The sequence below is a fragment of the Labeo rohita genome, chromosome 12 (assembly GCF_022985175.1).
Source record: "Labeo rohita strain BAU-BD-2019 chromosome 12, IGBB_LRoh.1.0, whole genome shotgun sequence".
Taxonomy (NCBI): Eukaryota; Metazoa; Chordata; class Actinopteri; order Cypriniformes; family Cyprinidae; genus Labeo; species Labeo rohita.
The window spans coordinates 3,320,993-3,465,171 of NC_066880.1; the positions used below are offsets into that span (position 1 = coordinate 3,320,993).

Genomic DNA, 144,179 nt, shown 5'->3' on the forward strand with positions numbered 1-144,179 from the left:
TGAACAAGACAAAATTTAGGATGGGACTTGATTTTGTCCAGTTGATTGGATGGTTGTGGTTTGCTATTAGTCGATTTTGTGTGAGTAACAGGTTGTCCTTCCCTCAGGCCAGTAAACACGTCATCAGATCAAAGATGAGATGTCTCTGCAAAGAGGGAGAGGAATTTAAAAAACGGTGTGGATGGATAAATTATTTATAATAAATACTGCAATATTCTATTTAAAAAAAAAAAATTATGCTCTTTTTTTCTTTAATAGGCATTACAACAACAACAACTGCAACAATAGCAATAACATCAAATTTACTATTTACAACCTACTATTGAGGTGGGATATGGGTAAGGTTACAGACAGGTTTGGTGGTCTGGTTAGGCTTAGGTTAGGTTTAAGGCTGAATAAAGTAAGGTCAACAGTGTAATTATAGATGTAATTTAATTAATTACAGCTTTAATTACATGCAGGTATTTTTAAAATTATAAATACAATGTAAAACATGCATGTACACAACAAGTGCAAGAATAAATGATTAAATTAAACTGTATTAAATAGTAGTTAAAGACACTTTATATAAAGTGAACCCCATATTTGTTTCATAAGCCACTGCTGCTCTTTTTTCTTGCATTATAAAATACATGCGCCTCAGAGCGGTGTTTGCGAACGCAATAGTGTGAGAAGTAATTATATCCAAGTATAATGAGAAGGTATAGTACTTATAAGAAGTAATGGTAACACTTTACAATACAGGTGCACAAGTATGCATTAATTCATGCTTAACTAATGCAGAGATAATCATGAGTTAACATATAACTCATGAAGAACTAAACCATTTATTAATAATTACTTCATCAGCAACAAATGAACATTCTGTATGATTCATAGATGAAGTAATCAATAAACTGTTATTAGTTAAATGTGTCATAATATATTAATTACCTAATAACTTATTTTATTAACTAATAGTGTAAATTTATGTGTTAATTACCACAATGGGTTGAAACCACGCATTTCATCTTCCAGTTGTCTGCTTTAATTAATTATTAGCTAATGATTAACAAAGATATCATTATGTTATGACTTTACTTGTTGAGGCACAGAACTATTAACTAATATTAAAATAATATGTCATTGTGGTTATGGATTTATAATTAGTTAGTCATGTGCCTCAACAAGTAAAGTCATAACATAATGATATCTTTGCAAATCATTAGGTAATGATTAATTAAAGCAGACAACTGGAAGTTGAAATGCATGGATCCAACTCGTTGAGGGACATGACTAATTTACTAATTCTATAGCAATAACCACAATGACATATTACTTAACAGTTAGTTAATAGTTCTGTGCCTCAACAAGTAAAGTCACAACATAATGATACATCTGCAAATCATTAGCTAAAGAGTATTTAAAGCAAACGACTGGAAGTTGAAGTACATAGCTTTGACCACTGTGGTAATTAACATATGAATTTACATCATTAGTTAATAAAATAAGTTATTAGGTAATTAATACATTATGACACATTTAACTAATAACAATTTATTGATTACTTAATCTATGAATAGAATGTTCATTAGTTGCTGATGTAGTAATCATTAATAAATGTTTTAGTTCTTCATGAATTATACAGTGGGTACGGAAAGTATTCAGACCCCCTTAAATTTTTCACTCTTTGTTATATTGCAGCCATTTGCTAAAATCATTTAAGTTCATTTTTTTCCTCATTAATGTACACACAGCACCCCATATTGACAGAAAAACACAGAATTGTTGACATTTTTGCAGATTTATTAAAAAAGAAAAACTGAAATATCACATGGTCCTAAGTATTCAGACCCTTTGCTCAGTATTTAGTAGAAGCACCCTTTTGATCTAATACAGCCATGAGTCTTTTTGGGAAAGATGCAACAAGTTTTTCACACCTGGATTTGGGGATCCTCTGCCATTCCTCCTTGCAGATCCTCTCCAGTTCTGTCAGGTTGGATGGTAAACGTTGGTGGACAGCCATTTTTAGGTCTCTCCAGAGATGCTTTATTGGGTTTAAGTCAGGGCTCTGGCTGGGCCATTCAAGAACAGTCACGGAGTTGTTGTGAAGCCACTCCTTCGTTATTTTAGCTGTGTGCTTAGGGTCATTGTCTTGTTGGAAGGTAAACCTTCGGCCCAGTCTGAGGTCCTGAGCACTCTGGAGAAGGTTTTCGTCCAGGATATCCCTGTACTTGGCCGCATTCATCTTTCCCTCGATTGCAACCGGTCGTCCTGTCCCTGCAGCTGAAAAACACCCCCACAGCATGATGCTGCCACCACCATGCTTCACTGTTGGGACTGTATTGGACAGGTGATGAGCAGTGCCTGGTTTTCTCCACACATACCGCTTAGAATTAAGGCCAAAAAGTTCTATCTTGGTCTCATCAGACCAGAGAATCTTATTTCTCACCATCTTGGAGTCCTTCAGGTGTTTTTTTAGCAAACTCCATGCGGGCTTTCATGTGTCTTGCACTGAGGAGAGGCTTCCGTCGGGCCACTCTGCCATAAAGCCCCGACTGGTGGAGGGCTGCAGTGATGGTTGACGTTCTACAACTTTCTCCCATCTCCCGACTGCATCTCTGGAGCTCAGCCACAGTGATCTTTGGGTTCTTCTTTACCTCTCTCACCAAGGCTCTTCTCCCCGATAGCTCAGTTTGGCCGGACGGCCAGCTCTAGGAAGGGTTCTGGTCGTCCCAAACGTCTTCCATTTAAGGATTATGGAGGCCACTGTGCTCTTAGGAACCTTAAGTGCAGCAGATTTTTTTTTGCAACCTTGGCCAGATCTGTGCCTTGCCACAATTCTGTCTCTGAGCTCTTCAGGCAGTTCCTTTGACCTCATGATTCTCATTTGCTCTGACATGCACTGTGAGCTGTAAGGTCTTATATAGACAGGTGTGTGGCTTTCCTAATCAAGTCCAATCAGTATAATCAAACACAGCTGGACTCAAATGAAGGTGTAGAACCATCTCAAGGATGATCAGAAGAAATGGACAGCACCTGAGTTAAATATATGAGTGTCACAGCAAAGGGTCTGAATACTTAGGACCATGTGATATTTCAGTTTTTCTTTTTTAATAAATCTGCAAAAATGTCAACAATTCTGTGTTTTTCTGTCAATATGGGGTGCTGTGTGTACATTAATGAGGAAAAATGATTTTAGCAAATGGCTGCAATATAACAAAGAGTGAAAAATTTAAGGGGGTCTGAATACTTTCCGTACCCACTGTACATTAACTCATGATTATCTGTGCATTAATTAAGTGCATTAATTAATGTGCACACGTATTGTAAAGTTTTACCGAAGTAATTGTATCCACTGATCGCAGCCACTGTAGTCAATGCTTGTGTTTATACCAACCGCGCCGCGGCACACTTCAGAAGTGTCTCTCCACACTGCTTTGCTAAGGATACACGTCTACGTCTCCTTCGATTAAAAATAATGGCTAGTGCGGTGGCTCCGATATCCACTTTATTTATTAAAATTTAATATGTCTGGCTTCTGGTCTCATCAACATCCAGCTATTTTTAGCCATACAAAACAGCTCGTTTTACTGCTTGGTATTGCAAATAGGTATGATTTACCATATTATTTCAATGTATTATCATAATTATGAACACACTAGTTTGTAGTACAAACAGTTTTACTGTTTACTGCACTTTGTTATTTTTCTCGTACTTTCCCTATAGTGGCTAATAAACCAGCAGTTTCGTCATAGGCTTACTTCCTTTGAAGAATAAGGTGGATACATAAACCTACCAACATTGGTTGTCATGACTCATTGCGGGAGCTAAAAATTACGTTTTACTCGCATAACTTTGGTTAATGGGCAAGCCGTCATTTCCCGATAGTTTTTTTTTTTACATTTATAAAATATCGCAAAAGTTTTGCACTAATCAGTAATGGAAATGCATATAGTATCAACATGCAATATTGTCGATGAAAAAGCATGATGTTTCCAAGTAATTTCTTTATTTATTTTTTTCAAAAAATTATGTTTAGGAATGTTCAGAACGTCTATCCAAACATACCGCTTGCTTTCTGCCATTTTTCTGTGATCCATCTTGTGTTTTTTTGTGCAAGGGATAAATCAAGGGATTTATTCAGTAAATATGTTTCTATGCACATCTTTTTTTTATTGGATTAAAAAAAAAGTATATGCCTGAGTGCATATGTTTTGCGTGTGTGTGTACATTTTTAGAATTTTGCGCATCTTTTGTGCATCTTGGCTTTTCTATCCAGCATTTTTTATTTGATTTGCATAAAAATAGATGGAAACATAGGGAGGTTTTCAGTGCAAAATTTGGCTGGATGGGATAAAAAAACACTCAAACGATATGATATCATCAGCACAAGATGACAGCAGCCATTTCTGGGAGATTTTGGCTTTATTTTTTGTACAGTTTAAGCAACTGGAGACACGTTGTCCATCTTTTTGTACAATCTATGGCAAAAATATTATTTTCATCAGTTCTGCTCACTTTAAATCAGACACAGAGATAAATTATAGCAGTAAGATTACATTTATTTGATATTCAAATGAATTACTGTGAGAGGAAGGGTTTGTGAGAGGAAAAAAAAGCTTTTTTTTAAAAAAAAAAAAAAAAACCTCTGCTCCTTTTTACATTTTATTTTCTATGTTTTTACAGACCCTTGCAATACCTACCGTGTGTTGGATGATCCTTGGAGATCCCCAGACAATCGATATCCCTCCCAATATGTGTGTGACACATCTAAAAGCTGGGTCGGCTGGTATCGTCTCTTCGTTAATGGTCAGAGCGCTCAGATGTCAGACACATGTGTTCCTTCGTATAGCTGTGGCACTTATGTCCCGCTGTGGCTGAATGGAGCACATCCAACAGTTCAGGATGGAGTAGTGACCCGAGATGTCTGTGGTAGCTGGAACAATTACTGCTGCTTTCTCCAAATCAGTCCCATTAAAGTCAAAGCCTGTCCAGGAGGTTATTATGTCTATGAGATTGGGAAGCTATATACGTATTGTATGGCATATTGTGCAAGTAAGTATATATATATATACATATATATATATATCAATTACTTTATTAAAGTAATGTCACTAATTACATTTACATATTTTTTGATTACTTTTCTAAATTACAGTTTTCAACTGTTAATCATTTTCAATTTCATGTAAACCAGACAGGGTTAACCTTACAATAGGATTTAACATGGATTACTGTCACTTTCGAAATCCTTCATCACTTGAATTAAAGTCTGTAAAGTCAGTTCTAAGAATTGTTTCCAAACACTTTGTAAATGTCAGAAATGCATTGCTGAAACACGCTACAAAGACTGAACTATGTAGTACTTAATTGTGAAGTTAGACCGTTAAACAGTTTTTCACCATTTTCATGTTCAGGATTTTTTTGGGCAGGGTTAAAATCATGACTCGATGACGAAACGAAGACGCTGAGCACGGCCCCCTCCCCTGACGGTGTATTTCCACTACAGCATAGCGAGCAGGGCGAAGCAAGCCTTTTTCATTCATTCCAATGGAGGTTGAGCGTAAACGCTCACGGGGTGCATTATGGGATTGAAAGTGGTGCGGAGAAAGCGATGGAGCACTCACTGCCCATTGAAAACAAATCAAAAAAGCAGTGCCGTTGTAGCGTTGCCGGCGGCACTGAGCGTGGTTTTGCCGCTGTAGTGGAAATATGCCGTTACGTAGGTATTATGGGATTGAAAGCGGCGCGGAGAAAGCGTTGAGAGCGGCTGACAGCATCAAAAAGGTTGGGCCTTCCTCAGCTTTATGCAAATCTCAAGCGCAAACGCCGGGCGTCAAGCAATCGCTGTGAAAAGTAGACGACGTATGCTTCAGAGTGTTTGCGGAACTGGTGGATTACTACGAAGAAATCACATATCATTAAAAAAAGTCATGCAAAAGTAAATGCACTTTGCATGCTTTCATTATATGCTAGTGTTTAGTTTGCAAACCACCGTTAAAATAAGAAGATAAAATGCAAACAGGGTGTAAACAGAGGTGTGCTCTGCCCTAAATGTCCCAAATGGGCAGTGAGTGCTCCATCGCTTTCTCCGCGCCGCTTTCAATCCCATAATGCACCCCGTGAGCGTTTACGCTCAACTTCCATAGGAATGAATGGAAAACGCTCACGCCGCACTGCTCGCTACGCTGTAGTGGAAACACACGGTAACACCGTATTTCCACTAATGCGTCAAAACCACACTCACGGCAACGCTACAACGCCACTGCTTTGGGGCCTGTGAAATGTATGGTAAAAAGCCGCTCTCAATGCTTTCTCTGTGCCGCTTTCAATCCCATAATGCACTGCGCAAGTGTTTCAACTCAGCTTCCATAGGAATGAATGGAAAACGCTCCGCTCCGCTCCACTCGCTGTAGTGGAAATACGGTGTAACGGTGCTTTTCCACTACACCGTAGTGAGCAGAGTGAAGCCAGCGTTTTCCATTCATTCCTATGGAAGTTGAGCGTAAACGCTCTTGAAGTGCATTATGGGATTGAAAGTGGCACGGAGAAAGCTTTGAGAGGAGCTTTTTACCAGAAATTTCACACGCCCCAAATCAGTGACGTTGTAGCATTGCCAGCGGCACTCAGAGTGGTTTTGACGCTGTAGTGGAAAAGCACCGTAACACAATATGTAAGAGGTGTGCTCGACTTAAAGCAGCACTGACTGCATAGACCGATCTATGTGTGTCAAAGTACAGTGAGAGCTATTAGAGAACAGACGGCTTCTTATGCTTTTGAATCGCTCTTGTGGTACTTTTTGATCACACACAGATCGTTCTGCGCAGCGCTGCTTTGGGTCAAACACACCTAATAACTAGAGCGCATTAGCACCAGTGGTTCACTGCTCAAACGCGAGTTACTGTCATTAATGTTAGGTAACGTAGCCTATGCTTTAGTCACGTAAGTGCATATTACCTGGTTGCGATGATTTACAAAACAACTCAGTCTCCATATATTTAAATTAAGCTGCTAAAAGGAGCATGTTTCCATTACCCTTCAAACTGTGCAAACTGAAATTGCAAAGTGAAAATACGCTCAATGGAAACATGTCAGTTTTCACAAAAACTCTCATATTTCGCAAAAAAAAGTTTCTTTCAGGCAAGTCAAAATGTGGGTTTTTTTTACGCATTTACAGCTTACTTGGTGTACATAAAAGTCACATTATTATTCTTTAATGTACTATAACCTCCAAGAAACACTGTACATGGCTGCTCTAAAGTATAAGAGGCTTTTCTTGCCATTAATGCTTAAATAACCCCTTAATTACACTGCTCACGTCTGCAGAGCATTACGGCTGCAACACAGCCACCAGAGCTGATGGTAGCCACTGTAGTTAATGCTTGTGTTTATACCAATCGCACCGCGGCACACTTCGGAAGCATCTCTCCACACTGCTTTGCTAAGGATACACGTCTACGTCTCCTTCAATTAAAAATAATGGCTAGTGCGGTGGCTGCAATATCCACCTTATTTATTAAAATTTAATATGTCTGGCCTCTGGTCTCATCCACATCCAGCTATTTTTAGCTGTACAAAATAGCTAGTTTTTCTGCTTGATATTGCAAATTGGTGTGACTTGCTATATTATTTCAGTGTATTATCTTAATTATGAACACACTGGTTTGTAGTGCAAGCAGTTTTCCTGTTTACTGCACGTTGTTATTCTTCTCGTAATTTCCCTATATTGGCTAATAAACTGGAAATTTCCTCATAGGTTTACTTCCACGTTGAAGAACAAGGTGAATACTTAAACCTACCAACATTAGTCATCATGACTTATCGCGAGAGGAAAAATGTAAGTTTTAGTTGCATAACATCGGTTAATGGAAATGCTGTCATTTCCCGATAGTTTTTTATCGACATTTATAAAATATTGCAACGTTTTGCGCAAATCAGTAATGGAAACGCACTTAGTGTCAACATGCAATATTGTCGATGAAAAAGGTGAAAAAAGAAATAAAAAAGAAAAAGAAATTGTTTATTTAAAACATATAATTCAACAAATGCAAATTAGTCCTTTATGTGTTAGTGTGGCTTTTAGTTTGTGTCTGTCAGCTCTGAGCTCATCTATATGCTACTTAAATGAAAATAATTAAAAAAAAATACATACATAAATACAATAAAAACTTTTAGCAGAAACACATTAAAAGTGTAGGCCATAGTCAATTTCCAAGAAAAAGGTCAAGACTATAATCATGTTTTTTAGAATGACAGTAGCACCTAATTATAATTGAATCCACTGCATAAACAACAAAGCCATTGACAGGTCATTTTGAATTAATGGTGCATTCATGTCAGAAACATCATAAGCATGGAGCAGTCAAAGGATGCAAAGCACCATCGGTCAGTTTGGTTATATTTACCAAGGGTGCCAATATTAGTGAAGAGTGCTGTATTTTTGTTTAATATGTTTATTACCTGGTTAAAGACACTGTTACCTAGTGCACATTTTTTTACAGCAACAACAACAACAACAACAACCCCTGCAACAACAAGAACATCTGCACCAACAACACTGGCAGGTAATTATGGACCTTGGAATTAGGATTAGATCTGTGGTGTGGATTGAACAAACCCAAGAACCTCTGCAACGTTTTTATGTATCATAGAAATGTTTTATAATTTAATTTAATGCCCGTTTTACAATACGTAATATTAGTCTCAGGTGTCCCTAGAATGTGTCTGTGAAGTTTAAGCTCAAAATACCCCACAGATAATTTATTAGGCTATACCTTGCTGAAAATTACTGTAATTAACAGAAGCAAAAACATGCTGTTTTTGTGCACTTGTCTTTAAACACAAAGATTGTGCTGCTCTTTGCCCCCTTTCCTGAAGAGGGCTGTACTAATGTCTGTCACAGTCAGGCTCCCATGACAATGCAGTTCATCATTAGAGTTTATTTGCACACATTTTAAAGCCATATTAGTTTAACTTCTAATATAGAGTTTTCTGAGCGCACACATCCAAAGCTGGCTGTCAGACAGCGTGTCGCTTGGGTACTAAACTAAGTTCTCTTTCACGTCAAATACATACAAGTTTACATTATATTTCACTAATTTTAGACCAAATTGTTTACATTTTGTTCCTTGTTTCGAACTTAATTTTGTTAAAAAAAAAAATTTAAATAGTTGAGCCAAGAGACCTTTTTTTTTTTTTTTTTTTTTTTTTTTTTTTTTTTTGGTAAAGCAGTTTATTTTAGATCCAAAGTGATCATTCTCGAGGATGCACCACATCCTGAAATTTATGTACATATTTAAGTTGGACCCATTACTGTGCTTGCTTTGAACACACCGTAAGTAAAATCTGACTCAACCCAACCTATTAGTGGATATATCAGCGAAAGACCCTGAGCGTTGTTATTATACTATCATATATTTTACTGTCATATCCATGTGTCCGCCGTCAGAGGGGATCATCATTATTCATTGTGAAATGTAAACACCAGAAAAGAGAAATGTAAACAAATGTTGTTGTTGTTGTTCATTTTCTTTGCAGCACCAGAAGTATTTTACCCATTTGGCTCAGCAGCAGGAGACACAATAAATCCTGCTGTTGGTAATGGAAGCTCATCTGTAATTCAGCTGTTGAATCCATTTCTGTTCTTTGGTCGCACATACCAGCAGATTTATGTAAGAATTTGACTCCATCTTGATTCTGAGTCTAAATGTGAAAGGTGGATGCTTTATAAATTCATCTGTGATCAGTGATTTTGACAATATTTCTAATGTTGCAGGTCAATAATAATGGACACCTCACGTTTAACCAGCCTTCATCAGCATATACTCCCTACTCATTTCCCGCAAATAGAAGCCAAGATATAATTGCTGGTCTCTGGACAAACCTTGACAACAGTGTGAAAGGTGTTGTTTCATATCATCAGTACACCAGTGGAAATGTTCTCACAAATGCCACTCACCATATAAACACACATTTCCCAAATCTGACCTTCACCGGGTCTACATGGGTCTTTGTTGTGACGTGGAATAAAGTCGCTTACTTCAATTTAACCAGCACAGTAAGTTTGATATTCTTCTGAACTACAACTGTTTCTACTGTATTCATGATTCAATTCAATTTCACAATACTTTATTGCCATGAACTTATTTATACGCAAAGAAAGTGACACAGGAAAAAACTGTAAATAAAAATAACTATGTGGTCAGTCAGGTATGATCACAATATTCAATAATGTAAAAAGTAAATTTATAAAATACATGAACAATGAACACAAAGTTTATATTGATTATCTTTTTCCAATCTTTCAGGAAGCATTGTTTCAAGTGGTTTTAATTTCAGGCAGTAATTATTCATTTATTCTGATGAATTATGGTGACATTGCTGTAACTGGACATCCAGTGGAGGTAAAAGAAACTTGTTTCCTGTATTGTGAACAAAATGTTACTATTCACTACTGCATAAAAGTATGTATGTACTCTATAAATACTATTTATATGAATAATGTTTTCATGCATTTTCAGGCTGGTTATGACACAATAAACTCCACACACTACTTTGTGATTCCTGGATCAAACAATGGGAGCTTCATCTCAAACCTCAGGAACTCCAGTAATGTCAATGTTCCCGGTCGATGGGCCTTCAGGGTGGACAGTGGACCAAGAAACAGCATATTGAAAAGTAAAAGTCTTATCTATAGATAATGTTTTGATAAATTTCATATGTGTTTGTATGATCAGTGTCAACAAATACAAATGAGGATTTTAGGTGTATGTGTGTGTTTTTTTTCTTTAGACAATGTCGTTGGAATTCAAGTGAGACTTTCCTCATTTTCAAACCTAACACAGAGTGGAAACATTGAAATTGTTTTACAGAAAGTATGTCACGCTTTTTATAATATACAGGTACTTATAGAAAATACAGTGCTAATAACTGAGTCAAGGAAAGTTTGATTTGTTTGTCCATGTGTGTTTCAGATAAAACAGGAGTTGGTCAAGTACGGTCTGCCAAACAGCATTGAGCTGAAGTTAAGAAAACTACAAAAGATAAAGCCATAATTTAATTAAAAGCAAAACCAGTTTGTTTAGCCTCTGATGCAAATATTCCTGATGATGAATGATGTAAAAGCTTCAGTTATTAATTAAGGTTGTTTCTTTTAAAGGATTACAAAGGACACAAACCGGCATAAAAGTATCATAGAAGAGGTCTGTTTAAAAAAAACTGACCCTCTTTTTTTCTTTGCTCATCAATGATCTTGAGTATATCAGATGTCAGCTGCAGAAATTTAAACTAATCTTAAGTGAAAGAAACTGTTTGCCTCGTTCACCTTTATTTGGACCATAACTTATAAGGATACAAACACTTGACTAGTAACCTGCTTTTTTCTGTCTGTAAAATCACTGAAGCATATGGGCATCAAAATTTGTGGCTTAATAAAATAATATTGTTTAACTAAGTCAGGTTGCCTTTATTTCTATAGCACATTAAACAGAATATAGCAGAACAAATGTTGGAAAATTGTGCTGTTTATCAGCTCTAACAAGACAATGGTGTCATAAATCAGCACAGTTCATTTGAGTGTTGATTTAGTTTAACTGTAAAGTTAATCAATTATGAAACAAATTCAGCTATAAGCAGTTCTGCAGAAGGCAGCAATGTGGTTATTCATCTCAAATCAGTTTAATATTGTAAAATTAGTCAATTATCCAACAGATTCAGCTATAAAGCAGCTTTACACAATGACAACAGTGTTATTATTCAGCTCAGTTCAGTTCAAGTTTGTTTCTCATCCAACATGTCAGTGTCAGTACCGTCAAAAGTAATGCACAATGAATATCAAGTGTCTTTTAAAGCCCTAGGCAATGGTGTCAAAGAACACAAACTCTACCAGGTGACAAAAATGCAGAAAAATACTTGAAACCAGACTCAATCGTGGGACCAGTCCATAGAGTGAGTTTACAGCACACAAATTTAAAGTATTTACTGACTTTTTAAACTATTTTTAAACTATAAGGCAAAACACGATCAGTCTTTCAGTCACACCTTCCAGGTTTTAGTTATTAATTGGAGCAGTGCAAACAGTAACAGGAACTTGTGCATTAAATCCATGTGCATTAAATATAATTGAACTAATATTTGTAGTGTTAATAAATAAGTGAGATTCTTTCAGAGCTCACTTGAGAAATGTACAAATATTCAGATTTTTCCTAGTGGATTTTATTCCAGACCTTTTGAAGTAAATTCAAATTTTGGCAGTCGTTGTGTCTGTGTTTGCTCATGTCTGTGCTCTTTCTCAACTCTTTAGTGCTGAGTGATGTGTATAAATCTTCTGGGGAAGTGTCTACAATTACTTCATGGATCCTCATTCTTTGCACGTTTGGTGGTTTAATTTACTCTTTTCTTGTAGCTACCTCGTTTTGATTTCCATTCAGTAACTTAAGCTAAAATGTTATTCTAACAACTATTTTTCTCTGCTCATCTCTCTGCTCATAAGCAATACAGACTGTTTTGGCCAGAAAAGAGTTGAGAGGATTGTGACGTCTTGAATTATTGTTGATTTACCGACTACAGTACATACAATATTGTCAAAGCAAAAATGACTACAGAAAAAGTCACAGAGAAAGTGAATGATAATAGCAGTATGCTACATTTAAGACATTATATTAAATTAAAATTTTGTATTTTGTTTTACTATTCATTTCAAACAAATATAATAAAATAGTTTGTTATACTGAAAATAGACAAACATAAATAACATGTACACATTTCTGTCTTTTCCTCACATACAACACTTAGTGACTTTAGATGAATTAAAATATAGCGCACAGGATGTACGGATCATTTTCATGATACTTGATGGTGCTTTTACATTTTGGTAAGGCAATTTAAAAATTCATTTTATGTACCACAGAATAAAAAAGCCACACATAGAAATACAAACACACACATTTCCCAAGTTAGCATGTTATTACCATGTTTTTACTACATGTGCCCCTTTCTAATTAATTACAATATGAGAAATGTCAAAACAGTGTGATGAATGACATTTATTTTATCAATATTCATGAGAAATTAATTGCATATGTCATTATATTATTTTAATTGAACTCTTTTAAACGTATAACTCATGTCTGCTTAAAAACAAACATAAAACTGACAGCATATTTCCTCATAAATGCAGGTCTGACACATTTAAAACCAATGAAACTTCCTGCTAAACCACAGCAGGTGCAACAGCAGCTTAGAAGAAGCTGTCTGAGGTAAGCAGGACTGAGATTTATTCTGTGGAATGAGCTGAATAAAAACAATGGCTATATATTATTAATTGAAATTGACATTGGTGTGACTGCATTTATGACAATGAATGATGCTTTAATGCTCTCTGATTACAGAAGAAGGACTTCTAACCTACATTCAGTTTTTTCCTGAATCATAATGAGACTGTCTCTGCTTTCACAACATCTGTTGGTGTTCATATCAGTTCTGTTACTCAGTAAGGCTCTGTTCCTATATGATGTTTTAATGTGTTTGTTTTCTAAATTGTTTTTGTGTTTTGAATTTAATCATCTCTTTTCACGGCAGAAACAACAACTGCATTAACAACACCTGCAACAACACTAGCAGGTAATTATGGCAGGACCTTTGAGTTAGAACCCGATCTGTGGTGTGAATTGAACAAATCCTAGAAAAATCTCTGCCACATTTTTTATGCATCATAGAAATGTTTTAGAATTTAATGTCAGCATGAAATGTCAGAAGTTTGAATAGTCTTTTTCTCCTTATTGTGGTTGCCCCAGCCTCATGACAGTGAACAAGTCATCAGGGAAGAGAAGAGATGTTGCTGCAAGAGGGAGATATTTTAATAAAAAATTATGAGGGCACATAATAAATAAATAAATAAATAGTGTGCATGGATAAAACGTTCCATAAAATAGAAACAAGAATCTTCAATTTTCATTTCTTTACAAAACTGACTTTTATGCTCGTTTGTTCTTTAATAGGCATTACAACAACTCCAACAACAACAAAGTCATTGACAGGTAATTACAGACCTTTAACGAATGGTATACATTCATTTGTTAAGTACAATGTATCTTTTGTGTTCAGGTTGCATTGCAAAACACATTTGCTATTATTGGTGGGATATGGTCTGGTTAGGTTTAAGGATGACTTAAGGGATAAGGTAAGGTCAACAGTGTAATTATCAATTTAATTAAATCAATTATTTATAGCTATAATTACATATAAGTATTTTTTCAAATGTAAATTCAATGTAAAACATGCATGTGCACAATAAGTGCATTGGAATAAATGACTAATTTAAATGTTAAATAGTAGTTAAAGACACTAGTTAATGTAAAGTGAACTCTATATTTTTATTAAAATCGTGTAAGGCTCATGAGCATGGATTATCCCATTTACCATGGTAATATTGCCAGCACTGACAAATTAAAGCTGTTATGTATCCATCCAAACTTGCAAATTTACCTTGTGTTCTGAATTTGAATATTGCTATTACTTTGATTTGATTGTAAGTAGTTCTTATCATGCTGATGTATTTTCAAGTTTGTTAGATATTTGCTGCTGTAAAAATGGGATGTGGCGCAAGGCTGACAGCTGCGTTTGCATTTGAGTCTGTGACAGTTTGGCAAAAATTTTGGCTTTATATTTTTTTAAAGTGAAAGGAAGTGGAGACATTTTTATTTATTTATTGTTATAATCTGAGGTAAAGACTTCAATTAATTTTCTCAGCTTGTCAAATCTAGCATTCTGCCCACTTGAAATAAAATAAGGGTTTATATTTATTAAATTTATTTTTCTAATTGAGTTTTTATTTTCACAGACCCCTGCTACAAATACACTGTACTGGATGATCCTCAGAGATCCAGAGACAATCGATATTCCACCCAATCAATCTGTGACTTTAATGTCAACTGGGTTGGCTGGTGTCGTCTCTTCATTTATGGTCAGAATGCTCAGATGCCAGACACATGTGCTCCTTGGTATAGCTGTGGAACTCATAGCGCACTGTGGTTGAACGAAGCACATCCAACAGTTCAGGATGGAGTGGTGACCCGTAGTGTCTGCGGTAGCTTGTCGAATAACTGCTGCTATTTCCAGTCCAATGCCATTAAAGTCAAAGCCTGTCCAGGAGGATATTATGTCTATGAGTTTGTGAAACCAATTGGCTGCAATTTTGCATACTGTGCAGGTACATATATGTAACATATATTTTCCATTCACCCATGTACAGCATGTTTTTGACAAACTGTGGAGGAAAATATGTTAACATCCCTTTTGTACATATGTAGGCCTAATTGATTTTTTATATGTGTTTAATTTAAATGTTTAATAATAACATTTATGATTTTATTATTATTATTATTATTATTTTTTTTACAGAAATAAGGAACATTAACAATCTTACCGTCAATCCAGAGTCAACCTTGGCAGGTAAAATAGTCTGCTATGCCCTCTACTGACTGCTGCAGTTATGACGGATTGAATCATGTCATGAAAATCTATCATTTAGTAGTAATGTGTTTGTGTCTGAGTGTAACAGCTGTACAACAGTTTTTGAAATGTGCAACTGCAAAAGCAACCCGTTCCTGTGCAGACTTTATGTTCAACTACACATAAAATATATTTTCATGTTAGATTAGATAAACTTTATTAATCCTCAAGGGGTTAATAATTTGATGCCCGCGCCCCAACACACCACAGCAAAGAAGATAGTACTCTCAACAACAGCGTGATCGAATATCTGATATATTTTATTTTACTGTATAAACACCATTTAAACACATGCATTAATCCATTAAATTATATATGCTATATATCACCTGTATTACTTTAACAATAGATTTATATATTTTTAAATACATTTATTTAATAGATTTATTTATTTATTTTCATACAACTTTTTCAGAAGCTAATAATAAAAGTTGTTGGGAATAATGTAAAAAAATTTCTTTGCTTCCATTTGTGCACAGCATGATTCACAGGCCAAATATATTTAATAGATTGTACAGTAATGTTACTTTTGTTAATGAAAACAATGACGAAAAAAGTTTGCCGATTAACTTTTTAAAATGACAAGATGACATCGACATCATAAAACACATTATGTCAACATACCTTAGCTATTGTTGACGAAAAAAAAAAACAGAAAACGAACATCTGAAGAACCTTTGTGTTTCACAAAAGGTTCTTTGTAGCGAAAGAAGATTCTTCAGATTATAAAAAGGTAAGAAAGAGATGGTTCTTTAGAGAACCTTTGACTGAATGGTTCTTTATGGAACCAAAAATGGTTCTTCTGTGGCATCGCTGTGAAGAACCTTTTAAAGCACCTTTATTGTTAAGAGTTTGTTTTTAAGCCAGTGATTTGATACATTTCATATAAGCCCATGTAATGTGTTTGTATGTTAGTTTATTTAAAACATGTAATTCAACTAATGCAAATGAGTGGGCCTATTTTATGTGTGATTGTGTGTGGCTTTTAGTTCATGTTGATTAGCTCTGAGCACATCTATATGCTAGAAAAACTTTTAGCAGATACACATTAAAATTTTAGTTGCTTCCAAGAAAAAGTATCAAATATATAGTCATGTGCTCTTTAGAATGACAATATATGTGCACCAAGAGTGCCAATATATATAGTGAACGATGCTGTATTTTTGTTTAATGCTTTGCATAGGCGACCTGGTTAAAGACACTGTCACCTGGTGCACTTTGTTTGAACTACATTCAAACATGAGCTTCATAAATAAGTGTGAAATGTAAACACCAGTAAACAGAATTGTAAACAAAAAAGTTTTTTCTTCATTCTCTTGGCAGCACCGGAAATATTCTACCCATTCAGCAGGAGCCTGCAGGAGACACAAACAACACTGCTGTTGATGATGGAAGCTCCTCTGTCATTCAGCTGTTGAGTCCATTTCTGTTCTTTGGTCGCACATACCGGCAGATTTATGTAAGAATTTGATTCCATCTTTATTCTAGGTCTGCATGTGAATGCTTTATAAACTCATCTGTGATCAGTGACAGTATTTTTCATGTTTCAGGTGAATAATAATGGACACCTCACATTCAACCAGCCTTCAGCAGCATATACTCCCCACTCATTTCCCGCTAACAGAAGCCAAGATATAATTGCAGGTCTCTGGACTGACCTTGACAACCGTGTGAGAGGTGTTGTTTCATATAATCAGTACACCAGTGGAAATGTTCTCACACGCGCCACTTGAGATATAAACACATATTTTCCAAATCTGAACTTCAATGCTTCTTGGGTTTTTGTTGCAACGTGGAATAAAGTCGCTTACTTCAGCGTAACAAACACAGTAAGTTTGATATTCTTCTGAAATGTGAAGAATATTCTGAAATGCGTTTTCACATTATCCACATTTCAGTTTCAAAATACTTTAACGCATTAGACCACAAAGACAGTGACAGAGAAAATAATAAATTAAAACAGTAAAAATAAGGTTTGTCAGTCACTAATGCTCATACAAAATAATATTCAGTCATACAAAAATTTTATTTTATAATAAAAAAAGAAGAAGAAGAGTGATCGCTAAGTTTTAAGTGATTATATATATATATATATATATATATATATATTCATTTTTTGCAGGAAACATCGTTTCAAGTGGTTTTAATTTCGGGCAGTATCTATTCATTTATTCTGATGAATTATGGGGACATTGCTGTAACTGGACATCCAGTGCAGGTAAAACAAATTAGTTTTCTGTATCAAGAACAAAATTTTACTATTCACTACTGTACAAAAGTATATGTACTCTTTAAATACAGTTTATATCAATAATGTTTTTACACACTTTCAGGCTGGTTATGACACAATAAACTCCACACACTACTTTGTGATTCCTGGATCAAACAGCGGCAGCTCCATCTCAAACCTCAGGAACACCAGTAATGTTGATTCCAGGACGATGGGCCTTTATGGTGGAAGGTGAACCAGGAAGCAGCATCTTGAAAAGTAAAAGTCTTATCTTTAGATAATGTTTTGATAAATTGTGTGTTTGTGTGATCAGTGTCAACAAATACAAATAAGTATTTTAGTTGTTTCTGTGTGTTTTTCCTTTAGACAATGCCATTGGAATTCAAGTGAGACTTTCCTCATTTTCAGACCTAACACAGAGCAGAAATATGGAAATGGTTTTACTGAAAGTACGTCATGCTTACTATGAATATTTATACAAAATACAGTGCTAATAATTGAGTTAGATATGTCCATGTGTGTTTCAGATGAAACAGGAGCTGGTCAAGTACGGTCTGCCAAACAGCATCGAGCTGAAGTTAAGAAAACTGCTGAAGATAAAGCCGTAATTACAATCTCCTTCAGGAAACGAAGTAAAACCAGTTTGTGTAGCATCTGTCAACAAGTATCTCTGATGACTAATAATGTAAAAGCTTCAGTTGGTTTCATTTAAAGGATTATAAAGAACACAAACCCACATAAAAGTATCTCATGTATGCATCACATGTCAGGTGCAGAAATTTAAACTAACCACAACTATAATGAAAGCAAAACTGTTCATCTCATTTACCTTCCTTAGATCCATAATTTATAAGGATACAAATACTTAAGTACTTTGTATAATTATACTTTGAATGCAACGTAAGTCGCTTTGAATAAAAGTGTCTCCCGAATGCATCAGTGTTATTTTCCATCTCAGTGCTTGATTCTTCCTGCTTCTTTCTGTCTGTATAGCATGTTTAATATGGGCATTTTAACAGCTTCATAGTAATAAACAGGAAAGCAGCTCAATTTGTTTTAGTGTTGATTTTGTTCAATAACTAAAATTGAAGGTCATCAGTTATGAAGCATGTTGAGCTGACTCATTCTGTTTTTCATTCTGATTAAGCTTAAAATGTTCTATTATTATATAGAACAGACCAGAGAAAAGAGTCAAGGAGATTGTGGCGTCTTGTGGAAAGTACTAATAAGTATGTTTGTTTTACAGTACATTATTTAGTACACATGTGACATTGTAAAATGTCACAGAGAATATATGCGTGAGATTAAATATTTTTGGAATCATCATCACAATCTTTTAAAAGCAAATGATAATAGCAATATACTCACATTTTATTTAATTACATCTTGTATTTTGATATTAATATTCAATTTAAAAATACATAATTATTAGATTATAATTTATATATTTAAATCAAAACAGATTTAAATAGCTTATTATACTGAAAATAAACATATACAATGTGTACATATTCAACAAATAATTCAATGTGTGTATACTGTATATATTGTTTCAACTTTAGACAATATTCATTAGACTTGCATCATTTTCAGACTGTGGAAACTTACATTTCTGTCTTTTTATCAATATTCATGAGAAATTAATTGAACATATCATATGAAATTTAAAAGTGTATTAACTATTAACTTTACTGAAGTTGTGACCATTTACAAACAGATGTGCAATTTACATCACATTCTTCTTCATTCCAGGAAAAGTTTACTCATAAACCCAAGTCACGGACACATTTAAAACCAACGAAACTTCCTGCTAAACCACATTCGGTACAAGAGCAGCTTAGAAGAAACTGTCTGAGGTAAGCGATTATATAGTTATATATAAAAGCAGTCTGCAGTGTCACATTATTCTTCAGAAAAATTATTCTGATATGCAGGTTTGTTGCTCAATAATATTTTATTATCACTGATAACAAGTTATGCTGATTCCTGTTTTTGTAAAAACTGTAATACTTTTTCCACAATCCTTTCTGAATAGAACGTAATTTATTCTAAACAGAAATCCTTTGTAACGTTATGTAGGCTGTGTATTAACTGTCACTTTTGATTATTTTAATGTGTCCTTGTTGAATAAAAATCCAAAAAGAAAAAAAAAAAAAAAAACGAACTGTTTTTCAGTGTCTGTGAATGACTCTGTTCAGATCTGACTGAATTATCTTATTTGTTGTAAGGGTTTTTATTAAGACAGACTGTAGAGTGACACTGTTGTAACTGCGTTTTTAATAATCAATGATGCTCTAATGCTTATTACAGAAGAAGGACTCCTAATCTAAATTCTGTCTTTTCCTGAATCATCATGAGACTTTCTCTGGTTTCACAACACCTGCTGGTGTTCATATCAGTCCTGTCCCTCAGTAAGGTTTTGTTCCTGTCTGATTTTCAATGTTAATGTGTTTGTAAAAATAAAAATAAAAAAAACTCAGAATTGTCTTTTTCTCACTTTAATAGTCTCTTTTTATCCTTAACAGCCAGTACGCAAACAACAACTGTATTTCCAGTAGTAACAGCTGCAACAACACCTTCAACAACAACACCTGCTTCAACAACATCTGAAACAACGACACCCGCTTCAACAACATCTGCAGCAACACCAATTCCATTAGCAACACCTGCTGCAACAACAACAACACCTGCGACATCATCTGCAGCAACAACTGCTACAACAACATCTGCAACAACAACTGCTACAACAACATCTGCAACAACACCAATTCCATTAACATCTGCAACAACAACACCTGCGACAACATCATCTGCAACAACAACAACTGCTACAACAACATCTGCAACAACACCAATTCCATTAACCAATTCCAACAATTCCACAACTGCAACAACAACACCTGCGACAACATCATCTGCACCAACAACAACTGCTACAACAACATCTGCAGCAACACCAATTCCATTAGCAACACCTGCTGCAACAACAACACCTGCGACATCATCTGCAGCAACAACAACTGCTACAACAACATCTGCAACAACACCAATTCCATTAACCAATTCCACCAATTCCACAACTGCAACAACACCTGCAACAACATCATCTGCAAATACAACAACAACTGCAACATTTGCACCAGTAACATTTCCAGTAACAACATCTGCATCAACAACACTGGCAGGTAATTATGGACCTTTGAATCAGAATCAGATCTTTGGTGTGAGCTGAAAAAACCCCAAAAAGAACCTTTGCAATATTTTATGTATCCTAGAAATGGTCAATAATTTAACGTTGGCATGCAACAGACGTTGAGAGTATTTTCTTCCTAATTGTGACATACATCTGAGTGAAAAAAATGTAGGGCAAGACTTGATTTTGTCAATCAGGAATTAACTGGATGGTTGTGATTTGCTATTGGTCGATTTGAGTGACAGGTTGTCCTGCCCTCGTGCCAGTAAACACATCATCAGAACAGAGAAGGAATGTCGCTGCAAAGAGGGCGAGGAATTAAGAGTAATGTGTGTGTGTGTGTGTGTGTGTGTGTGTGTGTGCGCACAGATGAACAATTTATTATAAATAATTCAATATTCCATTAAAGCAGTAGCCCACTTCCAGAACAAAAATTTACAGATAATGTACTCACCCCCTTGCCATCCAAGATGTTCATGTCTTTCTTTCTTCAGTCATAAAGAAATTATGTTTTTTGAGGAAAACATTTCAGCATTTTTCTCCATATAATGGACTGATATGGTGCCCCGATTTTGAACTCCCAAAATATAGTTTAAATGCAGCTTCAAACGATCCCAAATGTCGTTGTAAACGACCCCAGCTGAGGAAGAAGGGTCTTATCTAGTGAAACGATCGGTTATTTACATAAAAATAATACAATTTAAATACTTTTTTAATCTCAAACGCTAGTCTTGCTTTGCTGTCCCTGAACTCTGTGTATTCTGGCTTAAGACAATTAGGGTATTTTTTTTCGGTTATGTCTGTTAAGGTAAACAGCTGGGAAGGAAATCGCATGTTTATATTAGATTTGTGCAGCAGCAGCATAATATACAGTAAATAAATGAATAAATCCACTGCTCTATTGTTTTCTCTGAGGCTGGGACTCTAAATAGTGTTCCGTGCTTGTCAGCCAATCTCAACAGGCTGAGCCATCCGGCTAATCAGAGCACAGTAGGCTCTTGGAAAGGAGGGTTTTAGAGAAATTTGATGCTTAGTTGAATGCTGTATAGTGTTTATTATGAGAAAACTAAAGTTTTTTAAACTTAGATGATGAAGGCATCCAAAACAAAAAATGTTCAAGAAACAGTAGGGAACGTTGTTATTACCATGATGCAATTTGTTAGTAGGGTTGTTGGGTACTCAACTGGTTTATCTTCTAAATGAAAAGATGTTTTACAGTTTGCTGTGTATCCACAAGTGTATAATATGAGTAGTGATTTCTATTATTAAAGGTTGTAATTGATTTTTTTCCACAGCCCTGCCCTATGACCCCTGCTATAACTACACTGTGCTGGATGATTTACGGAGAGCCACCAGCAATCAATTACAATCATCATATTATGCTCAATATACCTTTAAATTATTGTGTGACACTGATGTCAACTGGGTTGGCTGGTATCGTCTCTTCATTCGGGGCCAGAGCGTTCAGATGCCAGACACATGTGTTGATCAGCTAAGCTGTGGCACTCACGCCCCACTGTGGCTGAACGGAGCACACCCAACAGTTGAGGATGGAGTGGTGACTCGAGATGTCTGTGGTCACTGGTTGAATAACTGCTGCCATTTCCGATCAAATCCCATTAATGTAAAAGCCTGTCCAGGAGGTTATTATGTCTATGAGTTTGTAAGGGCAGTTAACTGCTATTTGGCATACTGTGCAGGTAAGCATATTTAACATTTGTGTAAAGTATTGCATCTATGAGTTTGTTAAACCATCTGTATTGTGGAGGTAAATACATTTAACGTGCCTTTTGTACATTTTTTAATATTTAATTTTTTTTCAGATGTTAGGAACATTACCATCAATAATCATACTGCCACTCCAGAGTCAACCTTGGCAGGTAAATTTAGTCTGCTATACCTTCTAAAATCTGTGTCATTTAGTAGGAGTGTGTTTGTTTCTTGTGTCTTGTGTTTGTGACTTTACTTATATATGTCTTGTGTAATTCGTTAAGAACAAAATGATGTGACAATGTTCAATGTTAAAATCATCAACCCGCTGAGGGCCCATCTCCCAGTAAACAAAAAATATTTTTTGTTTATTGTTTTGGCAGCACCAGCAATATTCTACCCATTCGGTTCAGCAGCAGGAGACACAAACAACACTGCTGTTGAAGATGGAAGCTCCCCTGTTATTCAGCTGTTGAGTCCATTTCTGTTCTTTGGTCGCACATACCAGCAGATTTATGTAAGAAATTGATCCCATCTTGATTCTGAGTCTAAATGCGAGTGGTGGATGCTTTATAAACTCATCTGTGATCAGTGATTTTGATAATATTTCTCATGTTGCAGGTGAATACTAATGGATACCTCACATTCAACCAGCCTTCAAATGAATATGTTCCCTACTCATTTCCCACTCAAGGAAGCCAAGATATAATTGCAGGTCTCTGGACTGACCTTGACAACCGTCAAAGAGGTGTTGTTTCATATCATCAGTACACCAGTGGAAATGTTCTCACACGCGCCACTCGGGATATAAACACACATTTCCCAAATCTGAACTTCACTGCTTCATGGGTGTTTGTTGCAACATGGAATAAAGTCGCTTACTACGCTTTGACCAACACGGTAAGTTTGATATTCTTCTAACAAATGCCTTTAAACAAGACACTTAAGACATAATGTTTTTTACACCACAACAATAAAGACCTTAAATTAATTACAGTGTACAACAATCGTTATGGCAACAAACTAATAAGATGAAACAGTTCCGTCTAAATGAAAATAGAAAGAGTGCGGCAATATAATATGAGAGATCAACCTCAAATACCCGGATTATTAGTGTGTTATTCAGCGCTGCTAATGATGATCGTTGTTATCAGAGAACAACACACCTCAGAATGTCACAACTGACCAATCAGAATCAAGTATTCCAGCCATTTAATAATGCTTATAAACAGTGAACGCTAAGTTAATATAGTTATTATCTTTTTTCAATCTTTTCAGGAAACATCGTTTCAAGTGGTTTTAATTTCTGGCCATAATTTTTCATTTATTCTGATGAATTATGGTGACATTGCTGCAACTGGACATCCAGTGCAGGTAAAAGAAACTTGTTTTCTGTATTGAGAATAAAAGTATATGTACTCATACTGTTTATATGAAAAATGGTTTGCATATTTTCAGGCTGGTTATGACACCGCAAACTCAGTGGACTACTTTGTGATCAATGGATCAATTAACGGCAGCTCCATCTCAAACCTCAGGAACTCCAGTAATGTCAATGTTCCCGGTCGATGGGCCTTCAGGGTGGACGGTGGATCAGGGTCAAACAAAGGTGACCTTACAACTAACACATTACTATCAGTTTGTTTATCATAATAATATATGTTATACCCAGAAAATATTATTTTACAAACCAATGTTATGACATCCCAACACAGCAACAAAAAAAAAAACAACAACACTCGTATACAACAGGTACACATTCAACAAATATCTCATCATTCTGTGTGTATGTGTGTTTCCCTTTAGAGAACATTGCTGGACTTCAAGTGAAACTTTCCTCATTTTCTGACCTAACAGATACTGGAAAAGTTCAGGTCGTTTTACAGCAAGTAAGACATAAACATGACTATTTAAACAAAATGCAGTGCTAATAGACAATATGGGGAAAGTCTGATCTGTTTGTCCACTTTTTTTTTTTTTTTTTCAGATAAAACAGGAACTGGGCAAATACGGCCTTCCAAACGGTGTTGAGCTGAATATAAGAAAAGTGCAAAAGATATAGCCGTAATATCAGTCCTGTTCACTTTTAGTGCCTAGATCATGTGTAAACTCCAGTTTTACATTAAGGTGGTTTTATTTAAAGACAAAAACAGTTTTATAAAAGAGATACATGCAATTGTTTTCCTATACTGATTTTTTTTTACTATTTTATTTTATTTTATTTTTTGACATTTTAATGTATCTAGTTTTAGTGAGAATAATGATTTAAATAATAATAATAATAATAATAGAAAATAATCTATTTTCTGGGCTGGCATGATTATTTCAGATTAAAAGGCAAAAAAAAAAAAAAAAAACGTAAAAAGTGTAAACAAATGTTTCTATGTAAATGGTACTTTTAAGTACTTGGTGTTGTTTGATAAACACAAAGAGTGCAAAAATATGAATGGCTTTTTGAAAGCATGTAAATACTGTTTGAATTCTTTACTTTTCCATGACAACTAGGTGACAAGCTATTCTGCAGTTTTGACTCATTGTAATTGAAATTAAGATAACTACAATGTGATTATGACTAGTTATGTTGGATATGTGTAATGTATATTATGACTTTTCAAAATATGTATTGAAGATATGTTATTTGACTAGTCATTTTTTTCCGCTGGAAAATATATTCTGATATCTACAAATGAGTTTTGTCTAGTAGAAATATTAAAAATAGAAAGAAAAAAAAATTGTAGAAATCAGTTTACAGTCAGTGAGTTTTGGATATTGTGCACTCAATTGGATATACAACTGCAGTGTGAGCAGAAAAAAAATCATTTATGTACATACGTCAGTTCAGTGCTGATTAAGACACACACACATACACACACATTTGTAAAAAGTATCAAATCAGTGATTAGAATAGATAAGGCTCTTGCTTAAGGCCCCAAAATGGTCAGAATTCAACATCTAATAATGCTTTGAGTGGTAGAAGTCTCTTTTTTATAACTTTATATATATATATATAAATGTAAATATAATAATTTTAAAGACAAAAAAAACCTGCATGACAGGTTGCCACTTTAGCACAATAGATAATGTAGATAAGAGATAAATTTTTTGTCCTCATTTCCTCATTTGCTCAACAACCTATTGTCACACAGAAGAACATGGCTTGGCCAATGTGTTGAAAGCAAAAAAACAAAAACAAAAAAAAAACAGTGCACAGGTGGTATACCTCATTTCACGATACTTTTATTGTGCTTTTGCATTCTTTTTAAAATGATTCACATGGAATAATTAAAGTTGTAAAGGTTGAATTTACCTTTAAATTCTTCATGCAGCAATGGGTGGCAGCAGAGTGAAATGTGGAATTCTTTTGGGTTTTTTGTCATGTCACTTACAATTGTTGCCTGTTTATAGTATTTGTGCATGCATATTCATGAAAAAATTCAGTCTTAAAAGTGTGTGTGGTGTATGGGAAAGAGGCTAAATTTGCTTTTAGTTCTTTTAAAGTATTTTAAGACAAATATAACTCATAGATATACAAGCAGTTAAATACAAACATAAACAAAACAAACCCTCAGTGGAAAAACTTGTTGTAAACTGAGCCAAGACACATTACTGCTAACACTGATATCACAATGCATTATCCTGCTTGCTTCCTTCTGCTTGTGAAATCAGCTGAAACATTTAAGCATGTGGATGCAAAGCGGAAAAATAAATTTATAGCATCTGTAAGTAAATTTTGACACAATGTAATACAAAAGTAAAATGAAAGAAGCTGTTCCCACATATACTGATTTCTGTAACCATTTGTTGCAGTGCTGGTTACCTTTCAAAAAACATTTGTAGTTAGGCAAAATGCAACCAGGCATTCAATCATTCACTCACCTGATCATTATTTGACTCTTGACATGCAAACCTAAACACAGATAACATATTTTTATTCATTCCAGGAGGTTTCATAAACGCAGATCTGGGACACATTTAAAACCAATTAAACTTCCTGGTGAACCTCATTCGGTACAAGAGCGGCTTAGAAGAAGCTGTCTGAGGTAAACAAAATCTTTACTTTAATGTTAAGCTCCATCATAAACTATATTCTCAAATTAGACAATTTATCCTTACTTGTGTAATGGATTGAAATTAGACATAATGGCTATATTCTGTTATTTAATGAAGGTTTTAAGTTGAGATGAAACAATCTAATAAAGCAGTTTATTGTGTGTGTGTGTGTGTGTGTGTGTGTGTACTTGTTTGTACTTGAAAAAATGATTAAAAATAGTAAATGATGTTTATCTGAAAGTGTAACTATGCAAACATGTTTATTGTGAGGGCTACGTTTAGGGTTAGGGTTGGGTGAGAGGATAGACAATATTGTTTTGTCAGTATAAAAACTATAGAAGTCTATGGAAAGTCCCCACAATTCACAAAAACAAACGTGTGTGTGTGTGTGTGTGTGTGTGTGTGTGTGTGTTTTATTGATTTTATAAAACCGGAATATGATAAGACATCAACATTCAATAAATATTTACATTTACCATTTACAATATTTAGAATGAAACAATTACGCTGCCAATCATATAGCTGTAATTTTAAATAACTATGTTCTATTTGAATATATTCAAATAGTTGTAATTTAGTCCTGTGATTTTAAAGCTGAATTTTCAGCATCATTACTCCAGGCTTCAGTGTCACATGATTCTTTATTCTAATATGCTGTTATTATTTTTTATTTATTTATTTATTTTTTTTAAAGCAGGATACAGTTTTTCCCAGGATTCCTCAAAAGAACTGTATTTATTTGAAATAGAAACATTGTGTAACATTATAAAAATCTTTACTATCACTTTTGATCAGTTTATATTCTTGCTCAATACAATTTGTAATTTATTTTTAAAAAAAATTATTCACCAATAAAATTGGCAAAACATGCAGTTTTATCAAACTATAATGCTTTATTACTTAATGCTAAATAATGATCTCTCATTACAGAAGAAGGACTCTTACATTCTGGTTTTGTCTCTGACTTCATTATCATGAGACTGTCTCTGGTTTCACAACATCTGCTGGTGTTCATATCAGTCCTGTCACTCAGTAAGGCTTTGTTCCTGTTTGATTTTTATCAGTTTGATTTTCCTGTGTTAATGTGTTTGTATAAATACACACATTTCTGAATGTAATCATCTCTCTTTCTCTTTAACAGCGAGGGCACAAACAACAACTGAACAAACAACAATTCCATTAATAACACCTGCAACAACAACATCTGCACCTGCAACATCTCCAACAACAACAACAACATCTGCACCAACAACAGCACATGCACTGACAACAACACCTGCAACAACAAGAACATCTGGACCAACAACAGCATCAGCAACAACAACATCTGCACCGACGACAACACCTACAACGACACTGGCAGGTAATTATGGATCTTTGAATTATAATCAGATCTGTGGTTTGAACTGAACAAACCCAAGAATAACCTCTGACACATTTTATGTATCATAAAAATGTTTTGTAATTTACAGTTTTTCTGAAATGCTAAAACACATTTTTTGAAACCATCACTCATTTTCTCAAAACCCTCTCTAAAACACAAATTCAAATGTTCAAACTAAATTCACTGTGGTGCAGTTGTGCGTAACTTTTACTTTCTTGTGTTTATGGTTTTGCAAGTTCATCACAGAGCAAATTGTGTCTTAGTGAGAATGTGTTTAGAGTTTTGCAAAAAAGAGTGCATGAGATCTGCAAACAGTGTCTAAACTGCCTAAACTTGTTTAAAGGGGTCATCGGATGCTAAGTTCACTTTTTCATGTTGTTTGAACATTAATGTGTGTTGGCAGTGTATGTACAAATCTACCCTATAATGATAAAAATCCATGCAGCAGTTTTTAATTAATTTGTAAAAATAATATTCCCTTTTTCAATTCGAGCAGAGCTCATTTGCATTTAAAGGAACAACCCCTTAGAATGAGATGATTTTTGCTGAGCTCATTTTGACAAGGGAAAAGGGGTGTTGTTTTACAAAACCATTGAGAATTTTTAATCAAAGTATATTAGAGACTTTTCATTAAGACCCTAAAGAATCATATCAACTTGTGGAAGATGGGCATCCGATGACCCCTTTAAAGGGGTCATCGGATGCTAATGAAGGATTACAAATTTAAGAAACTGTTTAAAATATGCTGATCCTATGTTCTGACATAGCATCACGTGAAAACCTAAGGTGCAGTACATTGTATTTAGCATTTAAGGTAAATATGATGACATCAGACAAATGATTCTCTTAAGCAAAGTTTGTAGCAAGCGGTTCCTGCCAGTTCCTGTTCTCTTTTTGTAAGTCAAATGAGCCAGATTACTCAGATGTTCACCTTTTGTTTGTAATGGCTCTTGGTACCTCTGCCCAGTCTTTGAGTAGTTATGATGATTGGGTTAGGACTGGTGTAAATGGTGCAGGCTGCTATACCTAAATACTTCATTTGCATGCTTTGTTTGGGGTTGTCACCCAGGTGCTTTGTCTCCAGATCTAAGCACTGCCCCCTAAATGTATATAAACTACAATGTATCACTGCCGTAGAAAAGACTTTTTGATGACTGCAGTGCCAAGCAGCGAGTATCTGAATAAAGAGAAACTTCTGCTTCAAGATATCCAAAAACGTCTCCTGGTCTCTAAGAAAAAAATTCACAACACTAACTTCACTTTTTCATGTTGTTTGAACATTAATGTGTGTTGGCAGTGTATGTACAAATCTACCCTATAATGATAAAAATCCATGCAGTGGTTTTTAATTAATCTGTAAAAATAATATCCCCTTTTACAAAAAATCGAGCCGTTCTCAGATGCCTGTCGGTGTGGCGTCACACCCACAGAGGCCGCTCCCACGATAGTTGATTGACATGAACTCTTACCTCAGACCAGCTGTTACAGTCCAGTAACTTTCCTTGTTTTGATGCCGGAGCAGGGATGTAAGGTAGATAAGAATATCTCCGATTGAGCGATTGAGGTGTTGTGTTGCTGGATGTAATAATGAACATAGTGGTCGTCATTTACTCCCGACATCTGAGCCGCTGAAGATGCAGTAGATTACATTTGTTTGTGAATGGAATGCACCTCCCGATCTACATATATCCGTCTATGTTCGCGTGAATCATTCATGATCCAGCTTCACTTACAGCAGAAGTGTGTATAAGTATATTTTTATGAATCTTTGCGATCACCTTTCCTTATAACGTGGTAGTTAGAAAGTTTAGCGGCTAAACGTACTAAATGCGGCTAAAGTAAACAAGCTCACTCCATAGAGAGAACAGAGGGGCGGGGCGAGCAGAGCTCATTTGCATTTAATAGAAACAACCCCTTAGAATGAGATGATTTTTGCAGAGATGATTTTGGCAAGGTAAAAAGGGTGTTGTTTTATAAAACCATTGAGAATTTTTAATCAAAGTATATTAGAGACTTTTCATTAAGACCCTAAAGAATCACATCTTGTGGAAAATGTGCATCCGATGACCCCTTTAAGGTTTTGTTGAAAGAGTGATTTATTTGACAAATTGGTTTAGGCTATTGAGAATTTGGTTTAGAGAATGGGGTTCAGTGTTTTAGCAAATGTGAAAAACTGTAATGTCAAAACGAAAGAGACATTGCAATAGTATCTCTTCCCCTTTGTGACATATATCTGAATGAAAATTTAGCACGGGACTTAATTTTGTCCAATTGATTGGGTGGTTGTGGTTTGCTATTGGTCGATTTCGTGTGAGTGACAAATTGTCTTGCCCTTGCACCAGTAAACACACTCAGACTTGTAAAAACCACTCACACCTTCATCAGACTTGATGTTGGACAATGCCAGTAAGGTACTTTTCTGACATTGTATGTCAAGGCCAGCTCTGGTGTTTATTTTTGAAAGCACTATGTTCTCATAGATTGGGTTCCCATAGAAGGTTCTAGCGTTCAGGTGATTGAGTTTCTAGTTTGATGACTACAAAAGGTTTTTTTTTAAATGGCATCACTCTCAAAGAAGTTATGTAGGTGGTGTTTGATCATTTTTGGAGACTCTCTAAAATGCTGTATTGCAATAGTCAATGTCTAATAAGAATTAAAGAAAATAAAGTGAATTTGGATATTTAAATTGATTTAATTTATATATTTTGCCCCACTTCATATGTGTCTTTAACTACTTATGTCAAAAATTGTTATTTACAGTGTATTTATTGTATTCATGTTATATTGCAAACCACATTTGCTGCTGTTGAGGTGGAAAATGGGTAAGGTCAACAGTGTAATTATAGATGTAATTAAAGGAAGTATTTAAAATATAAATACAATATAAAACATGTATGTACACAATAAGTTAATTGGAATAAATTATTAATTTAAATCTTATATAAAGACATTTAATATAAAGTGAACCCCATATTTTTATTAAAATCTTGTACAGCACATAAACAAAGATTATTTCAATGGTAAAAATTATTATCGGTGGTAAAAATTAAAATTAGTTTTATCAGCTCATTAAATCTAGCATTTTGCCCACTTACAGTTAGACACAGAGACAAAGTAAGTTCAGGTAAGATTACGTTTGTTTAATATTTGAAGAAAGTTTGATACCAAGAAAGAGTAAGAGATTCTGGAAGATGTATTTATTTTATAATTTTAACTCCACCCCTAGGTGGATCTCATGTCACAAGTGTATGATATGAATAGTAATTTCAATTATTTACTATTCTATTTGATTTTTCACAGATCCCTGCTACAAATATACTGTGCTGGATGATCCTCGGAGATCCATAGACTATCGATATCCCAACCAATTAATGTGTGACACTGATGTCACCTGGGTCGGCTGGTACCGTCTTTTCATTCAGGGCCAGAGCGCTCAGATGCCAGACACATGTGTTGATTCAAATAGTTGTGGCACTCATGCCCCCCTGTGGCTTAACGGAGCACATCCAAAAGTTAAGGATGATGTGGTCACTCGAAATGTCTGCGGTCACTGGTTGAATAACTGCTGCCATTTCCAGTCCAGTCCCATTAAAGTGAAAGCCTGCCCAGGAGGTTATTATGTCTATGAGTTTGTAAAGCCATTTTACTGCTATTTGGCATACTGTGCAGGTAAGCTTATTTAGCATTCACCCATGTATGTGTTTGTGTAATATGTTACATCTATGAGTTTGTCACCTGTAACAACAAATAATAAATTATATTATACACCGTAAACTTATATAAATAATATAACAATTAATTTATTCATAAAATAGCTTTATTATTTTCAGAATCGATACATAAAAGTTGTGGGGTAATGTTGAAAACAAGTTTCAGAAACTTATGGTGCAGAGCCATAAATATTTTATGGATTGTACAGTAATGTTAATTTTGTTAATTTCAAAAAATGATTGCCCATGAACTTTTTTAAATTAATGAGACAAGACGACATTCACATCATGAGAGACAGTGTTTTTATGAACTGTACAGTTGCTATTGTTGAAGAAAAAAAAAGGTGAGACTAAAATGTAGTATAAATAAATAAATAAATATAAACTTTGCCGAAAACTCTCTATATAGATGACAAAGGTTTTGTTTTTAAGCCAGTGTTTTCGTGTAAGCCCGTGTAATGTGTTTGCATTTTTTAGTTTATTTAAAACATGTAATTCAACAAATGCAAGTTAGTATTTTATGTGTATGATTGTGTGTGGTTTTTAGTTTTTGTCACTGGAAGATAAGCTTTACATCCATGTGTCCACCACCAGAGGTCATTATCATCGTCCTGCTACTAATTAGATTCATTGATTCATTCCTTCAACAAAAGCAACATGAAGGAGTGTGAAATGTAAACACCAGTATACAGAAATGTAACCATTTTTGTTTGTTTGTTTGTTGTTTATTGTCTTGGCAGCACCAGCAATATTCTACCCATTCGTCTCAGCAGGAGACACAAACAACACTGCTGCTGATGATGGAAGCTCCTCACTTATTCAGCTGTCCAGTCCTTTTCTGTTCTTTGGTCGCACATACCAGCAGATTTATGTATGAATTTGACTCCATCTTGATTCTGAGTCTAAATGCGAGTGGTTGATGCTTTATAAACTGTGAAATAAGTGAAACTTGTGGATGTGATTTTGACAGTATTTTTCATGTTTCAGGTGAATAATAATGGATACCTTACATTCAATCAGGCTTCAACAGCATATACCCCCTACTCATTTCCCGCTAAAAGAAGCCAAGATATAATTGCTGGTCTCTGGACAAACCTTGACAACCGTGTGAAAGGTGTTGTTTCATATAATCAGTACACCAGTGGAAATGTTCTCACACGCGCCACTCAGCATATAAACACACATTACCCAAATCTAAACTTCAACGCTTCTTGGGTCTTTGTTGCAACATGGAATAAAGTCGCTTACTTCAGTTTAACCAGTACAGTAAGTTTGATATTCTTCTGAAATATTACTGATTTTACCTAATCCAACACTTTAAAATTGTTTATTAAACACATTAGACCACAAAGACAGCAAGGTCACACAATAAGTAAGGGATAATTTACATCCAGCTGGCTGGTGATCAGGATAATCTTGCATCATCCTGAAAGGGTTTATTCTGCAGTAACTGGGGGTGTACAGTATCCCACTTATTACATTAATAATTAGGCACAAAATATTTATTTGAGTTTAAATGAAAATAGTTTAAACCCACAGATTCTGCAAAAAACAGTTCTTACCAAACATCTTTGAGTCTAGACTATTAAGTCATAGTACAGTCGTATCACTAATTACACCACTTTGCACCACATTAATAAAGATGAGGACAAGAAAGTTTATTATCTTAAATCCAATACAGTGTACAAAACAATCATTCTGGCAACAGGACGAGCAATTAAACAATATTACAGACCATATTACTAATATTATATTAATATTACTGACCAATCTGAATCAAGTATTCAAAACCGTGAATGCTACATTTAAAGCTTTTTTCTTTTTAATCCTTTCAGGAAACATCGTTTCAAGTGGTTTTAATTTCAGGCAGTAACTATTCATTTATTCTTATGAATTTTGGTGACATTGCTGTAACTGGACATCCAGTGGAGGTAAACCAAACTTGTTTTCTGTATTGTGAACTAAATGTTACTATCCACTACTGAATAAAAGTATATGTTCTGTATACTATAATGTTTTTACATACTTTCAGGCTGGTTATGACACAATAAACTCCATGGACTACTTTGTGATTCCTGGATCAATCAATGGGAGCTCCATCTCAAACCTCAGGAACACCAGTAATGTCAATGTTCCCGGTCGATGGGCCTTCAGGGTGGACGGTGGATCAAAGTCAAACAAAGGCAACCTTACAACTCATATGTTACTATCAGTTTGTTCATCATCATAACATGTGTTACACCCAGAAAATATTATTTTACAAACCGATGTTATGACACATCCCAACAGTCAAACTTAATTTCACTAACATATAACCTCTTACATTTGCCTGTACTAGAAACCAGCACTCACGCAGAACATGTACACAGTCAACAAATATCTCATCATTCTGTGTGTATGTGTATTTCCCTTTAGAGAACATTGTTGGACTTCAAGTGAAATTTTCCTCATTTTCTGACCTAACAGATACTAGAAACATTCAGGTCGTTTTACAGCAAGTAAGACACAGACACGACCATTTATATAAAATGCAGTGCTAATAAACAGCATGAGGATAGTTTGATCTGTTTGTCCATCTTTTTTTTTTCTTTTAGATAAAACAGGAGCTGGTCAAGTACGGTCTACCAAACAGTATCGAGCTGACGTTAAGAAAAGTGCAAAAGATAAAGCCGTAATATCAGTTTCCTTTAGGAAAAGTTCATTAACTTTTTCCACATAAACAAATTCTTCAAGTTTTTCACATTTTACAATAGCTTCCATACAAGGTTTCTTTGCATGCTTATGAGATTTCTACAGCCATGTGACCATGAACAACATTTGTGAATGAATTAATCAATCAGTTAATGAATTAATGAAACAGTTTGTCTAATTACACTTCATTAGAACCATAATTTATAAGGATACAAATACTTGATTGACTCTTGCTGTGCGTGAATGGTCTCAATGATGAGAACAAGGGTTGCAAAACAAATGTAAAATCCAGATGTGACCCTGGACCACAAAACCAGTCTTAAGTCACTGGGGTATATTTGTAGCAATAGCCAAAAATACATTGTATAGGTCAAAATTATTGATTTTTCTTTTAAGGCAAAAAAATCATTAGGAAATTATGTAAAGATCATGTTCCATGAAGATATTTTGTAAAATTCATACTGTAAATATATGAAAACTTAATTTTTGATTAGTAATATACATTGTTAAGAACTTTATTTGGACAAATTTAAAGGCAATTTTCTCAATATTTTGATTTTTTTCAGTTCCCAGATAATGTGTGAACTTAAACCAGCAAAAGACCAGCTTAAACCAGCATCAAAACATACTTACCAGCATATGCTGGTTTTTTCACCAGTGGGGTACGGTTGAAACACAGTGTATCAACTGTACCAGGATTGGTGCCCTATTGTGTCACATGCTGTTTATTTGTACAGTGTTATAATAATATAGTTAAAAGTCACATTTACACACATGCTACGCAAATGATGTTAAAAACTGATATTTGTGATATTTTGACTGTCTATTATTAATGGACTTATTATCTAACATGAATGATAAAAGGATAACATTTTAAGAAATATACAAGGTGGTATAGTGGGTAAAGTTGATACACTCTTTTCAGGTCGCTGTGTAACTACAGTTCAATCATAGAAAAAAAAATGCATATTCAGAGGCTGTGTGTGTTTGTTTACTTGATGGGGACCAACAAGTATAGTAATACCAGTAAAAAAAAAAAGGTCTCCATGTGGAAACAAGCTTATAATTCATACATAATGATTAAAAATGTAAAAATGCAAAAGTTTTGAGTGATGCATAGGTTTACGGTTATAGAATATACAGGTATGTATATTGTTATTTTTACTGTTATGTTTACATTTGTACTGTTTGCCATATCTTTTCTAGTGTTAAGTACTTGTTCCTATTTTGTTTAACTAAAATTGAATTAAATAAAGCAAATTGAATTTAAAAAAATGCACAACTGTCATTTTGTAATTTATTACATTTGCAATAAATGGTTAGCCAGCTTTAGAGCATTAAGAATGGGTGTTTCAACTGTACACCATATGGGTACAGTTGAGACAAAAATGCACCTTATGTTTATGAGCTAATTGTGGAAAATATAAACTACGTATGGCTATTATCAATGTATGATATTTTAGTACATAAGCTAACATAACATAACACTTTTTATTTAAACCAAAAATTATATTTTGGTCTCATCCATTCACAAAACATTTCTCCAGTAGCCTAGAGAACTAGGCTAGTCCACATGATCTTCAAAACTGCAGATAGGCAGCAGTGTTTTTTGGAGAATTGTGGCTTTCTCCTTGCAACTCTGCCATGCACACCATGGTTGTTCATTGTTCTCCTGATGATGGACTCATGAGCTTCAACATTAACCAATGTGAGAAAGGCCTTTAGTTGCTTAAAAGTTATCCTGGGGTTCTTTGCAACCTCAGAAACTATTTTACATCTTTCTTTGGAGTGATCTTTGTTGGTCGACCACTTCTGGGGAGGGTAACTGTGGTCTAGAATTTCCTCTATTTGTACACAATCTGTCTGACTGTAGATTTATGAAGTCCAAACTCTTTAGAGATTGCTTTTGTAACCTTTTCCAGCCTGATGAGCAACAACACCTCTTTTTCTGAGGTCCTCAGAGATCTTATTTGTTTATGGCATGATTCACTTTCACAAACATGATCAGACTTTAATAGATCCCTGTTCTTTAAATAAAACAGGGCATAATCTCTAATTTCACTTTCAAATTAACTGCTAATCCTAGAAATTCACATACTTTTGCAACTCACAAATATTTAACGCTGGATAATTTTTCATAATAAATGACAAAACTTGCGTGAAAATCTGATTAACTTTTTGGTTCAATTTATGCAGAAATATAGAAAATTCTAAAGGGTTCACCATCTTTCATCAGCACAGGATATGTGAGATGAAATATTAATCATCAGCCCCATTTTATGCAACTTAAAAAAAAATATTAATAAGAATACTGTAACGAAGCGGAGATGAGACGAGGATCTATGTGCAAGAGTTTATTGTACATCCAAGAAAACCACAAATTATCCAGAACGGGGAACCCTTAGAATCCAGGCAAGAACAGGGAGCAACCATCACAGACATTAAACAACTGACCAAATACAGGGGAAAGACAAGGACTATTTATACACAGGGTGAGGTAATGATCTAATTGGTAACCGGGGTAACTGATGAGGGAGTGGGTGTGGTTCAATGAAGATCCATGGCAACAAACAAGGGAACAGAGGTACAGGGAAGCAGGGAACAATAAGACACAAAAACTACAAAATAAAAGTCCTTAAACACGAATACAGAAGACAAAGACCAGGCACATGACATAACCCCCCCTCAAAAGAGTGGCTTCCAGACGCTCCAAACAGAAATACCAGTCCAGGAAGGGGGAGGAGCTCAGGCAGAACTGGGGAAGGGATGGAGGGCCAGGTCCATGTAAGGGGAGATAAACAAGGGACTGAAGCAGAGCAAGAGGCCAGGGTGGAGTCGGCCAGATGGGAGGAGCTGAGGACCACCAGATCATGAGAGAAGACCTCCACGGCGGAGCAGGCGGTACCCAGCAGGGCGGAGCAGGAGGCTCAGGAGCCCTCCAGGGCGGAGCCGGAGGCAGAGCAGGTGGCACTAGAGCCCTCCAGGGTGGAGCCGGAGGCAGAGCAGGCGGCGCTAGAGCCCTCCAGGGCGGAGCCGGAGGCAGAACAGGTGGCACTAGAGCCCTCCAGGGCGGAGCCGGAGGCAGAACAGACGGCGCTACAGCCCTCCAGGTCGGAGCCGGAGGCAGAGCCAGCGACACTAGAGCCCCCAAGGGCAGAGCCGGAGGCACAACAGCCCTCCCAGGCGGAACAGGAGGCGGAGCAGGAGGCGGAGCAGGAGGCGGAGCAGGAGCCCTGCGGGGGCGGAACAGGAATCTGCATCACGCTCTGGGACCTGGGGAGAGCAGGGACAGAGGAGGCAGACAGAATAGAGGGAGAAGGCGCAGCAGCCCTCCAGGGCGGAACAGGAGGCGGAGCAACCCTCCGGGCGGAACAGGAGGCGGAGCAGCCCTCCGGGCGGAACAGGAGGCGGAGCAGCCCTCCGGGCGGAACAGGAGGCGGAGCAGCCCTCCGGGGCGGAACAGGAGGCGGAGCAGCCCTCCGGGCGGAACAGGAGGCGGGAGGCTGGGGCGGAACAGGAGGCTGCGTCATCGACTGGGACCTGGGGAGAACAGTGACAGAGGATGTAGACAGGGAAAAGGGAGAAGCAGAGAGTTTGGTGGTTAACGCCCCCTCCGTAAGAGGTTCTACGGCTGGCGCCGACACCTCTGGAGGCATTGGCGCAGCTTCTCCGACGGGGAAGGCCTCTGGAGCAGACTTGAGACCAGACGGGGCCTCTGGGGCAGACTTGAGACCAGACGAGAGCTCTGGTGCAGGCTTGTGATCAGACGAGAGCTCAGAGGCTGACCTGTGAACAGGCGTGACCTCAGGAGCACAGTGTGTAGCCCACACACACCACATGGCCACTGCCATTAAGGGAAGAGCAGCAGCGATAACGTCACTTGGCTTGTGAAGATCTGCTGTAACGTGGCTTGACTCGGGAACAACATGGCTTGACTCGGGAACAACATGGCTTGACTCGGGAACAACATGGCTTGACTCGGGAACAACATTGACTTGGCTTGACTCGTGGGGAACAGCTGCTGTAGCTTGACTCGGCCCTGTAGCTTGACTTGAATCAGGGGTAGCTGCCGCAACAAGAGGGAGCGCCATCTTAGCTGTCCGTACAGCCATTAGGGGTGAGTCCAACACGTGGGTCATCATGTGGCGTGACTTGGAGACAGCGACCATCTTGTGGACTGGCTTTGGCGTGGCGGCCATCTTTGCGACAGGCTCTGGCGTGGCGGCCATCTTTGCGACAGGCTCTGGCGTGGCGGCCATCTTTGCGACAGGCTCTGGCGTGGCGGCCATCTTTGCGACAGGCTCTGGCGTGGCGGCCATCTTTGCGACAGGCTCTGGCGTGGCGGCCATCTTTGCGACAGGCTCTGGCGTGGCGGCCATCTTTGCGACTGGCTCTGGCGTGGCGGCCATCTTTGCGACTGGCTCTGGCGTGGCGGCCATCTTTGCGACTGGCTCTGGCGTGGCGGCCATCTTTGCGACTGGCTCTGGCGTGGCGGCCATCTTTGCGACTGGCTCTGGCGTGGCGGCCATCTTTGCGACAGGCTCTGGCGTGGCGGCCATCTTTGCGACAGGCTCTGGCGTGGCGGCCATCTTTGCGACAGGCTCTGGCGTGGCGGCCATCTTTGCGACAGGCTCTGGGCGTGGCGGCCATCTTTGCGACTGGCTCTGGCGTGGCGGCCATCTTTGCGACTGGCTCTGGCGTGGCGGCCATCTTTGCGACTGGCTCTGGCGTGGCGGCCATCTTTGCGACTGGCTCTGGCGTGGCGGCCATCTTTGCGACTGGCTCTGGCGTGGCGGCCATCTTTGCGACTGGCTCTGGCGTGGCGGCCATCTTTGCGACTGGCTCTGGCGTGGCGGCCATCTTTGCGACTGGCTCTGGCGTGGCGGCCATCTTGTGGCTCTGGCGTGGCGGCCATCTTGTGGTGGGTCTGGGCTGGCGGCCATCTTGCAAGGAGACTCAGGAGTGGCGACCATGCTGTGAATTACCCTTTCTACTTCCTTAACAGAAAAAGGGGATTCACAGAACAGCAAAACAAAGTCTATATACTGTGACAGGGTCCAGCTGGGGTCCTCATCCGGTAAGTTTAAACTAACCTCTGGATCGAGTCCACTCCAGAAACAGTCCTTTATTTTGGTGTCATCTCCAGGCACTAGCTGGCTGTAATAAAGGAACTCCTCCACATAATATTCGATCGGTCGGCCGTTTTGAAAAATTGAGCAAAGAGTGCTCAGAGGGTCGCGATAAACTCCTGCTAGATCCATAGTTGGTCAGTTGTTCTGTAACGAAGCGGAGATGAGACGAGGATCTATGTGCAAGAGTTTATTGTACATCCAAGAAAACCACAAATTATCCAGAACGGGGAACCCTTAGAATCCAGGCAAGAACAGGGAGCAACCATCACAGACATTAAACAACTGACCAAATACAGGGGAAAGACAAGGACTATTTATACACAGGGTGAGGTAATGATCTAATTGGTAACCGGGGTAACTGATGAGGGAGTGGGTGTGGTTCAATGAAGATCCATGGCAACAAACAAGGGAACAGAGGTACAGGGAAGCAGGGAACAATAAGACACAAAAACTACAAAATAAAAGTCCTTAAACACGAATACAGAAGACAAAGACCAGGCACATGACAAATACTCAATTCAATAAAAAAATAGAACTGAATAAAACAGACTATATGGACATGAGTATCACAGAGTACTGTATGTAAAGTAAAAATCTCTTTCCCCCACCCAATAATTGTTTCCATTTTTTTCAGGAAACATCATTTCAAGTGGTTTTAATTTCCGGCGGTAATCTTTCATTTATTATGATGAATTATGGTGATGTTGCTATAACTGGACATCCATTGCAGGTAAAAGAAACTTTTTTTAAACCAGTGCTTCTCAAACCTGTCTGACTTCTCTTTCTCTGTTTATAAAGTATAGCATTTTTCATGTTTTATGATTTGCAGGCTGGTTATGACACAGTCTACTCAACAGACTACTTTGTGATCAATGGCTCAAACAATGGGAGCCTTATCTCAAACCTCAAGCACTCCAGTAATGTCAGTTTTACAGGATGATGGGCCTTCAGGGTGGACAGTGGATCAAAGTCAAACAAAGGTAACCTTACAACTCACGCATTACAATCAGTTTGGTCATCATAATAAAATGTGTTATACCCCAAAAATGTTATTTTGCGAATCAATGACACATTCCAACACAACAAACAAGTCAAACTTCATTTCACATGCATATAACTTCTTTCCTTTGGCCATACTAGAAACCAACGCTCATGTACAACATGTACACATTTAACAAATAACTCGACATTCTGTGTGTTTCCCTTTAGAGAACGTTGCTGGACTTCAAGTGAAACTTTCCTCATTTTCTGACCTAACAGATACTGGAAACGTTCAGGTCGTTTTACAGCAAGTAAGACATACACATGACTATTCATATAAAGCTAAAACAACTTAGGGAAAGTTTAATTTATTAATTCATTTATAATTTATTAATTCTTTATCATTTCTTTTTGTTTCAGATAAAACAGGAGCTAGTCAAGTACGGTCTGCCAAACAGTGTCGAGTTGAGGTTAAGAAAAGCACAAAAGATAAAGCCATAATATCAGTCTCCTTCAGGAAAAGAACTAAAACAGTCCTGTTCATTTAGCGCCTCTGATTGATCATATACAGATTTAGTTTTTTAATTATTGTGGGTTTTATTTGAAGCTTTAAAAAGGAACATAAAACACCATGAAAGTGGTCTTACAGTATAGTAGATTATAGTAGTTAAGATGTATTGCATACTGACATCCACCCTTGGTTTCCTAAACTCATGAGAAAGTTCATCTTTTAAATGAATTAGCTGACAGTTGATGCCATTACAAACTGAATGATTTGATTACTAATTATCTGGTCCTCATGTTCAGTTCACTGATTCCATTTGGTTGCAGTGATCTGGTTAAAGACCTGCTGAAAGTCAAGACTGTGAGTGGATAATGGCTGCAATTTCAGCTCTTCCTTGAAGTTTACCTGTTAACATGCCTGTTTGTTTTGTAAACCAGTGTGTTCTGAAAAGGAATGTCACTCCACAGGAAGGAGAACTCTTATTACATCTGTACGTTTTAGCAATCATCACTGATCCTCTTTTCTTTGTCTCATCATGCTTTGCGTTATAAAATGCCTGTAAGAGCTGCAGGGGTTTCAAATAACCAGATCTGTAGTATGTGAAAAGTTAAAGTACACCTGTAAACTCCTTTTGCTTCAAACAAACTTGCGTAAGAGAAACATACTGTTACATACTTTTGCTTTTAAACGCCCTGAATAGTCTCAGCGATGAGAACATAAGGCTTGACACCACATAACCAAATCAATGCGCAATAATATCACAATATCATATACCTCATTCTGATATGTTTATAAAATAATAAGTGCACAAAAATTGTTATATAGAATTGCTAATCTGTTCTGATATGCCAATCTTTGTACACATTTTCTTTTGTGTTGCTGATTGCCATTTTAATGTCAAAAAATATTTAAATAAATGACTTTACTTAGTACTGTGCATTGCTGAGTAACATGTTTACAGTGTCTACTTTTATCTGTTTAGTGCACACCTGCCTTATTTACAAATACAAGTAAAAATGTAATTATTGGCATAAAGTTAGGCATACATTTAAATTACTGAATGTTACTGTAATGCTAAACAGTAAAACTGACAACGTTACATTAAATTTATTTACTCTTATTTACTTTTTTATTGGTCTTATTTAATTACATTTAACAGAATAATAAATCTCATTGTGAACAACTTGAACATTGAACAGATGGAAATAAATCTAAAGAGTATAGAGGCATATTGTGCTTTTTTTATTTTTATTTTTTTTTTTTATTTTTTGGTAATTTGTAGACAGATTATGACATCTCGTCATTATATTGTGTAGTCTTTCTGACCAGTAAGTCACTTAACTAATGAAAGAATTATAACATTTTTGTTATTTAAAGTAATAAATAAATAAATAAATAAAGTATAGCATATGTGGTTTTTAGGGAAACCTGTTCATGCATCACTTGATTTATAGTTAGTCTGTGAGATACTCATTCTGTACATTCTTTGTAAATGCAGTCACTTTCTACTGGTTTAAATGTACTCATAATTAATGCATAAACATATTATTATAAATAATATAAAAACTTTAAAATTATTTATAATAAAGACTTGTGATAAACTCTTCACAGGTAAATCCTAAAACCTAAAGATAATATATTAAGTCCCATTGTTTGAATTTAATTGCGATAATTAATGGCACTGTTCCAATGCAAACATATTTTCTTTTTATTCAAAACAGGGCTTGGACACATTTAAAACCCAATGCACATTTCTTGCCTAGTAATTTAACCCACAACACATACAAGAGGTTGAAGGTAAGTAAAATCTCTTTAAAACATTTGATCAGTTGTATTGTTTTGCAAAACCAATTCACTGCATATACTGTAGGCCTACATGTGTATACATTAAAGTTTGCTAAAGAAAAAAAAATGGTTAGATAGTCCCTATGGTACAAATTAAGATTCATATTATTCATATTCAATAGTAAATTTTACTGAGCAATCACATGTAATGTATATAGCTACACAATGTCCACTGTAATACATTTTAAGGTCCGCACATAGTTAAGTTGGACTTAAGATTTCATATTGAATATTAGCTTTTTCAGTTTTGTAGCTGGAAATATCCAAATCATTATATTAAATTGTAAGAATAAGATGTGTTTAATCACATTTTGTGGTGAGAATAATAAAGCTCTTTCTGATTACAGAAGGACCCTGATAAAATCTGACTTCATCATGCGAATTTCACAGTATCTACTGGTGTTCATATCAGTCCTGTCACTCAGTAAGGTTTTATTTACTGTTTGATCATTAGTCTTAATGTTGCAAAGACAATAAAAAATCATACAAATCTATGTTTCTGAATTGAATTCTTTCTCTTTAACAGCCAGGACACAAACAGCAATTGTAGTTAATTACAGACCTTTGAAATAGCACCAGATCTGTTTTTAAAAACGTCACATACGTCAACTGAACAAACTCGATATGAAATCACTAAACATCTTCATGAGTTCTCAAGGTATTTATTAGTGTTTTATTTGTGTTCATTCTTTTCAGCTATGGCACTGGAAAGCACCATAGCGCCAGCAGGTAATAATGCTACTAGTAATAAAAGCTTTAAAAATGAAAAATTTGGCCTTTATCGCAAACAATGAATTAAGTAGGAGTTTCATCCCGATTATGTGTTAGTTTGTTTATGTCATGTTATAATGTGTTATTATGTTTGTGTGTTCCTTTAGAAAGCATCATAGGAGTTCAAATGAAACTTAAATCATTTTCAGATCTAACACAGAGTGAAAACACTGAGGCTGTTTTGCAGAAAGTAAGTCACTGGAGCATTTTAACTTGCTTTCTGTTTCACATACAAACTATCATCCAAACATAAACATAACTGAACATTTACATCGAAAAAAAAACCAAATAAATAAATATAAAAGATAAATTTAAAAATCTAAATATGATATAAACTCATTGGTCACCGGCCCATCACTCAAATTTAACTGTGTTAGGTAAAAAAAAAAGCCACAGTGACAGTCATTTTCCAGCAGAAACATCATACATGTTACACTGTGTTTCTGTGGGAATGTGTGCCGTGTGTGTGTTTGTGTGTGTCTGTGTGCCTGTGTGTGGGGATGTGAGTTTTTCTGCATTCCAAGGTAATTCAATACTAGTAAAGTGAACCAGAGACAACGCAAGTAGGCCACAGCAGGCCGACAACCAAGAGTTCCCAGTGGCAACAACAAAAGTATGCCAATCTGAGCAGTAAAGTGAATCCAGTTTGCCAAATCTATCAAGCCAAGCAGAGAAGGTGAATACAGTTTGCAGTTTGCAAAACAAAAACAAATGAAATAATGTAGCAAACACAGATGATCGCAAACAAATGCACAACCCAGCGTGGACAGGCAGCCAGATGCGCAAAGCATTCCCACACCGGAGGTCGACAAGTCTGAGTCTACACAGGATCCTGTGCACCCTAGTCTTGTTCTTCTCTCTGTCAAAATCTGTCAGTTTACATTTTGGATTTGCTTTGTGTGAATCTGTAAACTTCATGTCGTATAAATTACTAAAGACTTAAGCTTCTTCAACTCAATGGAATTCAACAATTCAATTTTTAACATCTCATATCCGACATGTAAAATACTTTTGCATTTGAATGGCTGGTGGTGTTCCAATGAAAACACATTTTCTTCCATTCCAGAAGACGTTCTGCCCTTGAGCAAAAGGGGAGTGACACGTATAAAATTATCCTGCAACCCACAGCATGTGCAAGAACCTCCTAGATGCAGCTGTCTGATGTAAGTAAAATCTTTCTCTTTAATCTTGGGCTCCATAAACTTAGGCTTATTCTTTTATACAGTTAATCTTTACTAGTGTAATGAGTTGAATTAAAACTTTCCTTATTAATGAGCTGACAATGTTTAATCAACTTTTCTACGAACCTGTATGAAATTGTTTCTTAAGTTCAATTAAACAATTAATTTGCAAACTGGTCTGATCGGTTTGCAGATGTTTTTAGTAAGCCCTTTATTTATTCAATAATCTGATCTGAGCAAATTTATCAATTTATACAACAACCCACTGGATTGGTCATTTCTGACTCAAAATCAGCCAAAAAATGTGTAAAATTATCCTCATAGCTGGAGTGTGTGGAAAATTTGACAGACTGTGCTCAAAAAGTAAGTTATACTAGTGAGAATTATAATGGTTTATGCTACTGTACATTGGGGTGAAAATTTAATGTTGTTAAACATACACATACATGCATATCATGTGTGATCTTTAGCACATACAGCAGTAATAAAGTGAGACAGAAATTGATATTGAATATTGTCTGTTTTCCAACGTCTCCAGTCAGATGTGATTGAATCATCTGACTTTAATAAGGGTTTTATTCAGAGATATTCCTGACTGACATTGGTTTAAATGCATTTATATTAATGCATGATACTTTACCAATGCTCACTGGTTACAGAAGGACTCTTACATTCTGGTTTTATCTCTGACTTCATCATCATGAGACTGTCTCCACATCTGCTGCTGTTCATGTGTGTCCTGCCACTCAGTAAGGTTTTGATTACTCTCCGTTTGATTATCAGTCTTAATGTGAAAAAGACAATAAAACTAAATGTGTGTTTCACTTTCTCTTCAACAGCCAGGGCACAAACAGCGAATCCAATATCTGCATCAACAACATCTGCACCAACAACATCTCCACCAACAACATCTCCATTAACAGAAACTGCACCAACAACATCTGTATCAACAACACCGGCAGGTAATACCTTTATTAGAACCAAAACCCAAATTTTCACAAACTGTTTGACCACAAATAGTTTGAACCATCCTCACATTGTGTGGGCCAGTATAACAAACATCTTCAGCTGATTTAAACATTGTTTATTCAATTAAAAATGGACATTGTGCTATTTTCTTTTTGCCACTTCCTGATTTGTGTAGCTCAACAATCTTTTGTATTCTCAGTCATCATTCCTATAGTAATGGAATTTGGCTTACGTGTCACCACATAAGAAGAGCAGGAAGTCATAACTTACCACTCAATTGTGTTTCTAAGAACTCATAAAAACATAGTTTGAGTTGGAATATAGCATACTTTAATTAGATTTTACACCTATCCAACTTCCATGTTGAGGATTATATATATATATATATATATATATACATGTTATGTAAACAAAGGTCAAAAATCACTATGAAATGTGAATGTAAAGTCCTTTGCATTTTGTTCATTCTCTTGGCAGCTCCAGAAATATTCTACCCATTCGGCTGGGCAGCAGGAGACACAATCAATCCTGCTGCTGATGATGGAAGCTCTTCGGTTATTCAGCTTTTGAGTCCATTTCTGTTCTTTGGCCGCACTTACCAGCAGATTTATGTACGAATTTGATTCTGTTTTCATTCTAAGTCTACATGTGAGTGGTTGATGCTTTATAAACTCATCTGTGATCAGTGATTTTTAAAATATTTTTCATTTGCAGGTTAATAATAATGGACATCTCACATTCAACCAGCCTTCATCAGTTAATACTCCATACTCATTTCCCGCTAGAGGAAGCCAAGATATAATTGCTGGTCTCTGGACAAACCTTGACAACAGTGTAAAAGGTTTTGTTTCATATCATCAGTACACCAGTGGAAATGTTCTCACACGCGCCACTCGGGATATAAACACACATTTCCCAAATCTGAACTTCACTGCCTCTTGGGTCTTTGTTGCAACGTGGCGCAATGTCACTAACTTCAATTTAACCAGCACAGTAAGCTTGATATTATTCTGAAATATGAATGTTTTCACTTTAATTTAATTTCCTTTCAAATTAAAATACTTGGCATATTACTGGCATGAATACATTAATACACAAAGAACATTTAATAAATGAAAACAATTATAGGCCTAATAACAGTATTGATCATTCAAATAAGAACAATATTCAATAATATTAACATTTTTTCAGCAATAAATATTAAGTGATCTTTTCTCTCAATCCCTTTAGGAAACATCGTTTCAAGTGGTTTTAATTTCAGGTAGCAATTATTCATTTATTCTGATGAATTATGGTGACATTGCTGTAACTGGACATCCAGTGCAGGTAAAACAAACTTTTTTTCTGTTATCAGAACAAAATGTCTCTATTCAATATAACAGCATTTGTACAATATGTGTACTGTTCAAATATGTAATGTGCATGTTGTACATATTCTAAACAGGCTGGTTATGACACAGTAAACTCCACACAATACTTTGTGATTCCTGGATCAATCAATGGGAGCTTCATCTCAAACCTCAGGAACTCCAGTAATGTCAATGTTCCTGGACAATGGGCCTTCAGGGTGGATGGTGAACGCAACATTTCTAAAGGTAAAGGTTTTATCTATAAATAGATAAAAGCAATTAGGTTTTGTTTTGACATTTTAAATAATACTCAAAATTTCATTGTGGGGAGCAAAAATATAATGATGACTGAAAGACGGTCAAGTTAATATTCATAGTTTTTATCATACTTAAAGCTTATATTTTAACATAATTTTTCTAAAAGTAAATCTAAGTGGCTTCAGTCCAGTAAATGTTTATCTTGAAATATTGCTAATAATATAAAAAAAAACCTTCTGTTTACTTTATAAAAAATTGTTAAGATTCCACAACAAAAAGACACGTGAACCACAAGCTGAAGGTGGGCGAAAAATGACTTTTACTTGCTAAAAAGTATGAACTGCAGTATTAATCAGAAGGCATGAGTAGTGTGTACAACAGAGTTAGCTGAACTTTACACAAAGTAATTTATAATTTAATGTTCTTTTTCTTTAACAGCCATTGCACAAACAACAAATGCACCAACAACATCTCTAACAACACAGGCAGGTAATTATGCACTTTTGATTCAGAACCAGATGTGTGGTGTGAATTGAACAAACTTGAGAAGAACCTTTTTTATTTTACTCAAAACGTCACCTGTTTGCTCTGACTAGCAATGGCAAGTAAAGCAAATTTATTGCAATTTTGGTTTGTAAAACAAAACCTGCAGTCCAAATTCAAAATATTGGCAAGAGTTGTTTCTCCCACCCCCTCCGCCTCAGATTTGAAGCTCAAGCGGGTTGCCAGTTTGAGGATACGTAACAGGAATGAATATCTGTGTTTTAATGGTCCTAGAGCTTTTTAGATTGATGCTGGTGCTTTTTATCGAAGGTCGGGTAGAATCTGTGATCTCTGACCCAAAACGTTTGTTGCTTCCATGGCATCAATATGCTGTGTTTTCCAACCACTGGCAACCCAGGGTTTCGAAATACTATTGGGTAAATTGGCAGTGGGCGGAGTCACACGGACCAAAACAAAAACAGACATTCCGACATGTGACGCACATTTCAAAGCAGAATAACTGGTTACAGCATTGTTTTTCTGAGGAACAAGTATGTGAACTTATCATGTTTCCTGAATATCTGTAAATGTATTATGGTATTACTATGCTTAAGTACAGTCCAAAAGTGACATACTGCCCCTTTAGGCAAGTTATTTCATTCAGTGACCTTTGAAAGGCTTCTCGGGTATATTTAAGGATTGGGAATATATTTCAGTTCGATTTTAATTTTAAAGGAATAAAAATTATTTTACGTAAAGTTGAAATCTTTTGCTGTCACATCATAAACAGTTAGACCAGCCAGCCACCAGAGTCCTCACAGGTGACGGAAAGAAACATGAGTCTCAGAAATCAGTATGAAATGTAAACGTTTTGTATTTTTTGTGTTGATTCTCTCAGCAGCATTAACGATATTCTATCCATTCGGCTCGGCGGCAGGAGACACAGAACGTTTTATTAATTACAATGAAAGCTACGATTATGTTGCCCTCTCAACTCCATTTTCTTTCTTTGGCCGCACGTACAATCACACATATGTGAGAATCCAATTTCATTCCCAGACTAAATATGAATACAAATGTTGTAATAAGCTAATTCATACTGAATCTAATCTCTTTTATTTCAGGTTAATAGTAACGGACTCCTTACATTCAACCGAGCTTTACCAGGAGCTCAACCTTACCCTTTTCCCACATACGGAACTGAAGATTACATTGCTCCGCTCTGGACTGACCTTAATGATTTTGGGATGGGCGTTTATTCATATCAGCAGTACACAAATGGAAGTGTTCTCACTCGCGCCACTCAGGATATAAACAGGTATTTCCCTCAGAGGGCTTTCACTGCTTCTTGGGTCCTTGTTGCGACGTGGGACTTTGTTCAAACACGGAATACAAGTCTATTTATTTCTCATTCAGCACCGGTAAATCGTTTTCTTATATTTTCTTTTCATGCACAAGGTCAAAGGCTGTATAGATCAATAATCATAAGGTTTTCTTTTTTTTTTTTTTCAGGCAATCACATTTCAAGTGATTTTAATTTCAGGAGGTGGTTTTTCTTTTGTTCTGATGAATTATGGTGACTGTGTTGCCATATCTTTTCCAGTGGAGGTAAAGCAAATATCACAGGACATCACAGGATTTAAATTATATTCTGTAAGGGCCCTGTACATATTCATAACATTTTATTTTCTTGATTTCAATAGGCTGGATATGACACTGTAAACTCCACAAACTTCTTTCAAATTCATTATTCAACTAATGGCAGCTCCATCCCAGTCCTCAAGAACACGACTAATATAGACCTTCCTGGTCGTTGGGCCTTTCTTGTGAACAGCGGATCAGGTAAGACTTCCATTAGGAGGATGTGTATTACTATTATCAGTTGTGTGCAGACTCAAATATACCTGTTTTCTTCCACATTTTGAATCCACATCTGTATAAAAGAGTTTCCTGTATTAAAGGGCTAGTGGCCTCAATGGGTACCAGTAGTAGTTGAGGGGTGCTATATTTATGTTTTATATTTTCTGCATTATCTATATATTTATTAAAGATACGGTTACCTGTACTGTTTCTTCAAAAACATTTTCAAGAACATATAGAGATTATGTAGTTGTTGATTCACATCCATGTGCTTATCACCAGAAGTCATCATCATTAAATATAAGCCTTATAAATGAGTCTGAAATATAAACACCAGTAAAACAAAATGTTTTTTTGTTGTTGCTTATTCTCTTGGCAGCGCCAGAAATATTCTACCCATTCGGCTCATCAGAAGACAGAAGAAATGCTGCTGTTGATGATGGAGGCTCTTCTGTTATTCAGTTACACAGTCTGTTGAGTCCATTTCTGTTCTTTGGCCGCACATACCGGCAGATCTATGTAAGAATTTGATTCAATCCTCATTCTGAGTCTAAATGTGAGTGGTGGATGCTTTATAAACTCATCTGTGATCAGTAAAACTGTGGCTGTGATGTTGACATTATTTCTTATATTGCAGGTTAATAATAATGGACACCTCACATTTGACCAGTCTTCATCACAATTTGTCCCCTACCCCTTTCCTGCTAATGGAAGACAAGATATAATTGCAGGTCTCTGGACTGACCTTGACAACCGTGTGAGAGGCGTTGTTTCACATCGTCAGTACACCAGTGGAAATGTTCTCACACGCGCCACTCGGGATATAAACACACATTTTCCAAATCTGAACTTCACTGCCTCCTGGGTCTTTGTTGCAACTTGGGAAAAAGTTGCTTACTTCAGCTTAACCAGCACAGTAAGTCTGATACTCTTCTGAAATGCGAATGCTATCAACTTTATCCACAAAAACAATAACAGAGAAAAAAATAATTTAAAACTGTAAAAATAACAATAAAGCCAGTCAGTAATGCATATAAAAATAATACTCAATAATACAAAAATGTGATTTTATAAAAAATAAATAAAGAAAGAAAAGAAAAAGTGAATGCTAGGTTTAAAGTCATTTTCTATTTTCAATCTTTGCAGGAAACGTCGTTTCAAGTGGTTTTGATTTCAGGCAGTAATTATTCATTTATTCTGATGAACTATGGTGACATTGCTGTAACTGGACATCCAGTGGAGGTAAAACTAAAGGGTTTTCTGTATTGTGAATAAAATGTTACTATTCGTAAATGTCCTCTATAAATACTGTTTATATGAATAATGTTTTTACATACTTTCAGGCTGGTTATGACACAATAAACTCCACACACTACTTTGTGATTCCTGGATCAAACAATGGGAGCTCCATCTCAAACCTCAGGAACTCCAGTAATGTCAATGTTCCCGGTCGATGGGCCTTCAGGGTGGACAGTGGATCGAGGTCAAACAAAGGTAACCTTTCAACTCACATATTACTATAGGTTCATTCATCATAATAATATGTGACCCTGGATCACAAAACCAGTCATAAGGGTCAGTTTTTCAAAATTGAGATTTATACATCATCTGAAAGCTGAATAAATAAGCTTTCCACTGATGTATGGTTTGTTAGGATAGGACAATATTTGGTCAAGATACAACTATTCGAAAATCTGGAATCTGAGGGTGCAAAAAAAATCAAAATATTGAGAAAATTGCCTTTAAAGTTGTCCAAATAAAGTTCTAAACAATGTATATTACTAGTCAAAAATTAAATTTTCATATATTTACTGTAGGAATTTTACAAAATATCTTCATGGAACATGATCTTTACTTAATTTCCTAATGATTTTTGCCATATAAGAAAAATCGATCATTTTGACCCACACGATGTATTTTTGGCTGTTGCTATAAGTACACCCCAGCGAATTAAGACTGGCTTTGTGGTCCAGGGTCACATATGTGTTATATTTCACCCCCACTCAACCTTTTTAATTTGCCCTTACTAGAAACCAACATTTATATACAACATGTACACATTCAACAAATAACAACATTCTGTGTATATGTGTGTTTCCCTTTAGTGAACATCATTGGACTTAAAGCAAAACTCTCCTCATTTTCTGACTTAACAGATACTGGAAACAGTCAGATAATTTTACAGCAAGTAAGACACAAACACGACTATTTATGCAACATACGATGCTAATAGACAACACAGGGAAAATGTGAACTGTTTGTCCATTTTCTTTTCCAGATAAAACAGGAGCTGGTCAAGTACGGTCTGCCAAACAGTGTCGAGCTAAAGTTAAGAAAAGCAGAAAAAATAAATCCATAATGTTAGTCTGATTCAGGAAATGAAAAAAAAAAAAAAAAAAACAGTCATGTTCGCCGTTAGTGTCTGACAGCAAATATCCCTCTGATCATGTGAAAACTGCAAACTCCAGTTTTACATTAAGGTGGTTTTAATTAAAGGGTATAAAACAGAATAAAAGTTTTCTAAAAGAGAAACATGCAACTTTTTTCATATGGACAAGCTTTTCAGGTTTTTCAAATCCTTAAATCTTCCACACTAGGTTTCTTTGTATGTTTATGAGGTTTCTACAATGTGACCATCATTTGTGAGCAGATCTTTCATTTAAGTTGAATTTTTTAAATAAAAGCAATCATGCAGCTTACAAAACTGGTCTGAATGATTCGTTAACGATTCATTGCTTTGTTCTTTAACAGTCATCTGGCAAAAAGATGGTAAAATGTGTGTCTTAATATCAGTCTCCTTTAGGAATAAGTTTTATGAAAGAGATACATGCAGCTATTTCTACATGAACCAATTTTCACATATTACTATAAATCTTCCACATTAGCTTTCTTTGCATATTTGTGTTATTTATGTGACCACGACCAACATTTGTGAGCAAATCGGTTCTTATAAGTTGAATCGTTTCAATAAAACAATAATGCAGATTACAAAACTGGTCTGAATGATTATTTAACAATCCAGTCCAGTGGAGTTCAGTTCAGTGGTTTGGTCTGTAGAGAGGAAGATTGTCAGTGAATAACAACTTACATTGTTTTTTCCTAGCTATCATACTGTATGACCTCAGAAAATGTTAAAGATTGCATTAGTTGTGCATTAGTTGTATGTTGTATGGATAACAGAGTTGAGGGCCAGAGTTGAGAACCCCTGCCAAAAAGGTTGTCATGCCCTTGCCGGCTCTCAGACCAAAGGAAATATTTTACATTTTAAATGCTTCTGTTAACCTCATGTACCTCCTGGATTTACCTGCACAACCACCATTTTAGACAACAGAGACAGGCACAAAATTATACCTTACTGACTCTTTTTGAGATTTTCACAGATTCAATCTAAAAGCGTGTGCCCAAATGTTTTCAAAATCACATGCAGGGCCAAAATCACATTATTTTCACAACTTACAACTTTCAAAACTGCTTTGTGGAGTCTTCCCTATATAGTATATACTGTAAAAATGCAAATACATATTTTCCAGTTTACTAAACATTTTGAGTCTCAAATACTAAAAAATGCTCTTTCCCTGAAACAACATACAAATCCGTATTAGACCAACAGAATTGTTCCTTGGGTCCCTCACTGCCTGTTTTTATTACTATCAAAAATTACAAAAATAAAATAGCCCATGGCACTAGCCGCAACAGTGTGAAGTATTGTAACTTAATTACACTGCAAAAAAAAAAAAAAAAAAAAAAAAAAAAGCTATGAGGAAAGACTGGCAGAAAACACTTAAAGGGGTGCTATTATGCTTTTTCACTTTTTGAACTTTAGTTAGTGTGTGGTGTGTATCTTTGGGCATAAAAAAGATCTGCAAAGTTACAAATATCAAAGTCCACTCCAAAAGGAGATATTTTGTTTTTAAAAAAATCCCTTTTCAACTGCAATTTCACTTTTTTGGGTTAATAAAGGCCTCCTGTAGCGAATCGATGGGTTTTTGTAAGAAAAATATCCATATTTAAAACGTAAGAATCACTTTAATCTAGCTTGCACTAACAGTTGTACTCGGAACTTGCTTCTTTGACAAGGGACGTGGCAGTACTGAAACACCAGGTAAGCTGTTCGCCAATCGCAACGCAGTGGGACAGCTAACCAATCACAACACATTTCGTTTTTCGGAAAGCTGGCCTTCATTAAACCCGGAACTAATCGAGCTATTTGTGCCAGGCTTGGAGAAATGTATTGTAATAATGTAAATTATGTTAAAAAAATAACTTGCTTGGTGGTTCGTTTTTCAAACCACCAAGCATGAAAGCATGTTCTAGTACACCCCCAAAACAAAATCACAACTTTGTAAAAGAGCATAATAGGACACCTTAAACAGTGAAATGGTGCATGTGGCTGTTCTTTTGCTCACCACGAGGGGGAGACAGCAACGAGTGAGATAACTGATCTAAAGTAAATCAACCTTAAAATAAATACATCGATGAATGCATTCGCATTTTATTCTTTTATTAAAATGTAATAACTTAATCACTAGGAAAGCAAAATTTGTTTGAGTGCAGCTTCAGGTCGATGTTTTATATGGCCCCTACCCAGCTTCCCATGGAGGAAGGCCATAGGCTACTTCTTTTTTTATTGCCAAGGTACAAAGCATAAAAGTACAAAAATGTCAGCATTATACATGTATATAATAAAATAAATAATACAAAACAAAACCTTTAACAAAATAAATTAAAAATATTCAATAAATTAACAGTTTTAGAAGCCTTAAGATTTTTGGATGATGAAATAGTTTGGATATACTGTTGAACCTCTTTTATAAAAACGATAAATGAAGGATTTTGTTGAGTGAATTTGCAGTGGTGAATATGAAATTTTGCAAGAAGTAATAGTAGGTTAATGATAAAATATTCGTTAATTTTATCTTTTTGTATATTAAAGAAGCCAAACAGTACATCCTTAAAAAGCAAAGAGAAACCCTGGAGCACATTGCAATTGATAATATTAGAGAATTCAATTCAAAAAAATCGCTCTGTGTGCGGACAATCCCAGAAAATGTGCGCATCAGTTTCATTAGGGTCACCACAAAATGAACAACTTGTATCTATGTGTGATTTAAACCTTTTCAAAAATACTTTAGCTGGGTAAAATCTGTGTAACAATTTGAATGAGATTTCTCTTACCTTGTTAGTTATTATATATTTCAAAGGCAGAGTCCATACTTTTTTCCAATCGATATGATCAACCACATTCTTCCAATAAGACATAACATATGATGTTATTACAAGCTCCTTTTGAAAAAGAGATCTAATCTTATAGTTGCGTGATGAGGGATGTGACAAAAAGCATAGTTTCCCTACTGGGAAGTACTGGGTGATCTAACAGAGTCCCTTAAAAGCATAACAGTTCCTTTAGGAATAGCGTCCATGACAATGCAGAATTCTTTGGGAGTTACAAGACTAGAGTTAAATAACTGGGAAACAATCAAAATGTTTTTCTCAAACCAATTACTCAAAAACAAAGATTTTCTCTTATATACAATGTCTTGATTATTCCAGATGAAGTACTGTTGAGGGGAGAAATTGTGCCTAAAGATTAATGACCATGCAAGTAATGCCTGTCTATGAAATTTAGATAAATTGTAAGGGATTGTAGCAATGTTATAATTACAGATCAATAGGAAAGGGAGACCACCTAATTTGGAAAATAAATAATTGGGGATAAAATTCCAGACTGAGGTCAGGTTACACAAAAACTGCCTGAGCCAATTAATTTTGAAAGTGTTGTTCAAAGAAGAGAAAATCAAGGAAATTTAACCCACCATACTCATACGTGTTCATTAGTACAGACTTCTTAACATAATGGATTTTGTTTTTCCAGACAAAATTAAACAAAATTTTAATCAGCTGATTTACACATTTTGTTATCCACATAGAGAGAGAGAGCAGCATATGTAAGCCTGGAGATACCCTCCGCCTTAGCAAGCAGTACTCTGCCTTTCAAGGTCAAGTCTCTCTGCAACCATGCATTGAATCTTTTTTGGGCTTTTATTATAATCAGGTCAAAGTTCAAGGTACATCTTTTATAGTGGTTTTTAGTAATCACAATGCCTAAATATGTAATTTCAGATTTAACTGGAGTATTATAAATAGTAGATGCTGTACAATCTTTAATAGACATTAATTCACATTTACTTATGTTCAGATTAAGGCCTGAAGCTTCAGAGAAAAAAAAAAAAATGTAATTAATAGCTACAGGTATTTGAGAAGCATTTCTTAAAAATAAGGTGGTGTCATCTGTCAATTGACTAATAAATATTCCTCGATCTGCTATATGGATACCCTGAATACAGTGTTCGAATTGTGTCAAAGTTCTTGGGGGGGTCCCCCTAACCAGACCACAATCAAAGGGATAAGACTCAAAGCAGGCCAGTATCAGAGATTAGGTTCTCAGCACCAGGCTTAGTTGGCAGGCTGCCCTGGAGAACCAACAGGCAAAGAGTCTCAGGCTGGTAGAGCAGGACTGGGGGGGAACACACAGCAAAACCAAACAAGACACCATTCAAGACCATACAACATCACAAATCAGCACAACACAAGGAGACACATCATTATGTATTAAAAGGGGAAAAAAGAGAACAAAATAAAGAGTAAAAGAGTAAAGCGAAAAATCAAAACAAAAAGTAAAGCAACCAGCTAAGTTTAGACTAATTAACTAAAGTATAAAACTCAAGAAAAACAAGACTAGACCCAAAACTGATAAACAGCTAAAGAAAATATTACAAGTAAGTAAAGTAAGATAACTTCAGTTCAAGACCAAAAACTGCAGCAAGGATACTCACAGGACAGGACAGGACAGGACAGGGCAGGACAGGGCAGGGCAGGACAGGACAGGGCAGGACAGGACAGGGCAGGACAGGGCAGGACAGGGCAGGACAGGGCAGGACTATAGAGCAGCAAGTCAGTAGCTGTCTCAAACCCACAAACACAAGAGGAAAAACAGCACCATATAAAGGGAGCAAAGTACACAAGGACCAGGTGGGCACGATTAAAGAAACAAGGACAAGACAAGGGCTAAACAAGAGGGCGTGGCCAAGGAAAACAAGGAGGCAGGGTCACAGGAACACATGGTAGACACAAACAAAGACAAAGCAATGTGTTAAGACACAAGACAAACAAGGAAACATTAAACAAGGACAACACAGACAAAGCTGCCAGGGCAGAGCCCTGACAGTTAATGCTTATGGGAGGTCTGGGACCCCCCAGCCCCACCCAATTCGAACACTGCCTGAATACCGCTTTCACATATAAATGTTTACAATAGTTGCACACAAAGAAGAAATAAATAGGGCGAAACGGGACACCCTTGTCTCACTCCTCTAGATAAACTAAACCTTGGGGAAGTGCCATTCTTTAATTTAATCGAAGCACTTTCATTATTGTAAGGGTTTTAATTACTCTGCAAAACATATCCCCAAAACCAAATTTATCTAATGAATCAACAATAAATTGATGCTCTAAAGAATCGAAAGCCTTATAAAAACCTAAGAAGAGAATGAAGCTCTCCTCCTGTATTAAGTCTGAATAATCTAACAGATCAAGTATCAGTCTTATATTGTTAACAATGTGTCTTTTGTTCAGAAAACCTGACTGTGTCTACTACAGAACCAAGTACAGATTTTAGTCTTTTAGTCATAGGCTACTTCTTTTTGACTCAGCCTTTAAAATCAGCAATAACTTCCTGCATGGTTTTCATTTAATCTGCAGCTTGTGCAAGAGCAGGCTGGATAAAACTTTCTGAGGTAAGTGTCAAATTATTTCTCACTCTTGTTTACATTCACATTTGTATTTTTTTCGTATTTGTATTTGGCGGACACTTAATCACACTTATAAGCGAGGAATATCACAGGGAAACTCATAAAAACAATATTTGTACTACACAATGACAAGTTTAAAGTATAAACCAGGTTAATACACAAACTAGAGCAGCAGTCAAATGCAGAAAAATACATAAAGAGATTTTTAAGTAATTATTTCTTGAAACTTTTTTCACTTATTGAACAGAGTTTTAGTATTAGTTCTCTAAAGTTGCTGATGAACATGTTTAACCATGTTTATTTTTTTCCACATAAAAAGGGATGCAAAAGGCTGCTTTCTTTAATGAATATAAATCTCTCTCATTACAGAACAAGATTCTTACTTTTTCACTTTGTCAAGCTTGTTATCATGAGAATCCTTGCAGTTTCGCAAAATATGTTGCTCATCATAATTATGTCGGTGCTGTCACCAAGTAAGCACTTAATCTAAATGTGAAATGATCACAAAAATGTACCTGAGGCAAGCGTTTTAGAACTTAATTTGACTCTGTCTTTTTTTTTCCTTAACAGGCTTTGCACAAACAACTCCAGCACCACAAACAAGTAACTGCAAATATTTTTTGACTCACAGCTTAACCGAACTGAAAAAATAAATAAATACATAACAAAAAGTATGCATGTTTTTAATTGCTAGCAAGATTGATTATTAATTAAACTCAGCTGACTGTGCAGTAAAAATGTAAAAAAAAATAATAAGAAGACAAAAACTGAAATCTGTGAGAAGAAAAAGAAAAGAAAAAAAGGCAGGAAAGCTTTAAAACATAAGACATAACAAAATGCGGAAGTGTAATTGTAGTTTTGAAAAAAACCCTGGAGCTGTAAATCCAGCAGACTTTGACAGCTCTGGGACTTCTGTGAAAACTATGACCATCCTTCCGCATATTATTTAAATATAATTTATTACACGGCTCCGTGAATTACTCGATTCCCAGATAACAACCGGTAAAAACTAATAATACAGTCTCATCCGGGTAACTGCCTGCAGTCAGCGTTGTTTGCTTACTGAGAGCATTTTTTCTTTGTGGAAGCTTTGCGTTTGGTTGGCTAATAAAATACTAAAACTCAATTCAATCAATACAATAATTAGTACAATTAAATAATTCATTATGTCATCCTGGTATCGCAGATGTACTCGCCCTCTCAAATGCAGAATCTCATTTTGCGACAATTGTTTTGTGCACTGTAGCGGATTATAAAATAACAAACAAACTGGAAAGATTTTGAAACATTTTCATCTAAAATCTGTATCTTTTATCGCCATAATTATTTATGTGGTGAAGTCTTGTGGTATGATTGCACCGACTCCCTTAAACGTCCGTTTGAACTTGCCGCTTCCTAGCAACTTCTTTCATAACGGAGGTCTTGCGTTAAAATATTTCAGCTCAGATTAATGTATACAAGTTAACTGTATAATGATTCCAAGTGCAATAAGTAGATATCTCCCTTTCTTCTTTCTTTATGTTTTTTGGTGAATGATAGATATCAGATTGGTGAATGGTTACAGCTACTGTTCTGGAAGACTGGAGGTTTTCATTAATGGAATTTGGGGAACTGTGTGTGATGATCAGTGGTCTTCTCTGAATGGCCAGAATGCCGCAGTGGTGTGTAGACAGCTTGGCTGTGGGAAAGTTGTGCTGTCACTAGAATCCTTTGGACAAGGTTCAGGGCAAATATGGATGGATGAGGTACGGTGCAGCGCAACTGATACTGAACTTCAAAACTGTGCATCATCGGGATGGGGAGTACATGATTGTGGACATCATGAAGATGTTGGAGTCGTCTGCGAAGGTGAGTTAAACACATTCCTGAAACATCTGACCTGTGCGTTCGGTGTCCTGTAGTTCCTAGAATTTTTTTTGTTAGTTGCATGTGATGGGTTTCACTGAAGTACTGCTGTTCTTTATACAGAAGTATTCTATCCATTTGGTTCAGCTGCAGGAGACACAAATAACAGTGCTTCTCTTGATGGAAGCTCGTCTGATATTCAGCTGTCGAGTCCATTTCTGTTCTTTGGCCGCACATACCAACAGATTTATGTGAGAATTTGAAGAAGTCTAAATGTAACTGGAGCTTTAAAACTCATCTGTGATCAGTGAAACAATATTTCTTATGTTTCAGGTGAATAATAATGGATATCTCACATTCAGCCAGCCTTCAACACAGAACGTCCCAGACAACTTTCCCACGTATGGAAGCCGAGATATAATTGCTGGTCTTTGGACAAACCTTGACAACCGTCTGAGAGGTGTCATTTCATTTCGTCAGTACACAAATGGAAGTGTACTCACACATGCCACTCAGGATGTAAACACACATTTCCCAAATCTGACCTTCACCGCTTCATGGGTCTTTGTAGCAACATGGGATACAGTTGTTTATTTTAACACAAGCACAGTAAGTTATTATTTTTTTGCAGACTGCAAACTGTTTTTACCGATTGTATCAGCTAGACCACAGACAATCCATTTCAAAGTAATTAATCTGGGTTGCTTTGACAATATTCTTCCAAAAATGACAGAATAATATGATGCAGTAATAATTATCCTCATTCTATTTAAAGAGAAATAAGAGGTAATAAGTTAAGAATCAAGTATAACATTTGCATATTAATGGTTCTCTGACAGTGGTTAATGAAAACAAATAACATTTTATTTACACATTATTCATTTACACATTTATTATTTCATTGTATATTTTTTTATGATTTTATTAATTATTAGCTTTTTATTAAACTTACTTACCCCCTGCAGTTCCTTTAAAGGAGAAGTCCACTTCCAGAACACAATTTACAAATAATTTACTCACCCCCTTGTCATCCAAGGTGTTCATGTCTTTCTGTCTTCAGTCGTAAAGAAATTATAGTTTTTGAGGGAAACATTTCAGGATTTTTCTTCATATAATGGACTTGATTGGTGCCCCGATTTTGAACTTCCAAAATGTAGTTTAAATTCGGCTTCAAAGGGCTCTAAATGATCCCAGCCGAGGAAGAAGGGTCTTATCTAGTGAAACGATCTGTCATTTTTTTTCGAAAAATAAAAATTTGTATACTTTTTAAGCACAAAAGCTTGTGTAGCAAAGCCTCTGGGATGCGCGTACACAGTGCTATGAATTAGTGATGGGTCGTTCTTGAACGATTCGTTCATTTTGAACGAATCTTTAATATGACTCGGGAAGAACGAGTCATCTCGGGGAGTGATTCGTTCAATCGTGCATGCGCAACATCCTATTAGGTTCTGTACTGGAATTAGTTCACCTGTTTAGTCTTCGGGTTTTTCGAGTCGTTCGTTCATCTTATGGGGCTGTCACGTGATGCTGATTTTGCTAAAATTAATGAAAATGACTCGAAAAAAGATTTGTTCATTTTGCTGAACGAGACTCAAAGGTCCGAGTTGGTAAAATGATCCAAACTTCCCATCACTACTATGAATCACGTCTAAGTTTATCGTCTGCGTGCTCTGGCTAAAAAAAGGTAGAGAATGGTGAAAAACTCCTACAACTTCAAAATCGTCCGACACGTTGTACCTTTTTGTTTGTAAACAGCGTTTGACTTACTTGCACTTTCTTAGTCTTTGCGCGCTCGCTTTGTAAACACTGGGTCTGTGGTTCCGCCTATGTTTGGCGTGACCTTTCGACATGATTCAATAGTACATGAATGCGCATCCCAGAGCCTGCGCTACACAAGCTTTTGTGCTTAAAAAGTATACACATTTTTATTTTCCGAAAAAAATGGCCGATCGTTTCGCTAGATAAGACCCTTCTTCCTCGGCTGGGATCGTTTAGAGCCCTTTGAAGCTGCATTTAAACTACATTTTGGAAGTTCAAAATCGGGGCACCAGTGAAGTCCATTATATGAAGAAACATCCTGAAATGTTTTCCTCAAAAACCATAATTTCTTTACGACTGAAGACAGAAAGACATGAACATCTTGGGGGTGAGTAAATTATCTGTGAATTGTTGTTCTGGAAGTGGACTTCTCCTTTAGTACCTCAGTTTGGGAAACCTTGACGCAATATAATTCATGTTGTTAGCAACGGCGAATGAATTCCCCTGGTTTCACAGACAAGGTTTAAGTCTAGTCTTAGACTAAAATGCATGTCTGGGGTGTTCTGAAAGAAACTTGCACTGACATATCTTAAAATATAGTGCCATTGTTTTGTTTCAAAATGTACACAAGTCATATTATTTTCTAAGGCATATTTATAAAAAGTACTTAAATGTCCTAATTGAACTATGGCCTAATCCAGGTTTAACCTAAGCCCTGGCTGTGAAACCACACCTTTATATTTTTATATCAATATGGTACAAGATTATCCTATTTAAATCAAGATAATGAGTAAGACCAAAAGTAACCAAAAAGTAGTCTGATTCTAATACTTAAAATGTGTAATGTAATACATTATGTTAGTAACTATATATATATATTTTTTCATGTAATTAGGAATGTAATCAGCTCTATTCACAGAGTGTTATATTTTGCAGAATTTTTATTATGTATATATATATATATATATATATATATATATATACATATATATATAATGTGTCCATTATTTTCAGGAAACATCGTTTCAAGTGGTTTTAATTTCAGGTGGCAATTTTTCATTTATTCTGATGAATTATGGTAATGTTGCTGCAACAGGACATCCAGTGAAGGTAAAATAAACTTTTTCCAAACCTTTCCACTTTTTTTTCAAACCTGTCTGATCTCGCTTTTTCTTTCTCTGTTTATAATTTTTTTTGTGGTTTATACAGGCTGGTTATGACACAGTCTACTCAACTGACTACTTTGTAATTCCTGGGTCAAACAATGGGAGCGTTATTCCAACCCTCAAGAGCTCCAGTAATGTCAATTTTCCAGGACGATGGGCCTTTAAGGTGGACAGTGCATCAAAGTCAAACAAAGGTAGCCTTACTCAACAAATTACTATCAATTTGTTAATCATAATAAAATGTATTAAACACAACAAGTAACTTTACAAACCAATAACATAACAAACAAGTCAAACAAGTTCATTTAATTCATTTAGCCATAGGCCTTCTAGAAACCAACACAAATGTCTAACATGTTCACAGTCAACAAATAATTTAACATTCTGTGTGTATGTGTGTTTCCCTTCAGACTATGTCATTGGACTTAAAGTGAAGCTTTCCTCATTTTCTGACTTAACAGATACTGGAAACATTCAGATCGTTTTACAGCAAGTAAGACAGATATACAAATACTTATACAAAATGGTGTGCTCATAGACAACATGGGGAAAATGTAACTTCTTTGTCAATTTATTGTTTCAGCTAAAACAAGAGCTGGTCAAGTACGGTTTGCCAAACATCATCAAGCTGAAATTAAGAAAACTGCAAAAGACAAAGCTATAATATAAACAGTCTTGTTAGGTTGTTAGACAGCCAATATCTAATAGATCATGTGTATTTTAAGCTTTAAAAGCGACATAAAACAGCATAGATACAGTAGCTTACAGCGGTGAATAACGTGAATAACGTACTGACAAAGTTAATTTATGTGCTTTGTTATGAAGTATCTGGAAGAGCTGCAGTTGTTTCAGCTAACCAGATCTGTGGTATGTAAAAAAAGAAAGTAAACCTGTAAACTCATTTTGCTTTAACCAAACTTACAGTACTATTACATACTTTTGCTTTTACTATTACATACTTTTGCTTTTACAACATTATTCACTGTAAACCACTACTTCTTGGGGCTTATTGCTTTAATGAAGCAGCCGTGGTGTAATGGTTAGGGAGTTGGGCTTGTAACTGAAAGGTTATGGGTTTGAGTCCCAGGTCCAGGAGGGATTGAAGGTGGAGGGAGTGAATAACCAGCACTCTCTCCACTCTCAATACCACGACTGAGCTGAGTCCCTTGAGCAAGACACTGAACCCCCACCTGCTCCCGGGGTGCCACAGCGATAGCAATATGGCTGCCCACTGCTCTGGGTGTGTGTGTGCATTTGTTCACTACTCACTACTGTGTGTGTGTGCACTTGGATGGGTTAAAGGCAGAGCACAAATTCTGAGTATGGGTCACCATATGTCCTATGTCCTTTCCTTTAATAATTTTTTTGTAATTATTAACCAAATAAAAATGTAGCATTTAAAAAACGTAACATGGTTTTCATGTGTCACTTGATTTGTAATTGTCTGTGTGATACTGTACATTCTTTGTGAATGCAGTCACTGTCCACTGATATAAATGTTCTCATATGAATTCTTATAAATAATATAAGCCTCAAAATAAATTGTTTACAAATAAAGGCTTGTGATAAACTCTTCACAGGTAAATCCTAAAATCTAAAGATTATGTATTAGGTCCCATTGTTTGAATTTAATTGCGATAATTACTGGCACTGTTCCAATGAAAACATATTTTCTTTTATTGCAAAGCCAATGCACATTTCTTGCCTAGTAATTTATCCTACAACACGTACAAGAGGTTGAAGGTAAGTAAAATCTCTTTAACATTACATTTGATCAATTGTTCTCTCAGTACATATGTTTTGCAAAACCAACTATTCACTGCATATACTGTAGGCCTACATGTGTATACATTAAAGTTTGCTAAAGAAAAAAATTGGTTAGATAGTCCCTATGGTACAAATTAAAATTCATATTTTCAATAGTAAATACAATACTGTACTGAGCAATCAAATGTATATGTAAAGTATATAGCTACACAATGTCCACTGTAATAGATTTTAAGGTCAGCACATAGTTAAGTTGGACTGAAGATTTCATATTGAATATTAGCTTTTTTAGTTTTGTAGTTGGAAATATCCAAATTGTTATATTAAACTGTAAGAATAAGATCTGTTTAATCACATTTTGTGGTGAGAATAATAAAGCTCTCTATGATTACAGAAGGACTCTGATAAAATCTGACTTCATCGTGCGAATTTCACAGCATCTACTGGTGTTCATATCAGTCCTGTCACTCAGTAAGGTTTTATATACTGTCTGATTATTAGTCTTAATGTTGCAAAGACAATAAAAAACATACAAATCTATGTTTCTGAATTGAATTCTTTCTCTTTAACAGCCAGGACACAAACAACAATTGTAGTTAATTACAGACCTTTGAATTAGAACCAGATCTGTTTTTTAAAACATCACATATGTCGATATGAAATCACTGAACATCTCCATCAGTTCATGAGGTATTTATTAGTGTTTTATTTGTGTTCATTCTTTTCAGCTATGGCACTGGAAAGCACCATAGCGCCAGCAGGTAATAATGCTACTAGTAATAAAAGCTTTAAAAATGAAAAATTTGGCCTTTATCGCAAACAATGAATTAAGTAGGAGTTTCATCCAGATTATGTGTTAGTTTGTTTATGTCATGTTACATCATTTTCAGACCTAACACGGAGTGAAAACACTGAGGCTGTTTTGCAGAAAGTAAGTCACTGGAGCATTTTATGTTTTATGAAATTGGAATAAAATACATTTTAATATTTCTATTCTTCTTTGTTTCAGATACAAGAAGTGCTGGACAGTCATGGACTGTCAATTAGCATGAGATTAAGTTAAGAAAAGTTAAAAAGACACAGCTGTAATATCAGCCTCTTCCATGGACAGAAATTAAAGCAAAGACTGGTTTGTTAAGTCTCTGATGATGAATGTCATTTCTATTTTCAAGAGGAATGTCACTGCACAAGAAAGGAACTTGTATGTCTCACTCTTTAACTTGCTTTCGGTTTATCACATACAAATTGTCATCCAAACACAAACATAATTGAACATTTACATCGAAAAAAAAAAAGATTCATCAGTCTTTTTCTTTGTCACATCATGCTTTGTACATTTACTAAAACATAACTTATAACTAATACTCAACCAAGTGCTAAAATATGTGTTTTGCCTTTTAAACATTACATGATCTCGATGGTCTCTGCTTTTGTCTGTTTAATACACGCTTAATTAAGTAAAAAAACAAGCTTGCTTCATTTGGATTGGCAAAAAGATCTTGTATATAAAAAGTAGTACACCAATATATTTAAATGCAGCAATTTAAAATACAGTACATAGGATATTAAACTGTCACTGAGAAGAGCTTATTTTAGTTTATTGGTGTCTAGGGAAACTGCCTTTTCCTTTACTCACCACGAGAGGAAGACAGCTGAGATACTGGTGCTTTAAAACCACTGTATGTATGTTTTTTACCCCTACATATTGGTTTGAAGATCATTCTGATGGTACACTGTCACTGACTTATAGGACGAATGGATTTAATTTCTTTCTCATTATTTCCTCCACATGTCTGTTTTGGGAGTATGTAAGTTTGCTATAAATATTAAAAAAAAAACTACATACAGATGAACCTCTAAATTAAATCAGTATCTGGTTTCAGAAACGCCACTTTTGTGTTGCTTGCTGTGTAATAATCATTTGATACCACGCTAATCGTCAAGCTGTAGTTCTAAAGATTTATCTTGAAATATGTCAGAAACTAGCCTGCATAAACTTTTAATTCAATGATTAAAAAGGCACTTACATCTGCTTTGCGTTATAAAATGCCTGTAATAGCTGCAGGGGTTTCAAATAACCAGATCTGTAGTATGTGAAAAATTAAAGTACACCTGTGAACTCGTTTTGCTTCAAACAAACTTGCGTCAGAGGAACATACTATTACATACTTTTGCTTTTAAACACCCTGAATAGTCTCAGCGATGAGAACATGAGGCTTGACACCACATAACCAAATCAATACGGAATAATATCACAATATCATATACCTCATTCTGATATGTTTAAAATAATAAGTGCACAGAAATTATGTTATATAGCATTGCCAATCTGTTCTGATATGCCGATCTTTGTACACATTTTCTTTTGTGATGCTGTTTACCATTTTCATGTCACAAAAGCTTCAAATAAATGACTTTATTTAGTACTTAAATTGAGTAAAATGTTTATAGTGTCTACTTTTATCTGTGTAGTGCACACCGGCCTCATTTACAAATACAAGTAAAAATGTAATTATTGGCATAAAGTTAGGTTACAAAAATGAAATACTGACATACATTTGAATTAGTGAACGCTGCTGCAATGCTAAACTGTAAAACTGGAAACATGTTTTGAATTTTGTTACATGAAATTTATTTAATCCTTTTTTCCTTTTGATCCTATTGATCCTATTTAATTAAATTAAATTTAACAGAATATTAAATCTCATTTTGAACAACTTGAACATTGAACAGATGGAAATAAATCTGTCTGAACAGAGTGGAGAGGCATATTGTGTGTGTATGTTTTTGTAGGCAGATTATGACATCTCGTCATTGTGTTGTGTAGTCTTTCTTACCCGTAAGTCACTTAACTAATGAAAGAATTATAACATTTTTGTTATTTAAAGTAGCATTAAATTAAAAAAAAAAGTATAGCATATGTGGTTTTTACGGGAAACCTGTTCATGCGTCACTTGATTTATAGTTAGTCTGTGAGATACTCATTCTATACATTCTTTGTGAATGCAGTCACTTTCTACTGGTATAAATGTACTCATAATTAATGCATAAAAATATTATCATAAATAATATAAAAACTTAAAAATTATTATTAATAATGAAGACTTGTGATAAACTCTTCACAGGTAAATCCTAAAATCTAAAGATTATATATTAAGTCCCACTGTTTGAATTTTATTGCGATAATTACTGGCACTGTTCCAATGAAAACATATTTTCTTTGACTCCAAACAGGGCTGGGACACATTTAAAAGCCAATGCACATTTCTCGCCTAGTAATTTAACTCACAACACGTACAAGAGGTTGAAGGTAAGTAAAATCTCTTTAATATTACATTTGATCAATTGTTTTCTAAGTACATATGTTTTGCAAAACCAACTATACATTTACTGCATATACTGTAGGCCTAAAGAAATTGTTTAAATAGTCCCTATGGTACAAACTAAGATTCATATTTTCAATAGTAAATTGTACCGAGCAACCACATGTATAACGTAATGTATATAGCTACACAATGTCCACTGTAATACATTTTAAAGTCAGCACATTAAGTTGGACTTAAGATTTCATATTGAATATTAGCTTTTTCAGTTTTGTAGTTGGAAATATCCAAATTGTAATATTAAATTGTAAGAATAAGATCAGTTCAATTGCATTTTGTGGTGAGAATAATAAAGCTCTTTCTGATTACAGAAGGACCCTGATAAAATCTGACTTCATCATGCGAATTTCGCAGCATCTACTGGTGTTCATATCAGTCCTGTCACTCAGTAAGGTTTTATTTACTGTTTGATCATTCGTCTTAATGTTGCCAAGACAATAAAAACATACAAATCTGTGTTTCTGAATTGAATTCTTTCTCTTTAACAGCCAGGGCACAAACAGCAATTGTAGGTAATTACAGACCTTTGAATTACAGTTTTTCTCAATTGCTAAAACACTATAACTAGTCTTTTGAACTAAAATTTCAAAACCATAATGCCATTTTTCAAAAAGCACACCCATTTCCCTGAACTATAAACACTATTCCCCTGCTTTAACACATGAGTCAGATTTGGTGAACTGTTACTGCAAAACTCTACACACAAATCCCTACATTTCTCAGTGCTTACACCATGTGATCATTTAGAAAGCACTAGCATTCAATATTGTTCACTCGAGTCTGCAAAGTTTGAGCTCAATTAGCACACAATTACCCAAGTGGAAACACTAGGAGTCAAAATCTATCACACACCAATCAGAACCTTCGATGGAGATAAAAGTGCCAAAGTCAGCTTAGTTTGGTGCATTTCTCAGATCAGAAATGAAATTCTCAAAACTACTTGTTCAACCTCCACATCATCTAGTCACTTGTGCACATTGTGCAATTTTTTTTTTTTTGCGTTTGCTTTGGTATATTCATGCAGCTGATTATGCAACTGATTTGTCTGCGGTTTTCATGTTGCTATAGTCTTTCCCCTCAAAACATCAAGTCATTAGCTCATTGTATATGTCTTTGCAGTAAATGCTACATTTTTGATCTAGCTGTCAAGCATATTCTACACATTTCTATTAGACTTTTTGTAAATTTGCCATGAATTGTTCAAGTGAATACTGACTTTCACTAATGTAGAGACTACAGATCAACCGATGATAAAGCAGTTCTCTGTAATAGCTCAAAGGTACATCTCAACATCTCATGAACCTTCAGTTGGGAAGCATATATAGACAGAGGACAACACAAGAGTTACAAATTCTGGACTTTCTAATTTATATTTCGGCCTTTGCCCATATTTCTCTTTTCTATTTCACAATGACTTTGTAATGTATTTATATTTTATTTCTTTTTTTTTTTATGTTGATTTTTTTTTTTTTTTTGTCAGACCACTAGTAAAAGTGTAACCGTGTATCCTATCTGGTCTTTTTCAATCAATATCCCGCATACAGTAATATGCAATTTCGAAGACAAAGAATAGGAGGTGAAAGAGGAAGAGGAGGAGAAGAAGGGAGGAGGACGACGACAACAACATGGAAGAGAAATAGGAAGGGCAAGGGCAAGAAAACAAGCAGTCTTCTATATTTTAGCTGATGCGTGCCAGGGTTGTAACCAATTAGAGTGTGATGTTGAGGAGGTTGTTTGGCCTGTCCCAGACCAAAGACATGGATGCTGGGGTAGAATAATTATTTTTGTTGTTGTTTGCTGTTTTGTGCTGTACTCTACAGTACAATAAATTAAGGATTAAAACACTTGCAAATGCATACATTTGTTGTATTCATCATTTTTTTTTTCCAAGCAACAGTTATTACCAGTTTTCGTAGTATTGTTTTCAACTGATCTCATCAGTGTGTAAAACTGTGTTGTAGTGTGTGTGTTTTTGAGGGTTTGTGTGTCATGTCTAAGAGAAAAGTTTGTTTTTTTCAGCAAGATTGAGTTGTTTTGAGTGGAGAGCTTCATTTTGACCTGAATATAGTAAGTTCGGAGAATTGAGTTAGAAGTTACGGATTTGTGTTTAGAGTTTCGCAAAAGCGAGGCATAATTTCAAGAAATGTGTTTAAGCAATTGAGAAAAACTGTAAAACCAGATCTGTATTTTTTTAAACGTTACCTATGGTGTCAACTGAACAAACTCAGCATGAAATGAAGAAGCATCTACATTCAGTTCATGAGGTATTTAAGAGTGTTTGTATTTGTGTTCATTCTTTTCAGCCACAGCGCTGGAAAGCACCATAGAACCAGCAGGTAATAATGCTACTAGTAATAAAAGCTTTAAAAATGAATAAATGTCTTGACCCAGCTTCATGACATATGTAATGTATTTGTGTTTATTCTTTCAGAAACTCCCATCACACTTGCAACCACATCAGGTAATAATGCTGCTAGTGAGGAAACACACATCTTATGCCTGTGCAGTGTGTTTTTTAAAATTACTATAAAAAAGTTATATATGTTCTATATGTTTTATAATTTATATTTATTTTTGCAATTGCACAAACAGCTGCAGAGCCATGGAGAGGTAATTACTGACCTCTGAGTTAATGTTACATTTATGTCCTTAAATACGAGGATGCATGTTAAACCTGTTCATGTTTTATTTTTTGCGTTCCTTCTCTTGGCAGCACCAGATATATTCTATCCATTCGGCTTAGCAGCAGGAGACACCGAAATTGTTGAAACTGGTAGTGAAAGCTACAGTTCTGTTGGTCTTTCAACTCCATTTCAGTTCTTTGGCCGCACATACAACCAGATACATGTGAGAAATTAGTTCTGTTGGCAATCCACAGAAAATATGAATGCAAATGCAAATTTTCTGCTGGATTTAAATTGATTTCTCATATAACAGGTTAATTATAATGGACTCCTTACATTCAACATACCTTTACTAGCATCAGAACCTTACTATAATCCAACCAGAGGAATTGAAGATTTCATTGCTGCGCTCTGGAATGACTTTGACGACTATGGTTTGTCATAAGTTTTCTTTCATTGTCTTACTAGGCTGGATACGACACAATAAACTCCACAAACTACTTTCTAATTCCTGATTTAAGTAATGGCAACTACCAAAACCTCAAGAACACGAGTAACGTAAACCTTCCTGGTCGTTGGGCCTTCATCGCAAACAGTCAATTAAGTAGGAGTTTCATCGGGATTATCTGTCAGATTGTTTATATCATGTTATAATGTATTATTATGTTTGTGTGTTTCTTTAGAAAGCATCATAGGAGTTCGAATGAAACTTATGTCATTTTCAGATCTAACACAGAGTGAAAACACTGAGGCTGTTATGCAGATTGTAAGTCACTGGAGCATTTTATGTTTTATGAAATAGAAGTAAAATACATTTTGATCTGTCTATTCATCTTTGTTTCAGATACAACAAGAGTTGGTCAGTCGTGGACTGTCAAGTAGTGTCAAGATGAAGTTAAGAAAAGTTAAAAAGACACAGCCGTAATATTTCAGCCTCATCCATGGATAGAAATTAAAGCAAAGACTGGTTCGTTAAGTCTCTGATGATAAATGTCATTTCCATTTTCAAGAGGAATGTCACTGCACAAGAAAGGAACTTCTACAATGTCTCACTCTTCAACTTGCTTTCTGTTTACATACATATTCTTATCAAAATACAAACATAATCGAACATATACAAAGAAAAAAAAAGATACATCAGTTTTTTTCTTTGTCACATTTATATGTGTTTTTCCTTTTAAACTTTAAATGGTCTTGATGGTCTCAGCTTCTTTCTGTTTAATACACAGTTCAGTGAGTAAAAAACAAGCTTGCTTCATTTGGATTGGCAAAAAGATATTTTATATAAAAAGCAGTACACCAATATATTTAAACACAGTATATTTGATAATAATATACAGTAGTATATTTGATATTGAAATTAAAAATTAATAAGAAGAGCTTATTTTAGTTTATTGGTGCCTATTGTTAAAGGGAAACTATCTTTTTCTTTGCTCACCACGAGAGGGAGACAGCTGAGATACTGGTGCTTTAAAACAACTGTATATGTTTTTTTTTTACCCCTACATATTAGTTTGAAAATCATTCTGATGATACACACTGACTTATAATAAGATGAATGTATTTAATTTCTTTCTCACCAGTTTCTCCACATGTCTGTTTTGGGAGTATGTAAGTTTGCTATAAATATGAAAAACCAAATCTGCATACAGGTGAACCTCTAAATTAAATCAGTGTCTGGATCCAAAAACGCCACTTTTGTGTTGTTTGCTGTGTAATAATCATTTGATGCTATGCTAATCGTCAAGCTCTAGTCTGTGGTGTTTGGATGTTTGGTTTATTTTGTTGATTTTACTTCACAGTGATAAACTTAACATTTTCTGTGGTAACCTAATTAGTTATCACACATTAATAGGCTACTAGGACCTATAACCATTGACTATGTTTACTTGTTAGTGTCATACTTTTGTCATTTTCAAGCCCTAAACTGATGGTTAAACCACTGAATGTATATCCATACTTAAATATTTATGTCAAACTGATTGTCTTTCTACATATAGAAACTGTAGTCTAAATTTCATTTCATTTCATTCACTTGAACAGCAGATAGCGATAAAGTCTGTGTTGTTTATTTAGTATTTAGTTACATCTGATGTATCATCATATGACTAATACTGAGATTGTTACAATCCTTCAGTCACCCTGACTCACAAATCGTTTAACTAATAATGAATGTTAATAAATGTTAGGAAGTTTCTGTAAGCACTGAAGTGTTGTGAACACAAAGTAACATTTATAGTGTCTAAAGAATTACCTGTTTATGTGTCAGCTGGATTATTTGCGTTTCTTATTCAGTATATTATTTGCATACCATTTTTGCATTTCCATTACCTTCAACAGCAAATGGGTTTACACAGCTTTTAAGAGGGAAAAAATTGTGGATTGTGGCAGTCAGAAGAAAAAAATCTTATTTAATTATTAATAATTATTATAAAATTCTGTTATTATTATTATTTTGTAATTTAATGTCAGGGTAATATAACACAACATTAAAAATGCATTAAAAGTGAAAAGTGATTAAAAATTGGCCAGCTATTAGGAATCATTCGCAGACATTTTTCTTTTATTTTTGTTAGCTGGGTGTTAACATTGGCTAAATAAATACATCTACTAGTATGTTATTTAAATGTCATTTTTTTGGCCTTTCCTTTAGTTTCAATTTCACTTCATCCACTTGAACGGCAGGTGCTGATAAAGTCTGTCAGAACAGAGAGGTATTATTGTTTTCTTTGTTGAGCAGTTAATACCAACTGATATATAATAACAGATCCTGGTCCTAAGACCAGTATATCATTATAATATTGAGACTGTCTCTCTCCCATTTTTTTGTATAAATGCTTAAGTATTGTGAACACAAAGTAACAAATGAGGTATCTAGATAATTACCTGTTCATGTGTCAGCTGATATTTATTTATTCTGTGTGATCCTCATTCTGCACATTCTTTATGAATGCAGCCATTTCATAAACATTTAAAAGAGGATTGTCATATTAACAGTTTCTCAGCAACTTAAAACCTCTCAGCAGAATTTTCTAGTATTTTGTAATTTAATGCAAATGCAAAACAAAACAAAACAAAAAAATGACTGTGCTTTCTGAATTCCCTCAGGCAATGTGTGCTTAGACATTCTTAGGTTTTGTAGTATGTGAAAAGAGTACCGTTGTATTACCATTGCACTGGGTAATGGTGTATTTTATTACAGTATGTTGCAGGTCTTGAATCATGTATCGTTGTAGTTTTTGGTGTGAGGTGTGAGATAATATCTATGTATCTATCAGTCTATCTATCCTAATAAAAATATCTACAAAAATAAAGCAATAAGCCAATCAACTTGCATAACGTGTTTATGATTTTATAAAACAGCAATGTAATAACATGTATCAGTGTTCAATAAATATTTTCCTTCATATATTAAGAATGTTCAAAATTAAATAATCCAAGTTATATAGTATATGGATTTTCATCACTTTATATTAGGTGTCTTGATATGCTGTGCATTTATAAAATTATAAAATGTAAAACATTTGATAAGTCTTATTGTGTACATGTTTTGCAAAATGATTTGTTACTGTAGAAATCTGATTATGGTAATGTATGATGTTGGATTATTGGCTGTTTTTCACAACAGCTTTGTAAGCAGCTCCTACTGTCAAATTTCAAAGTAGGAAATATCTGATTTCCTATAAATTACAATTATTTCCAATACTCCAGATTACCAGCGGTTCAGTGAGAATAAAGATCTTTCTGAGTACAGAAGAAGGACTTTTACTGTACGTTACGGTTTTATCTCTGACTTCATCATGAGATCATGTCTGGTTTCACAACATCAGCTGGTGATCTTAAGGTCGTGTCACTCAGTAAGGATTTGATCCTGTTTGATTATTAGTCTTAATGGCGGAAAACAAATGTGTGTTTTTAAATGTAATAATCTTTCTGTTTAACAGTCAGGGCACAAATAATATCATCAACAGCAGGTAAAATAAAAAAAGACCTTTCAGTTAAAACCAAACCTGTTTTAAAAAAATTTCACCCATTATGATCCTAAGAAATCAGTGAGCTATCTTTACCAGGAAAGAGAACCACGCTTGTGTCAAACAAGTTGACAAGGTATTTAGTGATGTTTGATTTGTGTTTTATCTTTTAGAAACCAGTTCTAACAGGTATTTCGTAACGAGTTTATCTATATGTTAGTGCAGGGTTGAAGACAAAATAAACTTTTAGCCAATATACACATTCAAAATGTACAATCATTCAAAAAAGGGACCAAAAATATTGATGACTCCTCATTTATTATTCAATATACAATTATTTGTCAAATCAAGAATGACCTCCAGCCTCTAAATAGCAATATCAAGTAGCAAATCATAGATTAGTGGACTTTTGAGTAGATTAATTCCAAATGTATGTTCAAACTGATTGTATATGAACACAGAAAAAGAAAACTGCACTCAGGTTCACTAGGTACTTAATGGGGTTTGTGTTTGTGTTCATTGTTCCAGTAACCACAACACAAACCACTACAGAAACCAACACAGTTACAACGTAACAAAGCTGCTAGTAATGAAAGAATTGTCATACAGCTATGGAGCATTTTTGTTTTCATTTTTTCTTGTGTAGTTTACAGACGTTTGTTGTAATTTTATGCTTTTTTTTCTTAACAGCAACTACAACAACACCTGAACCAACAACAGCAGCAGGTAGTTGACTTTATAGATGTTTTTAATTAAACTTGTTTTTCTTAAAACCTTAAAAAACTGAATTGAACAAACATGAATAGGATACACATTTATAATCTTTAAGCGAGTTCATGAGGTGTTTAATGGTATTTGTGTTCTTTCTTTCAGAAACTTCCACCAGAGTAGAAACCAGCACAACAGGTAATAATAACTAATTAAAGTTTTAACTAAAATCAATAATAATATATGAAAATCGAAATTAAATAACATTGCTTTTTAATGATGTGGCCAGGGTCAAATATTATAACCAAAATATAACCACCAAAATCTCAACAAATATAATGCTGTGATTAATTGAAGACTCGTTATATGACTATGCAATGTGTTTTAAATATTCTTTACTGAAGTGTATTATAATTGAACTCTATTATTCTTAACAGCCATTGTAACAACAACTCCATGGACAGGTATTAATCAACTTTTCAGTTAATGGTGCATTTGTATTATTTTCGTTATTTATAACTTTTGATTATTTAAAAATCATTCATTTTTATTTTTTGTGTTCATTCTATTGTCAGCACCGGCGATATTTTATCCATTTGGCGCAGAGAAAGGAGACACTGAAATTCTTGAAAGTGGTTATGATACCTACGAACAGTGTTGGGGAGTAACTAGTTACATGTAACGGAATTACGTAATTTAATTACAAAATAAATGTAATTGTAATTAGTTACAGTTACTGAGAAAAAATATGTAATTAAATTACAGTTACTTTTGAAAAATGCCAGTGATTACAAAGGGGATTACATCTGAATTTTTTCACACACCCACCCCCACTTACAGATTTAATTGACTTCTTTTAAATTGCATTGACTGCTCTAAAATGAGACAGCAGTGTTTCAGGAGTTTGGGACACAGAATAGGACACATGCTTATTCGATAACTGTTTTATTTCCTATTTGGGTTTATGCATAAACTTTATTTTTTAAGATTGTTTTTTTTCCAAGGCATTGTTAGATGCTAGTGTTTTCTGTCTTAACTATGCAAACATTTGATTTCAAACCCAGTATCATAGCTATTAAACTATTTTTTGTTATGATGTTATTTATGTTATGATCTTATGACATATAGCGCAACTGCGCTCACGGTGACCTGAGTTCGATCCCCGTCTCAAGGTCCTTTGCCGATCCCGCTCCCCTCTCTCCTCCCAGCTCTTTCCTGTCATCTCTCTACTGTCCTATCACAATAAAAGGCATAAAAAGCCCAAAAATATAAGTAAAAAAAAAAAAGTCTGAATTTGTGGTGGCTGTGCTTTAAATTAAATTATTACACAGCTCAGACTCTTTCTGGGGAACTTAAGTCAGTGCTATATGCTTGATAATATTTCTTGGCGGAAGCTTTGTGTTTGCTTAGCTAATAAAATATCAAAGCTTAATTCAATATTATGTGGACAATTTCTTAATTCTGTCATTCTGGTATCATGCAGACTTGCTGTATTTTTTTTTTTTTTTGTACACTGTAATGGATTATAAGATAACTAACAAACTAGTACTACTATTTAATTATTTATGTGGTGAATTGTTGTGTAAGAAAACTGGTTTGACTGCACTGTGTCCCTAAAATGTCTAGTTTGAACTTGCCATTTGCTAGCAACTGATTTCTTCATGGAAGTGTTTAAATATTTCAACTCAGATCAGTGCTACTGTAAAGTTAACTCTGCCTGGTTTAAATGTTTCAAAAAGATTAACAGTTGAAAATATTAGAAATTTAGAAAAGTAATCAAAAAGTAATTAAAAGTAATAAGTTACATTACTTTAACAAAGTAATTGAAAAGTTACACTACTTATTACATTTTAAATCAAGTAACTTGTAACTTAAATCTGTAACCTATTACATTTCCAAAGTAACCTTCCCAACACTGCCTACGAACATGTTACCTTCTCCACTCCATTTACATACTTTGGCCGCAAGTACAACAGCACATACGTGAGAATCCAGTTCCACTGCTTGAATGCAAATATTGTGATTCGCCAGTTCGTACATTACTGGTTGATTTGAACTGATTTCTTTTTTTCAGGTTAATAATAGTGGACTCATTACATTCAACTACCCTTTACCAGAATCTCATCCTTACTCTTTTCCCATATGGAAATGAAAATTACATTGCTCCACTCTGGAGTGACCATGATAATGTTGGTTTAGGCATATACTTGTATCAGCAGTACAACAGTGGAAGTGTCCTCACTCGCGCCACTCAGGATATAAACCAGTATTTCCCTGGAAGCAGCTTCACTGCTTCTTGGGTCTTTGTTGAAACTTGGGACTACAATATGTGCTTACATTTGATATTAATCAATTTAATCGTCATGCAGCCCTGGTAAATGGTTTCTTTCTTTCTTTCTTTTTTCAGGCAAAAGATTGAAGGCTGTATAAATTGTAAATCATGATTTTTTTTTTTTTTTCATTTCAGGCAATCACATTTCAAGCAGTTTTAATTTCAGGTGGTGGTTTTTCTTTCATTCTGATGAATTATGGTGACTGTGCTGGGGAGGTCTTTCCAGCTGGGGTAAAATAAACATCACAGTATTGTATAATGATTTACTAGCTGTGTATTATATACATAACATTTGATTGATTTTAATAGGCTGGATTCGACACAATAGGCTCCACTGACTACTATCAAATTCATTATGATCCAAATAATGGCTACTCAAACCCAATCCTCAAGACCTTGACTAATGTAGGCATTCCGGGTCCTTGGGCCTTTCTTGTGAACAACGGATCAGGTAGGACTTTAATCAGAATGATGTGTTACTATTATCAGTTTGTTTATATCATGTTAGTATGTCTTATTTTTTGTGTGTCCTTTTAGAAACTGTCATAGGAGTTCAAATGAAACTTCAGTCATTTTCAGACCTAACACAGAGTGGAAACATTGAGGTTGTTTTGCATCAAGTAAGAGCATTTTATGTTTTATGGACCTGCATAATCAATACAATGAAAATATACATTTTAATCTGTCTGTTTGTCTTTGTTGCAGATAAAACAAGAGCTGGTCAATCGTGGACTGTCAAATAGCGTCGAGATGAAGTTAAGGAAAGTCAAAAAGATGCAGCCTTAACATCAGACTCATGAAAAGGAGTTAAAACGATGAACATCACTGCTGTTAAAAATGTTGACGCCATTGAAAATAGAGGAATGTCACTCCACAGGAAGGAAACCTTTACATCTTTCGCCCTTCAACTTTCTTGCATATATAACACACACAATGATGTCAAAAATAAGTACACTAATCGTATATGTTCCATCTCTATTCTATGCTGATTTAGCTTGAATAATCATTGATCCAATTTTTTTTTTTCTGATCATGCTTTTGTATTATCAGATCTCTTTAACAGTTGTAGGGGTTTAAGTCTAATAAAACTGATCTGTAGTATGTGAACAATGAAATTAAACATGTTCCTCAACTGCAACTCTGTTTACTAGAAACACTTATGTAAGACGACAAATACTTGACCCAGTTTTGAACTCTTTCCTGTAACTTTTAAATACCTGTAACTTTTAAATACCCATAAAAAATAAACAAGTTGAATTTCATAAGAATAAATGAGGCTTGACAGACAGTGTCAGATGATATTCATTTTTTCTGTGGGATCATCTGCATTCCCTCGAGGAGTGTGTGTTCAGACATTCTCACGGTTTGTATCTGAGCAAATCTGAGATTATATCTGAAGGAATGACATTTGGATCTTGGTGAGTTCTTTTTTTTTTTTTCTTTTTTACGCAATAGAATTTAGAATTACTGAAGTATTTCAAAAACACATTTGTTCTTCCATTCCAGATGATGTTTCTTTGTAATCAGTGCATGCATAAAAACCAAGGAAACTTCCTGCTAACTCACAGCAGATGCAAGAGCAGCTCTGAAGCTGTATGAGGTAAGTCAGATCTCTCTATTTAATATTTAACGCTCCACAAGCTATATTCTCTTATAGTTTGTCTTAACTTGTGTAATGCATTATGCAACTTAAACATTACATAATAATGGGTGTATTTTGTCATAGGTTCAGACAAAAGAAAAAAAAAAGCAATAAGACAATCAAGTTGCATAATCTGTTTGATTTTATAAAACACTAACAAATAAAAAAAAAAAAAAAAAAAAAATTTATCTTTATTTATGTTCTGCCACGTTATATAGCAGGTGTAATTAGGATTTAACATGGATTTCAATTGCTTTATATTAGGTGCCTTGATCTGCTGTGCTTTTATAAAATTCTAAAATGTAAAACATTTGATAAATCTGCTTATCATGTACATGTATTGCAAAAAATTCTGTTACTATAAAAGTCTGATCAAGATAAAATGTAACTCAACACAGATTGAAAGAAAATTGGCACAATTTTCACTCAGAAATGGCATGTATATTACATAAATAATTACAAAGAAATGGCAAGTAACATTTGAATTAGACATGAAATTTTGAAGAGAAATTTAAATTTTTAAGAAAGAGTAGAAATTTTATTTACAACTCCAAAAAATCAAACGGAGATGGGCTAAATCAGTACGAATAATTCATTTATTAACTTGTGAATTAATTGAATATTGGCTGTTTTTCTAACAACAAAGTGGGACCTTTTGAATAATGGCAGCTCCTATTGTTAAATTTCAACACTGGAGATATATCTAATTTCTCATATCTCAAGTTATTATTTCCGATACTCCACATTACTATTTGTTTAGTGAGAATAAACTCTTTCCAATTACAGAAGAAGGATTTCTACATTGTGATTTTATCTCTGATTCATCATGAGATTGTTACTGGTTTCACATCTGCTGGTGCTCTTATCAGTCGTGTCGATCAGTAAGGGTTTGTTTACTGTTTGATTATCAGTCTTAATGTGGAAAAGACAATAAAATATGTGACAAACAAATATCTGTTTCTGAATTTAACCATCTTTCTATCTGTTTAACAGTCAGGGCACAAACAACATCTGCAACAACAACAACCGTATCAACAGCAGGTACTTATAAATTAAAACCAGACCTGTTTTTCTCACAACCTAAAAATGTCACGTATTGTATTGAAGTTGAATAGTAAATGATCATATGCCTATGCAACTTTTCTGTGTACTTTACAGATGTGTTTCATGTAAGTAATTAAGTACATGCAGCCTGTTTCTATCGCAAAATAAGACTAGGACCATAAGCCTTGAACTCAAATCAAGACTTTGAACTCAAATCAATGCTAAGTGTGACACGCATGTCACTAGTGTGTGCGTTCAAAGGAGTATAAGGTTAAAAATCATATAAAACTGTCTTCATGTCTGTGGTCTCCCCTGGTTTTTAAAATCGATTGAGATTTGACAATCGTCTAGTGTGCGGCCAGCCTTAGAATGAAACTAGAGAGAGCATGGCGGTGTGATATGAGAGGCGTGAAAGAAGTGCCAACTGATTTTTCAACTGATTTCTTCAACATGTAAGAAACTTCCTGTATGTGAAGACAGAAAAAGAAAACTGCACTCAAGTGAGCTCACAAAGTATTTAATGGTGTTTGTATTTGTGTTCGTTCTTTCAGAATCCACCACATTGCCAGCCACATCAACCACACCAGGTAATAAAGCTGCAAGTGATGAAAGAATCATCATACGCCTGTGCAACTTTTTTTGTTTACATTTTTTTCTTATGGTGTTGTAATTGTATGCTCTTTTTCTTTAGTAGAAACTACAACAACAACACCTGAACCAACAACAACAACAGGTAGTTACAACAACAGGTAGTTACGGCCAGCCTTAGAATGAAAGTAGAGAGAGCATGGCGGTGTGATATGAGAGGCGTGAAAGAAGCGCCGGCCTCGAATACCCGGATGATTGTTATGTTATTCGACGTTGTTAATGACTACTGTTGTAGACTCGACTGACCAAACAGAATCCAGCATTCCAAAGAGCTGTGTAATAACATTTATTACTGTTTACAGAAGTTCATTGTAATTTTAGGCTTGTTTTCTTTAATAGAACCAACAACAACATTGACACATACTTATAGACTTTTAAATTAGAATCAAATCTGTTAAAAAAAAAAAAAAAATGTTGCCTGTTATGAAACTGAGAAATCTGTGATTTTTATCAGGAAAGAAAACCACACTTGTCAAGTGGGTTCACTCTATATTTAATGGTATTTGTATTCGTGTTCATTCTTTCAGAATCCACCACAGAAAGCACTACAGTCTTAACAGATATTTTGTCATGAGCTTATCTATATGTTAGTGAAGGAGTGAAGACAAAATAAACTTTTAGATGATATTTACAGTTAAAATGTACAGTCTTTCCCTTCTAAGAACAAAGATATTGATAAAAAAAAATATTGATTACTCCTCATTTATACAATTATTTGTCCAATCAAATGCTTTCTAGAATGAGCACCGGTCTCTCATCACTAGCAGTATCAAGTAGCAAATCATAGATTAGTGCATTTTTCAATTGATTTCTTCAACATGTAAGAAACTTCCTGTATGTGAAGACAGAAAAAGAAAACTGCGCTCAAGTAAGCTCACAAAGTATTTAATGGTGTTTGTATTTGTGTTCGTTCTTTCAGAATCCACCACATTGCCAGCCACATCAACCACACCAGGTAATAAAGCTGCAAGTGATGAAAGAATCATCATACACCTGTGCAACCTTTTTTGTTTACATTTTTTTCTTATGGTGTTGTAATTGTATGCTCTTTTTCTTTAATAGAAACTACAACAACAACACCTGAACCAACAACAACAACAGGTAGTTACAACAACAGGTAGTTACGGCCAGCCTTAGAATGAAAGTAGAGAGAGCATGGCGGTGTGATATGAGAGGCGTGAAAGAAGCGCCGGCCTCGAATACCCGGATGATTGTTATGTTATTCGACGTTGTTAATGACTACTGTTGTAGACTCGACTGACCAAACAGAATCCAGCATTCCAAAGAGCTGTGTAATAACATTTATTACTGTTTACAGAAGTTCATTGTAATTTTAGGCTTGTTTTCTTTAATAGAACCAACAACAACATTGACACATACTTATAGACTTTTAAATTAGAATCAAATCTGTTAAAAAAAAAAAAAAAATGTTGCCTGTTATGAAACTGAGAAATCTGTGATTTTTATCAGGAAAGAAAACCACACTTGTCAAGTGGGTTCACTCTATATTTAATGGTATTTGTATTCGTGTTCATTCTTTCAGAATCCACCACAGAAAGCACTACAGTCTTAACAGATATTTTGTCATGAGCTTATCTATATGTTAGTGAAGGAGTGAAGACAAAATAAACTTTTAGATGATATTTACAGTTAAAATGTACAGTCTTTCCCTTCTAAGAACAAAGATATTGATAAAAAAAAATATTGATTACTCCTCATTTATACAATTATTTGTCCAATCAAATGCTTTCTAGAATGAGCACCGGTCTCTCATCACTAGCAGTATCAAGTAGCAAATCATAGATTAGTGCATTTTTCAATTGATTTCTTCAACATGTAAGAAACTTCCTGTATGTGAAGACAGAAAAAGAAAACTGCACTCAAGTGAGCTCACAAAGTATTTAATGGTGTTTGTATTTGTGTTCGTTCTTTCAGAATCCACCACATTGCCAGCCACATCAACCACACCAGGTAATAAAGCTGCAAGTGATGAAAGAATCATCATACACCTGTGCAACTTTTTTTGTTTACATTTTTTTCTTATGGTGTTGTAATTGTATGCTCTTTTTCTTTAATAGAAACTACAACAACAACACCTGAACCAACAACAACAACAACAGGTAGTTGCAGACCTTTGAATTAAACTTGTTTTTCTCACAACTTTAAAATGCTGCTTATGATGTGAATAAAACAAACACAACATGTTTCATAAGGTATGTGTGCCTCTGTAGGAATGGCAGAAAAGACTTTTAGCATCTGTCTAATATCATGACATTTTTCCTACGTAAAATGTGACTAGGTTTGTGCTTATTACTAAAGTATGACATTCCTGAAAACTGAAAATGGATCGAATATCATAAGCCCATGCATTGTTTTTATGATTTAATCTTTTTTCTATAACAGGCATTACAACAGCACCTGGACCAACAACACTGTCAGGTAATTAAAGAATTAAAGTCAAATGCCCCAACTCCCCATTTCAGTAGGAGATATATAAAAACTGCACTTGTGAAGTGAGTTCATGAGGTATTTATTGGTGTTCATATTTGTTCATTCTTTCAGAAACAACCATGTCAGCCAGCACAGTCTCAACAAGTAATAATGCTACGAATAACTGAAGACTCATCAAATGACTGTGCAATGTGTTTTTAATGTTCTTTACAAAAGTGTTTTATAATTGAACGCTATTTTTCTTCAAAACAGCCATTGCAACAAAAAGTCCATGGACAGGTATCTATTGACTTTTTAATTAATGGTGCATTTGTGTCAGAATCGCCATAATTATGAGGCTTGTAAAAACTGTTCATTTGTATTTTTTGTTTTCATTCTCTCATCAACACCGGCAATATTTTATCCATTTGGTGCAGCGGCAGGAGACACTGAAATTCTTGAATTTGGTGGTGATACCTCTCAAGGGTTGCCTTCTCCACTCCATTTACATACTTTAATCGCACTTACAGCAGCATATATGTGAGAATTCAGTTCTATAGCCAGTCTAATGTAAATGCAGTTGTTGTGATAAGCCAGTTCATGCTTTACTGCTGTATTTGAACTGATCTCTTTTATTTCAGGTTAATAATAACGGACTGCTTACATTCAACCAACCTTTACCAGAAGCTCATCCTCCTTACCAATTTCCCACATATGGAAATGAAGATTACATTGCTCCGCTCTGGACTGAACTTGATGACGTTGGTATAGGCATATACTCGTATCAGCAGTACACCAATGGAAGTGTTCTTACTCGCGCCACTCAGGATATAAACCAGTATTTCCCTGGAAAAGGCTTCACTGCTTCTTGGGTCTTTGTTGCAACGTGGGACTATGTGCAAACATGGGATATGAATGCATTTAATCGTCGTGAAGGCCCGGTAAATTCTTTCTTCTTTCATTCTTTCTTTCTCTTTCTTTTTTTCAGGCAAAAGACTGAAGGCTGTATAAACTGTTAATCATGATGTTGTTTCTTTTCTTTTCAGAGAGTCACAGTTCAAGCAGTTTTAATTTCAGGGGGTGGTTTTTCTTTCATTCTGATGAATTATGGTGACTGTGATGAGATGCCATATGCAGTGGGGGTAAAACAAACATTACAGTATTGAAATAATGATTTACTAGCTGTGTATTATATATATAACATTTGATTGATTTTAATAGGCTGGATACGACACAGTAGGCTCCACTGACTACTATCAAATTCATTATGATCCAAATAATGGCCACTCCATCCCAATCCTTAAGAACTCGACTAACGTAGGCGTCCCGGGTCGTTGGGCCTTTTTTGTGAACAATGGCTCAGGTAGGACTTCAATCACAATTATGTATTACTGTTATCATGTAATGATATGTTAGTATGTCTTATTATGTGTGTGTCCTTTTAGACCTTTTTGTCATAGGAGTTCAAATGAAACTTAAGTCATTTTCAGACCTAACACAGAGTGGAAACATTGAGGTTGTTTTGGATCGAGTAAGTCACCAGAGCATTTTATGTTTTATGGACCTGCATAATCAACAGAGTGCAACAGAAACAAAATACATTTTGATCTGTGTGTTCTTCTTTGTTTCAGATGAAACAAGAGTTGGTCGATCGTGGACTGTCAGGTAGCATCAAGATGAAGTTGAGGAAAGTCAAAAAGATGCAGCCGTAGCATCAGACTCATGAAAATGAGTTCAAATGATGAGCATCGCTGTTGTTGAAGATGTTGATGCCATTGATGAAGAGAGGAATAGGAAGGAAACCTTTATATTTTTTCACCCTTCAACTTTCTCACATGTGTATATAACACACATAATGATGTCCAAATAAAAAATTACCTTAATCGTATATGTTCCAACTCTTTTCTATGCTGATTTAGCTTGAATATTTATTGGTCCACTTTTCTTCTTTTTCTGATCACACTTTTGTATTATCAGACCTCTTTAACAGTTGCAGGGGTTTAAGTCTAATCAAACTGATCTGTAGTATGTGAACAATGAAATTAAACATGTTCTTCCACTGCAACTCCATTTACTAGAAGCACAACTTAAGTAAGATGACAAATACTTGACGTAGTTGTGAACTCTCTTCTTGAATAGTCTCTTTTAAATTGCAAAACATAAATGTGAAATGTTTTAAACATATTTGTAAGCAATTGTCAATAAGAATAAATGAGGCTTGACAGCACACAAGCTGATCAACATTGACATATATCACAACGATCTTGTCTGTCTCTAAAATGTTTAGACATAGGCATCTCAGTATCTTAATATAAGTGGATTAAAATAATATTGTAAGATATAAATAAAGAATAAACACAGTTATGCTATAATAAAATATATTGATATTAGAAAGTCACAGGAAGGGCAGTTACTAGGTTTTGTATCACTGGTCATCTCTTTTGAGGAAAAATATATTCTTTTTAGGACATTAGTGAGTAAAAATAGTTTACTTTGTTTTTGTTTTTTAGTGCGCACAAGTGAAAAAAAAAGTTCTTATTGTTTTAAACAAGAAATTATGTTTTTGTACTGGCAAATACTGACATATTTGATAGACTGAGAGAAGAGCTTGTTTTAGGTTCCATGGTATATTGGTTTTATTTGTAGTAAAACCACAGTTAATTTTTGTAAGGGTATAATTGTTGCTGTGAAGTTTTGGATTCGGTATTTATGAATCCTTCTCTCAGCATCTATAAACTCGTTTAAATATTTCAATCAGTTAAACAGCAGGTGGCCATAAAGTGTGTCAGAACAGAGACGCTTTATTGTCTTATTAATTCAGTAATTGATGACAACCGATGGTCACAGATCCTGCAAAGACTGATAATGGTATCGTTATAATTGATATTGTCACTCTCACTCATTTTCTGTGAACACAAAGTAACTATTGTAGTTTCTCACCTGTTCATGTGTTGTCACCTGTTCAGTTGATATTTATCTGTACATTCTTTATAAATGAATATAAAAAAATATAGAATAATGGATTACGGCAGTCAGAAAGATGTCAAATTACCAGTGACTCCCTCAGGAGTATTAGAAACCCCCAGGCAGTGTTTAGGCTACTAGTGTTTTGTAAACATCGCATTGCTGTGCTCTCTGAATTTCCTCAAGTAATGTGTGTTCAGACATTCTCAGGTTTTGTATTGTGTAAAGCCTAAAAAAACTCACAGGAAAGAGTACTGTGGTATTACCATTGTACAGGGTAATGGGATATTTTATTACAGTATGTTGCAGGTACTGAATCATGTACCATAATCACTGAATTATCTTTGATACTTATCTGTTAGTAAATAAAGTAAGTGAAGGATATACAGGCCTATATAAAGTATTTCTGTTAGTAAAAGTGAGATTATATCTGAACAAAGGACTTTTTGATGAAGGTGAGTTGTTTTTTTTTCTTTTCTTTTTTTTTTTTTAAGTTAGTTTGTTTCTAAAGAATGAATGGCAGTATTCCAACAAAACATTTTTTTTTCCATTCCAGATGATGTTTCCCTATAAACAGTGCCAGGACGTGCTTATAAACCGCTGAAACTTCCTGCTAACTCACAGAAGGTGCAAAAGCAGCTCAGAAGCTGTATGAGGTAAGTCAGACAGACCTTTCTATTTAATATTTAACATCCAATAAGCTATTCTCTTACAGTTTATCGCCTTATACCTTACATAACAATGGGTATATTTGCTATAAACATATGCCAATAAATAAGCAATAAGCTAATCAAGTTGCTTAATGTGTTTATGATTTTACAAAACAATACGACAGAACACAAGATACCAGTGCCACATTATATAGCAGGTGTAATAGGCTTTAATATGGATTTCTGGCACTGTATATAATAGGTGTCTTGATCTGCTGTGCATTTATATTTATGAAATTATAAATGTTATTCACTTTGAGACACACTGAAACAAACTGACTTTGAAACTGTTTTCACTTTGCTAAAAATTGCTAGTGAATTAAACAAATAATTACAAAGAAATGGCAAGTAACGCATTGAATTAAACATGAGATTTTGAAGTGGAATGAATGAAAGTATTTTCTTGTAAAACATACTATATTTTTAGTAGTATAGTATTTTAGTATTTTCTTGTCCAAATATATTTTCTTGTAAAACAACCTTTGTTTTATTTACAACTTAGTAAATTCATATTTAGACTAATTCACAAATTAATTTGTATTAAAAAATGCATAATATAAAGTGGGGCCTTTTGGCTGTTTATATTGGCTGTTAGACAAATCTCATTTCTAATAAGTTGTTATTATTTCTGCTATTCCAGATTAGCATTGGTTTAGTGAGAATAAAGCTCTTTCAGATTACAGAAGAAGGACTTCTACATTGTGGGTTAATTTTTGGATTCATCATGAGATCGTTTCTGGTTTCACAACATCTGCTGGTGATCTTGTCAGTCGTGTCACTCAGTAAGGTTTTATGTACAGTTTGATTGTCAGTCTAATTGTGGAACAGACAATAAAAAGTGTTTCTGAATTTAATTATCTTTTTCACCTTTAACAGCCAGAGCACAAACAATATTTGCACCAACAACAACAGAAGGTACTTATGAATTAAACCTTTGAATTACAACCAGATCTGTTTTTCTCACCACCACCTAAAGGATTGTTAGCGCAGAATAAACCCTGACAGGGTGATCAGGACCCTGCTTATTACACAAGTACTTAATTACACAAAATATTTTATTAGCTCTTTAAGCGCAAAGCTTCTGAAAGAAAAATCAATTCCTAACAAACAGCTTTGAGTCTAAATGAAGTTCAGACAGGACAGACATGACGTACAGGCATAATGTAGAGTCATATCACTAATTACACAGCTTTTCACAATGCAATGGTGTTTTTGTGTTCATTATTTCAGAAATGACCACAGAAACCACTATAGTCTTCTGTATTTCGTCATGAGTTTATCTATATGTTAGTGTAGGGGTGAAGAGAAAATACATTTTTGGATTTTATATATATTTAAACTATACAGTCTTTCTCTTCTAAGAAAAAGGACCAAATATATTGATGACTCCTCATTTATGACTCAATATACAATTATTTGTTCAATCAAATGCTTTCTAGAATGACCACTGGTAATTACCACACCAGGTAATAAAGCCACAAGTAATGAAAGAATCATCATACAGCTATGCAACATTTTTTATGCTCTTTTTCTTTAATAGGAGCTACAACAACACCTGTACCAACAACAGCAGCTTCAGGTGATTAAAGACCCTTCAGTTTGAACCAAATCTGTTTTTTGAAAACGTAGCCTGTTATGAACTTGAGAAATCAGTGAGCATCTTTACCGGGAAGGAAAACCACACTTGTCATAACTCACAGGGCGTTTTAATTGTGTTTAAATTGTGTTCATTCTTTCAGAAACCACTACAGAAACCACCACAGTCACACCAGGTAATAAAGCAGCGAGTGATGACAGAATCATCCTACAGCAATGCAACATTTTTGTTCTTATGTACACTGTAAAAAATAAAAAACACAATTTGTTGAGTCATCTTAAAATAATTTGTTACCCTGCTGCCTTAAACTTTTAAGTTCAGTCAACTAAAATAAGTTTAGTCAACTTGAAATGTTAAGTTGTACTAAGTAACAACTTAGATATTTGTGTTTGCTAAACTTAACAGATCGGTAAGTAACCCAGCTGCCTTACAATTTTAAGTTGATTCAACATTCAGCTGTCACTTAGTATAATTTAACATTTCAAGCTGAAGAAACTTTTTTTTTTTGAGTTAACTGAACTTAAAATTTTAAGGCAGCCAGGTTACAAATTATTTTAAGTGGACTCAACAAATTGTTTTTTACAGTGTAGTTTACAGAAGATCCTTGTTATTTTATTTTATTTTTTTCTTATTATTTTATTGCCCTGCAAAATTCACTTTTTATTTTATTTTATTTTATTTTATTTGCCACTGCATTAATATAAGCACTTGAATGGCTTTACTCTTGTGCTTAACCTTCTACTTTTGAACCTTATTTATTTTATTTTAGTTTAGTTTAGTTTTTTTATTTTATTGCCCTCCATATTTGTTCTTGTGCTTAACTTTCTACTTTTAAACCTATTTTATTATTATTATTATTATTATTATTATTTTATTGCCCTCCATATTTCACTTTTTAGTTAATTGTTTGCAATGCCATTAATATAAGCACTTAAATGGCTTTATTCTTGTGCTTAACTTTCTACTTTTGAACCTTATTTTATTTTATTTTATTGGCCTGCATATTTTACTTTTTATTTTATTGTTTGCCATGGCATTGATATAAGCACTTAAATGGCTTTATTCTTGTGCTTAACTTTCTACTTTTGAACCTTATTTTATTTCATTTTTATTATTTTTATTTTATTAGCCTGCTTATTTCACTTTTTATTTTATTGTTTCCCATGGCATTAATATAAGCACTTGAATGGCTTTATTCTTGTGCTTAACCTTCTACTTTTGAACCTAATTTTATTTAATTTTATTTTAACAAGATAAGTGCCAATGTTAATAGTAAGTTAGTAATTCTTGATGATGATTGGTCAGTGATGTCATTAAATATTTGAGTCTAATAACTCAGCTAAATTGTATAATTGATTGTTTCTTCACATAATATCCATTCACACTTCAATCAATATTTCATGGACAACTGATATTAATTAGCATAATGTATAGTCAGATGGTTATTTTCGCAAAATAATGCAGTAAAACCCCTTTCACCCTTGATCTATTTTGCGATAATGGCTTTCCTGGAATAGGAAATTCCTTTGAGTGAGTTCATGAGCTGTCTGTGTTCATTCTTTCAGAAACCACCACTAGAGTGGAAACCAGCACAACAGGTAATAACATTTTTATTTCATTTTAGCATGTGCAAAAGCTCTGCGTAAAAACACCAAAATCAACTTTTAGCTCCTGTTGCTCCAAGGTTATTGCAGTTAACCAAAAATATTAAAAACACCTTAATTAATTGAGAAAAAGGATACCTGAAATAAAATAAAACTATGTAGACTATGACTAAAATCAATAATAATATATGAAAATATAAATGAAGTAACATTGCCAGTAAAGTCCATTGCTTCAATGTCAATAAAGTGGAACAAAGGGCATGGATGTTTTTATGCTTGTAAAGCTAGTTTCGTAAAATATCTGAACATTTTCCTAGCTAAAATCCATTTTTGTATGACACCTGAAGAGTGGAAATAAGTCAAATGTTATAAGACCATGCAATATTTTTATGTATTTTATATAGGTGTTTTGTCATTTAATACTCTCTTTCTTCAACAGGCATTACAACAACACCTGATCCAACAACACTGATAGGTAATTAAATAATTGCAAAATTCCCATTTCAGTTGGAATTAAATAAAACCTGCACCCACAAAGTGAGATCATGATGTTTTTAACTGTGTTTGTGTTCATTCTTACAGCAACCACCACATCAACCACCATCACCACCACAGTCCCATCAAGTAATAATACTGTGATTGATTAAAGACTCATCATATGACTGTGTCAATGTGTTTTTAATGTTCTTTACAGAAGTGTTTTATAACTGAACACTATTTTTTTTTTAACAGCCCCTTCAACAGTAACTTCATTGGCAGGTATTAATCGACTTTTGAATTAATGTTGCATTAGTATCAGAATCACCATAATTATGAGACTTGTAAAATTTGTATTTTTTGTGTTCATTCTCTCGTCAGCACCAACGATATATTTTATCCATTCAATGAATAATAATAATAGTTATTATGGATCATAATAACAATTTTGTGTTAGTATTATCAATTAAGACATATGTTAGAATATCTTTTTATGTGTTTGTGTTCTTTTAGAAACCGTCATAGGAGTTCAAATGAAATTTAACTCATTTTCAGACCTAACACAGAGTGGAAACATTGAGGATACTTTGCGTCAAGTAAGTCACACTTTTCATAATAAAAGTTGTTGTTTGGAAGCACTTTTATCTGACATCTGTGACTTTTTCACAATGACATTTTCAGTTTTTTTTCTCTCGGAAAGTTTATCAGTAACCATAACCAGTAAAGTACAATGGAAATTAAAATCATTTCTGATTGTCCATTTTTTTTACAGATAAGACAAGAGCTGATCAATCGTGGAGTGTCAAGCAACTTTGAGCTCAAGTTAAGAAAAGTCAAAAAGACACAATGGTGATACATGGATACATGGAACTAAAACTCTGAATGTCATTGCCACTGAAGATGTAGAAACTAATAAAGAAAGGAATGTCACTCCACAAGAAGGGAACATGTATATTTTCTCACCCTTCAACACATTTAATACCTGAAACAAACATGTTTCAGCACAGTGCATCAAAATGAATTATATACCATGTTTGTTTAGCTTAAATAATAATCATTGATTTTCCTTTTTTTGTCACGTCTTCTAAAGAGTTTCAGGGGTTTTAACTTATCAAACTGATCTGTAGTATGTAAACAATGACATTAAACCTGTTCTGCGTCTACAGCTCCATTTACTGGAAGCGTTACTCATTTATGTCACGTATTTCTTCCTTCACGTAATCAACTTCTTTACTGTGTGGGCTATGTTATCATCGTATTGTACAAAGGTCCTTAACAGCGATGCCATAGAAACATTTTTGGTTCCACAAAGGTTCTTTAAAGAACCGTCTCTTTCTTACCTTTTTATAATCTGAAGAACCTTCTTTCGTCACAAAGAACCTTTTGTGAATGGCATCGTGAAGCACCTTTATTTTTAAGAGTGTAGGACAGCAGTTTTCAGTTGATTTTGCACAGTTGGCAACATAACGTGCATACATAACATAACTCCTCATCTGGGTCTTATGTTTATTGTTTTCGAGGACAAATGTCACACAACCTGATTATGTTGTCACCTGTCTAATTTGTCTTTCTCCTGCTAAGATAAACACGGTTTGGTGCCAAAATAATGTACCGAAGAGTTTGATTCAATGCCCAACCTTTGACGTCAATCGCAAACAATACAGGAAGCTTTTTCACTTTCGTTAGTTTATTCAAATCTGCTGTATAGTTCAAAACCAATGCTTTAATTGTCATTCATAAATGAAATATATAGGAGACAAGCTTAATAAAAATGTAATCAATAGTGCAGAAATGAAAATATTGCATATGCTATATATATATATATATATATATATATATATATATATATATATACACACACACACACACACATATATAGAGAGAGAGAGGATATGGGACCAATTTTGATAGTAATGATTTTGTTTTAAGCAGGAACTGCTTTTGAGTTATGAGAACATTAACCTGTGTGTTTGTGCAGTAGAAAATGCGGAAACATTTGATTGAATAGTTATTTAATATTTTACTTTGCCCACTTTTGTCTGAGTCACACCCAATTTTAGATGGTGTAACAGATGAACTAAAATAAACTTTTAGAAAAAGAAGAATCTTCATCTGAAATCACCAGCTTTATTAAGTACACTGCCCTTTGGAAACACCTCTGGCAAAGTGTGGTTTTGTACGATATCAGCATAAATCCTTATCATTTTTTGGTGCAAATACATTAAAGTAACTTGACATTATCATTGAATACCAGCAATAATAATTTTCATTTTGATTACATAATAATGGCAATACCAACACGTTCCCTTTGCCAGCTGTGATACCTGGTTACTGGTTTAAACTTGGCCCAGGTTTTTAAAAGATTTTTGGGTCAGCACACCTTAATTGCTTCAACAATTGATTGCCAATTAAGTTTAGAATACAATGAATTTAGGCCCAGATTATGCAGAGCTGTAATAACTGCTAATGGTGGATATTTTGATGAATCGAAACGTTTTTTCTATGTATAAACTGTTTATGTAAAAAAATATGTTTTCGTAGTTTGTGTCATCCCCTATCAGTGCAAAATTATCACAAATTAAAGAGGATTCATGCCAATATTGTCCAAAACCCCACTTTTCTAGGGCGTTTCCAAACTTTTGGAGGGCATAAGTGTAAGTGGGTCACAAACAAGATTATGTTACATGTTACATGTTATGCTGAGCCAATAATACGGTTAAGTTTAATTGAATTTTTAAAATTCTCTCTTGAGTTAGAGAGTTCCAGTTCTCACTCATGGAAAAATGTATTAAAACTCTTTTCACGGAAGAACGAACAACAGGTTGACAGGACAGTAAACAACATACATTTTTTGATGTATTATGCAACACATAGCCTAAAGGTCCTAGAATAACATTGTCCACACCGTAATAACAAAAACAAACTTCCAGGGTTCAAGCGTTTCAAGACTTTTGAGCAATTATAGACAAATTATAGATTATTTTAGCCAAAAAAGTTGAAAAATCATACATTAAAATGATTAGAAATATTATTTAATGATTATCACTTTTGACCAATGGGTGGCGCTTCTCCCAAACTGATGTGAAGTGGTTAACTGGTGTTGACGGTGACATGCACATAGTTTTCGCGATGCTCTGCCACTGAACCGAACGAAACTCACATATATATCCTTACCAAAAAGTAGTACACTGTAAAAAAAAAACAATTTGTTGAGTCAACTTAAAATAATTTGTTACCCGGCTGCCTTAAAATTTTAAGTTCAGTCAACTCAAAAAGAAGTTTATTCAACTTGAAATGTGAAGTTATACTAAGTGACAACTTTGAGTTGATTCAACTTAAAATTTTAAGGCATTTTAATTTTTTTAAGCTTTTGAGTTTCACAAACACAAATATCTAAGTTGTTACTTAGTACAACTTAACATTGACTAAACTTATTTGAACTTATTAAAAATTTAAGGCAGCAGGATAACAAATTATTTTAAGCTGACTCAACAAATTATTATTTTTTTACAGTGTATACTTCAAGTTTATTTTATTAAGTATACTTAAGTAAAGTTCAAGTATGTTTTTAGTATACTTTATGTAGTAAGTATACAAATATTAGTGTACTATTTCAATACTCCTTGGGACTAAATTGGCCCACTTTCTAGCATATAAAATTATACTTTTAAGTATAACAGCAGTAAACTTTGAGTACACAACTAGTTTACATCAATGTTTTTAGCTTGTACTACAGCTATACTAAAAGTGAACTTATAGGTACCCAAATAAAGTTTACTAATTAAATACATTTTTAGTACACTTTGAAGTAGTCTCAGTAAACTACTAGTTTAGTAGTTTTAGTATACTGCAAGTATACTCGTAAGTTTTCTTTAAGTGACCTTTACATCATACTTCAAGTAAACTACTATGTCCCTATCTAGGTATTCATTTGTATATATTTTTGTTATATGAATATCTGGACATACAAAACATCAAAAGAAAGAACAAGATATCTACTTGTAAACAAAAACATTTTATCCTAGCTTCATGCATTCTTTTTTTTTCTTTTTTTTTAAACACTTGAATGTCGGCAGGTTTCATGAAAAATAAAGAAATAAACAACATTTTGAACAAAAAGCTAAAAAAGGACTATAAATTGGATTCACAATGATATAATGTAGATGAAGTTGATCACCCCAAAGCTTGACAGTCATTATTACCTCTTCACTGAGCAACATTTTATTCCACAATGTTACACTTTTTTATGCTGTTTTATGTCTGATGGTCGTGTTAGATCACATGTGGAAGCATCTGTTGTTTCTGTTTCTTGTTTTTTGATGTGTACCCTACCTTATAACAATGCAAACATGGATTCTAGGAGCACAAGTATTGCTCAAATATATTTAGACTTTTTCTAAGTATAAGTAAAGTATACTTAAATGTCATTTTAAGTATATTTATAAGAAGTACATACAAAGTAAACTAAAAGTATACTTTCATATTTTTAGTTTAAAAGATATATACTAATAGCACACAATAGACTTTTTCGTAAGGGTAGCTGATTATTGCTGCTGAAAATGGTCAGTTATTGTCATGTTTTGGGCTGTACTAATTAGTCACACCAGAAAAACATTTGGAGTACTATAGACTACCAAAAGTTATAACAAATCAAGGAGAAGAGTGCAAAAAAAACTGTCTGAAGAACAAAAGGTGTGTGGTTGGCCAAACCGAACCAGAATTTCCAAGGCAAGGATGTTGATGACATTCGTGTTTGTTCTTGTTTTCATTTCCAGTCAGGTAGGCGAAATATTAGGCTAATATCTAAATTAATACTGCTCGTACATATCTTTAGCACATATTAAATTTAGTTTGTCAAACTGTTGTGCCCTTTCCTGCTGACTAAGTTCTTCTATATATGATTTAGCAGCTTCCACACGTTTCCCCGTGGTTTAGACAGCATAAATGAACAGAACATATTCAGTACATTAACCGTGCAATCCATGCTGTTGTTTACATCTAAGCAAAGCCAATATGGCCGCGCATCTAAGTGCAAACCCTCTATTGTGATGTTTTTATCAGTGTTTTGCACCCATTGACTGCAGAGGATCCATTGGTGAGTAAGTACGACTTTTTAATACATTAATTTATGCGACAGTGCATAAAACAGTTTTTCTTTGCAAATTACAGTGTAAGAGGTGAAATTATTTCCTCATGAATTTAAAGTCCAGGAACTCAGATGCCATGTTTTCCCCTTAGGGTCGGGTGAGAATCTCCAGCCAGGTGTGACCTTGGGTCATGAGATCTCCTGGCAAACCAAAAGGTTTTTATGTTTTTACAACTGATTGGAAGATTTGTTTGTTTTGGTCTGGGTATATAAGCGAAGTGACAAAACATTACGGGGGGGATTCTGTATTCAGAAGAACCCCCACACCGTGTGTGAGAGTCTCTGGAGCTTTGCCTCCAAAGCTCTCACATGCTGCTGTGTGTCTCTCTGCGGTCAGGTATGCATCTCCCACTCTTAGATTTATCTTTGAGTAATTGATGTTATGTATTTATTTGAATTGGAACTGAATTTAATTCTGAATTGGATTTTCATTGTTTAATTGTGGAATTGGTGTGATACATTTTTACCTGACAAATAAAACATTATATTTGATTCATTTTAGACTCTTCTGAAATCATTATTTCCAGTAGATTGTGAGGAGGCTGGTGCTACCGCAAATTACGTCCAGGATAGAGCAAACTGCAGGCTCAGGATTGAATGGAGCAGTAGGCACATCATCTGAGACCTCCTGATTTCTGTCTATCACTGATGTTAGCAAGTTGTACGGGAAGAGACTAAAGTAAACTACACTTTTTTTTTCGAAGGCAAGCGGTAGGCGGGTGTCAAAAAGGGTATTAGTCACCTACATACCTCTGACTCAGCATCAGACTGGCGTTTTTGTGATCGTGAGATTGGCGTAATCGGCCGGCGCCAGACTCTAAGCGGCATCGGGTGCCCAATGAACGAATAATTGAAAGTATAGCGAGTCCCAAATGATCAGATATCTAAATTAATACGTAACTAATATTTGTTATCAGCCTAAAGTAAACCCCTAAATTCTAACGATCGTATGAAATTGGAGTCAGATTAAGCATGGAGCTAGATTAAAATTGAAACTAAATCTTGATAAATTAAGCGAACTTTGCAGAAGCGCTGTGAAACAAACGAGCATGCGTTAAACCTTCAACCAGACAACTGGACTCCACGTTTGGGCCAGTGGATGGATCCATACAACAGCATGACCTTTATGGTTTCTTGTTTAAATCTAGCACAAGGAATGCACCCAGACTCAATTTCAATGGGATGAACTCTTATGAGGTTATGAGGTGTAATGAATAGATGTCAGTGGAGATACTTTCAGTTGAATTGTTGTTTAGCTTGAGTTGTTTTGTGAAAAGTTCAGTTGTCATTTGCCTGAATGCATTTGACATGCATTCACTGAGCATGTCCCTCCCTTCAGTGCTATGGTAATCATGGCCAAATTTTAACCTACAATAAGAAAGCGCTAGAATGCAGTCCATATGAAGCCGCCTGACTCTGAGGTAAGTAGTATCTAACTTTTTGTCTGTGCTTTGCCTTTAACTTATATTCTGAAGATATGTGACCCTGGACCACAAAACCAGTCATAAGTCAAATTTTACTTAAAATTTACTTACCTGAAAGCTGAATAAATAAGCTTTCTATTGATGGTTTGTTAGGATATGGCTATATTTGGCAGAGATACAACTATTTTAAAATCTAGAATCTGAGGGTGCAATAAAAATCAAAATACTGAGAAAATCAACTTTGAAGTTGTCCAAATGAAGTTGGTGTACATGCATGTACATCTAATATGGTATTTTATGGTATAAACTAAAGAGAGAAGTATTTGTCAAATCAAAAAAACTTTAAAAATCAAAAAAGTATTAATGTGGCTTTGTTCTCTTGTGGTTTTCTAGTTGTTCTGTTTGAAATTATAGCAGTGGTATTCTGCACCTCATCCAAATATTTGTCATGGGATTATCTCCAGTTTTACATTATCTGCTGGTGTTCATATCAGTCCTGTCACTGAGTGAGTTTTAACAGCCATTTAAGTAATAATAAACATAATATGATTAAGACACTATACACATTCTATATGGAATTGCATTCAAATGTAATCATTTTCTTCAACAGGCAGGGTGACAGAGGCACAGACAGGTAATTATTGACTTCTAAAACATTAAAAGTCAACATGAACTGTTTGAACTTAACACTGAGCTTGAATTGTTCATTTTTACTTGCAGCGCCGGTGATATTCTATCCGTTTGGTTCAGTGGCAGAAGACGCTGTCAATATTGCTACTGAGGATGAAAACTCTACTCTCATCGACTTGTGGAGTCCTTTCATGTTCTTCGGCCGCACATACAACAGGACATATGTGAGACTTTAGTTCTGTTAATGCAAATGCTAAATGATTAAAAAGTGACACACCCAACTAATGTCTTTTATATATTTAGGTTAACAGTAACGGACACCTTACATTCAACAAGCCTTCATCACAATTTATTGTTAACAACTTTTTTCCCAACAATGGAAGTGAAGACATCATTGCTCCACTCTGGACCGACATTGATGTCGATATACATGGCATCATCTCATATCAGCAGTACTCAAGCGGGAGTGTTCTGACTCAAGCCACTCAGGATATAAACCAGTACTTTCCTGATCTGAGCTTTACGGCTAATTGGGTCCTGGTTGCAACTTGGGATAGAGTTGCATACTTTTATCACACTAGCACGGTGAGTTAGTTTGTTATAACTCCATTAGACTCAAAGTTACACATCATTTCAGAGCTGTGTGACAGTCTGTGTTCCCAAACTTTTCAGGAAACATCATTTCAAGTGGTTTTAATCTCAGGCAGTGATTTGTCTTTTATTCTCATGAATTATGGTGACATTGCAGTAACGTATAATTGGGTGCAGGTAAGACATGAAACAAAAATGGAACAAATATTACTATCTCTTCTTGATAATCTCTCTCAATAATTCGTTTTTTCCTTGTTTGTACAGGCTGGTTATGACACAATAAACTCCACAGCCTACTTTAAGATTCCTGGGTCAGACATTGGAAGCTTAATCCCAAACCTCAAGAATTCCACTAATGTCAATGTTCCAGGCCGATGGGCCTTCAGGGTGGACGGTGGACCAGATCAAAACATAAAAGGTACACAGTTGTCATCAAAATGATAATCTCTAGTATTATTCACTCGTCAGGGTTCTTTTGACACTACAATGCCAAAGTCATTGATTCAGTTTCTAGAGAACGTACATGCCACTACTTGTATATTGAATAAACCTGAATTCCCTTGGACAAAAGCATTTGTCAAATGCCACAACTAAAATGTACCCAGAAACAAGCAAACAAACAAGTTTTTAAAGTTTCACCCTCAGGGTATCCAAAATGTAGATGTATTTTGTTTCTTCATTGGAACAGATTTGGAGAAGTGTAGCTTTACGTCACTTGCTCACCAGTGCCCTGCAGTGAATGGGTGCCGTCAGAATGAGAGCCCAAACAGCTGATATAAACATCACAATAATCCACAAGTAATCCACACCACTCCAGTTCATCAACTGAAGTCTTACGAAGTGTAAAACAAATCCATACTTTTAACTCCAAACTGTCACTTCTGGCCAATATACGAGTCCATAATCCATAATGACGCCACTGGCATATTTGTTTTGGACTGTTTTAGCTTGTAAATGGTGCTTGATTTGTGCATATTTCTCTCCTGATTCAATCAAGATGGCTTTTATAACTGGAGAAAGCAATATAATGGATTATGGAAGCAAATTCAAGTTAAAACGCCACAATGATGGATTTGTTTCTTACAAACTTGCAGCTTTTGGCTTCTCAAGATGTTAATTGATGGACTGGAGTGGTGTGAATTATTTGTGGATTATTGTGATGTTTTCATCAGCTGTTTGGACGCTCATTCTGACGGCACCCATTCACTACAGTGCAGAGGATCCATTGGTGTGCAAGTGATGTAATGCTGAATTTCTCCAAACCTGTTTAAATGAAAACAAAGTCGTCTACATTTTGGATGTCCTGAGGGAGAGTAAATTTTTAGCAAATTTTCATTTGTAGCTAAACTATTACTGCGATTAATTAAACATACTGTGTGTGTGTGCGTGCATTGTTTCTCTTAGGAAATATCTTAGGAGTTCAAATGAGACTTACTTCATTTTCAGACCTAAGAGAGAGTGGAAACATCGAGACTGTTTTGGAGAAAGTAAGTTGTGCTTACTATGGAACACAGTATGTTTTTATGGTGCTAATAGATGATTCAAGACATTTTTATCTGTGTGTCCATCTTTACTTCAGCTACAACAGGAGCTGGTTAAGTACGGTCTGCCAAACAGCATCAAATTGAACTTAAGAAGAGTCCAAAAGACATATCCGTAATATCTGTAAATCTCTTGCATCAAATATCCCTGCCAGTAAAAGATATCTTACAGGGAAATAAGGATAACAATGATCAAAATATCACATCTAACATTGAAAGTAAATCATAGTCATTTCTGTGAAATCTGGCGTCTGCAGATGAGGAATGTCACTCTGCAGGAAGGTGAATGAGTATAAGTATAGAGTATAACCTAAGCATGAGTATAACCTAGACCTGAAATATGTGAATAGTGTAAGTAAACCTGTTCTTCCTCTATGGCTCTGTCTGCCAGGAAATCATAACATTTACTGCAATGTGAACTTTTCTTGATCAGATATTGGAACAGTACTGTCTGTTCAGGCTAGCTTTCACATGTTTTAACTATTTTCTACCATTATTTCTCAAAAAAAAAAAAAAATATGCAGTTTATGAAACACACCTTGACCTCTTGTGACAACATGCCCCGATAGTCAAAAATGCAGAAAAAAGGTTTTGTTTTTTTCTTCCCCCGCTTTTGTACGTTCAGTGCCAACCCAAAAGTGCAGAAATTCATTAATTTATTAATGTAAGTAGGGAAAACTGTAATATTTGATAATTTATGAAGCTATTATATAATTAATTATTTTGCTGTTTAGCTTCAGCTTTTACTTCTCTCCTCATAAAAGGTTGATGTATGATTAAAAAAATCTCTATAATTTGAATTTAATGTAAAACATAATGCGTGTGTTCCTTGACTCACCACAAGGGGGGAGACAAACACTAGTGATGCACTGACACTGTGAAATTGTAAATAAAACTAATATTGGAGAACGTTTTACAAGAAAATATTTCAGTCTTTCTACTTCAAAATGTCATGCTTAATTCAATGCCCTTTCTTTAAAATGAAATTGTGAAATTTACTAGTAGCTTGTGAGTAAAAATTGTTCCAAACATTTTTTCCCAGTTTACATGCAATGCTGTCTGATTACACACAGGTCTTTGTAGTTCAGAAATTGTTGACATGGCTTAAGAGTGACATTGCCAGAGTGTTCATTAAAAAAAAAAAAAAAAAAACCCACATATACACAGTGCCGCAGACCGCAGTCTGTTGGGTAAACTGAATCACACTATGTCATGTTTATTATTAAAACACTTTCACCTATACTCCGATACACACACTTAAATATCTGTTTAAGCTACAATGTGCACAGAAATGTATAAGGGTTTTATATGATATCTGTGCACGTCAAGATTTAAGATTGGTGTTGAAGTTTGAATTTGTTGTATTTGTTGTATCTCTACTTTTACTTACTACAGTGACGGAGAAAGTGCTCAACCAGTCAGATTTCAGTATCAAGGATCATGATAAAGTCATGTCTCCATCTGCTGGTCAGACTTCAGATTACATTCAGACACATAGTGTCTGTTATGACATTATTTACCATTGCTTACCTTGTTTCATGCATTCACATAATTACTGGATTAAAATAGTCTCCACAGTCTGTTTTTCGTAAACTTAATAAGCATTCATTTTTTTCACACTATACAAGATTTTTTTTCCCTAATCAATGTTCAGAGCAATTCAATGCAAATAGTATAGCAACTAGCCTAGCAACGTCTTCCTTTTTAAAGAGTTTGGAAAAGGTAATGCACGACTTCTCAACGTCCCATCCAGGAATAGATAAAAACTAAATATTTTAATACGCAAGGCTCTCCATCATTAAAAAATAATAATAGGAAAAAGAATAAAATAACAAAATAAAATAATAAACACTGTAAATTCCTTTGACAGCAAATGTGTTCTGTTTTTTAAGGGATTTTTATAGTGCTTGGGGAAAAAAAAAAATATATATATATATATATATATATATATATATATATATATATATATTAATATAAATACATTTTAAATAAATAAAATATAAATAAATAACTATGAACCACAAACTAAGCATTCGTTTTAAAAAAGGAACTTTATATTTAAATAATAAATAATACTTTATTTATTGGTCTTTTATTTATTGTTCAACGCAAGAAGGCAATATCCGTCTTAAAAATTTTGTTAATAAAAGTTAGATGTTTAATGTATGCGAATTTGCCATTGTACTTGGCTAATTTATGCCTGATGTGTTTTAATGAATGAGATAATAATGAACCACAAACTACGATCGTTTTAAATGGGAATTCCATAAAACATTATCCTTATTCATTTTGTTAATAAAAGTTCAAAATTTAATATAAGTGAATATGCCATTATACTATTTTATTGTATAGTCTATGCTGTTGTTGTTGTTTTCATTAATAATAATGAGCCACAAACTAAGCAAGTTTGAAGTAAGGGGAACATCCAAAAACCTTTTATTTGTATATGTATGACACATATGTTTACAACGTTTTTAAAATCTATTTGTATTCCCAGCAAACAGGGGACGTCCCCCGGACGTTGCGAACGTCGGTTTAGGTCCGCAGCACGTTCGCTGGCGGACGTTCGGAGGACGTCCGCATTTGGTGCGCTTTATAACGTTCGCTGTCAAACGTTCTGATGACGTCCGGATTTGGTCCGCTTTGTAACGTTCGCTCACGGACGTTCTGAGGACGTTCACTTACGTCCGCATTTGGTCCTATTTTTGACGTTCGCTGGCGGACATTTGGAGGACCTTCTTCCGAACCAGTTTGCGAACGTCCCTGATTCGTCACTTATCTGCCATTTCCATAAGAACACTTGAAAAATCCAGTCGCCCATGCTTGGACTTTATCATCAGGCCTGACACCTTGCAACTCAGACAGAGTTAATTAAATTAAAGACAAATAAACGAAAAATAAACCCATATTGAATTTTAAAGGGTATTATTCCATAAAATAAAATCCCTTTTTAACTGTGATAATGGAATGCAAAATCCAAAGATTGACATTATTATTATTATTATACTATAGTATAAACAATAGATTTGAATTCATTGTAAAATGATGTTAATATTTAATAACATTCAAGATGTCATCAAATCACGAGTCTGTTTTCAGCATTTAAACATCAAAAACAAGACACACTTCAATAATGTAATTGAACATAGGCTACAATTAGGCCCTATGTATTCCACATACATAAATAAAATAAGGTTGAATCCCTGAAGAGTGATGAAGCCAAGGAAAACATGACGAATAGAAAAGAAAGTGGAAAACACAGGTAAGACAAATAAATTAATTCTTACTTTTTAATATTTACATATCAAGCTGTTGGTAAGCTGACAAGAAAGGTTATTTAGGAAAATTATTTTTTTAGTTGTTGCATTTAAGACTGTTATACGTGCAGCGCAAAAATAAAAGTGTAATAGCCAATCAAATGAGCTCGTGATCGAGCGACATCACTTTAGGGTACGCGCATGTATCCATGGCAACGCTGAGCCGCCGAGTGACAGTTAACGGTCTTACCGGTGATTTCCTCAAACACGGCCTGAGATTTCGCTTTTTTCCGGTCGAAAAGGTATTTATATTTTTATATATGTAGACATTAGCTACCGTAACCACTGCGTATCTTGTAATACATGCATTTTATAAAAAAAAGTTTCTCTTTTAAAACATTTGCTGAGGCTGTCGGTCGTGTACAGCTGCTGGCCATTAGCCTAAACACTTTCGAAACTAACGTTAGCACGTAAAGTTGAAACGATTAAAATATTGACAGATATTTAACTTAAATATTAAATTTCCATATGGTGAAAACACACACTGAGACTCAAATGCGGAAAAAAAGCCCATACGGATATCTTCGTATGTGCCCTAAATTTCAGACCGCATGGTCTAAATCCAAATTGTCAGCAGTATTTGCAAATCTTTTTTAATAGATAAACGATGGTAGACATATAAAATCATACTACTACTGAATGAGTTCATTTTGTTGTTTTAGGTTAGAAGACAACGGGAAGAATTGTCATCCTAGCAAACGGACGTCGCGAACGTCCTATTAGGTCCGCATTTGGTCCGCTTTGTAACATTCGCTGTCGGTACAAACAAACATAAAAACACCCTCAGCTGAAATTGTAAAAAAAAAAAAAAAACAGTAAAAATCATCAAAAGAAATTGTGTCTGAGTCTGCAGTACCAAAATTATACTGAGATACATCACAGCATGCAATCTGGCAAAAATGACATTCAGTTTTGTAGAATATGTCATTATGTGAAAATGAAGTCAAGGTTTAAAACCATTGCTGATTTTTGTTCATTTTTTTGTAGGTTTCGAACCTAACATCTGGAACACAAGACAGACGACAGACAGACGCACACACAAACCAAATAAAGAAAAATATTTTAACAAATAAAGTATTGTTAACGTACTATTGCTTGTGTGTTTATTCCTTGGGTAGTTCAATTTTGTCTGATCTAATGACAGGTTTACATATGTTAAAATGACCTGTAGCGAACGATCGCAATAGGTCCCCACAATGTTTGTATGAACGTCCTGCGAACGTCCGTGGTACGTCTTGGGAAAGTCCCCGTTTCGTCCTCCGCACGTTCCGCGAACGTCCCCGGTATTTGCGACGTCCTCATGACGTCCAAAAAAGGGGACGTTCGCAGATGCCATTCAGGGGACGTTGTGGCGACCTTTTTTTGTTAGCTGGGTTGTACTGTTTTGTATTGCATTTATTTATTTAAATGTACTGTAATTTGCATAGGACATTTCTCCTGTCAGGAAATCATTATGACGCCATAGAACGCATTTGAAAAGTTTAGAATGTTGGCGCCCGCGGTATATAAAGCCGTGGAATTCTGAGAAACATTTTGTGGGTTTTGTAGTAGTGGTCGAAAACGAGAGTGTTAGCGGTTTGCGATGGGACAGCGAATTTCTAGAGTGTTTCCGGTGAATGGCGAGGTGTACGATCACCATCACAGTACACCCCCAAAACCCGGCACCGACATGGCGGAGCAACATCTTCATCCTTGCGATGAGCCGCCTGTCGATGCCGGTGAGGGACACGCCGAGAGGAGGGAGGAGGAGGAGGAGGAGGTGGAGGTTGAGGAGAGGAGGGAGGAGGAGGAGGAGGTGGAGGAGGTACGGAGAGAGGAGGAGGAGGTGGAGGTGGAGGAGAGGAGGGAGGATGAGGTGGAGGAGGTACGGAGAGAGGAGGAAGAGGTGGAGGAGGAACGGAGGAAGGAGGAGGTGCGGAGGGAGGCATGGAGTGAGGTGGAGGAGGAGAAAAAAAAGAGGAAGAAGAGGTTCTGGAGGCTGCCCTCTTTCCTCAGAGCTGCCCGAAAACACCTCAGCATGATCCGCCGGGGTCAGACTGAGGTGCAGCTCATTGAGCCAGCATTGCCAGCCAGCAGCACTGATGGTAAGTGATATGACTGTGTGGAAATAATTGATATGAGTATCCATAATGATTACATAACTAATACTGATCCTTAGGATGATTTTCAGTAACCAAATATTAAAAACAATCCTTATGAAAGTGTATAGATATGTAACCCTGAACAAAACTAGTCGTAAGGATCATTTTATTAAAAATTGTTGAATTAATAAGCTTTCCATTGATGTATGATTTGTCAGGATAGGTTTAGATACAACTATTTGAAAATCTGGAATCTGACGGTGAAAAAAAAAAAAAAAGTTTTAAAGTTGTTCAAATAAAGTTCTTAGCAATGCATATTACTAATCAAAAATTAAGTTTTGACATATTTATGGTAGGAAATTTACAAAATATCTTCATGGAGCATTATCTTTACTTAATATCCAAGAAAAAATTATAACTTTTACCCTTACCGATATATTTTTGGCTATTGCTGTAAATATTCCCATGCTGGTTTTGTGGTCCAGGGTCACATATGATAATGACTAAGCTTTTTTAAAATTTAGTTTCTGGTGTTTAGTCTCTTATGTGTTTTTCCCACTCAGGCTATTTAATGTCCCCTTGAAAATAACCACATAAAAAGTGTCAATTATTTCTCTCTTAATAGATGACATTATGAGCCGCTATGAACTCTGGTGGTCGTCTGGGGGTTGGTGGGTTTGGCGTCGTTCATGAAGCCATTCGTGTGGAGGATGGCCTTAAGGTAAGTACAAATAAATGAGAGCTTTTCACTATTATGTCCACAGTCTTCAGATTTAATGAGTGAAATGATACGACCTCTACACACATGTGAATTGTTTTACCTTTGTTTTGTTGATCAGGTGGCAGTGAAAGAAGTCTTGAAGACACACGATTTGGAATATTTAACTATTGTAAGTCATCTGCACTCACTGTTTAATTGCAAACTACAGTTTTTCATTAGACAATCCATTTTAAAACTGTCCATGTTCTAGCCTGATCATCCAAACCCCCTACCCATGGAGATCGCCCTTACGATCCTGGCCAACAAGGGACCCACTGCGCCAGGGATTATAAAGATGCTGGACTGGCAGGACCAACGTGACAACTATGTCATGGTCCTCGAGTGTCCGTCGCCCTGCGAGAACCTTGTCAGTTTCTTGGAGGGCCACGGATGCAGGCTCAGTGAAGGTTTAGTTCGGCACATCATGCGGCAGGCGACACAGGCGGCTCGCACGTGCTGTCGCCGTGGTGTATTCCACGGCGACATGAAGTTGGAAAACTTCATCGTGAGCAAGAACACCCTGGAAGTCAAGTTAATTGACTTTGGGTGTGGGGACCTCATGAGAAAGTCTGCCTACACGACATTGTATGGTATGTATCATCCCTCAAATCTGCTTTAGTAAATGCTTTGGTGATGCAAACTTGTATATGAGATGAAATGTCTTTTCTCCAGGCACCATGGAGTACTACCCTCCTGAGTACAGGAACAAGGGCAAGTACCATGCAAAGCCTGCAATGTCGTGGTCTCTTGGGGTCATCTTGTTCACGATGCTGTGCGGCCGTTTTCCAACTGGCGAGGACCTGCAGAAGACCGAACTAAACCTTTGGTCGGAGCCTGGGCTGTCAGAAGGTGAGCTTTTTATCACTGGATAAATCATAGAAATGTTCTTCCAGGTCAGATGTGAAGGCTTTAGGTCATATATTGCTCCTGTGTTTTTGCACAGACTGCTGCCATTTGATCTGCAGCCTTCTGCAGCCTAAACCAAAACGGCGGCTTGGTCTGGGAAAAATCCTTCGCCATGACTGGTTTAAGGTACTGAGTCTAAGATCAGCCAGTTTTTACACATTTGCTTTTGTTGTTCATTTTGTAATGTGTTTGTAATGTGTAATGTTTTTTGTTTGATTCAGGTCTCCATGTAAGTCGTGGAGAAATGGAGATCCAACCCCAGACATCTCCAAAGTCTCCTGTCAGCTTTGCGTCTTGCGGGCTGGCAGGAAGGCTTTCCATCCATCCGGAAACCTTTGCGTCTTGCGGGGCCGGCAGGCCATGGTTGCGTCTTGCGCCATGGCCTGAAGCAGCAGTACTAGCGTCTTGCGGTACTGCTCGCTTGGGGATGTGTAAATATGTATATAGTTTTTCTCAGGGCCGGGACTGTCAAAAGGTGAGATCTTCATTTAAAAAAATGTCTGTTTAGATCTTACTAACTAAATAGTGCAAATGTAAAGACTTTAGGTCATAATCAGATGTCTTTCTAATGTTTCTGCACAGAATGCTGCCGATTCAGTCACCCTCATCCACCAAGCGGCAGCTCGTTCTGGGGAATATCATTAACCACGACTGGCTTCAGGTACAGAGCCTAAGATCATTCAGTTTTTATACATTTGCTTTTGTGGTTTTGAATGGGAAGAAATTACATAGTTAAGTGTAACGTATTTAGGCAGATGCTTTGCAGTCTGTTTTGTTTCAGATCTCCATATGTCGTGGAGAACCTCCAGCCCCAGACGTTTCCAGTGTCTCCTGTCAGCTTTGCGTCTTGCTGGCTGGCAGGAAGACCTCCCATCCCTCCGGGAAACCTCTGCGTCTTGCGGGTCCGGCAGGCCATGGTTGCATCTTGTGCCATGGCCTGAAGCAGCAGAACTTGCGTCTTGCGGTTCTGCTTGCTTGGGGATGTGGATGACCCTGTCCCATCACAGCCTCCACAATATGACTGCATCAGGCCAGGAGGTCCCTGTCTCATCTGGACTGCTCAAAAGAGGTCCCTCCCATGGCCTGGCTTGGTTCTCAGAGCTCCACTGGCCTGGTTCCTCAAGCCAAAACTTTGATGTCCCAGAGGTTCCAAAACTTTGATGTCCAAGAGGATCTTGCTGTGGTGCTCCAGGTCTCCCAGTCTTGTGATCTTCATCCTCCTTGTCATAACCACACACTCTCAAAAGCTTGTCCTTGACAATGAGGTCCCTGCAAAGTAAGGGGTCCAAGATAATGACCACTCAGAGAGGATCATGCTGTGGTCCAGTCTCAAATGGCTGTCCCAGATGCTTCATGTGATGTTATGCCCATGGGTCCCAGAAGTTTCTAAAATGGCTGCATCTTATGGCTGTCCCAAACCCAAAATAAAGACCACTGGTGCATTTCCAGTACTCACGGCTGCACCAAAACAAGAGGTCCCAAAGGGTTCCTGCCCATAAACATCCCATCCCTGCAATGGCTGCCCAGAGTTTGAGCTCCTAGTGATGTGTACTTGGGTCCTTCAGGCTCCTGTCCCTGTCCCATGCCAGAGCTCCTTGGCTGCCTTAGTACCAGAATTCCCTTTCATGTTTCAGTCATGAAAGGGGTGCAAATAAAAAAAATACCTTGTGCAATGTTTTCCTTAATACAAAAAATTCTCTATGTTCTTTAAAAATATTTCCTCCCCTTTTTTGCATTGTTCTTATCTGTTGTTTATTTTTTAAAGGATATACAAAATTTACAGAATTTTCTATTTCTTTTTTTCCCAGATCACCGCATAAGATGTGGTTCCAGTGCTGCCCTGGGACCAGAGTCCCCTGTCCTGTCCCTGACATGGAAGGAGTTTAAATTTAAAAAATAAATAAATTTGTCTATTTATGGTAAGTTGATAAGTGCCTTTGATTGTGGTTGTGGTTTGAGTTAAGTGCTGATAGAAGAGGTGAGTTTAACTGAATCATGAAGATTTAAAGAGTCTAAGTGAGCACCGAAAAGTGACTTTGAACCTTAGTGGCCCTTCCTTACTTACCCTAGAGCACAGGAGGGAACATAATATCAGGTAACAAATTAAATTCCTTGTGTTACATACAACCTTTCATCTACAGTACCAGAGATTTTTAATGCTTTTTAAAAAAAGTCTCTTCTGCTCACCAAGCCTGCATTTATTTGATCCAAAGTACAGCAAAAACAGTAAAACTTTGAAATATTTTTACTATTTCAAATAACTTTTTATTTAAATAAATGTAATTTATTCCTGTGATCAAAGATAAAATTTCAGCATCATTACTCCAGTCACACGATCCTTCAGAAATCATTCTAATATTCTGATTTGCTGCTCAAAAAACATTTATTATTATTATTAGTATTATTATCATGTTAAAAACAGCTGAGTAGAATTTTTTCGGGTTTCTTTGATGAATAGAAAGATCAGAAGAACAGCATTTATCTGAAATAGACATATTTTGTAACATTATAAATGTCTTTATCATCACTTTTGGTTAATTTAAAGCATCCTTGCTAAATAAATGTATTAATTTCTATAATTTCTTTCTTTGAATCTTTCTATTCAAAGAGAATACTGAAAAAATGTAATAACGTAATAATTTTTTATCATGTTTTCAATGTAATAATAATAATAATAATAATAAATGTTTTTGAGCAGCGAATCAGAATATTAGAATATTTTCTGGAGTAATTATTCTGAAAATTAAGCTTTCAACACAGGAATAAGTTATATTTTAAAATATATTCAAATAGAAAACATTTTAAATAGTAAAAATATTTCAAAATGTTGCTTTAAATGTTTTTATAAAATGTTATTTTGGATCAAATAAATGCAGGTTTGGTGAGCAGAAGAGACTTAAAAAACATTTAAAATCTTGCTGTTCAAAAACTTTTGACTGGTAGTGTTTATGGCAGGAAAAAATGTATTTACCCTCATTATGGAAATTGTAACATACTTTATGTAATTGAAGTAAATGTGTGGTTGTAAATGAAGTAAATGTGTTTGGGTTATTTATTCACTTATTTTTATGCTACTGTAATGTCTTATGTTCAGTTAAGATATCAATCTCTGTTAAATACTTGTCCCATGTCAGAAAGGAAGAAAAAGAGCTTGCATTTTAAACTGGGAAAAGATTAAAATGTGAAAAAAAGATTACTGTCTTCTGTAATTTTATGCCATTTGCTACATCCTATGAGTATTTTTATTGTGACTGCATCTGTCACTTTATTTTACAGAGTTGAAATGTTCATGTCCTCCAGAAGGTGGCGATAGAGAAGCGTCTCTGTGCACCTCCACCAGGCCCGTAAAATACTTTTATTAACCTTTATCACAATGTGAATGACATGCACTTTATGTAAGCTTAAAATCGCTATCATTTATTTCAGATATTTGGTTATATGGCTCAATGTTTGTTTAATACTGAACTATTGTTAATAAAAACTAAAAAAGATAAAATACTGTAATTTTATAGTGTTAAAAAATCTTTAAAATTCTTCATTTTTTATATTATATTTAGACTATATTTATGATCATCATTAAATTATGATAGTTACAGTGAGACACATTTCTAGAATAGACTATAATACTTTATTTTTCCACGTTTTTCTGATGTTCCCTTCATGTAAATGTCCTGTGCATTTTCAAAAATGTAAAATAAACAGCATAAATAAACGAATGAATGAATGAAAGCAAAGTGTACCAGTCTGAGACCAATAATAACTAAATGATATAACTACGTGGTAGTGTAATGTATTCATTCCAAAATTTTAATAAATGAACTTTCCCAGAACTGCCCACTTCTGATCATTTTGATTCTTCTGCCGTAACCATTTGCAAATTCAAGCGAAACTTCACTGAGTATAAGATGTACTGTACATTTACATAGAGTGGGGGTGGGGGAGTTTCGTCCAATCAGACTAATTTCATGTTAAGTGATGATAATACATCATTACCTTCTGTCCAAAACGTCTCATTTCATTGATAAACACAATAATTTCCACCCAAAAACATTCAGATGTTTATTTTATTTATTTATAGACCACATATAGGTCCTAGGGGAGAATGGGCTATAGTTGTCATCACTTTTTGAGTCAGATTTTGAGTCAAAAGTCTCTAAAAGTCACTCTGTTGTTTTTAATCATCGAATTCAGTCGTTTTAAGTTACAATAACGTTGTGATCCAAACTAAAATTCCCGAATATTTCCTATAGCTGCAATAAAAAGACACTGAACTAGTATACATTCAGTAATAACTCAGTAATTAAGGCTGGTTTGTAAAAGAAAAAAAAAATGAGTTGTTTTAAAATGTATGTAGTTTATTACGTTTTTTAAAACGGGTTTTATGCATTACGTTCTACTTTTTTGTTTTGTGATTTTTTCATAACTGTTTTACTTATATTCTGCTAACAACCTGTTATTCCAAAGATATTCCAACGTAAACAACAATGTGACAACATGCCCCGCTATCGTACAAACAGTATCTTTTCCCCCCTCCGTGCATTAACAGTGAGAATGTTCAGTGGGTTTTATTTTAATTATTTATTTACATTGTAGTCAAGACTTAAAGGTTTGTATTTAAACAGAAGCTTTTAAAATTTAATCTACATTTAGGCATGACATGTTTGACCACTAGACACTCATCTATAAGCTGTTCTTTTTTTATTTTTTAAATAAAAAAGTATCCATGTTTTTAATCTTTAGTTAAACGCTTTTTTGGTTCAGCTTGAATCTCCAGTGCTTATCGCATGAATGATCTCGACGCCAAATTGATGCATATTGGATGAAGTTAATTGAGAAGAAGTGTGACGGGTGGGAGGGGTTGCCAACCAGCAGTTCATTCACTACATGCGGCCCGGACAGGTTAAATACCCCTCCCCTGACGCGCACTCGGGCACTCTCGAGTAAACCCTCAGAGACGAGCACACTCAGTGGGTTTGAACGGTGAAACTCATGTTTCTAGAGGGAGAACGGATTATGAACGCGTTTGGGCAGCAGCCGTCGAGCCAGCAGACCAGTCCCCTCCAGCACCACAACGCGCAGGACATCCTGGACATGACCGTGTACTGCGACACCAACTTCAGCATGTACCAACAGAACCTCCACCATCACCACCACCATGCGCAAAGGCCACCTGCGCATCCTTCCAGCTACGGACTCGGCGAATACACCTCAGCCACAGCCAACCCGTACCTGTGGATGAACAGCCCAGGTATCACCTCGTCTCCGTATCTCTCAGGCCCGAACGGGGGCTCTTACATTCAGTCAGGATTTGGATCGAACCAGCGGCAGTTTCTGCCCCCTCCCACGGGCTTCGGAAGCGCAGATCTCGGTTGGCTGTCCATTTCAAGTCAGCAAGAACTTTTCAAGATGGTCAGACCGCCTTATTCCTATTCAGCGCTGATTGCGATGGCTATTCAGAACGCGCAGGATAAGAAACTGACGCTCAGTCAGATTTATCAATATGTGGCGGACAACTTTCCTTTTTATAAGAAAAGCAAAGCCGGATGGCAGAACTCCATAAGACACAATCTGTCCTTGAACGACTGCTTCAAGAAAGTCGCAAGGGATGAGGATGACCCTGGTAAGTTTGAATGTTCGAATGAGTTTCGACTGCGTAATTACGCATTAGATTTCAGTGCAGTACTAACATGTTTTTCTCGTTGAATTTTTTAAGGGAAAGGAAATTACTGGACTTTGGACCCCAACTGCGAGAAAATGTTTGATAACGGCAACTTCAGAAGGAAGAGAAAGAGAAGAGCTGACGGAAACGCAAGCACCCTGTCGGTGAAATCCGAGGAAGCGCTCAAATTGGCGGACACGGCGAGCCTGATGAGCGCCTCCCCGCAGAGCCTCCAGAACTCTCCGACCTCTAGCGAACCCAAATCGTCCCCCTCACCGTCCGCAGAGCACAGCCCGTGTTTTAACAACTTTATCGGTAACATGAACTCGATTATGGCTGGAAACAGCAACGGGATCAGAAGCAGAGACGTCAGTTCTGGACACTTGGGGGATTTTACGCACGGCATGTCTGGACATGAAATTGCCCCTCCATCAGAACAAGGCCATGTCAACACCAACAGACTCAACTACTACTCAGCATCCCATAACAACAGTGGCTTGATCAACTCGCTCTCCAACCATTTCAGTGTCAATAATCTCATATACAACCGGGACGGGACAGAAGTTTAGAGTTTGTGAACCTCTAATGTGCTCTGTGAGTACATGGACAATCTGTTCTTACATTCATTTGAATTCAGACTGCCTCTGTTTTGGGCTGCATCAGCAAGTGGGCTTGCAAATTGCATCATTTACATTTGTTCTGCTTGAATAAATGGTAACTGTGATACTTAACATGTCCACACATGTCTATTTTCTAGGCCACTATAACAAATGCCTTCTGATTTTTGTAGAACAAATGTAGATATATTTTATTTAAACTGAATGTTTTTGATTTGTAAATAAACATGCATCTATCTGAAATGTGTGTAGCATCGATTTCTGTTTATTTGCTGTTTACATGCATGATGTTTTCCCATTATCTGCTCAATGGCACAACAAACACAAACACCTAGTGCATCTCAGTGTGTTCCCACGCGATCAGCGGGTGGCCGCAGAGATGCACAAAACTGTAACCGCAATTAAGACATGTTTGCATGTTTATGTAGTTTGTTTACAGGCACTTGCAATTATATATAGTTTGTTTGTGGATGGCTGCAATCAAACAGGCAGTTTACTGACAACTTCTAATTAGCTTTTGCACCAAAGTACAGTTTAGTTTTAAACAGAAGCATTGAAAGATCAGACTTCACTTGAAATTTTGAGTTAAAATGTGTTCCAAAAAGGCTTTCTGAAATCTTAAATTTCAGGGAAATGATCTTTTTTTCCCATAAAAGCTCAACTCCAGCGAACATATTGAGTTGACAATTATTTATCAAAAGAATTTCAAGGTTAATCGAGCGTTTGAATTAATCTGTGCCCCCGCTGTGTCCTCTCCTAATTGCTTTCTGCAAAAAGCCAGACACATTTAACTCTTCAATGTCCTCATTATCTCAGGGAAGTTTTTCAGCCTGTTTATTTACTGTACAAGCTCTGGTGTTGAATGGCACTAACTCAATTGGGCGACGGTCTAAATAGCCTTATATGATCTGCAGGTTTATCTAGAGATGCAGCTTCCCCATCTACCATTAACTCATGTCCAGTCTGAGCTGCATGAAAACAGTAGGTGAGACTGAGACATTTTCCGCTTGTCGCTTTGCATGCAGCCGTTTTCGACAAGTCATCGCAGCTTCATATCTGAGAGTTCATAAGTTCAGCTGTTTGTCTGGGAGCTTTTATTTACACTCTGCTTATTTGATGGTGTATGATAAAATATGTTCTAAGAATGTTTGGTGAACATTCCCATTAAATTATGAAAATTGGTGAATGTTCTCAGAACATTCAAAACATTTTTTCTTGGTTATGTGAACGTCGGAGGAAACTTTAAGGGAACATTCCATTTTAGAATTTTGCAAATGGGAAAGTTACTTTTTAGTTTAAAACTTGTAACTTTAATGTTTAAAAACAGAATAACATCCAAAAATGCTTCAGAAAAACATTCCATGAATGATGCATAAATGATATTTCAGAATGTTTTTTAAAGACGGAAGAATGTTTGTTTATAATTTTGAGAGAACCATGGCAGAAAATTCAGAGAACGTTTCCTGTTAGCTGTGATGTTGTACAGTTCACATCATCCTCACTTTTTAAAACAAAATCTAGCGGTTCTAAGGCTCTTGAGTTGTTATGTGGTTCTATGTAGATTAAAAAAGTTCATATTGCATCATATTAAGTTCTTCAGATTAATATTTATGAGTTCTTTAAAACATTTTAAATCAGTTTTCTGAACATTTTTTGAATTTTTGTAGGTTCTAATATGGGATGAGGCTGTAAATCTCCTTGTTACTTTGAATTTTGATTTTAAGGAGTGAAGGTTTTCTGGTTATTTTGGTTCCTGCTCATTCTTATTTCAAAGTCAATCTACTTCAGGTCCCATATCAATGCAAGAAAATGAAAATAAACACATAACTACAATACAACTGAATTGGCTCTGTTGTCTGGGATAAAGCAGAACTGACAGCAGATTCGTGTCAACGGTGCTGGAACGCAAATGGATCTGGCATCACCAGAGACACCCTGCTGCTCTCTAGTGAAAACACAGAGCAAAATGAAAGCACTCAAAGTGTTTTTCCCTCAGTGTGTCTTTATTCTAACAAAGGACATTGTTGTTCCACTATTGCAGAATGGATTCTCATAGTGACAATACAGTATAGCTATCTGTGGTAAAAAGAACATGCAATTGCAATGGACATAAATGAGACCAAGTGACAAGCAATTAGCCTTATTAATTTATAAAACACTGTTGAGGGTCAATGGAAGGCTAAATAAGAATGTCTAAGATAATAAAAAAAATAAAAAAAACGTAACAACTAACAAGTGCCTTAAGTTCTAATTAAGTTAAGAAATGCATTCATGGAAAAAATGGCTTTATTTATCAAGAGGTGTGATGAAGGCAAAGTGTAAGCAATTATTAATATCATTAATCAATATTTAAGCAATTTATTTTAGGGTCTATTTGTTTTATAGTTTTCGTGATTTTTTTTTATTTTATTTATTTATTTAGTTATTTATGTATAATGAAATCGTGTCACTGACCCCAAAAACGACATAAATAAATAAATAAATAAATAAATAAATACGCCTATCCTAATTAAAATTTCATCTTGTAGTCTCGACGCATTTCTCATAAATGTACATAAATGTAAATTCGAGTAGGCTGTCATCATTCATTTTTGTCTTGCAAGTTGCAATATAATGAAATTTGATATTAGCCGAAAGGTTTGTCGTCCTATTAGAGCTAAGTTAACTTAGTTGTCACGTGTTTAATGACTTTATACAATTTATTAATTACAATATTAGTTGGCCAAATCTAATTTTTTGTTCTATTATTTAAATGTTGTTATGATAAGCTTTTAGATTCCACTGTAACTTACCCCAGTTAGTGTAACAGTCTGGGGCATGTTGACTTTTAGTCAGAATGTATGCACATTTTTATTTTTTGACCTTCACCATTATGTGTCATGTAGTAAATCATGAATATTTTCCCCACAGATGGACACTTCAGGTATGCTGAAGGTGTTGTCCCATTGCTGAAGGTCCAGACTCCAGACTGACCGCGGGGCCCCTGGGGGCCCTCACCCTTCACCTTTCCCATCTCCCAGGTGCCAGGCTCCTGTATGTGAGGTGAGGATGCCCTGGGGCAGGGATTGGCCAGCATGCCTCTCTGTGGGGGTCTCAGAGGGTGCTGATGTTCTTCTAGTCCTCCTACTGTGAGGAAAAACCATAATGAGCGGTTTAAATTTAGAAACATAAACTAGAGCTGCATTATAACACGGGCTGTTGAGACTTTAGTGCAAGAGGTTTGACTAAGATCATTCTAATCTAATCCAATCTGATAATCTGATCTAATCTAATCTAATCCTGTTTTCCCAGAGCAGGAAGAGGAAATATCACTTTCTACTGACATCTGATACCTAATCCTTGCACAAGAATCCCGGGAAAAGAGTGTTATTTAAGGTACGGGGTTTGTGGCACCGGAAATCATGCATTGGTTCATTAAAATCAATGCATTTTCTGTTCAAATCTGGTAGGATGTGGAAAATATTATTGTTTGTGTGGCTTCATCATTTTTATTCTCAAAAAGTTCAGTGATCAGGTGCTAAGCGTGGGTTTGTAAAGATAAACAGAGTTTGAGGAGTCATGTTACTGATAAGACTCGGCCTGAGGAAGTGCAGTCACTCAGCGACTCACAGATTGAGACCAAACTGATGAGTAACTGGAGGATAGTGTTGCACTCTGGGATGTGTGAAACACCATTAACATTAGCCGACAGATGCTTTTACCTGTTAGGGACAGAAGAACAGGAAAAAGCATATCCTAGGTCAAGACTTTGAGTTTTAGTTGTTCTGGACTAAACCTGTTGACTTGCATTTATATGAAGTCAATCAATGTACTAAATGCACTAGCAGTCAAATGTCTGGACAAACCTACTCATTTTTTTAATGACTACTTTTTGCATTTTAGAATAATATTAAATCTATTCATTTAATTTATTTAATAATAATGTATGTATTTAATTGGTCAAAATATATGTGAACTCCTTCAGTGTGGTTTATTAAAAATTTTATTTAAAATTTATATTATAAACAAAACATTTATATTTATAAATTTATATTTATTTATAAATGTATAATTATTTTTTGACAGCTATGTTCCATATTTTAGAATAGTATTAAATGTATTTATTTAATTGGTCAGAACTCCTGCAGACAATATTTTATACTTATTAAACAGTTTTGAATGACTTTATTATAAAATCATTTCTAAATATATTTTATTTTATACTCATTCTTTTTGATGACTATTTTCTATATTTTAGAATAATATTAAATGTATTTATTTAATTTGTTTAATATTAAATACATTTATTCAAATGGTCAGAATATATGCTAACTCATTCAAAGAATATTTTTATGCTTATTACATTTTTTTGTTATAAAATCAAGATTATAATAATATTTTTATATATCTCTTAAATGTTTATTAATATTATATATTTGGTTCTATCTGTCTATCTATCTATTAGAAAGGAATTGGCTGTTTTATTATATATTGTATAATAAAAATCTTGAAAATATGATTATAGTTATATTGTTGTAAATATTAATATTATATAATATTTTATATAAGCAAATACTTAATAAAATAATTATAAAATATTCATTTATATAATAATATATAATATAATAATAATAAATACTAATATGTATAATACTTAAAATATTTATAAAATAATTACAAATGTTTAATAATGAAATTCCTACAATTTTTATTTGTCCAAAGCTAATCTGAATCATGCAAGCATATGTCATTAGAGCCTATCCAGTTGCATTAATAGACTCCCTGAAGTCAATTAATTTGATCTATACAATAGAATATTGATAAAACTTTAAAATAAAGACTTCAAATCTGTGTGAGATTTCATGACCTCACTGGAAAGACCTGACTTAACCGTTTTATCTTGCATTTGATGCATGAACATGATACCATTACTGCCCAGTCAGCTCTATCAAAACAGACCCATAACTTACAGTAGTCATCCTACGGTCTGTTCATCACTGTCAAACCCATAATACAGTAAATGTTGTTGTGTCTGGATCCTGGGCAACGTGTCCAGCCTCGTAACCCAGCTTTATCACCAAACGAACGCGCGATATGAAAACCGACCCCGTCTGACCTGGAGAACATGATAGTTCAGACACTTATTCTGTCTTCATCCAACCTGACGTTCAACATCTGCTTGTACCAGTCAGCAGGAATTAGGAGGCTAATATCTCATATCGCGTATCGAGATCTCTAGAGGAAGTTAAATATTTAAGGCCGCAACACGCGGCTGGGAACATCGGGCTCCTCGCAGCTCTGTGAAAAAACCTTGAAGCATACATTTGATATCTGAGGATAATGCTCATACACTGGCATGACTCTGGGATGGTTTCATCAGACTCCTTACTGGGCCCATAAAAGAGGTAATGTATGGGCTGATAATGGCATGAGATCCAGAGAAGGGCCTGGCAGCCTCCATATGGATGCGTTTATTTAGAGCCAGACCCATATAAGCTCTCAGAGCTGTCAGCACTTGACATGCAAAATGATTTAGGGAGGTTTCAGCCACTGTGTTGGGAATATTGGTGTGTGATAGGACTGATATATGGCTACTGGGAAATACTGTGTGCACTGGATGAAAAAATGTCTGTGGAAAAAGGAAATGTAATGCAGTGTCAAGGTACTTTCACACCCTCATGCTGAGCTTTTCAGCGTTTTGTGGTGGAAAAGTTTATTTTATTTGATTGATTGTGATGAGTATAAAGTCTGCACTGACTTTTCTAAAGAGAAATTGTCCGCTCTGTCATTTATCATATTTTGTGACAGGAACATGCATTTAGTGATGCATGATAGCCAAAGCCTATTCATTTTTAGTAACACTTTATAATAAAGTCTTGTTTGTTTAGTTAGTTAATGCATCAAAGGAATAATTCACCCCAAAATGAAAACTTGCTGACTCTCAGGTCATCCAAGATGTAGATGAGTTTGTTTCATCATCAAATTTGAAGAAATGTAGCATTGCATCACGTTACCAATGCAGTGAATGGGTGCCGTCAGAATGAGACTTTGTAAGAACTTATTCCCTTAAACTTACACTGAAGGACCAGAATATCATAAAAATGATTTGAAAAAAGACAATAAATTACTTTGCAGCCTCATAGCAATTCATTAAAAACCACTTAGAACAGCTTAGCAACCACACAGAAACATCTTAGCACCACAATGGTCACTTTGCCTCGTTTTCTTTAGAAAATGTACAAATCCAGTCTGGCAAGGTGAGTGACTGTGACTGTGACTGTGACTGTGAAAGGCCAGTCCTCACATCCGTGTATCATATCCTCTGCTGTCAGACACCTGAGTGTATTACGACAGTCCTTTTGAGGACGTGTCTTAGTGCAGACATCATTTCTCTGTGGCCTGTGTCAGAATGCGCTGAGGGAGTTTTGTACTGCACAAAAAGATCTGAATGGGTGGTGAGTTTAATTGAAGACCTGAAGTCAGTTCATCCCACTGAGACATCATTATAGATTATGATTATATATTAGATGTTGATGTAAATGTCACTGTATTGAGGGTAAATCTTATGAAATGTCTACTAAAATAAAATAAAATAAATAAAAAGTATTTCTATCATGGTAGTATTTATCTAAATTTAATTTATGCTTATTTATTTTGTATTTTTTTATAATTAAAATAAAAAAGTAACTGCATTTATTTAAAAATCATGTGTTTATAAAATAATTTCTGTACTACAATAGTTATTATCTATAAGATTTAATAGTTAATAATTTAAAAAAAAAAATTAGTTAGTCCTAAAATATACTTTATTACATTTTATGTATGTATGTTTGTGTGTGTGTGTATATAATAAAGTATATTATTAAGTAATTCTTATGTATATATAAATACACACAAATTAATGTACATATTTAAGAAAAATATTTTATATGTACAAAATATTTTTATTTATATACAATAAAAATACATACATATACTTGTATACTTGAATTTTTCTTAAATTCGCAATTAATCGTTTGCCAGCCCTAATATATATATATATATATATATATATATATACACACATAATAATTCATAATTTATTAATGTTGTTACTAATAAAATATTAATATAACATATTATTGCTTATTTTTCATTAAATTTATGGGTAAATTTATGGATGGTTTTTGTGAGATTCATTTCTGTATTATATGTATATATATTTTTTTGCTTACTGTATTTATTTATTATTTATAGCATATTATAATTATTATTTATAATTTATTATTATTAGAAATTATTATTATATTATTTATTATTTATAACATATTATTTATGTTAGTAAAATTATGTGTATATAATATAATAGTTATACAATAGTTATTATCTAATGATAATTTAATAAAATAAGATTTAATGTGTAAATAAAAAAATATTAAAACAAATTGTTAGTTCTATGTATTGTTATATGTAAATATATATAATTGTAATATAATATAATATAATATAATATATATATATTTATGTATAAATATATATATATATATATATATATACAATTGTTATATATATGGATATGTCTTTATGAGATTCATTTTTGTATTGTTTTTTTTTAGCATATATTAACTATACATATATTAACTATATGACTATTTAAGTCTATGACTATAAAGAATATATAAATAAATAAATATGACAGTATACAGACATTAAATATGACCTAGATAGTGCTTTTGGATGTGTCAATGATCATGTAATTACTATCACACAGATGTTTACTTGGCTAAATGTTGCATATATTTATGCTGTTTTTATATACAGATACTTATAAATATCGACACCTAACCCTAACAATTTGTTTTACAGTATAATGAGTTTTGTTTTTTTTTAATCTTTATTTTTATACCATTTTTACATATGAGGATGTCACCCAAAAAAGCTTTGGCAGGATTTTGTCAGCTTTAGTTCACTTTGGGTACAAATTTGTCCCCAAAATATGGTTAAGTAGGTATACACTTAGATGTCATGTTCCCATTGTCTTAACTGCATTCCAGTGCTCTTCCACACAGGTAGAATAAGACCTCAACCCCCAAACCTTTCCCTTAATGCCATGCATCAGTCTGCGAGTGTTGTGTCCTCTGCCGGCCCGTGTAAGCCTTAGATGATCCATTGCTGAGGGGACTAAGTGATACCCTTTCAAAAGAGGCCAGACATGCCTCTACCACACCACACCCTTTGTGTTCGGGACTAATCCGGCCTGCACATCAAGGCTGGGCCGGACTTCAGAGGAATCCGCTATCAATCTAAAGAAGAGAAGAAAGAGCCTTAAATGAGAGAGTGACCCCCCCATTCCCTCAGTGAATTACTGTGATAAGGTGCTCATCCTCATAACACTCATTATTATATATTTGGTGGAGATCCTCCTGTGGTTGACATCAAAGGGCTCGCTGAATTTCAGAAAGAACAAAAATCTGCTGATAAACAGATTTTTTTTAGGGTGTTTTTTTATATTTGAATCATTTTTTAAAGTAACCAAAAGTAAATTAGATGAAAAAAAAGGCCACTTCAGTTTGCATTCACATTGTTCTACTGGAGTGTACATATAGAAACGGTAAAAAATGGCATTATTATTTCATCAAATAATGACTGTTTTCTATAAAAAAAATAATAATAATAATAAAAAAATATGAAATATTTAGTGTCACTTTTGATCAAGTTACTGTGTCCTTGCTGAGTAAAAATATTAATTTTAAACTATTAAAAAAATGTTGATTAAAAAATCTTAATGTCCCACATTTTTATAGTATAAATTTTATTGAATAAAATAATGTTATTTTTCTTCCTACTAATATTATTTTGAAAATATGATTTTTTTATTATTTATTTTTGTTGTAATTTTTTATTTTTGACTGAAAAAAAGTTTAAATTAAATAAAACATTTTTAAAAAACTATGTATTCCTGTCACTTTTGATCAAAGTAATGTGAATAAAAGTATTAATTTTAAACAATTTTAAACAAGTATGTTGATTAAAAAATCTTAATGACCCACATTTTTATAGTATAATTTTTAATTAATAAAATAATGTTATTTTTCTTCCTACTAATATTATTTTGAAAATGTGATTTTTTTAAATTATTTATTTTTATTGTAATTGAAAAAAAAAGTTGAAATAAAAAAATAAATTAAAAAAAACTATGCATTCCTGTCACTTTTGATCAAATTAATGTGTCCCTGCTGAATAAAAATATTACTTTTAAACTTTTTTTTTTTAATTTGATTAAAAAATTTGATTAAAAATTTTTAATTAATAAAATAATGACCCACATTTTATAAAATGTATAATTTTTTATTTATTTTTATTGTAATTTAATAAAATAATGTTATTTTTTTGATCTTCCTAATAAAAATATTACTAATTTGATTATTTTGAAAATGTGATTTTTTTAAATTATTTATTTTTATTGTTATTTTGAAAATGTGAAAAAATTTTTAAATTGAAAAAAAAAAAGTTGAAATAAAAAAATAAATTAAAAAAACTATGCATTCCTGTCACTTTTGATCAAATTAATGTGTCCCTGCTGAATAAAAATATTACTTTTAAACTTTTTTTTTTAAATTTGATTAAAAAATCTTAATGACCCACATTTTATAGTATAATTTTTAATTAATAAAATAATGTTCTTTTTCTCTCACAATTATTATTTTGAAAATGTGATTTTTTTAATAGTTTATTTTTATTGTAATATTTGATTTTTGACTGAAAAAAAGAAGAAAGTTGAAAAAAAAAACAACTATGCATCCCTGTCACTTTTGATCAAATTAATGTGTCCTTGCTGAATAAAAATATGAATTTTAAACTATTTAAAAAATGTTGATTAAAAAATGTTAATGACCCACATTTTTTATAGAATAACTTTTTAATTAATACAGTTATGTTCTTTTCTCTCACTTGAAAATGTGATTTTTTTTGTATGTGGTTTTTGTTGTAATTTTTGTTGTAATTTTTGATGAAAAAGAACCCCCCCCCCACCACCACCACCACAACAACAACAACAACAAAACTATGCATTTCATTTAATCTCTGCATTATTGTATGTCATGCATAGTGATCTACGATGGCCAAAAAGTATAACTAATAGTATGTGAATGCAAATGAACCATTAAATGCATAAATATGAGTTAAATGCATTTATTTGTGTGTGTGCATCTGTGTCACTGTTGTATGTGTTGTAATGGTTGTTAGGTGCACAAAACAACATAATTTCCTGCCATTCTGGGCAGGATGTTGTCATGTGACCACATTCCATTCCCATGACATCATATCGGGCAAGTGAGTGAGTTGTGAGCGAGAGACGGATGATGTTGACAGCTCATCCCACGAACGTTTCGCATGCCCTCACTTCAAATGGGCCACACTCAGCTTTGATGAGCGGCCTGTTTTTAGCGGCCCAGAAAGAAACGCTCAGATCACAGACAGTGAAAGACAGCAGACCGAAGCTTCAGATAGTATTGAGTGTGAAGGTTTACCCACCACGAGGAAGATCAGACATAGAGAGGGATGATGTTGTATGATGAGAAAGAGTGAGAGACAACTAGCATTCTCAGCTGTTGTCTTAGAGAACCAACCGGGGTTTGATTACTAACACGACGCCTCATAAAACAGTTTACAGACGTCTCAATCCAAACTAAAGAGATCTGGATTTGCAGCTCCTCATAAAGGGGCCTGTAATAGTTTACTGGTGTTTTTCAAAGAACCACTTGTTTGTAATAAACTAAGGCATGGTTACACTTTCTTTCCAATTGAGCCGCGCATTTCTGCTAATGGAAATATGATGAGTAGCGTAACTGAATGATCATCAGTGTTTGTTTGGTTGGATTGCTTTCTCATTATACTGTAAAACTAATGCTCTGCTCCAAAACCTAGTATTCTGTCTGTATACTGCCTATATAGACAACCGCTTTCTAAGGGAGCACCCTAAATTAACTGGAACCTCATAGGTGACTCATTTTTAGCTTTAATGTCTTTTTTATTTCAGTAATAGTTTAAGTAGTTTTAGTAATTCTTTCAGTTTTCATTTTATTTTAGTCATTTTATTGTTCTTTTGTTGTTTTTATTACTTTTTTTTATTATTTCCATTTAGCCTGAATTTCTTTTTAAGTGCATTTTTAGTAATTTTAGTGCTTATTTCAGTTTTTATTTTTAGTTTTCGTTTTAGTCATTTTATTGTTCTTTTGTTGTTTTTATTACTTTTTTTATTATTTCCATTTAGCCTGAATTTCTTTTTAAGTGCATTTTTAGTAATTTTAGTGCTTATTTCAATTTTTATTTCTAGTTTTCGTTTTAGTCATTTTATAGTTTTTTTGTTGTTTTTACTACTTTTTTTATTATTTCTATTTAGCCTGAATTTCTTTTTAAGTGAATTTTTAGTAATTTTAGTTCTTATTTCAGTTTTTATTTTTAGTTTTCGTTTTAGTCATTTTATGGTTTTTTTTTTTTTTTGTTGTTGTTTTATTATTTTTTTTATTATTTCTATTTAGCCTGAATTTCTTTTTAAGTGCATTTTTAGTAATTTTAGTGCTTATTTCAGTTTTTATTTTTATTTTTCGTTTTAGTCATTTTATGTCCTTTTGTTGTTATTACTTTTTTAAAATTTCTATTTAGTGTTTATTTTTAGTTTAAGTTTGTCATTTTGTTATATGCTTTTGTAATTGTAATTTTTTCTGTTTTGCTTGAATTTCTTAAATTTTAGTTTTAGTCATTTTAAGACTTATTTCAGTTTTTATTTTTAGTTTTCGCTTTAGTCATTGTATTGTTCTTTTGTTGTTTTTATTACTTTTTTATTATTTCTGTTTAGCCTGAATTTCTTTTTAAGTGTAGTTTTAGTCATTTTAGTACTTATTTCAGATTTTAGTTTTAGTTTTCGTTTTAGTCATTTTATGTCCTTTTGTTGTTAATGCTTTTTAAAAAAAAAAAAAAAAATTCCATTTATCCTGAATTTCTATTTTTCTATTTTTAAGTGTAGTTTTAGTCATTTTAGTAGTTATTTCAGTTTTTATTTTTTGTTTTAGTCATTTTATGTGCTTTTGTTGTTTTTATTACTTTTTTATAATTTCTATTTAGCCTGAATTTAAGTTTAGTTTTAGTAATTTTAGTTTTTGTTTTAGTAATTTCAGTTTTTATTTTTAGTTGAAGTTTCAGTCATTTTGTTATATGCTTTTGCAATTTTTTATTACCTTTTTAATTTTTTTCTGTTTATCTTAAATTTCTTAACTTTTCGTTTTAGTAATTTTAGTACTTGTTTTAGTTTTCATTTTTCGTTCATGTTTTAGTCATTTTGTTATATGCTTTTGTTATTTTTATTACTTTTTTTCTGTTCAGCTTGAATTTCTAAGGCGACATTTCTCATTTTTATATTTTATTTTAGTTGTTGAAAACTATAATAGTTTTCATTTTAAATAACCATACAATCATATGGGATATGGTGTAAAATAATATTATACTGTGTATTAAATTTTACATGTGAGTTAGTATTTTTAATGAGATTGAAATATTTTGATCTATGTATTGTTGGTATTGAATTCAATATATTGAATCGGGTGAAGTTTTTCACTTAGCTCTTTGAAGTGCATTGTAAGATGCCAAAACAAGGTCTCTTAGAAGGCGGCCAAATTAAGCTGCCTACCTTTTAACAGCAGGAGTGCGTCTGTGTTGCCTTAAAATCTTCCTACATGCAGTTGACTCTTTTGGACCAGAACACATCATTACGAAGTAAGATTTCTCTGTACATTCATGAGTGTGTTTGTGTCATTGAGGCCCAGCTGTGCTCGCGTTCCTTTGAGGCTGACATGGGAGAGATCTTTTAAGGTCTTGTAGTTGTTTTAACCCCTGCTGCCTCTCAGCAGGTTAAGCCTAACCAAACATTTATCCTGCGGGTCAGCGACACCATTGACAACGCGCTTTAGTCTTTCACTCGGCTCATCCCCACTGTGAGCTACCTGACAGGACCGGCCATGGTCAGAAATACAACTCATCAAATTCAGCTCCAACCACAGACCAGTTAGACAACAGCTCATTAAGGGCTAACAGTGGGTTTTTAATGACATTTCTGCCTTTTTTTTAACTGGATTTTTGTATTGTTGCACTTCTTTTGGATAGTCACTTAGGATATCTACTGAACACAACAACAACAAAAAACAACAACTAATAACTACATTGAATGACAAAATGATCAGTTAATTTGGATAAGATGAATCCCAGAACATTTTATTGTAAATAATGAATGCACAAGTATAATGTTCAGTGTCACATTTGGTGAATAAAATTAAATTAAATTAAATTAAATTAAATTAAATAATCCCAGTAGGTACTAGATATTATTATAGTTTTTATTAATAGTTTTAATTAGTTTGTATTTTATTATTATTTTATTATTATTAGTTTAATTCTATTCATATTTTGTAAATAATTAAAAAATATCGTTTTTTATTTATCTTATTTCAGTTTTAGTTATGTAGTATATCAAGTTAGGCTAAATAAAAATTAGAAATGTTGCTTTGGTAACTAGCTGAAATTTAAGTTTTTTCTAGCAAAAAAGATATATATATAATTGTATTTATTTATATATAATTTTATAGTGATTTTTTTAAATTCTCTCAATGTTTTTATGTTATATATATATATATATATTTTCAATTAAAATATTGATCAGATTTAAAAAAAATAAATAAATACCACTGTAAAATTCTATATAAATCCTGTTTACTGGATTCTTTTTTTACTTTTTTAAAAAATAAAATATTTTTTATTTTATTTTACAAAAATATTTTAAAACAAATATGAACGTTTTTTTATATTTGTTGTCTATATTTTAACATTTTATGAAATATAGTTTGCATAATATGTACATAAAAAAGTTTGACTGTGTTCTATTAATTAAAAAAAAACATGTTATTTTGTTATTTTATTATCAAGGTTTTTTCTTTTTTGGTCTCTCTTATTTATAAAATCTAAATATATTTTATAATATATTTAAATATTAAAATATATTTAAAATGTATACTGTGCCTTGAATATACCCTGAATTGCTTGCTGCATTTTTGCCATGTAAAATTAACCTGAACAGTAAAATAACCAACATATAGAATAACCAAACACCATCTCATCACAGTTTTTTTTTTTTTTTTCTTTTTTTTTTTTTTTTTTTTTGTGAAGGCATTCTTTCATAGCCAATATGGATTCTTTAGAATGGTACATCAACTGCATGTTGACAGATCTAACAGCGCTGTATTCTTAAGCGGTGTCTCTGCCCCTCCTTCACTAAATGGAGTAATTATTAGCCGTCATTACCCTGCCCTCTGTCCTGACGCAACTCAAAGAGAGGCGTCACTATCTGATCACTATGTAAATGCAGTTAGCTGCCTGCAGTAATGGATCAATGGAGCGCTGGACGGCCTGTGTGGGGGAGGCCAGAGACTGTCGGCACTGCCTGTCTGTCTGTTCCCAGCAGGTCCACTGTCCCGCGTGTCTCCGAGGGCGGTGGGCCAGGGCACGTCTACCAGCTCGGAGACTCGGGAGCAAAACGCTGGAGGGGCTCAGGCCTGGGCTTGTTTGGAGGGCTTGGATTGCCGGGGCCTCTAGCCCCAAATTTGAATGTAAAATGAATGCAAATCTACAATGATTCAGGCAATTCAGTGGAATCCACACTCTTTGATACGATGGTTTACAACCGATATGCTGTATCTGTAAGTAGTGGTTTAAGTGAAGCTAAAAACTGTGCTAACTGCATTTCAAGCAAAGCCGAGTTGGAGTTTGTCCAGGGTCACCACAAAAACAGTCCTAAGTAGCACGAGTATATTTGTAGTAACAGCAAAAAAATAAATTGTATGGGTAAAAATTATCGATTTTTCTTTTATGCCAAAATTCATTAGGATATTAAGTAAAGATCATGTTCCATAAATTTCCTACCATAAAAATATAAAAACGTAATTTTTGATTAATAATATGCATTGCTAAGAACTTAATTTGGACAACTTTAAAGGTGATTTTCTCAATATTTAGATATTTTTTTTGCACCCTCAGATTCCAGATTATCAAATAGTTGTATCTCGGCCAAATATTGTCCTGTCCTAACAAACCATATATCAATGGAAAGCTGAATGATGTATGATGATTGACCCTTATCACTGTTTTTGTGGTCCAGAATTTTAACTTTATTTAAGTTTAATAATACCAAAAATGTTCTTGTGACATTGTTCAGGATCTTAAATATATTTCATATATATCTTGTATATACTGTATTTTATCAATAATAATACAAATAAAATGTAAAATATTATATATGATATATACCGTAAATTTAAAAATATATAAAATTGTAAAATTATAACTGTAAATTTAAAAATATAGTTTATAATATATATATATATATATATATACATATATATGTTTTTTACCTAACCATGATAAACTGTTTTTACTAGATTTTATTTACTTTTTATTTATTAAAAATCTCTCTCTCTCTCTCTCTCTCTCTCTCTCTATATATATATATATATATATATATAATGTCAATATTTAATTTTAATTCAATATTATTTTTTTTTTCAATATAATGTCACACACACACATGCGCATACACACGCACACGTTTTTGTTATTATTGAAAAAAATATAAAATTTTGATTAAATTTAAAAAATATTACTTTAAAACCTCAGTGTTTTGATAGATAATTTGATAGAGAGAGAATTTATGAAGTACATAAAAAAATAAAAATTATATAAAAAATCCTTTTTACTTTTTTCAAAAATAAAATGTTTTTATTGTATTTAAAATATATATTTTAAAGTATTTCTACAATTATTTCTATTATGTAAATTATACTTTTACACTTATATAGCTTTAAAGTCTAAAAATATGAAATATATTAGTAGTGGCATCAGGATCTTAATTATGTTTCCAATAGATCTTATACACTATGTTTTATGACTAATATAATGATAATATGCTATTACTGTATTATGTATTTTAATAATGCATGCCAATACCTTTTTTCTTTTACATTTTACATATGGTAAAACTGAAAACATAAATGTTACATATTGTTTTTTAACTTTATTACATATATTTACTTATGTAAGTAAATAAATAAATATATTTAACTGAATGTAAAATCCATGTTAACTGCATTTCAAGTAAAGCTAACTTTGTCCATATAGAACAGGAATAGATTTGCATAAATTTGAGTGATTTTAGGACAGACTCTGCGTCTCTGGTGTTTGTGTGACTGAAGGTGGGTTGTGTACATGTCAACAGCAGCAGAAGTGTGACTGTGATTAGCATGCTCTTCTGGAGTGTGCAATACACTGTTGTTTAGCCACATTAGCTTTATCTAACGCCATCAAAAGGCACATTATCTGCATGTTGTCATTGTAGTGGAGTGAAGTACATGTAGATTACAATGCTTCATTGACTCATTAAAGTGGATCTGCTTCAGTTACTCCAACGAACAATACATCTGCGTTGAAACCTGCTGTTAAAAAAAACAACAAATTCATCTTTGGCATTGGCTATCTATGCATCAACAGATTCGTAGAGATTCAGGCCTGTGTAAATTGAAAACAAGTGTAACCACTGAAGTCGCTGGACGATTTTGTACACAACCGGGGCAAGTGTGCATGGTATGAGGTGTTTCAGCCAGCGCAACATCAATCAGTTTCTAGATTCAATAAATATAATGGCTCTGAATCAGGGGTTGAGCACTTTTAATGGGTCATAATAGTAGGAGGTCTGACATGGTAATGGCTCAATCTCTTCAGCTCTTTTATTAGGCCAGCGCTGGAGGGCTGCATGTTCCCGAACACACACACAGCAATCATCTCCGTCACATATTGCTGACCGCAGCGCTGAATGGCAGTCACCTTTAATAAACGGAGCAATCGTTGAGCAATTACACCTAATGAAACGCCAGCTGACAGGATGCTCTCATGTATAACACTATTATCTTTCATGCTGCTCCAGTTTAAATGGGCTGGAGGGCTAGATGGAGAAAATGTGTGTTAGTCCCCTTGATTTTATCAAATTGCTCAGGTTTAAAATTGTGTCTGTATATATATATATATATATATATATATATATAGTGTGTGTAAAATACACTTTTCTTTAAAACCTCAATAATGTGACTGATATTTAATATGTAAATTATTAAATACATACATACATATAGATAGCGGGAGATATATAGAGAGAGAAAGCGGGAGTTATAATTTTTTCTAATTTATTTATTTTTTTATTATTATTTTTATTTACTTTTTACTGATTCAAATAGTAAATGTGTATAAGTGTATATTTTTTTAAAATTGTGACAATATTTATATTTTTCAATATTAAATTAAAGTGCACACACACACTTTTTTTTATTACTGAAAAACAATATTGACCAAATTTTAAAATAATCACTTTTAAACCTCAATATTTTGATAGATAATTTGATAGACAGTTTACGATTTTTTTCTTTAAACAAAAAGTATATATATACATATACACACAAAATATATACTTTAAAATATATATGAAAAATTTGTAAAATAAAATAAAAATATTTAATTAAAAAAAAAATAAAACTAAAGTTAAAAGGATTTATATATAATTTTATAGTAATATTTTTACAAATTATATTAATATATAATTAAATAATAAATAATATATATTATATTTTATAAATATATATCAAATATATGTTAATTTAATATATATATATATATATATATATATATATATATATATATATATATATATTAAGTATTGATCAAATTTTAAAAATATATCACTATAAAATTATATACAAATCCTTTATAGACTGGATTTTGTAAACTTTTTTAAAAAATAAAATATTTTATTTTACAAAAATATTTTAAAATATATATGAACATTTTTGGTCTGTATTTTAGCTTTTTATGTAATAAAAAGGGATGTGACTATGTTCTAATAACTAAAAAAAAAATCATTTTATTGCTTTCTCTTTCAAAGCTCAGGAAACTGTAATTCTCAGCTATGTTTTCTTTTAAATATCAACTTCAGACACTTCAGACAAAATCAGACACTTAAGACGTTTCTTGATATTCAGTAAAAGTATAAAACTATAGCTTAGATCATTTGGAAGACTGTATTGAGAAATATTTGAGGTCTTGGTAAACTTGAGCACAGTTTGAGACATTGTTGAGACTTGTGTGAGATTACTTGGATCTTTTTCTCGGGATGAGAAATCTCCATTTGTTCTCAATTTAATCTGAAGGAGATCTCATTTGCGATTTTTTTCTCCCCTGTGCATCTTTCTTACATTTTATGATAAAAACAATGAGAATGTGTGGTTCACTTTCACCTCAGAAATGATCAAACATGCATAAAGACTACGAAAGGTGTTGTGTTTATTTTTTTCTCAAAGGTAGGAGGAAACCCCTGAAATAAAGCGGCGATTGTGCCGAGGTTACGTCTTCACTCATAGCGCCGATCTTCTTTGTTGTTTCTGAAGCTGTGCCAGGTTTACGCCTGCCGTGGCACAGAAAGCTCTGTGAGAGGTAAGGTAACCTGCTTACAAGACAATACCTCATTTACCCTGACGCCTCTGTGCAGGCCAGATCAAATAACTATAAATTTGAGGGACAAAGCCATCGATAAACTGAACCAGAGAGAACGGCCACTTAGCTGCTTGAGCGAGACCGAGAGATGCAGGAGAAACCTGAAGCTGGAGTTGGTGGGATGCGTGTGAATCCTGACTGACAGCACACTCATGTTCAGGAGCTGTGAAGAATCAGTCACTGCTAAAACAAAGCTGCTTTATTTGCAACTGCTGTGGAAAGATTATCAGAGCAGATCAACAGATGCAGAAGAATATCTCAGAATTAGGATTAATGTCAATGTTTTCCTTGTTTCTCGTGTAGATTCAGCTGGGGTCCAAACGTCAGAGACCACCACTGGAAATGCCTGATGGCATTTTTTTAATAAAGGACAAACTGGTAATTACAAATTATATTATCAACATAAAAAGTTAACTGAAACTTTGGATTATGATTAGTTAGTCCAAAAAAATTACTCATATTTGCTTATTGACATTGTACTGGATCTTATATTTTTCTTATATATTTTGTACACTATATATTTTAATATTTTCTTAAATTATTATTATTATATTTTCATTAGTACTAAAGTGAGATATATATATATATATAATAAGAAATACGTCAGATGGATTTAGCTGGCTTTGCATCTGAACTCTTCATATGTATATATATATATATATATATATATATTAGTACTAAAGTGATATAAATAATATATATATATATATATATATATATATATATATATATATATATATATAATATATATCTTATTTTTCTTATATATTTTATAGACTATATATATTTTAATATTTTATTAAATAATTTTATTATATTTTTTTCAAGTACTAAAATGATATTTTATGGATAGATTAGATTTATATAAAACTATAAATTTCATTTACACCTTGGAATTAATAAAGTACAAAATTCAGTCTTTACGCCCTACTAATTTTTTTTTATTATTTATATTACAGTTTTAAAATTATTATATTTAGAATTTATTTTTAATTAAATTAAAGAAAGCATATTATTATAGTATTTATATTTATAGATATATTTTTAAATTAAATTTAATTTAATTGGCTACTTATATAAAATTATATACATTAGAAATTAGAAATTAATAAATATATTCACATCCCGTTTCACTTCCATGAAGTGCCATATTTTTCATATTTGTGACCTTGGACCACAAAACCAGTCTTAATTCACTGGGGTATATTTGTAGCAATAGCCAAAAAATTCATTATATGGATCAAAATTATTGATTTTTCTTTTCTATGCCAAAAATCATTAGGAAATTAAGTAAAGATCATGTTCCATGAAGATATTTTATGAAATTCCTACTGTAAATATATCAAAACTTAATTTTTTATTAGTAATATTCATTATTAAGAACTTCATTTGGACAACTTTTAAGGCGATTTTCTCAATATTTTGATTTTTTTGCACCCTCAGATTCCAGATATTCAAATAGTTGTATCTCGGCCAAATCTCAATTTCGAAAAATTGACCCTTATGACTGGTTTTGTGGTCCAGGGTCACATTTATCCTGTTGAATTGATTTTGTTCTGAAATGCGTCTCTGTATGACTGTGAGATTTGTGTTTGACAAGTTTGTTTGTGGTTTTCTAAGTACTCTAATGTGTAATCTGATCTGTAGATTCATTTGTTACGGTCAATAGGGTTACTGGTTCAACAGGCCATACTTGACACCCTATAGAATCTATTGTAGAATAGTATTGTTTCTAGAAAGCATGACTCCTGGAGCTGCAGCAAAAGCTTTTAGTTCTTTAATTTTAGTTGAGTTAGACGTGGATTGACAGCTAGAGCGGGTTCCCCGTGGCCGAGGAGCCGTTCCGACCCGAAGAGCTGTCAATCTAACAGGATTAACCATTACAAGAACTAATGTTTGGAATCACCTACTGAACTCATTTCAGCTCACCACTAAGGGACTCTCATTAAGCAAAACAAATAAACACGTAGGAGTCATTGCACATTTCCTGTGCATTGAGAATATTGAATACTGTAGTAGAATACTATTATTGCAGGCCTGTAATTAAAACATCCCATCCAATATTTAGTGCTAAACTGTGTTTTTTTTTATTAGTTGATTTTATTGATGAATATGTTGCCATATCATTATTTATTTGTTGATTTATCCAGTTTCGGCTCATGCAGGTACAGGATTCTAAAAGTTTGCAAAGGAAAGGAAAGTTGAAGGAGTTGTGTTTTGGTTGGTTTGACGTCTGGCTGTGTTCGTCTGTCGAGATAAATCACCTGTAGGCTGTGAGAGATGATCGTTCCCATAGCTCTCCAGTTTTATAGTGTTTTGAATTTTTGCAGCCCTACTGTAACAGTCATGCTGTATCACACACGCTGTGACACGGAGCTCAGCAGGGCCCTCTGCTGGCGGTTTATAGCATGAGATGCAATGCTTCTTTTGTTCAGAAGTGCATTATTATCATTTTAGATTTCTCAAAGGCAGAATTGTGTTCCTTTGGCAAAGTCTCTTGCTTTGCATTATTATTTTTTTCGTTGCAGATGATGTAAAAGCTGAGCAATTAAAATGATGACATAACCATCTGAAGACAGTGACTCGTGGCACAGCTGCATGTCACTCAGGAAAACATGAATGAACACAACAAGAGGGAGTGTTTACATCCTCAGGCAAATGTCTTACATGTCTTACACTCCGCTTCATTCTGTCCTCTTTAGTGTCTCTTATTTTTTATTGCATTTGTTTATTATGAGTCAGTCAGGCTTTAAAAAACTAAAATAAAGAATGAATAATGAGTTTCTTCAGCAAATAAAATATAAAATAAAATAAAATAAAATAAAAATAAAATATGTAGAAACCGAAAGCATATTTTCAGCATAAATAAAATAAAATAAAATGATAAAGAAACTGAAAAGATTTCTTCAGCAAATAAAAGGAAAGAAAAAAAAAAAAAAAAAAAAGAAAGAAACTGAAAGCATATTTTCAGCATTAATAAAATAAAATATGAAGAAACCGAAAGCATATCTTCAGCATGTAAAATAAAATAAAATAAAATAAAGAAACTAAAAAAAAACAATTCTTCAGCATAATAAAATAAAATAAAATAAAATAAAATAAAAGACACCGAAAGCGTTTCTTCTGTATAAATAAAATAATAAAATTAAGAAACTGAAAGGGTTTCTTCAGCAAATAAAATAAAATAATGAAATAAAATAAAATATGAAGAAACCGAAAGCATATCTTCAGCATGTAAAATAAAATGAAATAACATAAAATAAAATAAAGAAACTAAAAAAAACAATTCTTCAGCATAAAAAAAAAAAATAAAAAATAAAATAAAATAAAATAAAATAAAGAAACTGAAAGCATATCTTCAGCATAAATAAAATAAAATAAAATAATAAAGCAACTGAAAGGGTTTCAAAAAATAAAATAAAATAAAATAAAATAAAATAAAATAAAATAAAATAAAATAAAATAAAATAAAATAAAAGACACCGAAAGCGTTTCTTCTGTATAAATAAAATAAAATAATAAAATTAAGAAACTGAAAGGGTTTCTTTAGCAAATAAAATAAAATAATGAAATAAAATAAAATAAAGAAACTGAAAGCATATCTTCAGCATAAATAAAATAAAATAAAATAAAATAAAATAAAATAAAATATTAAAGCAACTGAAATGGTTTCTTCAGAAAATAAAATTATAAAATAAAATAAAATAAAATAAAATAAAATAAAATAAAATAAAGACACCGAAAACATTTCTTCTGTATAAATAAAATAAAATAATAAAATTAAGAAACTGAAAGGGTTTCTTTATAAAATAAAATAAAGTAAAATACTGATGCTATGGAGTCAGCATCAGCATAAATTCTCACTCATAAGACAATAATAAACTGAATTAATACTGATTATTTCACAAGCATAATTCTACAAAAAAGTGAATACATTATTAATGATTCAATGCCATAAGCCTCACAAATAAAATAAATAAATGAATGAAATTGAAATGTAATACAAATAAATGTCACTAAAATAAATACAAACATACAATTTAAAATTACGTTGCTAAAATAAATATAATAAAATCATTATTTCATCTGCACAAAATGGATATTTCATTAAAATTATAAATAACTTAAAAAAAGGTCTCTGTGATTCCTTTCCATTGCACAAAAGGTTCTTTATATATTCTGTATATATCTGCAATATAGTATATATATATATATATATATTTTTTTTTTTTTTTAATGTTTAAACACTAAGAAATAAATGTTCTTTTAAAAATTAACTACTGAAAGATCGAAAACCCCTTAGAACCTTTATCTCTAAGACTGTGTGATTTAATATTAAGATAATTTAATTAAAATCTATGTGAATCTTTATACTAAGAAAACAAAACTTTGAAACTTTGAAACTTTGAAATTGTTCCTTCATGTGATTAATCTCAGTTGGAGTGAGTGGCATGTTTGCAGTGAGCACCAGTGGCCCCTATAGAGCTCTGAGGGCCCGTGAGAGGCTGGAATGTCTCTGTATCCCTCCATCCCTCCTGCAGCTCAGGTTACAGCATTCATAGATCACGCTGCCTGCCGCGGCCCCGTCCTGCCCGGAAAGGAGGCCGCGGGGCCTGGCAGGGCCGTCCGCCGCATGCTGGTCGCAGTTTACACCCACATCTTTGTGACGGACACTTGGTAAAGACGCAGCATCTGCCTGGGCTATCAAAACACATGCAGCACATATTGTTTTGTCCCAGCACCTGGCATATATTTGATGAGGAGCTTTCGAGTGTTGAATATGAGATGAGAGTGTTTTCTTGAGAAGCTTTTTCAGTTCTTTAGCACTTTTAGACAATCGTCTGTGTACTGGTGCTTAAAAAAGTGTCTGAAGTGTTTTCATTTGATATGAAGAATCTATAGAGTGTAGCAGTGAACATCCTCTTCAGTGATCTTGGTTGTGTATTTTCTCATTTATTTTCTCAATAAGCTATTAAAATTGTTCTTTAGATAATAGTTTAAAGACTTGAACCGCTCTGAAATACAGTCCTTGATATGAAAACAGCAAAAAATACAAAGGAACAAGACTTCTGAGTAAATTAACAGCTTATTCTAGAAAGAATTTAGAATTACAATATGAACATAAACATTAGAGAAAAGAATATATTTATATTTATATTATTTATTTATTTTTAACAATCATTTAAAAACTTTGCCTTTTCTAAAAAAATATATATATATATACACACACACACACACACACGCATATGATGTATGTTATATATACATATATATATCAATATATATTATTTATAATATATATTTAAATATATATATATATATATATATATATATATATTAGATATGTATTTCTATATATTTTATTAAATATATAGTTTTTATTTATTTAAATAAATGTTTAATTAATTTATAAAAAGTAAATATTTTAAATTAAAATGTAAGTCTTTTCTCTCTGTCTCCCTCTTTTTGTAATATTTTATTAGTATGTTTATTTTTAAAATTATTTTTTATATTGTAATTATTTGTTTTTAATTCTTTTGTAATTAATGATTTACAGAAATAAATAATAACATATTTATTAATATGTTTTAACCTTTTTTAAGCTTTTTTTAATTAATTTACAAAAAATGATAATTTAATTTTAAATAATAAAATAATTAAGTATTTTAAATTATAATTTAAGTATTTTCTCTTTGTCTCCCTCTCTTTCTGTTTATATTAAATAAAATATATTTATTTAATTAATATTATTTATTATTTAGGTAATATAAAAAGTGAGATAGAGACAAAGTAAGTGACAGAAGATATATGGATAATTATTTACTTTATAAAAAACTCAAACATTAATTTAATATATAAAAATTGTGTAATATTTTATTATTTTTATTTTTAATTTAATATTTTTGTATTACAATAATTTGTTTTTAGTTATTTTGTAAATATTTACAAAAAATAATAATTTAATTATAAATAAATAAAATAATTAAATATTTAAAATAAAAAAGTCTCCCTCTCTCTCTGTTTTTATTAAATAATATATATTTAATTATATATTTTTAATATTAATGTAATATAAACAGAGAGAAATAGAGATAAGAGACAGAAGATTAATGTAATTGTTTTTTAAATAATAAAAAAATAAGATAAGATAAAATAAAAATAAAATACTGATGCTACCAAGTAAGCAAATAAATTATCACATACATAAGAAAAGTAAATAAGACAATAAACTGAATAATACTGATTATTTCATAAGCATAATTCTGCAAAAAGTGGACACATTTTTAAAGATTCAATGCCATAAGCCACACTAATAAAAATAAAAATCAAATAAAAATAAATAAACTATAAATAAACTATAAATAAATACATGTCAACATACAATTTGAAAATACATGTTGCTAAAAAAAAAATACAATAAAATAATTTCGTCTGCACAAAAAAAGATAACTCATTAAAATCATAATTCACTCTTTAAGAAAAGACAATTAAACAAAACAATATTGTTTTAATTTAAAACAATTAAGAGTTTATTTTTTCTCGAAATTTTATTGAGGATCAGAAAAGGATATTATTAAACAGCAATTGTTGACAAATTTGTCCGTTTCAGTTTCCTGAAGATGAATTGATGGCCTTCCAGATGGGGGTCAGATCTGAAGACACGGATGCTCAGGTGAGCTGTGGGTCCGATCGGGGCCCCTCTCCCCTCTCGCTCGTCCTCATGAGGGTCTTTTACCGGGCGCAGTCGAGCAGAGAGGAATGCTGAGGAAGTGACTGCGCTCCAGGCGAATATCTAAGCGCGGGGCTGAGAGACAGACAGATAGAAGGATAGAGGGATGACAAAAGACGAGGGCTGAGAGTGGCCCCGGGGCCGAGGCGACACGCCCACCTGTTGACTGCGGTCCTGCGTTAAGTGCACTGTCAATGGACACTTACAATGGCCGCAGCAAGATGATCCGCTCTGTCTGTCTTTAGCGGGCGCTCTCTGATCACCTCTTCCTCTCGGTGTTGACACCGATCAGCAGGTGATAGATCGACACAAACCATGAGAAACTATCTGCTGCTCATTCTTACCATCTGCCTTAAATTCTTCTTAAAACCTCCGAGCGGTGTTTTATCCTTGTGTATGTACAACGGTTTGTGCTCTTGGCGTTGTGTTGCAAAGGTCTTGAGGTTAATTGTTTCACTTAAAACAAACTGTTCGATCATCAGTCATCAGATTTCTGGTAGCCGCTGCGAAACACAACATTTTAATCAACGAAAATTTGTCCAGGAGACTTCAGATCTCAGTTATGTTAAATTGTCCTACACTGTAAAAAATAAAAAACACAATTTGTTGAGTCAGCTTAAAATAATTTGTTACCTTGCTGCCTTAAAATTTTAAGTTCAGTCAACTAAAATAAGTTTATTCAACTTGAAATGTTAAGTTGTACTAAGTAACAACTTAGATATTTGTGTTTGCTAAACTTAACAGATGGGTAAGTAACCCAGCTGCCTTAAAATTTTAAGTTGATTTGACTCAAATATCTAAGTTGTCACTTAGTACAACTTAACATTTCAAGTTGAATACATTTTTTTTGAGTTGACTGAACTTAAAATTTTAAGGCAGCCAGGTTACAAATTATTTTAAGTTGACCCAACAAATTGTTTTTTTTACGGTGTATCAGCTTCTCATGACTACGTGGTCGGAAAATAACATTAAATAACAAAAATGTACCATTAAGTTACTAATATGTAAACTTTAGGAATTAATATGTACTTTTAAGCTACTAATATGCTGCCTTTAGTGGTAAATAAGATTCAAAGGTGAGTAAAAGGAGAAGTAAAAGTAGAAGCAAATATGATCAAATACGAACATTTATAAATAATCCAAATAGCAGTTTAGATTATTTTATTTTATATAAATTAGATACAAAATGCTTAAATTCATATTAAGTTATCTGACTGGAAAATATGAGCACAGTAGTTGGTATATATTTTAAAAAGTAAAAAATATATACTCTAGTGTTCAAAAGATTGTTGATCTTTTTTTTTTAATGAATACTTTTATTCAACAAAGATGCATTAAACTAATCAAAATATATTAGGATAATAAATAATTTAACATAGATCAAAATATAAAATCAGCATATTACACTGTAAAAAACAGTTTGCTGAGTCAGCTTAAAATAATTTGTTACCCTGCTGCCTTACAATTTTAAGTTCAGTCAACTCAAATAAGTTTAGTCAACTTGAAACCTTAAGTTGTATTAAGTGACAACTTATATATTTGTGTTTGTTAAACTTAAAAGCTGGGTAAGTTGAATCAACTCAAATATCTAAGTTGTCACTTAATACAACTTAACATTTCAAGTTGACTGAACTTAAAATGTGAAGGCAGCCGGGTAACAAATTATTTGAAGTTGACTCAGCAAATTGTTTTTTACAGTGTAGAATAATTTCTGAAGGATTGTGTGACAATGAAGACTGGAGTAATGATGCTGAAAATTTAAAGTTGCATCACAGAAATAAATTACATTTTAAAAAATATTCAAAATGAAAACTGTTCATTTAAATTTCAATAATATTTTACATTTTACTGATTTTACTGCATTTTTAATCAAATAACTGCAGCCTAAGTGAGGAACATGATAGAAATCTTGCTTCAGACTTGAATGTTAATACGTGAATATGTAGATTTTTAAAATATATTTCATAAAAAAGAAAGAAAACAGTTATTTTAAACTGTAATAATATTTCACAATATTACTGATTTTACTGTATTTTTAATCAAATAAATGCAGAAATGGGGAACGTCTTTCAAAAACATAATATAAATCTTGCCTCAAACTTGAATGGTAATATGTAGATATTTTTCTATGTATAAAATAAAAATATATATTTCAATAATATTAAAAAATTAAGAACAAAGTATAAAAAAATAATAAAAATAGATAAAATATAAAAAAAATATTGAGGTTGATTTTGAGAAATGTGAATATAGAAATCTTGCCTCAAACTTGAACGGTAATATGTACATGTTTTTAAAATAAAATATATATTTATAAAATATATATTTATATTTATATTTATATTTTCTCCAGTCTTTGAGCGGAAGACTGCAGTCTGTCTCATGGTAAGAGACGTCTTATAGCGTCACTGTATCACTCATCACATCATTTTTCCCAAGGTGCAATTTAGCCACAAAAGCCACCCGTGTGCTTTTCAGGCATTCAGAGCTTCCTCTGTTGACTAAGACGCCTTCATCGCGCCTTTCTCAGCCACGGACATGATACAAACCTGCAATTATCCACAGACAACACGACAAATTACAGCGCCATCCCAAAAACACCTCACGCTAACCCGGAGGGGCACGAGGAACCCGATACTGCTTTTCCTCAGAAGCCTCTCCACCTATGCATCTCAAACGTCAATGCGTGAGGTCAGGGCAGATTTCAGGGCCACAGCAGTGCTTTCTTTAATTTGCCATTAATGTTTGAACAAATCTCTTTTTATATTTCTAAGTGATTAAACTTTGTGTTTAGCTATTTTTGTTGTAAAACACCTAGCAAGAAACCACCCAAAACATCCTTGGAATCTATGCAGAATTCAGAATCAATTCATGAATATGAATTTGAACTTCCTGGAAGTTTCATTAAGTTGAAATTTGAACCGGAATAACGGGAAGCGCATTTAATGTTCACTGAAATGTTGAACAGCAACACCAGTATTTTGCTCTGGAATGCATAACCACATTGCATAAATGCTTGCATTCAAATTAAACTTTATTGATTGCATATTGAAAGTTATGACTTTTGATTGCAGATTTCATGATTTTGTTTCTGCAGTTCAAGCTGAGACACATATTACATGGGATTACTAGAGGTTATAATGCATAAATGTTTTTCCTCCCTAGTCCCAAAAAAAATTATAATTTTGATTAATAATAAATTATTAATAAAAAAAAAAAAAAAAAAAATAAAATAAAATAACATTAATTAACAGAATAAATTAATATGTGTGTTAATTTATTAAATATATTAAATATGTATTAAATTTCTAACATGAATTAAATATATTAAATCATTAATACTAAAATAAAATAAATATATGTGTGTTTATGTGTTCATTTATTCAATAAATTAAATAGGTATAGGTAAAACGTTAGTATATATAAAACGGAAAATATATAATATGACAATATGTAAAATCTAAAATAAATATAAATTAATAACATAAAAAATGTGAAAATAATTAACAGTAAATAAATATGATTAATAACAAATTAACATAATAAAAATACATCTGTTTAAAATAAAATAAACTACTTAAATTATCCTCCCTAGTCCTAAAATAATATTTAATAATAAATTAATAATAAAAAAAAAAAAAAAAATAAATATAAAATAACAATAATTAATAGAATAAATTCATATGTGTGTGGTAATTTATTATGTATATTAAATATGTATTCAATTTCTAACATAAAGGGTGTAATATATTAAATCAATACAAATCATTAATACTAAAATAAAATAAATGCGTGTGTGTGTGTGTGTAATTAAATATGATTAATAACAAATTAACATAATAAAAATAAATCTATTTAAAATAAAATAAATGACTCAAATATGTTACCCCCCCCCCCCCAGTCCCGCAAAATTAAAGAATTATGATTAATAATAAATTAATAATAAAAAAATCAAATAAGTAATAAAATAAATATAAAATAACATGAAATAATAGAATAATAAATTAATATGTATGTGTGATAATGTATTAAACATTTCAAATGTGTATTAAATTTCTAACAAATCTGTATTATAAATTAATAGAATTTAATAAAAAAAAATAATATTGAAAATATGTAGAATTTAAAATAAATATAAATGAATAATATAAAAAATATGAAAATGATTAACAGTAATTAAATGTGGTTAATAACAAAATAAATAAAATAAAATAAATCACTGAATTTTAGATATTTATAAGATCAAATATGATATGTATTATAATGCATATAAATATAATATCAGCTTTAGTTTGTGTACTTGTACTAAAAGCATTACTGAAAAGCTCTTTGCACCCACGCTCTTTTATGATGGAGAACACATTGTTCTTTTATCCATCTGCTGCGAGTGAACCCTGAGAGCTGTCACAGTCCGTCAAGCCTGACATCACATTGAGACGTCAAACAGTGCTGATATGTTTTATGGATTTTATGGACCGGAGATGTGGCATGACGAACCAGAGCGTTCGGTACACCAACAGTATTTCACCAAACTGACACCTGTGCTGAGTGTGAAGAGATGCCTGCTGCTGGAACTGTTGAAATGCATTTGAAATGGACCCCATGATATCGCTCTGAGATCGTAGATGGGATCCGCCCATCGTTTGAGATCTGGGAGAGAGAGAGCGAGATCTTGCGCGTTACGGGCCGCGCGGATCGGCGCGGCTCTGAATCACCCTCTCAGTTTCACCGTCAGGTCTGTGATCTCTGAAAGAGCGTCTCGCTCCAGTGACGACCTCGGCTTTCATCTCAAACGCCAACCCATCACCTACGGCTTCGGTTACCGCTCTACTGACAGCTTCAAATGAGTAAAGATGTGCTGCTCCACATACAAAGATGGTTTTGGAGTGGGAAATGAGGGCAGGTTTCACAGTAAGCTGGAGGATCAGTGTCAGTTTAAGTGTGAACATAATGCCTGAAAACCACACAGTACAGCCAGTGAAAACATTACGTTCACACAGCTAATTGGGAAACTTAAATATTTAAAAAACTCTTCATAAATGAATTGAGTTTGCTTTTCAAATTCAAAATCAAGGTAGCAAACAGAATGATACATTTTGATTAAAATTTAAAATAAGGAAGCAGAATGAAACCGAAATGTAAAAAAAATCATAGATAGATAGATATTACCTATCTATCTATCTATGAATTTTTTTACATTTACATTTTTTGCAACTTTTTATCACACATTTTAGATTTTTTCTCACAATTTGGAATGCTCAGAATTCTCAGAATTGCTAGATGTTAAGTCACAGTTACATTTTTTACTTTTTATTCTGAGCTGGGATTTAAAAAAAATTCAAAGTTAGAATTCAGAGAAAAAAGTCGGGGATTATGAGATAAAACAAGATTTAACATTGGAATTCTGAAATGTTTTTCTCATACTTTTTCCCCCAATAGTGCACTTCTGAGAACTGAAATTTCTGAGAATACTGAAAATCCAAATTGTGAGGAAAAAGACTTGTTTCTGTCAATTCTAACTGTTTTCTATTCTTTGTTTTCTTACAGACACAGAATTCTCTGAGAAAAATGTCAGAATTGCTAAGTTAATTTGGAATTGAGGGAAGAAAAAGTCTTATGGAAGCCTGTTTTCCCCACTGAACAAAAAAATAAAGGTAATTGCTACTTATCTCACTATTCTGACTTTTGTTTTCAGAATTGTGATATAAACTTACAGTTGGGAGTAACAAAGTCAGAACTGTGAGATATAAACTTTCAATTCTGAGAAATCAAGTCTGAATTGTGCAATTTTTAAATTATTAAATTTTTTGTGTACATCAAAAGCACCATATTTTAACACAAAAACACACCAGTCTATAGTATGGGTAGTCCTAACTCAAGAAATCAGTGTTTCTTATTAACTATTAACTTC

General features: G+C 34.0%; 9 protein-coding genes and 3 long non-coding RNA genes across 22 annotated transcripts; all 12 read left to right on the forward strand.

The window, feature by feature from the left end:
* Window positions 1-4,558: 4,558 nt before the first annotated feature.
* Window positions 4,559-63,159, forward strand: LOC127174557 (uncharacterized). Its single transcript, XM_051125056.1, has 34 exons — window positions 4,559-4,580; window positions 4,669-5,037; window positions 9,520-9,653; window positions 9,758-10,039; window positions 10,290-10,385; window positions 10,503-10,665; window positions 14,822-15,190; window positions 20,287-20,355; window positions 22,205-22,615; window positions 22,739-22,795; window positions 23,009-23,142; window positions 23,247-23,525; window positions 47,075-47,170; window positions 47,289-47,439; window positions 47,890-47,940; window positions 48,833-48,969; window positions 49,059-49,355; window positions 49,447-49,542; window positions 49,638-49,776; window positions 50,174-50,313; window positions 50,432-50,710; window positions 50,941-51,036; window positions 51,138-51,288; window positions 51,900-51,982; window positions 52,073-52,146; window positions 57,972-58,075; window positions 58,173-58,205; window positions 59,142-59,450; window positions 59,571-59,698; window positions 59,781-60,056; window positions 62,220-62,315; window positions 62,415-62,565; window positions 62,782-62,864; window positions 62,955-63,159. Exons 1-34 carry the CDS (start codon window positions 4,559-4,561, stop codon window positions 63,033-63,035), a joined length of 5,436 nt encoding a protein of 1,811 aa, XP_050981013.1. The 3' UTR covers window positions 63,036-63,159.
* On the forward strand, window positions 26,547-34,495 carry LOC127173982 (uncharacterized). Its single transcript, XM_051124127.1, has 10 exons — window positions 26,547-26,665; window positions 27,606-27,707; window positions 27,817-28,038; window positions 31,360-31,728; window positions 32,510-32,640; window positions 32,757-33,035; window positions 33,605-33,700; window positions 33,802-33,981; window positions 34,187-34,267; window positions 34,364-34,495. Exons 2-10 carry the CDS (start codon window positions 27,650-27,652, stop codon window positions 34,442-34,444), a joined length of 1,497 nt encoding a protein of 498 aa, XP_050980084.1. The 5' UTR covers window positions 26,547-26,665; window positions 27,606-27,649; the 3' UTR covers window positions 34,445-34,495.
* Window positions 40,429-41,429, forward strand: LOC127173985 (uncharacterized). Its single transcript, XR_007828827.1, has 3 exons — window positions 40,429-40,572; window positions 40,802-40,884; window positions 40,994-41,429. It is a non-coding gene; the product is annotated as an uncharacterized LOC127173985 (long non-coding RNA).
* Window positions 63,160-67,432: 4,273 nt separating the features above from the next.
* Window positions 67,433-70,590, forward strand: LOC127174558 (sushi, nidogen and EGF-like domain-containing protein 1). Its single transcript, XM_051125057.1, has 8 exons — window positions 67,433-67,448; window positions 67,833-67,909; window positions 68,010-68,033; window positions 69,825-69,857; window positions 69,953-69,982; window positions 70,114-70,131; window positions 70,235-70,368; window positions 70,459-70,590. The coding sequence occupies exons 2-8, from the start codon at window positions 67,861-67,863 to the stop codon at window positions 70,588-70,590; spliced, it is 420 nt and encodes a 139-aa protein (XP_050981014.1). The 5' UTR covers window positions 67,433-67,448; window positions 67,833-67,860.
* Window positions 70,591-70,611: 21 nt separating this feature from the next.
* On the forward strand, window positions 70,612-72,491 carry LOC127173983 (uncharacterized). The gene is made up of 3 exons (XR_007828825.1): window positions 70,612-70,749; window positions 70,829-70,911; window positions 70,990-72,491. It is a non-coding gene; the product is annotated as an uncharacterized LOC127173983 (long non-coding RNA).
* Window positions 72,492-74,675: 2,184 nt separating this feature from the next.
* LOC127173984 (uncharacterized) lies at window positions 74,676-76,708 on the forward strand. Its single transcript, XR_007828826.1, has 4 exons — window positions 74,676-74,842; window positions 74,990-75,022; window positions 75,262-75,288; window positions 75,400-76,708. It is a non-coding gene; the product is annotated as an uncharacterized LOC127173984 (long non-coding RNA).
* A 256-nt stretch (window positions 76,709-76,964) lies between these two features.
* On the forward strand, window positions 76,965-78,368 carry LOC127173981 (sushi, nidogen and EGF-like domain-containing protein 1). 2 transcript variants are annotated; one of them, XM_051124125.1, is made up of 5 exons: window positions 76,965-77,198; window positions 77,292-77,387; window positions 77,466-77,607; window positions 77,694-77,776; window positions 77,862-78,368. In XM_051124125.1, the coding sequence occupies exons 2-5, from the start codon at window positions 77,346-77,348 to the stop codon at window positions 77,940-77,942; spliced, it is 348 nt and encodes a 115-aa protein (XP_050980082.1). In that variant the 5' UTR covers window positions 76,965-77,198; window positions 77,292-77,345; the 3' UTR covers window positions 77,943-78,368. The 2 variants fall into 2 exon arrangements, with proteins under 2 accessions (XP_050980082.1, XP_050980081.1); XM_051124124.1 differs by having other exon boundaries at window positions 76,965-77,387.
* Window positions 78,369-78,446: 78 nt separating this feature from the next.
* On the forward strand, window positions 78,447-83,855 carry LOC127173977 (integumentary mucin C.1-like). 10 transcript variants are annotated; one of them, XM_051124114.1, is made up of 15 exons: window positions 78,447-78,574; window positions 78,663-78,756; window positions 79,585-79,685; window positions 79,792-79,839; window positions 80,394-80,429; window positions 80,534-80,575; window positions 81,410-81,445; window positions 81,553-81,591; window positions 82,426-82,461; window positions 82,569-82,610; window positions 82,894-82,929; window positions 83,053-83,085; window positions 83,194-83,220; window positions 83,328-83,460; window positions 83,562-83,855. In XM_051124114.1, exons 3-15 carry the CDS (start codon window positions 79,625-79,627, stop codon window positions 83,689-83,691), a joined length of 699 nt encoding a protein of 232 aa, XP_050980071.1. In that variant the 5' UTR covers window positions 78,447-78,574; window positions 78,663-78,756; window positions 79,585-79,624; the 3' UTR covers window positions 83,692-83,855. The 10 variants fall into 10 exon arrangements, with proteins under 10 accessions (XP_050980071.1, XP_050980069.1, XP_050980072.1 ...); XM_051124112.1 differs by having other exon boundaries at window positions 78,447-78,756; XM_051124115.1 differs by having other exon boundaries at window positions 78,447-78,756; window positions 80,537-80,575.
* A 2,648-nt stretch (window positions 83,856-86,503) lies between these two features.
* Window positions 86,504-91,443, forward strand: LOC127173978 (integumentary mucin C.1-like). Its single transcript, XM_051124123.1, has 11 exons — window positions 86,504-86,540; window positions 87,235-87,376; window positions 87,471-87,509; window positions 88,135-88,173; window positions 88,334-88,366; window positions 89,757-89,789; window positions 90,235-90,270; window positions 90,378-90,419; window positions 90,528-90,554; window positions 90,786-90,868; window positions 91,045-91,443. The coding sequence occupies exons 2-11, from the start codon at window positions 87,319-87,321 to the stop codon at window positions 91,123-91,125; spliced, it is 471 nt and encodes a 156-aa protein (XP_050980080.1). The 5' UTR covers window positions 86,504-86,540; window positions 87,235-87,318; the 3' UTR covers window positions 91,126-91,443.
* A 5,208-nt stretch (window positions 91,444-96,651) lies between these two features.
* LOC127173976 (sushi, nidogen and EGF-like domain-containing protein 1) lies at window positions 96,652-100,760 on the forward strand. The gene is made up of 9 exons (XM_051124111.1): window positions 96,652-96,839; window positions 97,236-97,348; window positions 97,453-97,476; window positions 97,563-97,696; window positions 97,776-98,057; window positions 98,145-98,240; window positions 98,328-98,481; window positions 99,468-99,550; window positions 99,643-100,760. The coding sequence occupies exons 2-9, from the start codon at window positions 97,291-97,293 to the stop codon at window positions 99,721-99,723; spliced, it is 912 nt and encodes a 303-aa protein (XP_050980068.1). The 5' UTR covers window positions 96,652-96,839; window positions 97,236-97,290; the 3' UTR covers window positions 99,724-100,760.
* Window positions 100,761-104,869: 4,109 nt separating this feature from the next.
* LOC127174559 (serine/threonine-protein kinase pim-2) lies at window positions 104,870-107,609 on the forward strand. The gene is made up of 9 exons (XM_051125058.1): window positions 104,870-105,005; window positions 105,628-105,723; window positions 105,842-105,892; window positions 105,974-106,352; window positions 106,435-106,611; window positions 106,706-106,816; window positions 106,890-107,078; window positions 107,251-107,329; window positions 107,450-107,609. The coding sequence occupies exons 2-9, from the start codon at window positions 105,646-105,648 to the stop codon at window positions 107,607-107,609; spliced, it is 1,224 nt and encodes a 407-aa protein (XP_050981015.1). The 5' UTR covers window positions 104,870-105,005; window positions 105,628-105,645.
* A 4,033-nt stretch (window positions 107,610-111,642) lies between these two features.
* foxi1 (forkhead box i1) lies at window positions 111,643-113,039 on the forward strand. Its single transcript, XM_051124785.1, has 2 exons — window positions 111,643-112,288; window positions 112,382-113,039. The coding sequence occupies exons 1-2, from the start codon at window positions 111,658-111,660 to the stop codon at window positions 112,894-112,896; spliced, it is 1,146 nt and encodes a 381-aa protein (XP_050980742.1). The 5' UTR covers window positions 111,643-111,657; the 3' UTR covers window positions 112,897-113,039.
* Window positions 113,040-144,179: the final 31,140 nt, after the last annotated feature.

Excerpts from the sequence above, each read along its gene's own strand:
- LOC127174557 (XM_051125056.1), top strand. The coding sequence starts at position 4,559 with ATGAATTACTGTGAGAGGAAGG. Across the intron at positions 9,654-9,757 it reads GCACATACCAGCAGATTTAT|GTCAATAATAATGGACACCT; the intron begins GTAAGAATTTGA and ends CTAATGTTGCAG. Across the intron at positions 47,171-47,288 it reads TAACTGGACATCCAGTGCAG|GCTGGTTATGACACAGTAAA; the intron begins GTAAAACAAACT and ends TATTCTAAACAG.
- LOC127173982 (XM_051124127.1), top strand. The coding sequence starts at position 27,650 with ATGAGACTGTCTCTGGTTTCACAACATCTGCTGGTGTTCATATCAGTC. Across the intron at positions 27,708-27,816 it reads CATATCAGTCCTGTCACTCA|CGAGGGCACAAACAACAACT; the intron begins GTAAGGCTTTGT and ends TCTCTTTAACAG. Across the intron at positions 34,268-34,363 it reads TTCAGGTCGTTTTACAGCAA|ATAAAACAGGAGCTGGTCAA; the intron begins GTAAGACACAGA and ends TTTTTCTTTTAG.
- LOC127174558 (XM_051125057.1), top strand. The coding sequence starts at position 67,861 with ATGCGAATTTCGCAGCATCTACTGGTGTTCATATCAGTCCTGTCACTC. Across the intron at positions 67,910-68,009 it reads CATATCAGTCCTGTCACTCA|CCAGGGCACAAACAGCAATT; the intron begins GTAAGGTTTTAT and ends TCTCTTTAACAG. Across the intron at positions 70,369-70,458 it reads GCACATACAACCAGATACAT|GTTAATTATAATGGACTCCT; the intron begins GTGAGAAATTAG and ends CTCATATAACAG.
- LOC127173981 (XM_051124124.1), top strand. The coding sequence starts at position 77,265 with ATGATTTTTTTTTTTTTTTCATTTCAGGCAATCACATTTCAAGCAGTT. Across the intron at positions 77,388-77,465 it reads GGGAGGTCTTTCCAGCTGGG|GCTGGATTCGACACAATAGG; the intron begins GTAAAATAAACA and ends TGATTTTAATAG. Across the intron at positions 77,777-77,861 it reads TTGAGGTTGTTTTGCATCAA|ATAAAACAAGAGCTGGTCAA; the intron begins GTAAGAGCATTT and ends TCTTTGTTGCAG.
- LOC127173977 (XM_051124112.1), top strand. The coding sequence starts at position 79,625 with ATGAGATTGTTACTGGTTTCACATCTGCTGGTGCTCTTATCAGTCGTG. Across the intron at positions 79,686-79,791 it reads AGTCGTGTCGATCAGTAAGG|TCAGGGCACAAACAACATCT; the intron begins GTTTGTTTACTG and ends TCTGTTTAACAG. Across the intron at positions 82,611-82,893 it reads ACCAACAACAACAACAACAG|GCATTACAACAGCACCTGGA; the intron begins GTAGTTGCAGAC and ends TTTCTATAACAG.
- LOC127173978 (XM_051124123.1), top strand. The coding sequence starts at position 87,319 with ATGAGATCGTTTCTGGTTTCACAACATCTGCTGGTGATCTTGTCAGTC. Across the intron at positions 88,174-88,333 it reads ACCAACAACAGCAGCTTCAG|AAACCACTACAGAAACCACC; the intron begins GTGATTAAAGAC and ends TCATTCTTTCAG. Across the intron at positions 90,869-91,044 it reads TTGAGGATACTTTGCGTCAA|ATAAGACAAGAGCTGATCAA; the intron begins GTAAGTCACACT and ends TTTTTTTTACAG.
- LOC127173976 (XM_051124111.1), top strand. The coding sequence starts at position 97,291 with ATGGGATTATCTCCAGTTTTACATTATCTGCTGGTGTTCATATCAGTC. Across the intron at positions 97,697-97,775 it reads GCACATACAACAGGACATAT|GTTAACAGTAACGGACACCT; the intron begins GTGAGACTTTAG and ends TTATATATTTAG. Across the intron at positions 99,551-99,642 it reads TCGAGACTGTTTTGGAGAAA|CTACAACAGGAGCTGGTTAA; the intron begins GTAAGTTGTGCT and ends TCTTTACTTCAG.
- LOC127174559 (XM_051125058.1), top strand. The coding sequence starts at position 105,646 with ATGAACTCTGGTGGTCGTCTGGGGGTTGGTGGGTTTGGCGTCGTTCAT. Across the intron at positions 106,612-106,705 it reads GGAGCCTGGGCTGTCAGAAG|ACTGCTGCCATTTGATCTGC; the intron begins GTGAGCTTTTTA and ends GTTTTTGCACAG. Across the intron at positions 107,330-107,449 it reads TTAACCACGACTGGCTTCAG|ATCTCCATATGTCGTGGAGA; the intron begins GTACAGAGCCTA and ends GTTTTGTTTCAG.
- foxi1 (XM_051124785.1), top strand. The coding sequence starts at position 111,658 with ATGTTTCTAGAGGGAGAACGGATTATGAACGCGTTTGGGCAGCAGCCG. Across the intron at positions 112,289-112,381 it reads AAGGGATGAGGATGACCCTG|GGAAAGGAAATTACTGGACT; the intron begins GTAAGTTTGAAT and ends GAATTTTTTAAG.